The 127,509-nt window shown below is 38.3% G+C and overlaps 3 protein-coding genes across 5 annotated transcripts; all 3 read left to right on the forward strand.

Annotated features, from left to right (window-relative positions):
• The first annotated feature begins 10,938 nt into the window (after positions 1 to 10,938).
• crfb16 (cytokine receptor family member B16) lies at positions 10,939 to 15,303 on the forward strand. The gene is made up of 7 exons (XM_051701012.1): positions 10,939 to 11,195; positions 11,685 to 11,808; positions 12,575 to 12,762; positions 12,873 to 12,997; positions 13,297 to 13,444; positions 13,621 to 13,772; positions 14,437 to 15,303. The coding sequence occupies exons 1-7, from the start codon at positions 11,132 to 11,134 to the stop codon at positions 14,563 to 14,565; spliced, it is 930 nt and encodes a 309-aa protein (XP_051556972.1). The 5' UTR covers positions 10,939 to 11,131; the 3' UTR covers positions 14,566 to 15,303.
• An 8,094-nt stretch (positions 15,304 to 23,397) lies between these two features.
• On the forward strand, positions 23,398 to 31,598 carry LOC127442798 (nucleotidyltransferase MB21D2-like). The gene is made up of 2 exons (XM_051700994.1): positions 23,398 to 23,714; positions 28,664 to 31,598. Exons 1-2 carry the CDS (start codon positions 23,462 to 23,464, stop codon positions 29,932 to 29,934), a joined length of 1,524 nt encoding a protein of 507 aa, XP_051556954.1. The 5' UTR covers positions 23,398 to 23,461; the 3' UTR covers positions 29,935 to 31,598.
• Positions 31,599 to 47,606: 16,008 nt separating this feature from the next.
• Positions 47,607 to 96,154, forward strand: LOC127442812 (fibroblast growth factor 12-like). 3 transcript variants are annotated; one of them, XM_051701020.1, is made up of 6 exons: positions 61,123 to 61,937; positions 62,638 to 62,685; positions 66,098 to 66,208; positions 75,041 to 75,144; positions 92,818 to 93,016; positions 95,704 to 96,154. In XM_051701020.1, the coding sequence occupies exons 1-6, from the start codon at positions 61,742 to 61,744 to the stop codon at positions 95,817 to 95,819; spliced, it is 774 nt and encodes a 257-aa protein (XP_051556980.1). In that variant the 5' UTR covers positions 61,123 to 61,741; the 3' UTR covers positions 95,820 to 96,154. The 3 variants fall into 3 exon arrangements, with proteins under 3 accessions (XP_051556982.1, XP_051556980.1, XP_051556981.1); XM_051701022.1 differs by lacking the exons at positions 61,123 to 61,937; positions 62,638 to 62,685 and adding an exon at positions 47,607 to 48,134; XM_051701021.1 differs by lacking the exon at positions 62,638 to 62,685.
• Positions 96,155 to 127,509: the final 31,355 nt, after the last annotated feature.

Genomic DNA, 127,509 nt, shown 5'->3' on the forward strand with positions numbered 1-127,509 from the left:
TATATTTATATAATTAAAATCACTGCATTTGTGCTTTAATCTCAGCTCAGCTTTATTTATATCACATTTAAAACAACAGAGCTGATCAAAGTGCTTCAAAGTAATATAATATAAAACATTTCAAAATTATCATATACACAAACACTCCAAAAATGTGTCCTACATTTGTCAGACTCAAAGACCAGTGTAAAGAGATGAGATTTCAGACGTGACTTAAAAGTCTTCAATGATCACACTGCGCGGCATTGCAGAAAACTGGAGCTTCCGGCAAAAACACACGTCATAATAAAAGCACGATTCAAAATAAAATCTAGATGCCTGAAATTGAAGAAATTGAATAAAAATATATTACAGCTGTATAGTAAAATGTAATATTCACTGTAATAATAATAATAATAATAAATCAAAATATCACAAGAAAGGCTGCTGAATAAAAGTTTGGCAAAACAATTTGCTAAAAAGTTCAATTTTCACTTTGCTATATTGAAAGCACTACAAATACACAATATATGATGTTTTACCTTGTGAATTTCATTTTTTTTTTTTTTTTATGTACAGTAATTTCAAATCAGATAATTACAACACGGTCCAAAAAAGTTGGGACAGTCGAGTGTTTACCACTGTGAAACAAAATAATTTCTTCTAATAACACTTATTAAGCATTTGGGCACTGAAGACACAAGTTTGTTAAGTTTAGAAAGTGGAATTTTCAGCTGCACAATTTACGGGGTCTTCGTTGCCAGATGGTGTGCTTCATAATGCGCCACACATTCTCAATTGGAGGCAGGTCAGGACTGCAGGCAGGCCAATCTAGCAGCCGCACTCTCTGCTTACACAACCATGCAGTTGTAATCCAGGCAGTATGTGGTCTGAAGTTGTCCTGCTGGAAAATGCAGGGATGTCCCTGGAAAAGGTGGTGCTGGATGGAAGTATATGCTGATACAAAATTTGTACATATCTGTCTGCGTTAATGGTGCCCTCACAGATGTGCGAGTTACCCATGCCATGGGCACTGACACACCCCTGGCCCATACAGACACTGGCTTTTGGACCTGACGCTGATAACAGCTTGGATGGTCCTTTTCCTCTTTGGCCCGGTGAACACGATGGCTGTGTTTTTCAAAAACTATTTGAAATGTGGACTCATCGGACCAAAAAAACATGGTTCCACTGTTCTACTTTCTGTCTAAGATGAGACCAAGCCCAAAGAAGTCAGCAGCGCTTCTGGACAGTGTTGATGCTTTGCATAGTAAAGTCTTAACTTGCATCTGTGGATGCAGCAGCGAGTGGTGTTGACTAACAAAGGTTTACTGAAGTATTCCCAAGCCCATGTTCATGATATACATTACAGATGAATGACGTTTTTTAAGACAGTGACGTCAGAAGGATCGGAAATCATGCACATTCAGAAGTGGTTTTCGATTCCTTGAATCTTTTAACTTTATTGTGCACTGTAGAGGATGAAATGCCCAAAATCCTTCCAATTTGTCTTTGGGGAACATTGTTCTCAAAATGCTGGATTATTTGCTGAAGCATCTGTTGGTAAATTGACAAGTCTTGAATGATCCTGGCTCTTGAAAGACTAGGCTGTTTTTTGGAGGCTCCTTATATACTATGACACGATTGCCTTACCTGTTTAACATCTCCTGTTTCACATTGCCTTGTTATTTCAACTCGTCAAATTGTTATTAGTCTTAAATTGCCCATCTTAACTTTTTTGGAGTGTGTTGCAATCAACTGATTTGAAATGACTGTACATTTAAAAAAAAAAAAAAAAAAGTGAAATTCATCATATGTTGTGTAGTTGTAGTGCTTTCAATATAGCAATGGGTGAATATAATTTACAAATCACTCCTTTTTGTTTTTATTAGCATTTTTCATACTGTCCCAACTTTTTCAGAATTGGGGTTTGTGGTATGGGGGGCATGGACATGTGTCGGTCTGCGGGAGAGAGAGAATGGTAAGGCTCGTCACCTGGGTTGTAATTATCTCTAACACCTGTCTCTAATTATTGTGATGGCAGAGGAAGACCTGAAAAGGCATGCCAGAGTGTCAGAGTGGGAGAGAGAGACCAGAGCCTGTGCCTGAACATATGTGTTATACTGTTGACCTGTTTGTGTGTTTGGCCACCAAGAGTCCTTTTTGTTTTAGTTTTGTAAGACCCTGAGAGAGAGTAATAAAATACTCACCTCTGACTGTTCGCTATCTCGCTATCTCCTGACTCCTCCATTGCCCATGTTACAGTGGTGCCAAAACCCGGGAATTGGAGGATAACGCCATTATGGAGTCAACACCGCTGGACGAAGTTATCAAGTCTCTCGCCCGCATTCAGCAAGATCAACACTGAGCCCTCCTGGAGTTATGCCTGGAGCTAGAACATCATTCCTAAGCCCTGCTCCAGGCACAGATGGAGGACTGGCAGGTATAATGGAGCCTGATCGCCAGAAAGGGGGCTGGCGTTCTGACCACAACGGAGCCAACCCCACCTGTGTCTCTGACAATAATAGGGCCAAGTGACAACCCAGAGGCCTTCCTAGATTTGTTTGAAAAGACAGCTGAGGTGTGGAAGTGGCCTCCCGACCAGTGGGCGGCCCGCTTGTTGCCCCTACTCTCTGGGGAGGCGCAGTTAGCGGCACAACAAATTCCCGCCGCCAGCCTCCTTAACTATCAACATCTGAGGAAAGCCTTTCCAGCAACAGGTTGGTCGTAGCCCCGAACAGAGTCCTAAGCTCTTCAGGTCTCTGAGCTTCAGGAGGCACAACCGCCCGTTTGCTTTTGCCCAACAACTCCGGGATGCTGGCCGGAAATATTTGCTGGCAGAGGGAACCCGTGGCGCCGTGGATGTCGTCAATCTGGTGGTACTGGAGAAGTTCATCTCCCAGCTGCCTCGAGGAATGTCTGAGTGGGTCCAATGCCAGGAGGAGGCTGTCCAGCTGGCAGAGGACTACATGGCGCCATTTCCAGGAGACAGCGATGCAGTGTTTTTTTCTTCTCTCTCTTCTCTCTCTTCTCTCTCTCCACCCCCTGTGTCTCATGTTTCCCCCTCCCCTCGTCCCTCCCACCTCTGCCCTGTTCCAGCTCCCTGGAAGTGAGAAGGAGCCCCACCCAAACCCCTCCCCTTGTCCGTCCCTCCTACACCCCCTGTCTCTCTCCACTCTCCTCCCAGGTTGGTGAGACCGCCCCCATGAGTGTGAGAGGAAAGCCTGGGCCAGTCTGTCGGGGCTGTGGGGAAGCCGGGCACTGCCAGGATCAATGTCCGGTGATGGAGGTGGGGACACTGATCCAGATCCCTGATGCTCCACAGGCCACCTCTGATCAGGCGGGGGCGTATTGGATACCGGTAAAGGTAAAAGGGGATCACATTAAACTTTGGTGGATACGAGTTGTTTCCAAACCTCTATCCACCAAGGCTTGGTGCAAGGCGGGGCATTGGATAAGAATAAATGGGCGAGGGTGAGGCATTCACGGGTACGTACGCAAGTGGTGCGTGGCATGCCGTGAATGTCAGTTGGTGAATCCACCAAATGGCAAGGACCCTTTGAGGTCACACGACGAGTTGGAGATCTCGATTATGAGGTTAGGCGAACGTATAGGAGAGGGGCATGTCAAATCTACCACCTCAACCTCCTCAAACCATGGAGGGAGGCGGTGCCTGTAGCCTTGGCGATGATAGTCCCAGAGTGGGCTGTGCTCGGGCTGGAGGTGACTCCCAAACCCAATTCATACATCCCAGTCCTCTGTGGAGACCACCTCTCACTGTCGCAGCTTACAGACATTGCCCGGTTGCAAGCGGAATTCGTGGACATGTTTTCACCCCTTCCCGGTCGCTCGGACCTTATAGAGTACCATATCGAGACCACCCCTGGGGTGGCGGTTTGTAGCCGCCCCATCGCCTTCCTGAACACAAGAAAAAGATTGTTTGGGAAGAATTAGAGGCAATGCTTCAAATGGACGTAATAGAAGAGTCGCACAGCGATTGGGCCAGCCCGGTAGTTCTGGTACCGAAGAGTGACGGCTCGGACCGGTTCTGTGTTGACTACCAGAAAGTGAACGCGGTGTCCAAATTAGACTGCTATCCAATGCCGCGAATTGACGAGTTACTCGATCAGTTGGGCGCAGCTCAATTTTACTCGATGCTGGACTTAAAATTAGGGTTATTGGCAGATCCCTTTAACTCCAATATCCCGAGAAAAAAACAGCTTTTTCCACACCATTCAGATTACACCAATTCGTGACACTTCTGTTCGGTTTGTTTGGAGCCCCGGCCACGTTTCAGCGCCTCATGGACAAGATCCTCAGACTGTATACGGCATATGCCACCGCATATCTAGACGACATCATCTTTTATAGTAATGACTGGCAGCGGCATATGCAACATCTGAGGTCTGTCCTGAGAGTGCTGCAGCAGGCAGGACTCACGGCCAACCTGAAGAAGTGTGCAATTGGGTGGGTGGAAGTTAGGGATTTGGGGTTCCACTTAGGTCATGGGCAGGTGCGTCCACAGGTTAACAAAACCGCAGCGATCGCGGCCTGCCCAACGCCCAAGACCAAAATGAGGTAAGGCAGTTTTTGGTTGGCTGGCTACTACTGGAGGTTTGTGCCTAGTTATTCTGATGTCACCAGCCCACAGACTAACCTTACTAAAAAAAGGGCCCCCGATCCGGTCCAGTAGACTGAGTCGTGCCAACAGTCTTTCCTGAAGGTAAAGTCCGCACTTTGTGGGGGGCCACTTTTGCATGCACCTGACTTCTCTCTCCGCTTTATTTTACAGACTGATGCATCTGTCAGGGGGCTGGGGGCAGTTCTTTCACAGGATGTGGGAGGGGAGGAACGGCCAGTGCTGTTTATTTGTCGCAAGCTCTCCTTCAGGGAAACAAAGTATAGTACCATCGAGAAGAAGTGTCTTGCGATTAAGTGGGCTGTTCTTACCCCCCACTACTACCTGCTGAGGCTGGCCTTCACCCTCTGCTCTGATCACGCTCCTCTGCAGTGGCTCCAATGCATGAAGGATACTAACGCCCAGATCACCCATTGGTATCTGGCATTTCAGCCCTTTAAATTCGAGATGGTCCACAGACCGGAGGCGCAGATGGTCGTGGCTGACTTTCTCTCCAGAAATGGGGGGGGAGTAGGCAGGCCCCGGCCTGAGTCAGCGGTGGGGGTATGTGGCATGGGGGGCGTGGCTATGTGTCTGTCTGCGGGAGAGAGAGAGAGCTGTAAGGCTCGTCACCTGGGTCGTAATTATCTCTAACACCTGTCTCTAATTATAGTGATGGCGGAGGGAGACCTGAAAAGGCACACCAGACCATCAGAGTGGGAAAGAGAGACCAGGGCCTGTGCCTGAAGATATGTGTTATACTGTTGACCTGTTTGTGTGTTTGGCCACCAAGAGCCCTTTTTGTTTTAGTTTTGTAAGACCCTGAGAGAGAGTAATATACTACTTACCTTTGACTGTTCACTGTCTCCTGACTCCTCCATTGCCCACGGACTTAGTACTGTGTTACAGAGCTGTACCATTTTTTGGACATGCAGGCTATCCATTTAGAACCATGGTATTACACTCTTGGTACCGTGGTTCTGCCACATTGCTGTGAGGTCCTAAATATTAATGACAGTAAATAGTAAAAAAATATAATATCAAAATGAAAAGAAATGAAGTGAAAGTACTAAAGAAAGTGTCCAGTGAGAGGTCAGAGTGGAATCAGTATAGATGAGAGAAAGTGAAGAGTGATAAAACAAGAAAGAGATTAGATCCCTAATGAAAAAGCAATGTAGCATTACAATGGTAATACCCTGGTACTGAATGATTACTATATTAATATTTAATGACATTTTCATGGTTCTTCAAAAAATACCATGGTTTTACTAAATACATGGCATTATCACATGCCTAAAAACATTGTAATACCATGGTACTTTTTGTGAGAAAAATAACACAATTGGCTTTTTATTTGTGATAAAGCAAATTATGGAAAAATTAGGATATTTATATCATAAAAGAAAAATGCTTAAATACTGTAAAACCAAAGAAATTAGTATATACTGTACATACGGTATTACTCATTCAAAACACACACACACACACACACACACACACACACACACATATATATATATATATATATATATATATATATATATATATATCTATCATATATATATATATATATATATATATATATATATATATATATATATACTGGAGATTGGTACTTTAAATGTGGCATTCAACTGATCACAAAGTATAGTCAGGCCATTACTGATGTAAAAAACTAATTTGATCAAAGTCATTTGATTAAATCTAGACAGGCCCCATTTCCAGCAGCCATCACTCCAACACCTTATCTTTGAGTAATCATGCTAAACTGCTAATTTGGAACTAGAAAATCACTTGCCATTATATCAAACACAGCTGAAAGCTATTTGGTTAGTTAAATTAAGCTTAACATTGCCTTTGTGTTTGTTTTTGAGTTGCCAAAGTATGCAATAGACTGGCATGTCTTAAGGTGAATATTAGGTCAAAAATGGCAAAAAAGAAAAAACTTTCTCTAGAAACTCATCAGTCAATCATTGTTTTGAGGAATGAAGTCTATGCAATGCTTGAAACTGACAAAAAACTGAAGATTTCATACAAAGGTGTACACTACAGTCTTTTATGACAAAGGACAACTGGCTCTAACAAGGACAGAAAGAGATGTGGAAGGCCAGATGTACAACTAAACAAGAGGATAAGTACATCAGAGTCTCTAGTTTGAGAAATAGACGCCTCACATGTCCTCAGCTGACAGCTTCATTGAATTCTACCCGCTCAACACCAGTTTCATGTACAACAGTAAAGAGAAGACTCAGGGGTGCAGGCCTTATGGGAAGAATTGCAAAGAAAAAGCCACTTTTGAAACAGAAAAACAAAAAGAAAAGGTTAGAGTGGGCAAAGATACACAGACATTGGACAACTGATAATTGGAAAAGAGTGTTATGGATCTTAACCCCATTGAGCTTTTGTGGGATCAGCTAGACTGTAAGGTGTGTGAGAAGTGCCCGACAAGACAGCCAAATCTATGGCAAGTGGTACAGGAAGTGTGGGGTGAAATGTTACCTGAGTGTCTGGACAAACTGACAGCTAGAATGCCAAGGATCTGCAAAGCTGTCATTGCTGCACGTGGAGGATTTTTTTTGATGAGAAATCTTTGAAGTAGTTTAAGAAGTTCTGAAATTTTTTTTTTCAAATTGTAATAGTAATTTTTCATGTTATCAATGTCCTGACTATACATTGTGATCAGTTGAATGCTACTTTGGTGAATAAAAGTACCAATTTCTTTCCATAATTCCATATATTGAGACTGCTATACTGTCTGGTTTTTAGTCCCTGATTACAGGGTGGTGCCCCGGCAATATTAATTCTTATTAATATTCTATTGATATTGATTTGTGATAGTTATCTTTAATGACTGTTGAATTGAAGGATTAATAAGCTAATATTGATTCTAATCAATGTTCTATTGATTTTAATAATTAATAATTATCTTTGATAATTATTAATTATTGCTAATTACCAAACCCGCTCCTGAACGAAGCCCCAACAGATGTGATAGTTTACAGTATACACCCCTTCCACATTACTTGATGGCGGAAGTTGCCAAGATGTGTTTGTGTAGGGGATTTTCAACACCTCGTTCAGAATAGAATTTGTTTAATGCAGAAAATCCTTTCAAAATGATCAACATAATGATGCCAGATAATCTAAAAAATAGAAAGAAACTTTAGCCATTCACAGAAAGGATTTTTTTTTTTATAGATTCACATTTGAGAAATTCCTATAATGTTAATAAAGGTCTTCCCTCTGCTTTACTGTCATTTTGGTGAGCAATACAAATGATGTCAAATTATGAGATCGATAGTGACCTACAATGTAAGTCAGTGTGTGTCTGTAAAACACAGAGGAAGTGAGAGGGTTTAGTTTACGAACACAGTACTATAATAGCGTTACACTTTTCTAAGTATATTCTAAGTATACATATTTTGTACAGGTATTGATAATTGATTTTTACTTTAATTCTTTTTTCTCATAACCATAAGAAAGCTTATGTCATATATACAGAATATATACACTCTGCACTTTCTAAATGAATAAATTTGTTCTAAATGAACATTTTAATTAATTTTGATGAAAATGATCTCTCTTCTTAGGCTTCATTGTAACCTAGTTTCGACAGTCACAACTGTGTTTTGTAAGTGATATGGCTTTATGACTTTATGGCTTGCCAGTTAATGGTTGATTTTCATCAGAGCTCAAAGTCTGCATGCTCCCAATAAGCAGATGACTACAGAGTTTCTTTTTTTTCTCTTTCTCTCTCTTTCTCATTCCCTACTGATCCTTTCTCACTCTTGGTCTCAATATCTATTTGAAGATGGATGAAATAACTGATAACGGTTAAAATTTTTGCATGGCCATAGCAGACACCCTGTGGTCTCGTGTTAGTGTACTCATGTCCTCAAAAAAGGCTATTTGGGTATTACACCTGTGACGTATGTAAATAAGCACACTGGTAATTTCCTGAGACTTTCAAATCAGTTTGCTTAAGTGGGAATCTCGGGAATAAGAATCTAAAATTGCTTCTAAGCAATAGAATGTAACACAGTGAACAACCCTTTACTTGGACCATCAGCCTGCTGTTAGTTTAGGTCAGCCCCTGAGAATCTTATTGTCTTTCATTTTGTAACAACTTTAGTATAACTCACAGTTTATACTGTATGTAAGAACAACAAACTTTCCTATGAATTAATAGGTTGCGCTCACCAGATTCTGTGTTCCATTATTGAACAGGCTCACAAACTAGTGGTTTGAGGGAAATGTTCTTTAGCCAGATATGGCAGAACTGACTGTATTCTTTTGAAAAGATTTATTTAAGCCATTTGAACATCTAAGCTGTTCATTAAAGGTTAGATCACCAAAAATGTTGTTATTTACTTTCCCTCTTGATGTTCCAAACCTGTATGACTTTCTTTCTTCGATGGAGCATAAGAGAAATTTTGATGTTGACACTGCTCTTTTTTTCCCATACCACGAAAGTGAGTGGTAACATTCTGCCTAACATCTCCTTTTGTGATTCACCGAAGAAAGAAATTACTATAGGTGTGGATCAACATGATGATCAACATGAGAATTAATCTTGGGGAAAAGTGAGAAACATTGTAAGCCTTTTTATTTTTAAAATAAGGATTTTAATATTAAATAATGTTACATGTTATACTTGGCATATTTCATGTCCCTCAGTAGATTACATTTTATTTTCACATTCAACACAAAAAGTAATGTTAGGGTGTTTTTTTTTTTTTTTTTTTTTTTTAGCTCGGAGGTTGCCCTCCTGGTCAACAAGTCTTGACTAAAACTTTTCCATGTTTCAACTGTGAGATTATGCTTAATCACATTTCATAACAATCACAGGACCGATGTTCTGAGGTTGTGGCTCACATGCATGCATAGATCATTTCCTACCTGCAGGTCAATGGTCTAATGAAGGTGCTGTGCAAGACACTCTTCTGCCATCTTCAGGGTAAATCTTTCCATTTCATGTGACAAACAAATGCTGCCATAAACATGCCAAAACTGAAACAGTAAAACAGAATTTCCAGAAACAGCAAAAATATAAAAGGTAACCTATAAAAATATCAAACCATTGTTTTGGTCAACAAACAATAATAATAAAAAATATGTAATATAACATTTATAAATGTAAAACATTTAAAGACATGTGACAACTTCCCCATCCTGACATTTGTGAAAAATTGCCCTGTGAATTCAGTTCAACCTTTGTTCAAGGAATATTCCGGGTTCAATTCAAGTTAAGCTCAATCGAAAGCATTTGTAGTAATAATTTTGGCTTGTTTTCTTTAACAGGGTTAGAGTGAGGCACTTGCGAGGAATGGGGCTGTAAACATTAAAATACTGTTTCAAAAGTATAGCCACAAGACATAAACAATATTTGTGTTAACATGATTTTAGTGTGATAAAATCCCTTACTAACCTTTTCTGTGTAAAGTTATAGCCAATTTTACAACTTCATTGCCATGATGAAATAATGTCAACAAACCCCAAAATGACTGTGTAAATTATGATTTAAACAACTTTACAGCTCAAATAATACAAGAGTTTTAACAGAAGAATTAATTTAAGTGCTTTTATAAAATAATAGGCTTCACATTTCTGCCTTTAAACCCCCCAAAAATGGGCCCCATTCACTTCCATTGTAGGTGCTTTTTTTAAAGAAAAGGAGGGATGATTCGAAATAATTTTTTGTGGTAATCAACATTATGCCACAAATGCTGTCGATTGAACTTAACCTGTATTGAACCCGGAATATTCCATTAACATTAGTTTGGTACCAGTCTCTCTCTAATCTATTGTATACTCACATTTCTCACTGAAGAAGTCCATTCATTGTGTTTGTGACAATTATCTAAGCATCCATATTTTAAGAATATAGGTTAAATGGACCTAAAGAGTCCTTAAATGGGCTAAAGTGTGTTTGATCTTGACATTAAGAAGATACATTCCTTATATATATATACTGTAGCTCAGTTTAAGGCAGTGCAGCAAAACAGCATACCGCTGCTCTAATACAATTTCTAGTCATTTCACTTTCTCAGTTAGAGTAACAGCAGGCCCATTTTATTAGCACACAAATGATATAGACATAGTGAACACCTTCTCTCCTCCCTGACATTGTTTCATAATCTAACTATAAAGTACACAAACAAATACACAACCATAATACAAATGTAAAAACTGGTCCTACAGGTACATTTTAGTTGATGTGAGGTATCTCACCCAACAAGTCACACTGTTCCTTGCAACTCATTCCTTAACCATGTTCCTCATTTAGTCCACAGTTATGTTTAAAGGTGAGCTTGAAGCAGAGAGACAGGTGACAGAAAAAAAAAAAAAAAAAAAATTCTCCCTTCGCTGAGACTGTCTTTACATCAGTCAGTGTCGTTCTCAACGGTCATATAACAAGCCTACACTCTCAATAGAGACAGTGGGAAAATGCTGGTGCCTTTCAGGTTGTGATAAATTAAGAGCGATCCAGGGCTTGACCAGGACTGGTCTTTTACAAAGGGAGAAAAGGAGGTTATGTTACAGAACAGCGTTTTGATTAAGAGCCTGATTCCTCTTCTCCTGCACTTCATTGTTAACTGTAAGTAAATGCTGCAGTTACAGTGTCTACTCGGAAATATGAGATTTGTTTTTTCTGTCTATCTCTTTTATATGTTCTCTCAGCATTTCAGTCATTCTCTCAACCTAATGTGTTTCCACAGACTGAGTTATTAATGCTTCAATGTTTTCTGATGATTACAGACTACATAAACAGAATACTGTATAGAAATGTGTGGCATACACAAAAAGTTTACTCTGTTTGTATTGAAGTTTAGCTGAAATAAATGAATTAGTTTTATCCTCTTAGCCTCTGAAAGCCATTTTTTTCATTTGGACATCAATTTGTTTAGATATTACTTTTAATGTGTATAATAAGAAGGGATTATAATAGGTGATGTAATGTATTTTGGCACTGGAGTATTTACTGTATGTTCCTTAAATGGTTTATGTGATGAATTTAAGGATTAAATCTCTCAAAGAGCATTGACAGATACAATTTATTAAAAATTTTAATATTCTTCCATCTCAGATTCAAGTTCACTCCCCACACCTCTAAACATCTCAATGCAGTCTGTAAACATGAAACACATCCTGATATGGAGCCCTTTGCAGGTGCCCTGTTCCACTGTCAACTATACTGTGCAGTATCAGGGGTAAGCATATTTTTTATGGTTTCACTACATTTAACATGTCTTTTGCTTCTACAGGATTAAGACTGATGTGTTGCAGCAGCGTTTTCAGCTTAAATGTCTACAAACTGTGTAGTTTCATATGTATGGTTAATCACAAGATACTTTTTGATGCACAGACATCAACAAGTTATTTGCAAGCAACACTTGCTCACGCATTTCTAATCTACATACTTGTTTTGTCAGATAAAATCTTGAACAAGATGATGTTTGCACTGTGTTGACATTATGCTATCTTAAACTTCATCTGGCAGAATGAGTATTTTTATGTTTTTAGCAATCATGTTGAGTGGCGTCAAAATGATTTAAACCACCTCTTGGTAGAAAAAGGGATAGTTTTAATACGGTTACAATCTACCTCTTCCAAAATAACTCATTTTGGATGGATCATTTCAAATTCTGATGCAAGCCAGTGGCGGACATAGTTATATATGCATCCTTTTACTTTTTGTTTGTCGCTGAATGAGTCATTTAACATTAGTTTCCACCCATTACAAAAATGTTGAGGGAATCTGCATGAAGCAATCATTACAAACACACCCATTCTTGCAGGTTGCTTTGTAGAGTGTCACAATGAAAATGTGAAATCAGAGACTTTCCCTTATAAATTAAATATTGAAATATTTCATCAATCAAAAATGAGCAAATGTGGGCATTATTTTTGTTTATAATGTGTTAAGCATAACATTTCAGTCATCTAAAATTTTTATTAAATGCCTCTGGTTCTCAGGGAGTATGAGTTACACAAACTGAATGGAACTTGGGTGGATGCATATGACTGCCAAGAGATTAGTGAAAGCAAGTGTGACCTGACTTCTGACCTGGCCGCCAACACTGACTACAACATCCGCATAAAGACAAAATGCGATGGCCAGAAATCATGGGCACAATTACCAGCAACCTTCAACAGGATAAATAGTTAAGAGTTATTTGAGTGATTGTAGCATTTTTTCTTTTCTAAAAAATAAAATGTAGAGACATCAAAATAGCCTACTGATACCACATATCTTTTATTTTGTCTGGAATAGCTGTGCTGTTGGCTCCCAAAATTATGGTAGCTGTGGAGGGGGACATCATCCAGGTTGGCCTCAGTACAACCCTTCCTGATATGACCGTAAACCTTCAAGTCTGGAAGGAGGGGGACGAACAGAATGTGAGAATCTCATCACATACATTAGTTTTGTTACCAGTCCTTTGTTTATATAATTGAGTTCAACATGATAATTGCCATTAGCTCTCAATATACAGTGGGTTTCACATTTCACTACAAATTAAATTATTAGCATAACTATTTTTTATTCATTTTACGTTATAACATTTCTTTGTTTTACATTTTTCAATAAACTACAACTAATACTACAAAAGATTTTATCCCAGATTTTCAACTTGGATTTCTGAATCCCACTGTTTTTGACAGTCAGACTGACACATTTTCTAATGAATGTCTTGCAGGCTTTACTTCATGTGATCAGAGCTTATCCCTATCATTTTTCCATCGCTGCTCATCGAGGGGAAGAGAGGATGTGCTTAAAGGCAGAAACACTCGTGGAGGCCATTAACAAGAGCTGCAGCACTGACACGCAGTGCGTCTTCATTCCTAGTGAGTGATCAATACAGGGTGTGATTGTTTGATCAAAGAAATGGTTTCAGTACGTAGGTGGACACTCTTTTTTTTATGCATTAGGATAACATTTTTCAAGAGAATTGACAGGATGATGAATGCAATACTGTGTTGTCCTATGCTGTGTTCACATTAACATATAATCTCATTCCAAGAGCAGACATCTGACTTTGTGAAGCCTGTGATGGTGAGCATAGCTGTGGTGGTAGCAGTTGCCATTTCCTGTATTTTGGGTTGGTCAGCAACACGTTTTGGTCCACAGATCAAACAAACCATTTGCCACAGAGAGCCCCTTCCTAATGTACTGGTAAGTGTATGTTTAACCTCATCAACAATTCCTGCCCAAACCTCCCCAATTTTAATTTGTTTGGTTTTTTGTTTGTAAGTTAGCATAGAAGCAAGGAAGAAAGTATAGAAGGAAGTAAGTACATAAAGAAGGATTATGTATGTAAGGAAGGAAGGAAATATGTAAGGAAGGAATTATGAAAGAAAGGAAGGATGTGAGGAAGGAAGTACAGAAGACAGAAAGGAAGTATAGAAGGAAGTACATAAGTAAGGAAATACAGAAGGAAGGAAGTACAGAATGAAATACGGAAAGAAGTATGAAAGGAAGGAAGTATGTAAGGAAGCAATAAGGAATAAATAAGGAAGGAAGTAAGAAAGGAAGTACATAAGGAAGAAAGCACTTAAGTAAGGAAGTATGGAAGCAAGGATGTAAGGAAGTACGGAATGAAGGAATACGTACGTAAGGAAGTAAGTAGAAGGAAGTACGTAAGGAAGCAAGTATGTCAGGAAGGAAGGAAGGAATGTAGGAAGGAAGGAAGAAGGGAAGGATGATGACCTTACAGAAAACTCTTAAACACAATTAAGGTGTATTTTCCCTGTTTAAAACATAATATGTTCAGAAAACCCTTCAAACCATAGGTGTTTACTTTTTTAGGAAAATGACCACTTGCTCTTGGTTTTTCCAGCTTCATGACTGGCCCACCAGCACACCCATTCTCTGTACAGATTATTCACTGGAACCCACAGACCCACTTTTGCTGCTCCACACTGCAGAGGGTCAGTGTACTGCTGAAAAGGTGGAGGGAACGGTCTGAGTGAGGCGGAGTACAGAACATGAGGCTGAAAATCAAACTCAAGAACACAGTTACTTGAGCAGTTATGTCTAAGAGATCATGGTGTATAGATGGACTGCTGTTACTAACTGTTGTTCAACCCAAAACATGACATTCTATGGTATTTCGCTTAAAGAAAATGTAACTGAGAAGAGAAGTTTTGGGTCAGACATTTGATTTAGACCAACTCTTGGTGGAAAAAGGGACAGTTGGAAGATTAACCTGTTCCAGCAGAACTCAAAAGGAGCATTGCGGTTCAGGTTGCAGACAGTACACACAAAAGTTACCAAGGTTTTTCCCTTGTTCAAGAATGAAGAATGCTAAAGTAAATAATCTATGTTCTTTGGTAATGATTTGGGTTGAATGTTATGAAAAATAAGGGTTAAAAAGGGTTGATGCCGGAAACTCACAGCTCCAAGTGATGGACCCAGACGTCCTGTAGCCATCTTAAAAATGTAACTGACAAATGTGGAAATAACACCTTAGGATGAGAAAATAATTGTCAAAAAATGGAGAATGGAACAGAATTGTATGCACCAAGGAATAATGTACTTTCAGTTGGTCATTATGACACAATAAACCCCAACAGGGAGACCAGGACCCTAACTGGAAACAGAGGAGTTTTGTAAAACTCTGAAGGGTTTTATTTTTAGCGAAAATTACTTGCTGACAGTACATTATCCCACTTATTACATGGCTACTTAACAAATAAATCGATACATGGACATGAAATATTGATTTTTCATTTTGTCAGAAGAAAGAGACCACAGACTGATTTGAGAGGAATGAAACTAGCACAGCTACTGTATGTAGAAAACAGTACATTTTACAGTTTTGCAGTCATTACACAACAATGACTGCAGAATGCTATGATTAACCAATCAGAATTAATTATTTAAAATAGCCATGCAATAAAATACAGATAACATATGTGGGGTGTATAAACAATCAGTAGTACCTCCAGACAGATAAACGGCCAGAAACTGCTCTCTCCCAAACAGGGAGACAACACTAGTGGAGAACGTCCATATAGCACATACATGTTGATCATCATGTGAATTACAGAGTAATGACTGAAGGAAGAGAGGACCATGGGAAGGCACCATGTCTCTGAAATAGAAAACAATAGAGTGGGAGGTGGGTGGGGCAAAAAGTATCAGGGACAATTGTTTTTGCCAAAAATGGTGATGGCACACAAATCAATGGCAAGAGAAATTCACTTACCGGATTCAGAGTTAGAGGTAAAGTACTTGAGCACTGAAGGTATTCTCCAACAACATAGTTCCACAGTGTTTAGAGCTATGATACCTAAGAAACAAAGATAAATTATCTCAATAGCAGGAAGGAGAGACCTCTTAAAGGAATGGTTCATCCAAAAATTGTCATAATTTACTCACCCTCATGTTTTTTCAAAACCTGTATAGCTTTCTTATTATACAAAACACAAAAGGAGATGTTTTAATGAAGATCCTTCTGCATCTTTGCAATGCAATGACAGTGGAAACTGCCTCCCTTTAAAGCTCAAAAAAGGACACAAAAGTATCATAAAAGTAGTCCATGTGACTCATGTGTCATATTCCAAGTCTTCTAAATACATACAATAGGTTTTGGTGGGAAACAACACAGAATTTAACACTATGTCCTCTCTCTGTCCGCACTGTCATTTTCAAGCATTTTCCAAAAGTTTTTCGTCTACACTGAAATTGAAACAATTGTCCTTGTGTTCCATCGCCGGAGAGCAATTCTGAATAAACTTCCTGTCGCCTTTGAAGGAATACAATGTGAAGGTTGTACAAAGTAACATTATCTTTAACAACACTTTCAAAGTCAATAGCAAGCACAATAATACAGCTACAACATGGGCCGCAATCTTGATTGTTTTGGGTTGAATGGATCACATGACTCCATCACATGACAACAAATACGTCATAGTTTTCAGATATCTCCATTTTCCCTGACCATACTACAACGTGAAGATAGCGTTTTCAAATTTATCCACTTGGGAGAGCGTTTTCTAAAAGCTACATTTTTGCCAAAAACGCCATTACAATGTGGACGGAAGGCCAAAATTTATAGAGTAATTTAAAAAGATGCATTTTCAAATGAAAACGTATTAGTGTGGCCGTGCATTATTCAGTGAAAACTTTTGATGTCCGTTGCACATTAATGAGTATTCACATTGGCATGCGTGTTCACACGAGAACTTGAGTTGTTTTCATTGCTAAACAATGCAAGTTCTATCAGGAAGACTTGCAGACTTGAGTGAAATTTAAGATGACATTTATTTGATGAATATAAAACAGAAATATAATGTCTCTCTTTGGCGTAAGCCCCGTCTGGCGGTCCGAAGATGTTGTACTTGGAACCGTCATATCCTGCCAGAGATAGGAGGCAGTGGCGAGGAGCCTACCCCTGTGCAGGACGGGACTCGACTAGTGGTGGTGGGGTGGTGGAGGTTGCCATGTTAGCACACTGAAACGCAATGTGATAGATTGTGAGCAGGCTTATAAGACATTGGCTTGCATGTGATTGGCTAGGAGTAACCTAGCTAATGGTGCGATGATGTACAGCTGCTAGTCTTCCCACTAGAACTACGCTGCGCTTACATTTCTCGCATAATAAAAATGTCACATGGAATACTTTTATGATACTTTCGGGTGTAAGTATACTTTCCTCTTTAAAGCTTTAAAGTGAGTCAATATCTATTGTCAATGTCTTGCAAAGACGCTGGGGATCTTCATTAAAACATCTCCTTTTGTGTTCCGCATCAGAAAGAAAGTCATATGAGTTTGAAATGACTTGCGGGTGAGTAAATTATGACAGAATTATTATTTTTGGGTGAACTATTCCTTTAAAAAACCAACAGAAGATACTGTAGCTTGTTTGTAACAAGTAGAACAAACCTGTGACAGTCTTTTGTCCTTCACTGAGTCCACTCCACCAGTCATTGATCACAGACATGACCAAGATCACCTGCTTCTGGAAGTCTGACTGCTGATTCCACCAGTTATGCCAGTATGTTGTGTCATGAGCCTGCACAGAATGCAGACAGCTGCACGAATTACCATTTGTGATCTCTATGGGCTTAAAAACTGTTCTAAGGCTCATTAACACTAGAGGTCGACCTACAGTGGATTTTGCCGATAACGATAACTAAGGTGCTAAAAAATGCAGATAACCGATTTATTGGTTTTTAAAATAGATTTTTCAAGTTAAAAAAAAATCTTAGTCTTTCCTTACTATGATGGGCACAGACAAAGAGGTTACAAGATTCTAAAATAAATAAAATCAAATATGCAGTTTATTGTTCAACCAAAACCCCCATAATAACCAGAAAAATCAGTAAATCCGATATATTGGACTACCTCTAAATCACAATGATACCTCTTGAAGTTTATTCCGTTTCTCTTCTTTGGCCTCCCCTGTGGTCATCAGCACTCGAGACTTTACAGATTCATACTGCAAGATGGCAGCTGTGCTGAAGGAGCAGCCTGTAAACTGAAATGGTGTTAGAGCAGCCTGGGACTCTGCACACTGCTCAGCAGCCATATCTATATCTAAATTTATCGGTAACACTTTCCAATAAGGTTCCATTCGTTAACATTAGTTAATGAATAAGGTATCATGAACAAACAATGAACTATATATATATTTTTACAGCCTTTTTTAATCTTTGTTAATGTTAGTTAATAAAAATATTAGTTTTTCATGTTAGCGCATTAACTAATGTTAACATATACAACTTTTGATTTGAAAAATGAATTACAATATGATGACATTAAAATTAACAAATTAATAAATGCTGTAAAATATTGTTCATTATTAGTTCATGTTAACTAATGGAAATAAATGGAACCTTATTGTAAAGTGTTACCAATTTATCCAATTAAATATTTTTGAGCAGAGCAATACTAGAAAAACAAATCACTATAGAAATGAAGAAAGTCTGTTGAAAGTCTTTTTTACTTTGAATTTCCATGAATTATCCAGTCTTGGAAATCACCATTTTAAAATTCACCAATATTTCCAGGTTTTCCATGACCTACCCCCACGGTGAACACCTGGATAGGGTTACACCAGCTGTGCGCAAGGTCTCACTTAAGTTGGGATGTAAAGTTCACACTAAGGACTTAGTAACTGCTTGTCATGTGTATTTTGTTGATTCATGTTTTTCATGTCTTTTATTTTTAAAAGTTTAGTTCCTGTTTCATGTCATGTGATTCCCTTGTCATGTGATTTCATGTTTCCCTCCAGGTTCATGTGTCTTGTTTTCATTGGTTTATTGTTTGATTACCTTGTTATCAGTTTTGTCTGTTCAATAGTTCCCTCATCTTTGTATTACCCCTTGTCCATGTATTTAAGCCCTCATGTTTACCATTGTCCTTGGTCAGGTATTGTGTTGATGTATGTCATGTCATGTCATGTCAAGTCAAGTCATGTCAAGTCAAGTCAAGTCAAGTCAAGTCAAGTCAAATCAAATCAAGTCAAGTTAAGTTTAGTCATGTTAAGTCAAGTTGTTCATGTTTATGTTTTGTTTTGTTCACGTTTATAGTTAGGGTTTCTGGTTATTCACGATTGGAAATAAACTGCACTTGGGTTTCTCACTTCATCATCGTCTTCATCTGCCTATCATTGCCTGCTGAGCTTCTTTACAGAATACCTGATCTACACAATATGAACCCAGCGGTCTGACTCCTATGCCTATGTTAGGGGAGTCGTCCCCTAGAGGATTATGTGGAGGACTTCTGTGCTTTGGCCTGCCGGGTGGACTTTAATGAAATAGCCCTCAAGGATATTTTCCGGGCAGTTTTGAGTGAGCCAGTTTCCTCCCTGATGCCTGGCAGTCAGAGTACTTAAGGCCTGGCTCAGTATATCGACCTTGCCCAGCAGATTATTGGTTCTATGTTCACTGTAGGGGAGGCGGATGCCGAGCCGGAGTCCCACGTCATGGTAGATGAGCCAGCGTCCCACGTCATGGTCGACTAGCCAGCGTCCCACGTCATGGTTGACAAGCCAGCATCCCACGTCATGTCCGCCGTGCCAGAGTCCCACGTCATGGCCGCCGAACCAGAGTCCCACGTCATGGCAGCCAAACCAGAGTCCCACGTCATGGCAGCCGAACCAGAGTCCCACGTCATGGCAGACGAACCAGAGTCCCACGTCATGGCCGCCGAGCCAGAGTCCGACGTCATGGCCGCTGAGCCAGAGTTCCACGTCATGGCCGCTGAGATAGCGCCATCGTTAGCCACACCTCAGCCTGCTCCATGCCATGTCACAGCCACGCCTGAGCCTGCTCCATGCCATGTCACAGCCACACCTGAGCCTGCTTCATGCCATGTCATAGCCACGCATGAGCCTGCTTCATGCCATGTCACAGCCACGCCTGAGCCTGCTCTATGCCACATCACAGCCACACCTTAGTCTGCTCTGCGCCATGTCATAACCACATCTGAGCTATTGGACCTGGAGATGGTTCCTGCCCTTGTACCCTCCCTTAGTTATCCTGATCAGGCAAGGGGAACTTTCTACCCTCCGACCCCGCCTAGACCCTCCGAGCCCTGGACTCCGCCTTGGCCTGTCGATCCCTTGACATCACCTCGGCTCTACATTCCCTCGACTCCACTGCTGTCCTTCAGCCTGTTGGCTTTACCAGGGTTCCTCGTCCCTCCAGCTCTGCCTTGGTCAGTCAGTCACCTGGCTCCGCCTTTGCTCTCCAATCCTCTGGCTACGCCTCGTCCCTCTGATCCATCAGCTCCACCAGGAACCTCCTTCCCTACGGCTCCACCTTGGTCCTCAGTCCCACTGGCTCCGCCTCAGTCTTCCGATCCGCAACTCTGCCTTGCTCCTCCGAGCCTCCGGCGCCGCCTTGGTCCTCCCTGCCTCCGGATCCACCCTGGCCCTTCAAGTCTTCGGCTACTCTCCGGGTATCCAGTTCTCCATGGCTTCGCCCCTTGAGTCTCTCACGGCTCCGCCTTCCATGGCGCAAGTTAAGTCAAGTTGTTCATGTTTATGTTTTGTTTTGTTCACGTTTATAGATAGGGTTTCAGGTTATTCACGATTGGAAATAAACTGCACTTGGGTTTCTCACTTCATCATCGTCTTCGTCTGCCTGTCATTGCCTGCTGAGCTTCGTTACACTGCTAGTTAGTTTGTAACTAAGTCAGTGCTTAATTTGGTTGCACCTCCTGTTCTTAAGGCAAGACTTAACTAGTAGGTCGTAAGATCTCCGTAAAGTAATGCGTAGTCGCATAATATGACGTTTACTTGAATTGATCCAATAAGCAGCCTTCAAATTTGTACACAGAAGTGTTAAAAAGCCGTGAACTTCAATTTGATCTTGTTACGGTTGATGTTCAAACCTTGTTTGCTCATGTAACTGTCAGCTGTAATAAATGATAATCCCATTAAAATACAATATGTAAAAAAACAAGATTTCATTGCTGGTAGCCTATTTTTAGCCCATGTAAATAACAATATTCAATAACTGTATCTAAAATGAATAAGGGACAATACATAAATAAATACTAATACAACAAGCTGGAAAAATAGACATTTATTCATTTTAATATTTAATATATTTCGTATATGTTGAAACTTGACACCGGGCGAAGCACCCTGGAAAGTTTTTTTTTTATTTTTTTTTTTTTTTTACATGTTTTCTCCTGTAAATGTAAACGTCATGCAACATCATATATGTCGAAAGGACTGAAGCTTGTCAACCAAAACATGAGCTCATTGATGTCATTAAATATCATTCTGCTTTTTTATTCCATCCATTACTCCTGGTTGGATGCTTCTGTAAATATTTAGTTTATACATAGGGTTACGTCCTACCTAAGTTTAATGGTGCAATGCTCACATATTTAGTAGTGCGTAAATTGTGACTTAGTGCCCATTTACACCACAACTAGGCTAAGTCACAATTTACACTCTAAATATGCGAGCTTTGCACCATTAAACTTAAGTAGCACGTAACCCTACATATAAACTAAATATTTACAGAAGCATCCAACTGCTATGTGTAAATGTTTATTTAAAAAAAAAATCAATGAAAACAAAGTTGGCCAGAATATGTACATATATAAATATAAACAAATATAAATATATGTAAACAAAATAAACATGCCTCTTAAAGTGCTCATAATTTCACTCTATTTGAGTTTGCTGTCTTTTTATCTGCAGTGTTTTAATTCCTTCCCCAGATTATTCTTGAGAAAATGTGAAAAGCCCAATGTTTGACAAGTGCTGTTTCTGATATCCTTTAAACAAAGATTCAAAGACACAAATAGCCACAAAGTAATATTTTTCATGACTTATTTATCAGGCGTGAGCATTATTCAGCAAGCCATGTTTCAGCTCCCACAAATGCTTTGCGGTATGAATAAATGATGCAAATGTCTACTGCTCATAGTTTTACTGTTTGCAGGTTTTATATAAGCTGTTGTTATTGTATTTGTTGTAACTTGCAGTTATTTGTCATTTAGTGATTACTCAGAGCTCATCTTATACTTAATATATTATCTTTGGTTGTCACTATTATTGTGATTTGTATGTCAATTAATGAGGTCCACATGAGGTATAATTAATGCACACATATACGGAAATATGCGTTGATGTGTAAGTGATTTCAAAATAAAAACAAATCATTCATTAATTCAAATTAAAAGCCATTGTATTGGCTTGTCTCGCAGAGTTTATTACATTTTCGGTTTGTTATAAGGTCTGCGCTGGCAGGGTGGCTGCCTAAATTGCCTGCAGGACAGGCCAGTACTTGTGCAGCAATGTGCTGGCCCAAATTACCCAACGGCCCACTGGGAAAACGTCCAGTGCTCCCGACGGCCAGTCCACCACTGGTTTAAAGGCAGAAATTTGAAGCTTATAATTTTATAAATACACACATTAATTCTTCTTTTAAAACTTGTTTTTTATTTGAGCTGTAAAGTTGTTAAATCATAGTTTTTACAGTCGTTTGAGGGTTTTAATGTTCGGCTTTATGTTGTTAAGTCAATGTAGTTGTAAAATTGGATATCAATTTACACAGAAAAGGTTGGTAAGAGATTTTATAACACTAAAATCATGTTAACTTGCAAATTGTTTACGTCTTGTGGTAATACTTTTGAAACAGTAAGTATTCTAGCGTTTACTGATTGGCCCCATTCACTTCCATTGTAAGTGCCTTATACTGGAACCCAGATTTATGCTTTTTCTTTTTTAAAAGGAGGGGCGAGTCGAAATAAATCAACATTATGTCACAAATGCTGTCGACTGAGATTAACTTGTACTGAACACGAAAGATTCCTTTAACAACTGAATATGTCAAAAATACATTTTGTTATATAGCTGTATGAGACTGTCCTAACTATATGACCTATGCTTGTTATTATTATATAAAAAATCTAACAGCAACAAAATAATAATTATGGTCTATATAAAAAAAGCTGATTTCTTGCATTTTGCGGTTGTTTAGCTTTTTATTTTATTATTATAGGCATTGCATGTATAATACAAAATATTTGTGGATCATTATTATGAGAAAGCGAAATATTTTTTCATCTTTTCCACATTTTGCCTCTCTCTCTCTCTCTCTCTCTCTCTCTCTCTCTCTCTCTCTCTCTCTCTCTCTCTCTCATTTTTTGTAGAGTGGTTTCTCTCAAAAACAGTGATATTCAACAGCATATTTTACAAACGTTTAAAAAGCACGAACGGTTTGTCACATTTTTCATTTTATTTAGCAGTGGGCTGTTCTTGGTTTAAGAAATTAAGACTGCATGTGGTTTGCATGACATCACGGGTCCAATCAATGACCACCTGATGTAAAAAAAAAAGGAGGGGAAACCACGAGAAACGTCGCATCCCCGACCATTTATCTGGTGTGAAGATGGCGGTCCCAGCTCAAAGCAGCCGGACCGGATCCTTCAGCAGTCTGGGGAACAGTCCGACCGCAACACCGGGCGGCTTGAACAACAGCCACAAGCTATGGTGCTGTCACGAGCTGGATTTCAGGTCCGGAGTGAAGATCGAGGAGCTCAACCGACTCATCCATGAATTCAGTAAACAAGACCAGCGCGAGTATGATGACCAGAGGGCACTGGAAATACACACCGCCAAGGATTTCATCTTCTCCATGCTCGGTAATAGCATCTCCCACTGATTAAAATCAGAATTATTTGATGAAAATCATCATTAACCTAGTATTATTATTAACTAGCCTATATATTAGCCTAATTATTTTATTAAGTGACACATGTTTTAATCTATTTAGAATAACCGAATAACCAGGACAGAAATGGTCAAATATAATATGATTTTTATTTATTCATTTAATGTGCATGGAAATGAAATGTAGGTTAATCAGGTCCATGCACAAGGTGCGTTTCCATCCCTGATATATGTGCTGTGTGCTTTCTACATCTTACATGATCAGACCACTCAATCCATTTTGGTCTGTTTTTAAGCGGTTTTATGTTTGACCCCTTGCGAGAAATCAATTCCACAGTAGTCAGATGAATACATGCGCTTAATCTGCTGTTTGACTGGATCAGAACGATATGTTGAATCCCCAGAAGTGAAGATTGTAAAGAAAAATCACTTTCAGTACCTTTGGCAAAGGTCAGTACCATTTGACAGAGCATAGAGAGGTGCATAAATTGTTATTGAGTGATAAAGCTAGTCATGTAATCATGTTAGGGTTAATTTAGAAACAAAAATAAAAAGTAAATGATTTAAGAAAAGGAGAGGAAAAAAAAAAGGATTCAGAGCAGGTTTACATGCTTAATAAGCCGACAATGTGTGTGCTCATGTAAACGCATTAAATGTTTTTTCTTTTATCAGTGTAAGGTCATAAACCACTTAAAGGAATATTCCAGGTTCAATACAAGTTCAACTCAATCTACAGCATTTGTGGCATAATGTTGATTACCACAAAAATTATATTGACTCATCGCTCTTTCTTTAAAAAAACAAAAAAAAGCATGGGTTCCATTGACACACTAAAAATGGAAATGAATGGGGCCAATTCATAAACATTAAAATACTTTTGCAAAAGTATAGCCACAAGACGTAAAACGATACGTGCTAACATGATTTTAGTGTAATTAAATGTAAAGTTATAGCCAATTTTACAACTTTGTTAAAGGGCAATGTAATGTCAACAAACCCTAAACCCTAAAATTCAAATAATACATGAGTTTTCACAGATTAATTAATGTAAGTGCTTTTATAAAATTAGAAAGGCAGAAACACATTTCTGCCTTGAAACCCTCCAAAAATTGGCCCCATTCACTTCCATTGTAAGTGCCTCACTGTAACCCAGATTTTTGCTTTTTGTAAAGAAAAGGAGCGACAAGTCGAATTTAAATTTTTGTTTTTTTAAAGTAATCAACATTATGCCACAAATGCTGTCGACTGAGATTAACTTGCATTGAACCCGGAATATTCCTTTAAGAATAAAAAGGACACAGGTAGATTTTTGCCAATTTTGCGTTGCATAATACAACTTATGCCACTAATAATAACCAAATCTCTGCACTGAGTTTTCATTAAACCACACCTAGACACACAGTGCTTGATAGGATTGAACATTTTTCTACTCTTGGAAAGCTCTGTGTATCCAAAAATAAACTATGCAGAAAATCAAAGGTTAGATTTTAGGTTTGGTTAAAAATAAGCAAGAATTGCTTTAACTTACAGTATGAAGGAAAATATTTTTATTTTCTTGAATTATAAAGAACTACACTTTTTGTTTAAAGTACTTCTTTATATATATATATATATATAAAACATGCATTACATCTTCTTGAATTTAACCTTATTTTAATCTAAAAATAATTTGTCTGGCACGTTCTGGTCATAGGCAGATTTAGTGTTGTGAATATTTTCATTGGCAAATCAACAGGCCTGTCCATCACTGAGTTTTGATTCCAAACTAGGCGGAAATGGGTGTAAAGCAGCATTCTTGCAATTGTGGGAACCTCATGTCCATTGAGGCAGAAGTAATGTACAGCCCTCTCCCATTCTGTTCTCACACTTTCTGTCTCTGCCATTCATCTAAACTCAATTCAGATAGCAGGAGGCTGATTGGCCAGCAGTGTCTGTGTATGCAAATGAGACAGATGAAACAAAAGTGACACTGAATATCTTTGAGAGTTGGAATCACTGTGAGAGAAAGATTGAAAAAAGGAGTGGATAGGGAAGAGGGGTTTGTGAATAGTTTAGGATTTTGCTATTAACAAAGGGTGTTTAGGGTGGTGGGGGTGCATGTGAAAGTTTGGCAGGAATTTATTTTTATACCTTTTTATATGAGAAACATTTTGTTAGTGAAGATGTGTAAAATTTACTACTTTGGAAATATATGAAGTGTTAGCCTTTGACTGATAATTTACTATATAAATGATTATTGGAAAGCTTCTAACATCTGAAATGTATTTTTATGCTCTTAGATATTGCAATTAAAACTTTGCGCTAAAGAGGGTATTTAGTCTTAACTCAGAGATTTGTTCTGTTTTATGCTAATCTGGCCTGGATTAGGTGACTTTGTTAATGTAATTGTTTACTCCATATAGTTGATAATAGGAATAGATTCAGATTTGTGTGTTTTTAAGAACCACCATATGGATGAATGTACAGGGAGTTAAAAAAAAAAGGAGAGAATTAAGATTGTTGAGTTGAGAATTAATAATTGGAAAAAGAAGGTGAAGTTCATGGACATTATGGGACATTAAGGAAATGAAAGGCCATTAAACTGCCTTCTGCATCCATGCTCAGCAACTACTGGGTGTGTATCACTTTAATGTCTCCCTCTGTGCTCCCAAAGCCATGCCCACACTGCAGAATGTAAGCAACTGTAAAGGACGTCACTTTCCTCCTTTATTCATCTGGAGCTTTTTCATAGCAGTGTTGGTTTTCAGGTTCTCTTATTGATCCGCTGGATATAGACACCTAAGAAGAGTGCTCTGATGTCTGCAGAGACGTGGGCTGAGTTCAGAATGGCATACTACTCATACTATTTTTTGCCATATGTGTCTATGGAAAATATAGTATGAGTAGTATGGTAGTATGCAATTCCGAACTCAGTCGCAGAAGAGCTTTGGACATGTGACTGAAAAGAAATGTAACAAAATGTCTTATTTAGTTATTTTTAACACTTTCAATTTAACATGTTAATTCAGTGCAATTAATTATTAAAAAAAAGAACATGTTAAATATTGCCGCAATTAATCATGTCACCTTAATAAGAAATTTGCCTAGTACCAACTGAGAAATTCAAACTTGAAATGCCACCTCCATGTTTTTATGAGTCTTAGTTGGACAGGCAACAAACCAACAGCTGATGAAAGACAGCTGTACGGAGCAGAGTGCATGGGCCTCAAAGTGTTTTTTTAAAGTTTCAAACGATGTTTAATTTGACATGTCTGCTAAATAAAAATCTGCTTTCATGGTTAGAGATGCTGAAAACTAGTGAAACGCGAACCAACCACAACAAGACGCATCAAAAGCATCCATCTGACGCATGTGTACAGACGAAACGTGCCCTGTGGGAACATCTCTTAAAGAGGCAGGTCATTCAAAATTAAAATTCTCTCATCATTTACTCACCCTCATGCCATTCCAGATGTGTATGAATTTTTTCTTCTGCTCAACACAAAGATTTTTAGAAGAATATTTCAGCTCTGTAGGTCTTCACAATGCAAGTGAATGAGTACCAAAATTTTGAAGCTGCAAAAAGCACATAAAGGCAGCGTAAAAGTAATCCATAAGACAGTGGTTAAATCCATATCTTCAGAAGTGATATGATGGGTGTGGTTAAGAAACAGATCAATAGGGGGCCTGGGTAGCTCTGAGAGTATTGACGCTGACTACCACCCCTGGAGTCGCGAGTTCAAATCCAGGGTGTGCTGAGTGACTTCAGCCAGGTCTCCTAAGCAACCAAATTGGCCCGGTTGCTAGGGTAGAGTCACATGGGGTAACCTCCTCGTGGTTGGGATTAAGTGGTTCTCACTCTCAATGGGGTGCATGGTAAATTGTGCATGGATTGCGGAGAGTAGCGTGAGCCTCCACATGCTGCGAGTCTCCGCGGTGTCATGCACAACAAGCCATGTGATAAGATGCGTGGATTTACTGTCTCCAGAAGCGGAGGCAACTGAGACTTGTCCTCCACCATCCGGATTGAGGTGAGTGACCGCGCCACCACGAGGACCTAATAAGTAGTGGGAATTGGGCATTCCAAAATTGGGGAGAAAAAAGAAACAGATCAATACTTAAGTCTTTTTTTACTATAAACTCTCCTCGCTGCCCAGTATGTGGCAGTATGCATGAAGAATGCAGATATCCAAAAACAAAAGAAGAATGTGGAAGTGGGGATTGATCGTATAAAAAGGACTTAAAAATTGATCTGTTTCTCACCCACACCTATCATATCGCTTCTGAACATATGGATTTAACCACAGGAGACTTATAGATTACTTTTATGCTGCTTTTATGTGAATTTTGGACCTTCAAAATTTTGGTCACCATTCACTTGCATTATATGGACCTACAGAGCTGAGATATTCTTCTAATAATAATTTGTGTTCTGCAGAAGAAAGAAAGTCCTACACATCTGGGATGGAATGAGGGTGAGTAAATAATGAGAGAATTTTTCTTTTTGGGTGAACTATCCCTTTAAGTCTACCTTGGACAGATTGACAAACTCTAATTGTAAAATCTATTGACGTGGACTGTAGACCAGTGATAGGCTAATGTTCAATCATATGGAAATAAACCAAACAATATATTGACTTCTTTTGCCAGTCTGTGTGTTGCTCCGCAATACACAATGGTTGATCCTGCTTAGGCTTTGTTTGGAACTGTTTTGATTAGCAGAGCAAAAATAGACAAAATAATTGTATTAACTTCTTGTTTATAGGAATGTTATATAAAAGTCATATCACACTCACAATATGGGTGGCCTATATGTGTCTGAGGCCAAATCACAGCCATGCTGATATTATTTACAACAGCGCTCTTGCTCGTGTGATATTGCTTAAATCTGTTATTTCCTCTCTAACCCCACTATCTATACCCTGTTTTGTCTTTTTTTCAGGCATGGTGCAAAAGCTGGACCAAAAGTTGCCTGTTGCAAATGAGTACCTATTGTTGTCTGGTGGTGTGCGAGAAGGTGTGGTGGACATGTACCTTGATGAGCTTGGTATCTATAACCGTGGCTTTGACTATGACATGGCCTTCACCCTGTTGGTTCCTGCCCTAAAGCTACATGACCGGAACCAGCCCGTCACACTGGACATGCGGCAATCAGCGCTGGGTCACTCATGGCTCAGCTTGCGACTTTTTGATGAAGGTACCATCAACCGCTGGCGGGACTGCTGCACGATGACCGACCATCTTAATGGCACCACCAACTACTTCTTCTCACCCACACTTGTAGCTGACTGGTTCCAAGAAGCAGTTGGATTGGTGCTGGCAGAGTTTCAGCGCAAACCGCAAAGGGGCACCCCGAGGGTGGAACGGGTTGAGCGTCACAGCACGCTGTTGTCTATGGTTTTAGGTGTGGGCAGCAGTCGTATGCTTTATGATATTGTTCCTGTGGTGTCTTTTAAAGGCTGGCCAGCAGTTGCCCAGAGCTGGTTGATGGAGAACCACTTCTGGGATGGGAAGATCACAGAGGAGGAGGTGATCAGTGGCTTCTATCTGCTGCCTACCTGCTCAGCCTCCGGTTGTAGAGAAAATGAGTGGCGTCTCTCCTTTGCCCGCAGCGAAGTCCAGTTGAAAAAATGCATCTCACCAGGACTCATGCAAGCTTACCAGGCATGCAAGGCGATTGTCATCAAGCTGCTGGCCCAGCCTACAGCTGTCAGTCCCTATTACTTACGAAGCATCATGTTGTGGGCCTGTGACCGGCTACCTTCAAGCTATTTGGCACAGGAAGACTATGCTGCACACTTTCTGCTTGGTCTCATTGACGATTTGCTGCACTGCCTGGTCAACAAGAACTGCCCAAACTATTTCATCCCACAATGTAACATGCTAGAGCAGCTATGTGATGAGACAGCTATGTTTCAGGCTCGTAAGCTTGTGCTTGTTCGCTCGGATCCAGCTGAGCACCTGCGCTCCATCATTGAGCAGGCCAAGGCTGCCAATAGGCTTACCCAGGAGATGCAACGTCGTGGGAGTTCCTCAGGTCTGCCGTCTCCACTGGAAGATCCCTCCTCCGCAGATCACCAACAGCCCGATGACCGGTTGGCCAAGAAGCTGCAGCAATTGGTGACAGAGAATCCAGGCAAGTCCATCTCTGTGTTCATCAACCCTGACGATGTCACACGCCCTCACTTCCGTATCGATGACAAGTTCTTCTGAAAGGAAAGATCTATTTTCACTTCTCCTCTGCTCTCCTTGCATTGATCATGATTGAACCTGGGCATGTGCATGACACTGTCCTGAAACTGGAGCTGTGTCCCTGTGCCTGCACACATCAGTAGTGACTGGAGAGATACTATGGGAGAAATGTACTGCAAGAGAAACAAAGATCTATAAGACTGGCCTTACTGGATGGAGAATGCCAACCTGCTGTTTGGATAGCTGATCTCGCACTTGCAGGGGTTCTAAGCATAGTGGATTTGGTATCATGATGACTCAGAACAGAGAAGAGCAGTGTAAGCCTAGCACAGTTTAGGCAATGAATTGCAGATGAACCATCAAAAATTCAGTATGTTCATAGATGGTATTGTGTTCTGAAGAAAAGTCTGACGTAACAAATATTTGAATCAGACAGTCTTATTCTCATGTTTATCCTTGAAGAAACTATACATTTGTTTCTGTACATCACCTCTTTGTGTTTGTGTTATATACAAATAATGCTTGGAGAGAACCTGGACAGAAATGAACTTCCTTGTTATTTATTTAGAGGAAACAATGGCAGGATTTGCCAGAGGAAGCCAACCCATATTCCTCTCTAAGGGATTAAAATCATATTCCCTAAGTGCAATTAATAGAATATGAATTTATGCCCAGTTAGAGTGTGTTGTAGTTGACAAAAATGTTCAACCATAAGAATGCAGAATACACTAAAGGGATTTTGTAACATATGGGGGTATCTGACTTACAATAAATTTCAGTGTAGGACATTAGTCATCTAGGTACTGTATCTCAAATAAAGATTCTAACTTGCCTGTGTTCTGCCAGTAAATAAAGTATAGGACAATAGTTTTGGAAATTGTGTTGGTTTAGAACATAGCTTCAGTCCTTTACATTTGTGCTATTCCTAGTGCAGAATATAAAAAGCTTTCTCATTAGCTCAAACAGGTGTAAGTAATAAATGAGAACTAGATAACAAAAGAAAGAAATGTTGAGAAATAAATATAATTTTAACATTTTAATAATGGTAGATATTGACAACATGTGCAGTGTTTTGCAGTGTATTTGATTGTTTAGAGTAAGCACAGGTAGGAGACTATGTTATGTAAATCATGCAAGTAAAGATGTATTTGGGGGGCCTGGGTAGCTCAGCGAGTATTGACGCTGACTACCACCCCTGGAGTCACGAGTTCCAATCCAGGGCATGCTGACTGACTCCAGCCAGGTCTCCTAAGCAACCAAATTGTCCCGGTTGCTTGGGAGGGTAGAGTCACATGGGTTAACCTCCTTGTGGTCGCTATAATGTGTGGTTCTCACTCTCGGTGGGGTGCGTGGTGAGTTGTGCATGGATGCTGCGGAGAATAGCGTGGGCCTCCACACACAGTACGTCTCCGCGGTAACGCGCGCAACAAGCCACGTGATAAGATGCGCGGATTGACAGTCTTGGACACGGAGGCAACTGAGATTCATCCTCCGCCACCTGGATTGAGGCGAGTCACTACGAAATTGGGCATTCCAAATTGGGCAAATGAGCTGAGGGAATAGTGTATTTATGATTAAAGTGTAAATACAGTAATATTTAACATGCAATAGGATGGAGCTCTTTAACTCCTATGTAACCATTGCACTGTAAAAAGGTTTTTAGGTAACCTAAAAATGTGCTTCATGTGGTACCATCTAAATTAAATTGTTTTACTCAATTCAAAAATTTTATTTAATTTGACTACATTTTATTTAATCTGACTGAACATTTAAAAAACATTCTCTCTTTCCTTGTTACTCACATACTTCAAAATTGCCTTTATATATTAGGAAGGGGAGCATCATATTTGGGGTTCACTGGCATCCAAAAGTTTGAAAACTCCTGGATAAGCTCATTTTAGCCTTGTTTCTTGAGTATCTTCCATTGAACTTGACACTAAATCCTAATGTAGATGGAGGGTTTCTTGTGCAAAGGCTTTAGATTTCCAAAGAGCAAGATTTGGCTCAATAGGAATTGACCGAGGATTGTTTTACACAGGAAATTACCAGAATGTTGGTGAATGGTACTAGTTTCACTGGGTCCACTCTGACATGCTCAGACACAGTGGACTCCACAGACATGCTGAATCAGCACGTTCTGTGACATAATATCCAAGCCTGCTCCTTTCCACATAACCACAACCGCAGCCCTGTTCCTGATGATGAACAGTTCCATACATGCATATACTGCAGCAGAAATAGACTCATCCACTGTCACCCATCTGTTTCAACCCTTCTGACAGTATTATAATTCTCTCAGACCAATACACACACACACACACAATGCTAGCATGACTTAATGCCCCATTAATTCATTACAAACCCCCAAATCCTGTAAATAAGTCTTAAAATGGTCCCTGTTACTTCTTTGTGTTTGAAATGAATCCAGGCCCCTGATATCAGCACAGAACACGGAACTTATAGCAGCATCTAGTTCTTTTTATAACAGCAGAGGTAACATAAACCATTATTCCCTTGTCCCTGCATACTGCTGATGGTGCGTTATTCAGAGTTTGATCAATGAGGCCATTGCAATTTCAGCATTCTAAAATTTAGAGAAAATGTGAAAGTTCAATGGATAGAACAGGAAAAATATATTGTTGCTCTAACGTTTGAAAGCATTTCTCACCTTCTCTAACACATCTTTGTATGCATTCAATCATACAATTTAATGACTGCCAGAAGTAGTGATTTTGCTGTTGCATGTGCAGTTTTTATATGGCAAGACTCTGTATCCTCAATCTGTATACTCAAAATAACACTATCGGAATTAATTGCAACACTTTGAAAGTGTCTCATGGGGTCCACTCCGAATAGAGTTATTTGAACACATTTTAAAGTGTTGGCACATTGACACTGTAATCAAGTTAAAATTCAACTTGGGTTGTTAAAAATTTACTCGGAGTGTAATTTGTTAACTCAATAGTGTTCTCTATTTTAACACTATATGGTGTAAATTTGGTATTATACAAAAATGACATATTAATTTGGATAAAACAGGTTTATTTTATTTTTTTCAAACATGTGCACCACATTGAATAAACTTAACATTCAACAGTAATTTTTCCAAAATGTAACAATAATGGCACTATGCATGCTCAGTTATCAGTCTCATTCGTTTTATCAAAGGGTTTACAATAGGCTCTTCAATGCATGTAACAAAAGTTGTCATTATGCACCGAATGTATATACAGTATGCACTGAAGTGTTTTCAAAGTACAGTATATTGTATCTACACTTTTAACAATAGTACAATATTGTTAAATGATGTGAGATCATGGGATGTTCCAGGAGTATTCCATGGGCTGTACAAAAATTCAGTACCATAATTTCTAGCTCAATTGGTAGTTGAAACAACACGCATTTCCATACCATTGAAAATGACCGTTTTACATATCTCAAATACTTAAACTCAATTGTTTTACAGTCCTTTTGAAAACAACAACAATAATAATAATAATTAGCAGAAGGAACCTGTAAAATTTCAACAGAAACTGTACAGTCTGGTCAATCACTTGAAACTTCCTCATTTTCTCATTGCGTGGTAACATCTTGGCTAATGTTCGCATGTTCATCCATGGAATGTCTATGCACAGTGTTAAGGTGCCTCCTGAGGTCATTGTACTGTATGTATGAAAGGAAATGGGACATCCTGTTTTAAAGTGCTACCTCGTAGGAGAGACTGAAGATGAAGTGAGTGTCTGAGCCTTGCATGGGACCACCTTTTCTTCAAGGATGGTGTGACTGGCTCCTTTCCTGTGGTCAATGAGCAAATAAAAAAAGTAGCGTTTTCTCTAGCAATAATACATCTTTACAGTTTAAAACATATATAACTTTAAAAATGATATTTTCTACTATTCAAAATGCCACACAACCTATGCTGTTTTAATAAAACATTTGCTAATAAATTCCTACGAGCCAAACTCTACAAAAACTAAACTTTACACACCTTAAATTACCTTTACACTGTTGGTTGTTTGCAGCTTTATCCAAACTAATCTTGACTGCTTTTTTCTGTTTTCTTAAAGTTCCGGGAAAGAAGATTCTGCTAAAAGAAAATTGATGACGTTTCACTATCCCATCTTAGAGGCAAGCTGAATAAATTAGCCAAATAAAAGTAGTTAAATGCAAGAATAAAAGGATTTCTGAAATCAGATTGTAAAACTGACCAAAGTGTGTTCTCAGGTTAAGGTTGAAGTGCTGTCAGCAGCTCCTCAAAATACATATTTGGCTGGTGAGTCCTGTGGTCTGTAACGGGCTTGAAATGGGATATTCACCACTTCGCCAAGATTTTTTATATCTTGTCTCCAAACAGAAATCTTTAAAGAAAAACACACATAGTTGTCACATATTTCAATACACAGGTTGCTTTTGCAAGGTTAATTTTATGTGGAATTTCAAAAGGTCAAAAAGCTAGAGATTTTCTCACCAATTCAGGCATATCTAGGAAAGAAAATGAAGCATCCTCTTCATGAGCCTTTAGAACATTATCAACCTGCTAGAATGACATGATACAGATTATGGTATGGTAACATAAAATTAATTTTTGCCATTAGTAACAAAGCATTTGTAACAGATTTTCTACTACAGTGTTGTGATATAAGAAAGCTACAGTAAATGACATCTTAATCCTAGCACTTATATCAAGAATGACAATATAGAAAATGATCTACATTAATATCCGCTCTCACAGAAAACCTTGAAATATTAGCATACCTCATATCTCTAGAGCAGATACCACTTTTCTTGCACTAAATAAACAAAACAAAATTACAAACAAATCATAGATTTAGGCATCGCTGGAATTTACCGAAGCATTCAGTTATCGTCAAAAAAGTTTGTTTGTACAGCAAGGCCAAACTCACATCTCACCTGCCACATTTATACGCTGTCAAATAAACTAATTATATAACGTTAAACTCAATTTTAAGAGCAAAATAAAAAATAGTACTTCAACTTAAAAGCTATTAATGACTTAAAATGCTTTAAATCAATGTTTACTTACCTCTTGCAGTGAGATTTGAAGATCTGATGGCTTCTGAATGTGGTGTGGTGGAAAGGGGGAAGGGGCTCCTGAATTAACACTTTAAGAGTTAACAGTGATCTTCATATCAACAATGTAGGTTTAACACTACATTTGGCCACCAACTCTTTATTTAAAGAGAGTGAAATACAGTTGTTTTAACTCAACCTTGTGTTAGATGAATTCCAATTTGAGTTAAATTAACTCTGAACTCCTAAACTTTTCATTAACACCACAATTTTAATAATTTGCTGTGGATGCTTCTGTATAGAAGTCACTTGGCTCCCACACAAGCGAAGGGTCTTTAGCAGCACCAAGTGCACAGCTCCGTAGACAGCGGTTCACTGCAAACATTTAAGGGGCTGTTCACACCGAATGTGTTATTGCGCTAAACAAGCTAGAGCAAGGGCTAAAGTAAAATGCAGGTATTTGAGATGCATTTTTAACAGTTAAAGTTCCTTTTAAAGCTGATGTTTGTCATTTTTTTTTAAACATACTTTCTCCTAACCCATTTTAAAGGAATAGCTCACCCAAACATTACAATTCTCTCATCAGCTGCATGTTTACATGCTCTGTGTGAATGAGCTGCTCTCATGAACACACCTGCCTATGTCAAGATTTATAGTGAAAAAAGAGTAACATTTTGGTCTGTTTCTAACCCTAAAACTGATCGTATTGATTGAAGTAATTACTTTTATGCTGCCTTATGTGCTTTTTGGAGCTTGAATGTTTTGGACCCCATTGACTTGCACTGTATGGAAAAATACACATCATATACAGTATCCTTTAAAATATATTAGTCTGTGTTCCACAGAGTATAGAAAGAGTTTGAGTAAGGTAAAAGGGTGAGTAAATGATGAGAATGAGTAAATTATGGGAATGATCATTTTTGGGTGAACTGTCTCTTTAAAATGCAAAACCAATTATAAGTAATAAAACGTTCATAGGTTAATTTCCCCAAAAAGTGTAAACACTGTGGCTCTGTGGCACTTTCAACACTTCTTTGTTTTGAGCAACTCGTCCAGCCCTAAAAACAACTTTGGCTCAACCAATAGCATGGGTTGGGCTACGACTGTCTGTTAGTTCGAAATTCGAACAAAGGCATATGAAGAATTTATTCAAAAAGCTGTTTGAAAATAATGTAAATTTTTGCAATTCCGTTTGGTGGCAGGCTGAAAAAAAAAGAAATGCCAGAGGCGGCGCAACGATCAAAACATCCTATTAGCGCATGTCAGAAATATGAATTAATCACTCAATCAGCCTAAATATATATTAGGTTACACCAACAAACAAATTTTAAGGGTTAGATCAGATCAAAATAATCGCATAGCACTTTAAAAGAATATTCTGGGTTCAATACCAGGGTTGCTGCAGAGTTTTTAAAATCAAACTTAAGACTTTTTAAGACCTTTTTCAAGACCTGAACAAATAAAATTAATACTGTATCCCCATACCAAAACAAACCCAAACAATCTCAGAATAAATCATGTATCACAGACTCTTAAACAGGCAGAGGCACACATTCAACATGGCCTTAACATTGCTTGTCAGTAAAACAGGGTAGGATATATGCAAGTTTAAAATACTCAAAGACATGTTTTCCACACACACACACACACACACACACACACACACACACACACACACACATATATATATATATATATATATATATATATATATATATATATATATATATATATATATATCACATATAAAATTGGTTTATGTACCATTATATAAATAAATACAAATTAGAGGTCGACTGATATTGGATTTTGCTGATTCGATAATGTGTTGAAAGAAAGCCAGTTAGTCTGCCAATAGTTTTTTCAAATTGGTAGCCTATATTAAATGTTAATGAAATGAAATACACCGGGGACTCTTATTTTGAAATGTTTGCGCTTCACTGCTTCCAGCTGCTCATTCAAACAGTTAAGGGAAATAAACAATATAAACAATTCAAAGTAAACACTCACAAGCCCCAGCATGATTGAAGAAAATACAACAGTGCCACATTTTCACTTTGAAGGATGCAGCGCTTGCATTTATTTAATGAAATCATATTCTTTTGAAGTTTGATAATCAGATTAGATCATGTCACAATTTCTGTCTTTCCACCCCCAAATTTAAGACCTCTTTAAATGATAATTAAGACTTTTGTTGTATCATTTAAGACTTTTTATGACCTTAAATTTTGACATTTTAAGACTGTTTAAGGATCCGCAGGAACCCTGAATACAAGTTAAGCTCAATCAACAGCATTAGTGGCATAATGTTGATTTAAAAAAAGCAAAAATCAAGGTTACAGTGAGGCTCTTACAATAGAAGTGAATGTGGCCATTTTTTGGAGTGTTTAAAGGCTGAAATGTGAAGCTTATCGTTTTATTAAAGCACCCGCATTAATTCTTCAATCAAAACTTGTGTATTATTTCAGCTGTAAAATTGTTTAAATCGTTGTTTTACTGTCGTTTTAGCGTTTTTCGTTACGGGGTTACATAGTCATGGCAACTATGCACAGAAAAGGTTGGTAAGCGATTTTATCACACCAAAATCACATTACCATGCATATTGTTTAGGATTCGTATTTGAATGTTTTCTGATTGGTCAATTCACTTCCATTGTAAATGCCTCACTGGAACCCAGATTTAAGATTTATTTATTTATTTTTTAAGAAAAGTCTCATGTTATGAGTCTGAACATGACATTTAACCTGAATGATCCGCTTCAACTACTACACTATGAGAACATGCATAATGATTGAAATGCATTTGTTTGCTGTTTACACAGTCTAGTACTGTCACAGAGACCGGTGACATTTCCCAGGACACTTATTTAAGTGACATCTTTCAGAAGGAACATTTTCTGCATACCATTCCATAAAAAATAGCTTACAACACCTTTAAAGTAACAATTGCAGGTTACCACAAACAACTGAAAAACCAGCAGTGCTTGCTCTCTCTCTCTCTCTCTTTCTCTCTCTCTCTCTCTCTCTCTCTCTCTTAAACACACATACCCACCCTGTGTGTACGGGATGTAAAGTCACTCATGCTCATTCATCAATAGTGTTCTCTAACGAGGTTCAGCGCTCTGCTCTCCGACAGGCACAGACGCATCCCTGCAACTACTCAGAGACACAGCAGCACCCACCAGAACTCCCTTTAAAATAGTGCGACATGGATAAAGGAGACAAAGGTAAGAAACTTTTTAAGTGAAAGCATTTAAGTGTTTATTATCATGCCTCGAGGGAGTTATGTGGAGTGAATGTTGCGCTCAGGGGCTGTTCAAGGAAAGTGAACTGCAGACCTGATCCGACAGATTCGATAAGTGTGCTGGGCTTGATTTTATGCTCAATGCAGTATCTGGACCAAAGGTTTAGCAAGTGGGAAAGATCCTGTAGATCTGGACATTCCGTTAGGAAGTGGTCACATTTAACGTTGTGTAGTTGCTGTTGAGTGGATGTACATTAGCGTTTAGAGAGTGTGCCACAATAGAGGCAGTGGATGCCACATCCACACTTGCTGATTTTTGGGAGAGATCTTTTCTGGCAAGTAAGGGCAGGGCCAGTACTCCTATAAAAAGTGCTGGCTGTCCACTTTTTGGGTGAGATGACTGTGTGCTGTGGCTTTTGTGGCACTGAGCCCGCTGATTAGCATGTGCGTAGAACATCGTTCTAGCAATAAGGAGCTAAAAAGGTTAGGAACTGGATGGACACGTGTGTATGTGTATTCATGTTATGTGTATTTATGTTAAGCTTGTGATGTTATCCTTTTATGGCAAGATGAGTTGACTTAAAACGTTAATTCTTGATATATAAAATGCTGTCATTACTTGCAGGAATACACATTCGAAAAACTTAACAACTAGTTTTTACAACTAGTAAAAACTGTAATTCTTGATATCTGTAACTGCATTTTCACTAGTAGAATTTCACAATGATCTGTCATTCACTCCCATTCAAAAAGCAATTACGGATATCAAAAAAGTAATTTCTTACTAGTTGAAATTCCAATTTTATATATGCTCACTGAGCACCTTATTATGAACACTATGGTCATAAGAAAGTGCCTGACGTGGTCTTCTGCTGTTGAAGCCCATCCGTCTCAAGGTTCGATGTGTTGTGTGTTCTAAGATGGTATTCTGCTCACTACAATTGTACAGAGTGGTTATCTGAGTTACCATAGCCATTCTGTCAGCTCAAACCAGTCTAGCCATTCTCCATTGACCTCTCTCATCAACAAGGCATTTCTGTCCACAGAGATCAGCAGTTACAGAAATACCCAAACCAGCCCATCTGGCACCAACAATCATGCCACAGTCCAAATCACTGAGATCAAATTTTTTTCTCCATTCTGATGGTTGTGAACATTAACTGAAACTCCTGACCTGTATCTGCATGATTTTATGCATTGCATTGCTGCCACATGATTGGCTGATTAGATAATCTCATGAATATGTAGGTGTACCGGTGTTCCTAATAAATTGCTCTGTGAGTGTATCAGCAATGCACCTCTTATTAGTAAAAATTATAAAAAAAATTTATCAATAATTTAGTGCTGTCAGTCGATTAAAATTTTTAATTGCGATTAATCGCAGATTTTAAAAGTGCTAAAATTCTACTTTAAATATACTTATTTTCCAATCAAAATGCATTTATTTGCTTCTTAGAAAAAACAAAACAAACAACAACAAAAAAAAAAAAAACAATATGTAACAATAGTCTTGTTTCAAAAAAAAAAAAAAAAAAAAAAAAAAGAGCCTTCCACAGTATAGAAATACACTAAAATAGCACCAATTCAAGTCACATTAAAAGAACTAGTCCCCATATTCATTATATAATATTGCATGTTCATTGCAATGGGCACTAAATCTCTTAAACTCTCATCCTCCACAATGTTAATCTGCCGGTAGACTGTGGCTATCTGCTTTGTTACAGCAATTGTGAGCCGCATTCATGATTTACGTCAGGGTGTCAACGCCAGCTTCGAGCGCCTCTTTGAACTCCACATGAAAAGCGGTGCAAACGTCCCGTTCTGCATTTACGTGATAGTTAAGATTTAACGTGCTTCTGTGATAATTAAACTGCGCCTTACAGAGGCTGCAAAGTACTTGATTTATCCCATCTGATCTTGTTTTGTACAACAAAAAGTGTTAAGAGGATCTTTCCCCATCATTTTATTGTTGACACAGCTGTGTGTGTTTGTAGTGTGTGCTTCAGTGTAATGACTCAGGGCCGACACATCGCAAAGGTTCCACACTTTTTCAACCAGTGTATATGCTGGTTTATGCTTTATTAATGCTAAATGCGTTAATCGCGATTAAGAAAAATTAATGCGTTAAACTTTTCAAATTAATCGCATGCGTTAATGCGTTAACTTTAACTGCTATAAATAATTATATGGTTACTAGTGCGAAGGTCCATTGATATCAAAAATAAATTACAGCAAGTAAAAAGGCTTTGATCTCTGTAAATACATGATTTAGTATTCAGATATCTGGAAATTTTGGTTATCAATAAATTTGAGGGTGATTAAAGATATCTAAAAAGGCTTTTTTACCAGTTACAAGCACAATACAATATATCAAAAATTAACATTGCTGTTAGTGAAAACCAAATTAATGATATCAAAAATTAGCATTTTTAATAGTTGCAATTTAGTTATGGAAATCAGGAATTAACATTTGCACTTGTAACAATGTAATTATTGATATCAAAAATGATCATTTTTACTAGTAAGAAGTGCATTGCTGATATGTGTATTTCAACTAGTAAGAAATTAATTTTTGATATTCGTAATTGTGTTTTGAATAGGAGTGGATGACAGGTCATTGTAAAATTCTACTAGTGAAAATGCAGTTACAGATATCAAGAATTACAGTTTTTACTAGTTGAAATTCCATTTGTGATATCAAGAATGTGTATTTCTGTGAGTGATAATATAATTTTTTATATAAAAATGTACCTTTTTACTAGTTCATGTGTAATTAATAGACCCTTTCACACATTTTACTGCAATTTTCATGTTTGAGATCATGTGTGAACATGTCCTTTTTGAAAATATTGGTACATTTTTCTCTGGCAGTTTCTCTTAATGAGAAGTTCTGTCATAAGTACCTATACATGTCCATTTTGATGGTATGTGTGAACAGCACATTTGGTACATTTACCAGTAAAAAAAATCAAAAACCCAATGATTTTCCTGTAATTTACCTGGTTGCATGTGTGAAAGGGGCTACTGATATCAAGAATTGCCATTTTCACTAGTAATTACATTCTTGATATCAAGAATTAGCATTCTAACTAGTGAACATTGATGTGTTGATATTAATAATTCATATCCTGCACAGGATTAAAAGTCAATTCAGCTTGCCATATCCTTTTGCTGAAAAAGTGACTGAAACCTTGTCAAACCACACACACACACACACACACACACAGAGAGAGAGAGAGAGAGAGAGAGAGAGGTTGGGGACGGAGATTTGATTTTTGCAGTCAGTGTAAAGGTTTTCACTGTTTTCTTAGCTTCATCAAGCCTGACATCTTTCTGCTGACCCACACATCTTTTCTGTTTGTCCATCGTTTTCTCATAAAGGAGTGCACTCCTTTCCATCTTGCTGCTCTACTATAGCTAGCATCTCTCCAGTCCCTTCTCTTTAGCCAGCAACAATGTTTATCATTCCCAATTGCATGTTTTATCTTTAAATCACTGTTGCAAACTCAGCAATGCATTATGTATAGCTGATGTATTATGCACATGTACAACAATAAGCTTTAAAAAATGTAACGTTATAGACATGGTATATTTTCTTATAGTACTACACTTTTAAAAGTGGTAACCTGCAGTTTTTACTTTAAGAAAATGTGTATGTGTAACCAAATGTATTCAGGTTGAAACAGTGATGTTAAGTAATATGTTTTACTTCAATCAAACCAGTTAATCTACACTAAAAAAAAATAGCACTTTGGCTGAACATGATTCAGTCATGGACAGTGGTTCCACATGATTGAAACAAGTTCTCTTAACAAAGCTGAATCAATTTAAACTCAGTAAAATGGACAATGTAACACTAACTAGAATGAATGGTGTTTGTTTAACTTGAATGAATGGTGTTCATTTAACATGAATGAATGGTTTTCATTTAACTTGAATCAGTTATTTTCTCCGACATTTAAGCCTTCTTGTTTAGCCTACACGATTATTAGGGCTGCAACTAACGATTATTTTGATTATCGATTAATCTATTGATTATTAGAACTATTATTTGACTATTCGGTGATTATTGCAATGATTAATCATTAGCTCTTAACCGACTATTCTGCTTGTGCCCCGACTTAAAATGTTGTATTAAATGTGCTTACTAACAATAAAGAGGACAAAATCATCTTTTAAAAATACCTCTAAATGACATTCACTGAGTTAAAGGGAAAAAAAATAATTTTTATTAAGTTTAATTCGGTAAAGAAATTAACTGCAAAAAATCCTGTTATTAGCAAGTGTTTTTGTCTTGTTTTCCATTTAAAATTGTCTAAAAATCCTTATAACAAGATACATTTACTTGAGAAGCAACATATAAGATATTTAGACTTGCTTTAAGAGAATGTATCTTAAATATAAGTGTATTTTGCCACTTTGGTTTGGTTATACTTCTGCAAGTGCAGTAAAGAAAACATATTCTTATATTCAAGATCTATTCTCTAAAAGCAAGTCTAAATATCTTATATGCTGCTTCTCAGGTGAATGCATCTTTTTTTAAAGGATTTTTAGAGATTTTAAAATATTTGTATTTTTAATATTATATTCAACATTCTCAGATAAAAACATTTTTTCTGAAGTATAGCTGCAAAAACAAACAAAAAAAAAAAAAAAAGTACGTTGTTTTAAAGGAGTTTTAGATATTTATTTTGGAAAACAAGCCAAAACAAAAACAAATCAAAAATGTATTTTTTTGCAGTGTATAATGGGGCGAAGATTACCCTCTCTCACCTTTCTGTTCACTTCAATCCATCTTTAACTCACAAAAAAACAAACTCTCTCTTATTAATAAAGCTGTGTATTGCCAATTTTCTTCACGATAAGAAATGCACAGTGACACATATACTGTATTATGATTCAATAAGTCGCGAGCCATCACGTTATAATCTAGCTGCATTAAGCATGCTCGAGGGATGAGCGTCCACACGGCAGAGTTTGCATCAGCCGGGTGCAGTTTCAGTCTCTCCTGCTTAGATCGGGACATTTGCACAACTCATAGAAGAGGCGCTGACCGCACAGAGAAATGCCAGTTTTTGAGTTTGTAGTTATTTACATGATCTGCTTGCGTTTTATCTGAACTTTAATAAAGCTATAATGCATTAAATATAACTGCATTAAAGATGTAAAGCCGGGAAGTTTCCTTTAAAGATGCTCGACATGCAAGTTTTGCTTCAACGGAGCGGCAGCTCCACATATTCCACAACAAGAGTGCTTCTGTATTTACTTATTTTGTATTTTTGCATATAATTCCCTCATACTTTGTGATCTACATCAACTGAAGCTGTTTGAAAAGTTCTAAGTGCATCTGGACTGTGGGCAGTGTAATTCTTCCTCTCCTCAGTCAGGCGCGAGCTGCAGTGCTGCTCTCACGCGTCATCATTACAGTTGAATGTGATCTCATGCTACGTTAAATGAGGTTAAACGACTATTCGACAATTACAGTTTTTTATTGTCGACGTTGTTGATAATGTCGACTAATCGTTTCAGCCCTAATGTTTATATCACGTTAAATGAAGTCGATTTGGTCAAGTTACTAGAACTAGGTATAATGCCAGTTATAAATGTCAATCCTATTTTCTCATTCTTCAGTGACTGTCAAACGAGACTCTGAAGTCTGTTGTACATACCACATTCAAAGCTTAAGGGAATACAGGTTCAATACAAGTTAAGCTCAGTCGAAATCATTTGTGTCAGTACTGATTACCACAAAATTATTTTTACTTGTCCTTCCTTTCCTTTAAGTAAGGTACTTACAATGGAAGTAAATGGGGCCAATATTTGGAGGGTTTAAAAGCACTGTAAACTCATATAAGTTCTACTAACTTAAATTTGAGGCAGCTGATTGGCTTTACTTTTACAAGTTTCAAAACTTAAGTCTCAAGTATGCATAACTTGTTTTTCTCAGAAAATATAAATTAAAAGAAATGATTTTGGTCCAATCAAAATATGCAATTACTAATGTTTATTTTAATTAATCGAATATTTACACTTGTAAAAATTCCTTTGTAACACTGCAGGACCATTTACAGTAAATGAACGAATACATAAAGACTCTTTAAATACAGAGTTTATTTTCAATACTTAAAAGGTATAGATTAATACATTATTTGTAAAGATATCAGTATTGGATTAATTCACATAGATGTGTAAAACAAAAATGTAAGAACTTTTTTTTTTTTTTTTTTGCTTCACATTTGTTAAGAGCCCACATGGCCACAGAAGTGTCCTTAAATGTGCTTATAATTCAGTTGTCTGTTGTTATGGAAGGAAGAGGCAGGGTTAGATGAAACATTGCCCTGTTAGCAGGAAATGATCCTCTTAGTAGCACAATGTGAATGGCTATGTTCTGTCCTGTTCTACATGTCCTTTACTTCTCTTCTCTTCTCTTCCCTTCCCTTCCCTTCCCTTCCCTTCCCTTCCCTTCTCCCTCTCTGATGGCAGAATGATTCAGTTATTCAGCTGCAGAGAAAAGAAAACAACTCTGCTGCAGCTATGGGTCACACATCAAGCAGCTAGCTACTTCTCTTTTTCAGTTGTATTTGTGCACTGTATGCTCTTTTCTTGGTTATTCATAAGAGATTTCAGCTTCCAAAAAAAAAAAAAAAAAAAAAAAACTTCACCTTGGCTTAGATGACCAATTTAAACAAACTGACTTGGAATGAAAGTTGTCTCAGGTTATCTTAGGTTAACACACAAACTCTATTAATGCTTGTATGAAATGGCAGTATAGAGGCTGCTGTCTTGTTCCTCACTTACTGTTGCCATTACTCTAAAATGTGCAAGTTTTATATCATGTTTATATAATTAAAAGATGTTGTGCATTAAAAAGGAATTAATGATAAACAAATGGGCAATAAACTGACTTACGTTTTTAAATCGTATTTGGAAGTTGTCGAATTCTTTCACAAATTTATGAAACTGGTCTGTAAGACTTATCCTTAAATTCTGTCTGTAACCCATTACAGGATAAATTTGGCTTTATGTGGATTAATTAGCCCTTTTTTGGTTATCACATTACATTAATGTTTTCTTTAAGGGCTTAGGAGAGGGTTTATTAATGACTAATAATTCATTTACAAATGCATTAAAAATATTTGAAATGTGGTTATAACAACATGCATAAAAAAGGTGCCTTTCTTTAAATACCTGCCAAATAGTGAGCCATTTTACCTCATATGTTATAAATGCTTAATAACTTTTAATTCAACATTAGTAACCTATGAAAATGTACCTTAATGTAAAGTGGCCACCTGTGAAGCATTTATTAAAGAATTGCCAACATTACAATTTATTTATTACATTTATAATATGATGTGTGCTGCGAATGAACATAAAGACCAAAAAATATGTTTTTGCAGAGAGGACTTTAGGTAAATAATCTAGGACTATGTAAAGCCATTCTTTTAACATCATCGTGACAAGTACAGTGACAACATAAGTGGCAACAAAAGTGAGTCAAGTCATTTCGATAATTCATATAAATAGAGAGCGGAATGTAGCAAAATGACATAATCCCTCTTTTTAATCTCACTATAATAGTCTATTTTGCTACATTTTGACATTTTTATTTATTATTTATTGGTTTATTTGTATAGGTACAGTATAAAAACATGATTTCAGCACAAAACTAAAAAAGATGCATTGAACAGAGATTATAGCACATTCTAATTTGCATCTCAGGTCCCTAGATAGGTTTTTTTTATTATTATTATAAAAACCTACATAAATCAAGCAATATAAATTAATTGTATACAAAAATTAATAGATAAATACTAAGATTGCTCCCAACCCTGGTGACATATAGCATAAAAGATTAGACCAAAAATTCATTGAGATTTCAAAACGAGTACAGCTCCTGTTTCTTTTAAACCAGCACTTAACCAATATTATGAAAGATTTGATGTCTTTTATTGATTTTATTTCAGACGGTAGCATAATCATGAATAAATCATGAATTCAGGCATTTTTGATTAATATGAGTAAGTGCATTAATGTGGCATTTATAACTTGTAAGTTAAAATGCTCACTCTTTGGCAAGTATTGGAAGTTGCCCTTTTTATGCATGTTGCTATGATTGCATATCATTTTTTTACAACGCACATGTAAATGACTTATTATTCATTTATGAACACCTTTAAAAAGCCTTAACAAAGGGGACATTAATGCATAGTGTGACCCATTTTGTAATATGCAGAATGTGTTCAGCCTATTGATGTAAAGTAACTGGCCAGGCACAAGCTTAGTTGTGTGAATTACAAACACCAACTCTCTTGTGCAAGATTCCAGTTCCAAGATTTAAAGGGATAGTTCACCCCAAAATGAAAACTATCTCATCATTAACTCCATCCCATTAAAGCCATCCCAGATGACTTTCTCTTTTTTTCTGCTGAACACAAATGAAGATTTTTAGAAGAATATTTCAGCTCTGTAGGGCCTCACAATGCAAGTGAATGGGTACCAACATTTTCGAAGCTCCAAAAAGCACATAAAGGCAGCATAAAATAATCCATAAGACTACAGTGGTTAAATCTATATCTTCAGAAGCGATATTAGTGTGGGTGAGAAGCAGATCAAAATTTAAGTCAGTTTTTACCATAAATTCTCCTTCCTGCCCAGTAGGTGGCGATATGCACAAAGAACTTGAATCGCCAAAAACAAAAGAAGAAGAATGTGAAAGTGAAAGTAGAGATTTATAGTAAAAAAGACTTAAATATTGATCTGTTTCTCACCCAAACTGTCTTCTGAAGACATGGATTAAAACACTGGACTCTTATGGATTACTTTTATGCTGCCTTTATGTGCTTTTTGGAGCATGAAAATTCTGGTCACCATTCACTTGCATTGTATGGACCTACAGAGCTGAAATATTCTTCTAAAAATCTTTGTTTGTGTTCTTCAGAAGGAAGAAAGTCATACATATCTGGGATGGCATGAGGGTGAGTGAATGATGAGAGAAATTTCATTTTTGGGTGAACTATCCCTTTAAGCTACTTGTACTGAATACAGTAGCCTAATATATAATGTGCTTTACAAAGCCATTTGAAGTGCTTTGAGTTTTCTGCCAGCAATTTGTGCGAGCACTCCCATGGTAAATATTTGATTAAAGGTCCTCTTTGCTGTCTTTGATAATTCAAATAATCTTCTCAATTACCATCTCTGTCTTCCTCCGTCACACTCTCATTTTCTTCAGTCTTGTAGTTGAAAAGGTTGTCTTGGAGTGTCCCCTAGCGTTACGAATATGTAGGTGCGAAACCTCTTGACCATGCAGTTAAAAAAAAAAAAAAACATCTTTGTCTTTAAATGTAGGCTGCATCTGACGTAGGCAATACGCCTCTCTTCGGCTCTCTATGGACACGAAAAAATTGGCTTTTAATGCAACTATCTATGCCGCTGGTTGCCTCGTGTCACCAAAATGCATCGCGCGCATTACCTAATCGGCGGCCGTTCTGCCACTCATCCCTGCAGTTTAACTTTCACGTGTACGGGGCTCTCGTTTTACGCGTGCTAGTAAAGACTGATACATGGGCACCAGAATGTGCAAATTACATTAACGTCCTTGCGCAGCACCCATCTGGAGCTAACTATGCTAAAGCGAGTACTTCATACTCTGCTACCGGAAAAAAAGAGAGCAGGATGCACTCGAGATGCCTGGTGCCTGGTGCTCCTTTGCCCTTTGTCGTTTTTGATGCTCTGAACGTACAAACTGTAGGCTACTGTATATAACCACCCGAGGGGCTCACACTACAGTCACCCTCTGTTGTGATCCTGTGCCCGTTTGCGTGGACTGACGAGAGACCCACACCAACTCAAATCAATGAGGATTCTGAGGCTCTTCCTGAAGAAAGGAGCGCATATGCTGCAGTGTCTCTGTGGACAACGATCGGAGCCGACCACAACCACCAGCGGTGAGACATTTAGCTGTGCATGCTCTCCGCTGAGCGCCGATAAACGCTCTCATTGGCCGCCGGCGCGTGTGAGCACATCTTCCGCGTCTGCGGTACTATGCGCTCCCACTCCACGCATTTGTGATAACTTGTTTGTGAGGGTTCATACGACGCTGTCATTCCATCACACATCTTATGATTCCAAACACATCCTCATCACTGTAACGAGCAAAAGCAGTGCTGCTGATTAGTGCTGAAATCCCTATCCATGTCAAGGACGTTTCTTTTGGTTACCGGGAACAAAGAATGCAGGGTTAATGTAGGAAACTATTGATGCATATGCAGCAAATGCGTTGTGCGAGGCTATACGGCAGACAGACACCTCGTTTGAGGTGAGAAGAGCTTTCTAAAACAGGCACCGGCAAAAGAGCTCGGAGGTCTCGAGTGTCCTCCAGGACGGGGAACTTCTGCTCGTCATTCAGCACCTCGGACAGCATCTCAATTCCGCATCGCTCCAAACTCTGCTGCTACAGCAGTCCATCAGGAGGCCTGTCCTCATAATGATGTGATATAATATGTGCTTTTAATTAGACAAATGTTTCAAAAGATTCATAAGTACAAAAGAGTTTTTCATACACTGTACAAATGTGTAGTAGGCAACCTAAAAACGTGCTTCATGTGGTAACATTAAAATTAACTGGACTTTTTAAAGTCAATAGCCTGTTTATTATGACCCACTACTTTAAGTTACACAAACGAAAGCAAATTCAAAGGGTCCGATTAGGAAGAATTATGTCCTTAAGGAAACAAAATGACATATTTAGGAATAAAAACATTTTTTGTTTAAAAACCACTTACCTCTATTTCTACTTGATCTAACCCATAAAAAATGCTTTTGCTGGTTTTACCTAATTTGTTATTTTTTTTATTTATTTTTTTTTTAGACTAAATACATATTTGACTTGAATTAAACCAGTTCATTTAGAGGTTACCACATGAAGCACATTTTTAGGTTAACTGGCAAAACATTTTGACAGTGCACAGTGACAAAAAAGAAAAAGAAAAAGATCACTTAACAGTTGTACTTCATGTGTTAACATCTACATTAATTGGCTTTATTCAAGTCAAAAATATTATTTAACATCATCAAATCAACCTGAAATCATTATGTTACACAAACAAAGGTATTTGTAAGGGTTAGATCCGGTAGAAATACACTCTGTGCTAAAAGTTAAATTAACTGATTTAATTCAATAATAATAATTAAAAAAAAGTTATTTAAAAGAATATTCCGGGTTCAATACAAGTTAAGCTAAATCAACAGCATTTGTGGCATAATGTTGATTATAAAAAAAAAAATTATTTCGACTAGTCCCTCCTTTTCTTAAAAATAAGCAAAAATCAAAGTTACACTGAGGCACTTACAATGGAAGTGAATGGGGCCAATTTTTGGAGGGTTTAAAGGCAGAAATGTGAAGCTTATAATTGTATAAAAACACTTACATGAATTCTTCTGTTAAAACTCATGTATTATTTGAGCTGTAAAGTTGTTTAAATTGTCATTTTAGAGTTTTAGTGTTCATTGACATTACATTGTCATGGTAATCAAGTTGTAAAATTGGACATAACTTTACACAGAAAAGGTTAGTAAGTGATTTTATCATACTAAAATAATGTTTATGTCTTTTGGCAATACTTTTGAAATAGTGAGTATTTTAATGTTTATGGATCTTTGGCCCCATTCACTTCTTTTGTAAGTACCTCACTGGAACCCAGATTTTTGCTTTTTTAAACAAAATGCGGAGCAAGTCAAAATTAATGTTTGTGGTAATCATTATTATACTACAAATGCTGTCAATTGAGCATAACTTGTACTGAATGTGGAATATTCCTTTAACCTGACTAAATTTACATGAAAAATTAGGTTACACCAATGAAAGTAATGTTTGTGGGTTAGATCAAAATAGATCCTTGAGGCAACAATTGCAGGTGACCACTTTTTACAATGCGTATACTGTACATTCTTGTTCACAAGCGCCTTAGTGATTGTTTTCGACAACTCACTTGCATTGTATTTTCAATACAAATAGATTAAGTTACATGAATCAGAGAGGAATATTTTAATTTCCTATAAAAATAGGCAATTAAAATAGTTTCCACACATAAACACAAGTGTATTTATCATATACAGATATATGCAGCAACAGAGAGTGTGCATAAATTAACTTTATTATACTGTTGCTGTGATATTATTTACTTCATTAGGCTTGACAAGCCTCTGCTGACCTATACACCTTTTTTGTTTATCTATTTCTTTTGCAAGCAACTTAATTGTGCTTAGAAGTTTAGTTCATTCCAGTCATTCTCCAACATGTAAATCTGTGGTGGATTATGTGTTTCCACTATGTTATTTTTTACTATGTTATTTTGCCTGCCTGCTGCTTTGATATATTGTATATTTACAAGTGTATTGTTTATAGTTTTAAATGTACATACATTAAAGCCTTTATACATGATATTGCACATCCATTATTTGGTAAATGCAGTATAAATCTAGTTAATAAATCATGCTTTTTCAGAACAGTCAGAATGTGGAATGCCACTATACAGATCAACAGCTTTGCAAGTTAGACAAAGATTTTTGTCATATCTGTGGACAAATAACTTATATTGATCAAATATATAACTAAAACAATAAATAATTAAATCTCCCCTGTTTATCCATGTGAAGACGACATCTTCTGGTTAAAAGTGGCAGGAATATTATTCTTGATAATTGCAGAAACATCTGTACAGATTTTGGCTGATGGCTGCAGTGAGACACACTGTATATTCAGGGCTCACCCTCTGCTTGGCCAGTGGCATGTGACGAGCAAAATGTGCTGATTAAATGCTTTGTGCTTTATCACTTCTCAGGTTGATTGCATATGGCCCCAAGACTAAATTGGGTTTTGAAACCAGGACAGGAGTTCTCAGGAGCATGGTTAGGAGACATCATGCACAAATCACCATATCCGTCATATGTAATGAGTTATCACTCCTCCCTTGAATTTGAAAAGTGTCTTGGGAGAGTTCAGAATAAGTGTACCATATCTCACAAATGATGGAAAATTCCACCATAAAGCTTATTGGATTATCATAGCATTTTGAAACATATAATTAATTGTGAGATGTGCAACTCACCAGTACTCTGTTTAATGTTGTTTAAACCTTTTAATGGAGTGGATCATATTGCACAAAGCCTATTGAATTATTGCATTGATGTCTATATGTTGTGTTATGCAGCGGCGGGATCAGTGTTACTGTTTGCAATGGCATGATTTAAATGTGTAAGTGCACAGTGCTGGCTCAGCTGATTGAAGTGCACAATACAGTACACTCTAATCACATTACTAACCAAAAGGTTACCTAGAGAAAGGCCCTTGTGCATTCCCATTGTGTGGACACTAGATGGCAATATATATTTGAAAGATGGCTCTACCAATCTTTGACTCTGATCACATTTGCTGACATGTCTTGTAGTTTGAATGTGAAATTGTTTTGGTGTCATAAAGCTTTCTATACCTGTATTGGACAAAGTGCCAATTACAGCTATTTAAGTGGTTTGTGGTGATGCAGATCTGTGTTTATTCAAAGTTGTGGTCAGTTATATTTCAGTTCAGACTCTGCAGCTGGTGTGCAGTTCGTAATTCATTTGTGTTTTCAGTTTATCTTGAGCTTATTAAATCTCTTGAAATGCAATTCACTATGTTCTGCTGGAAGAGACTCAAACAATATTTACAGTATAATAGTGCACTGAAAACCCTAATAAGTTAAATCTACTCGATTGAGTAAACTCATTCCCTCAGTTGAATTGAGTAATGGTGTCCCAAAACTTATGTAATTACTTATCTTGGTGTTTATATTGCATGAACTTAACTATTTAAGTTAAGGTTACTAGATGCAAGTAGATTTAACTCAGATTTGCTTTTAAATGTTGTTGTTTCAACTTAATCAATTGAGTTGAAAGGACTCAAATTTAGGTCATGCAGTAACAGAGCTGAGATAATAAAGATTAAAACTAATTATTGGTCAATAATTAAATAAGCTTAAATAAACCTAACCCCATCCCACAGAAATGCATAGACACCTGTACTTCAGTTTCAAGTACACAAAGAGAACTGATATAGTGTAAACAGAGTCCAACTTGACCAGATGGGACACTGATCACCCTAATGGTGACATCACACGAAACAACTATTTGCAACAAAACAACATAATTAATACTACAAAAGATCTAAAACCTCTGTGAATTCTTAATAGCAACTATTTAAATGCCCCAATATGTTCATTTTAACCAAGGAGACATAATTAAATAATTGTGGGTATTCCCCATAGCCTCAATTATGTACTCAATAATTTAAGTTATTAACACGTAAAATCTTAAGTCTATGGATTTTTTTATTATTATTATTATTTTTATTATTTGATTTTCTCCCCCTTTCTCCCCAATTTGGAATGCCCAATTCCCAATGTGCTCTAGGTCCTCGTGGTGGCGTAGTGACTCACCTCACTAGGGTGAGGTGCCTTGGCGGAGGACGAATCTCAGTTGCCTCTGCGTCTGAGACCGTCAATCCATGCATCGTATCACGTGGCTTGTTGAGCGCATTACCGCATAGACCTAGCACGTGTGGAGGCTTCACGCTATTCTCCACGGCATCCATGCACAACTCTCCACATGCCCCATCGAGAGCAGGAACCACATTATAGCGACCACGATGAGGCTAACCCAGGGTATCCGCGGGTCCTTAAAAAGTCTTAAATTTATTTTTTATAATTTAAGGCCTTAAAAAGTCTTAAGTATCTTAAATAAATTACAAGAAGTCTTACATTTCATTTGCTGAGGTCTTAAATTTCGGGGCGTGAATAGAGGACATGCAAAAAACCAAATCATCTCTCTCTCTCTCTCTCTCTCTCTCTCTCTCTCATGCATATAGCAGCTAAAGCTTGAGTTTAGTGTGAACGCGTGCAGGGAAGCGCATTTTTACTGAACTTAAGATGTTACACATGTATAAACCTTCATAAACCCGTTAATCCGAAATTAAAATGCCGTTATTTTGCGTCTCTAACTGTCGCTCCTGCTTATAATCGACAAAGCGGTCAACGTTACAATTTGCAAGCGCGCGAGGTTGGAGCGGTCTTTTGACGCCTTCCAAATCGTGGCGCTTCCTTATTTCACATTACATTTGACAATAATTGTAAAGCTAACAGAACTACTCAGCTGCAGATTTACACCTGTTATATCTCTCATCTCTATATCTCTAGATGTAGGGCTGCCAACACAATTGACACTGTTCTCACGCTCTCATGCCACACGTCCCTTTTCTCACACAGTGATAATGTCGCGGAGCAAAGAGGACACTGACAGCGCACGGACAGACAAGACAGAGCAGCCTGCACGATGCTGCTAGTTATTCAGACCAATCAGGGGGAAAACAGCAGCACAGCATCTCTCCCTCTCCTTCTCTTTCATAATTTAATCTGTTAACATTTTCAATACATCTTGTCAACTTTAAACAGCAATTTTTAAGGTAACTGATGAGTTTTTATTTGAGATATTTCACTCAAAAATGAAAATTGTCATCACTTACCTTCAAGCTGTTGCAAACCTGTAGGACTTTCTTATTTCAGTGGATATCAAAAGGAGATATTAGAGAGTTTCAGTCACCATTCACTTTCATTGAATAAAAAACAAGATGCAGTGACAGTGAATGGTGACTGAGATTAAACGTTTTGCTTAACATCTCCTTTTTTGTTCCATGGCAGAGAAAAATTCATACAGACTCAAGGGTGAGCAGTGATGACAGAAATTTCATTTTTAAATGAACTGCCCTTTAACTACCTGTTAAAGTATTTGTTAAAGGTATCTGCCAAGAAAAAATATATAAATGTTATTCAGCACATGCTAGACCTTATTCACAGCAGCGGTATCTTTGATGTTTAATGACAATGACAACGAGGCTGTGCAGGATAGACGTACAGTCTCTTCGATGAGTTGTACTGCAGTTTAAAGTGTTTTTGGATCATTCCGTGTACAAAACATTGAAAAAATATATTTTCAAGGACACTCAGTAGACAAAAAAACTCCAGACAACATGAGTTGTGGAAAATCAGATGGGATATTGGAGCTTTTTACAGATTTACACCATGCATGCCATTGAAGAAATGGTAAGTCTATCCCTCACAGCCTCATTTCCATTCCCATTAAAAATCAAACATGGCGCTACTGTGAATAAGGTCTATAGACCAATCTTCTTGTTTACAGTAAGTGGTGGCAGAAAGCCCGCTGATTTGTTAGATTTGATAGATTAGAGGATTAAACGAAAGTATGACACAAAACCATCATAAATATAAACATATTTTTAGCGATACAATTACTATAATGATATGAGTTAGTAACAAACATGTAATCATGTTCGCTATAAATTTATGCTGCAAAGTTGTGAGTTGAAATGATCTCCTCAGTCCAGTCAGCTCTGTTGATGATCTTGAAGCCACAGCAGTCAACTAGAGCCCTCGGAATCATTTTTCAACAATGTAATCCAACAAAAGTTAATTTTTTGCACATGGGTTTTGCCACCACTTCCGTGTTTGACATAAGTGGTGATGTTGCGTCACGTTTTGCTGGAAAGCAAGTGACTAAAGAGAAGGGTCACAATATAGGCTACATACTTTAGGCTACATGCATTCTTAATGATTTCATTTAGAGTTTTAATATTGTATTAACTTATTAACACATAAATGCACAATTATATATATATATATATATATATATATATATATATATATATATATATATATATATATATATATATAAACATGTCCAGAGACATTCAAGTAGCCTCAGTGGTTTTGTATTTACCAGCTAATGAATTAATGTGTTTTTTTATTGCGAAAGTGGTCTTAAATTTTTCTTTTATTTGGCCTTAAAAAGTCTTAGAAAGTCTTAAATTTCATTCCTTCGAACCTGCAGATACCCTGGGTTAACCCAATGTGACTCTATCCACCCTAGCAACTGGGCCAATTGGTTGCTTAGGAAGCCTGACTGGAGTCACTCAGCACAAAATCTATGGATTTTTAAGAAAAATAAGTTCAAGGAACTTAGATATTTGAGTTGTAAGCCCAAAACTTGACATTTCAAGTAATGTTTAACAACTTGATATTTCTAGTAATGACAACATTAGGCTTTACAGTGTGGTGGTTGGATGGCTTTAGTGTTGTGCTAATGTATTTGTCACAAAAATGCTTCTGGCATAAAGAGAAATTGTAATATTTTGCAGAGTTTCAACTGGAAAAGTAACACATCCAAAGTGCTTGATGCAACACTCTGCTATTCATATATTTAAATAGTGTAGTCAGTGTTACATAACTGATAACACTAATGGATTTAGATGTCAGGTTCATTTTCATGGTCTGTCAGTAAACCTATTCTTAATTGTTTGAATATACACCAGAGTGAAAAGGACAATCCACCTACTGGCAATCAAAATTATATTTTAGTAGATTTGCATATCTTCCTCTTTCAAAACTGAGGTAATATAAACTAGATTCCATGTTAAAAGGGCATTGTTGCAAATGTGATGTACCAATCTTTCTGAAGGGCTTTTGTGTCAGAGATTAATGAATGGTTCCTTCAGACCTCTGAAATAGAGGTACTTGTAACTAATATACGTGACAACAATACCTTTGTAAATCTCTTCTGCCGTGCCTTCCTTTCATTATACACTTTCAATCATTTATGATGATTTATGATCCATTCTTGTCTTTTAGATATGAAAAGTTCTAGTTTTCCCATCTTCAAAGTTGGTTAGCAACCTTAATGTATTCTTCATGGTATTTTAAGGACGTCATTCAGACCAAGTACCATTAAATAAAAGAGTACTGAGGTGCCTCTTTGCATAAATAACATTATAATAAGTTCTTGTTGATGCAAGGAGACAGAAGGCTGGAAGTGAATTATTTTCCCCACATTAGACTGGGAAGAGGATAAAGGAGCGTGCTCCCAAAGCAGAGTGAATCTTTAATGCCGCTCTTTCACATGAGGCAAGAGTCTTTTCGTGTCCGAGCCACGTGATCCACCCACTCAGTGTCTGCAGTGACAGAAGACCAGTGTGTTCCCCTATATGAGGACATGAAACCCCTAGCCCTACCCTCTCTGCACACCCCACCTTGCACACCCTCTCAAACACTGTGCTGTACAAAACTGTCAGCCCTGTAAGGGACAGTCGGTGCTGGGTATATCTTCTGCATGACTTAAAGAGATAGTTCACCCAAGAATAAAAATTCTCTCATCATTTACTCACCCTCATGCCATCCCAAATGTGTATGACTTTCTTTCTTCCGCTGAACACAAACAAAGATTTTTAGAAGAATATCTCAGCTCTGTTGGTCCTTACAATGCAAGTAAATGGTGACCAAAATTTTAAAGCTCCAGAAAGCACATAAAGGCAGCATAAAAGTAATCCATACAACCCCAGTGGTTAAATCCATGTCTTCAGAAGCGATATGATAAGCATGGGTAAGAAACAGATCAATATTTAAGTCCTTTTTTACTATAAATCTCCACTTTCACTTTCATTTTCACATTCTTCTTGTTTTGTTTTTTGTGGTTCGCATTCTTTGTGCATATCGCCCCCTACTGGGCAGGGAGGAAAATTTACTGTAAAAAAGGGTTTAAATATTGATCTGTTTCTCATCCACGCCTATCATATTGCTTCTAAAGATATGGATCAAACCACTGAAGTCTTATGGATTACTTTTATGCTGCCTTTATTTGCTTTTTGGAGCTTGAAAATGTTGGTACCCATTGACGTGCATTGTGAGGACCTACAGAGCTGAGATGTTCTTCTAAAAAACTTTGATTGTGTTCAGCAAAAGACAGAAAGTCATACATATCTGGGATGGCATGAGGGTGAGTAAATGATGAGAGAATTTTCATTTTTGGGTGAACTATCCCTTTAAATGCAGTGTTCTGGTGTTATATCTGCCATAGTGGTTCTATTATTTCATTATAAAACAGAATATTACATTTCTACAGGCAGCAGGGTTGCCTTGTTACTAGATCGTTGTGGCAGCATAACCTTAATAACACATTTCCATATCAGTGTTATCCTGCATCTGAATGCAAAAGCAGCATTCTCGCCTAATTTCTAATACAGTGTTACCTTGTTAACAGCATTTTAAGCACGACTGCTGTGCTACTGCAAAAACTTGCTCATTCATATCAGTGTTATTATAGTTTTGGATTTTTATTTTAGTTTTTATTTCTATTTTATACTCAATTTGTCATTCAAAATTAGTTTAGTTTTCATTTTCTCAGTTTCAGTTTAGTTAGTTTTTATTTTAGATTTAGGTTTAGTATTTTTTATGGTTACCAAAGCTGAAAGTTTCCTGGTATTATTTAAAAAGTCTAACATCATTACATTTCTCATTGCAGTCTTGTGTTACCTCTATCTAGTTGTATTATCGTGTTTAATTAGCATTGTAAATGTTGCAAATTTTATAATACAGGGTGAATATGGGCAAAGTGACAAAGGACATTTAAGCTTGATCCCCACTGTGTCCATATGAATTTCCTTAAATCATTAGAAATCATTACTAAACTAATCTTTGGGAAGTAAACAATTAAAGAGATAGTTCACCCAAAAATGAAAATTCTCTAATCATTTACTCACCCTCATGCCATCCCAGATGTGTATGACTTTATTTCTTCAGCAGAACACAAATTAAGATTTTTAAAAGAATATTTCAGCTCTGTAGGTCCATACAACGCAAGTGAATGGGTGCCAAATTGAGCACATAAAGGCAACATAAAAGTAATCCATATGACTCCAGTGGTTTAATCTATGTCTTTAGAAGTGATATGATAGGTGTGGGTGAGAAACAGTCAATATTTATGTCATTTTTTACTGTAAACCTTGACATCACCAGTCTCCTTGGCGATGATGATTTCAAGCTCGATTACACTTTCTAGTGCCACCCAAAACTGATTATATTACTTCAGAAGACATGGATTAAACCACTTATGGACTACTTTATGCTGCCTTTATGTGCTTTTGGAGCTTCAAAGCTTTGGACCCTGTTGACTTGTGTTGTATGGACCTATAGAGCTAAGATATTCTTCTAATATCTTTGTTTGTGTTCAGCAGAAGAAAGAAAGTCATACACATTTGGAATGGCATGAGGGTAAACTATCTAACTTTTTGAGGTTTTAAATTGATGTTTTTACTTTGGGATGTGTGGCAGAACTCATTTCATGACCACAGGTGGGAAAAGCAATGGTAAAGAAAATGACAAAAACTTTTGAGGTGTAATGCTTGTAAATGTTACATTATGATTTATTATGTAAAAGTGTATAAGAAAATCTAAACATTTATTCCAAATACATTTTTAATATTTTCTAGAGAATCTTTTTTCCTCTGTCCCACTTTACTGCTTAAAAAAAATCTAGGATTTGGTAAAAAGAGGGTTTTCAGAGGTTCCCCTTCCCAGTATTAAGCATTTCTTCATTTTTCTTTTGACATCCAAAGCTTTCTTCAAATGTACAGGTGCATCTCAATAAATTAGAATGTCGTGGAAAAGTTCATTTATTTCAGTAATTCAACTCAAATTGTGAAACTTGTGTATTAAATAAATTCAGTGCACACAGACTGAAGTAGTTTAAGTCTTTGGTTCTTTTAATTGTGATGATTTTGGCTCACATTTAACAAAAACCCACCAATTCACTATCTCAAAAAATTAGAATATGGTGACATGCCAATCAGCTAATCAACTCAAAACACCTGCAAAGGTTTCCTGAGCCTTCAAAATGGTCTCTCAGTTTGGTTCACTAGGCTACACAATCATGGGGAAGACTGCTGATCTGACAGTTGTCCAGAAGACAATCATTGACACCCTTCACAAGGAGGGTAAGCCACAAACATTCATTGCCAAAGAAGCTGGCTGTTCACAGAGTGCTGTATCCAAGCATGTTAACAGAAAGTTGAGTGGAAGGAAAAAGTGTGGAAGAAAAAGATGCACAACCAACCGAGAGAACTGCAGCCTTATGAGGATTGTCAAGCAAAATCGATTCAAGAATTTGGGTGAACTTCACAAGGAATGGACTCAAGGCATCAAGAGCCACCACACACAGACGTGTCAAGGAATTTGGCTACAGCTGTCGTATTCCTCTTGTTAAGCCACTCCTGAACCACAGACAACGTCAGAGGCGTCTTACCTGGGCTAAGGAGAAGAAGAACTGGACTGTTGCCCAGTGGTCCAAAGTCCTCTTTTCAGATGAGAGCAAGTTTTGTATTTCATTTGGAAACCAAGGTCCTAGAGTCTGGAGGAAGGGTGGAGAAGCTCATAGCCCAAGTTGCTTGAAGTCCAGTGTTAAGTTTCCACAGTCTGTGATGATTTGGGGTGCAATGTCATCTGCTGGTGTTGGTCCATTGTGTTTTTTGAAAACCAGAGTCACTGCACCCGTTTACCAAGAAATGTTGGAGCACTTCATGCTTCCTTCTGCTGACCAGCTTTTTAAAGATGCTGATTTCATTTTCCAGCAGGATTTGGCACCTGCCCACACTGCCAAAAGCACCAAAAGTTGGTTAAATGACCATGGTGTTGGTGTGCTTGACTGGCCAGCAGACCTGAACCCCATAGAGAATCTATGGGGTATTGTCAAGAGGAAAATGAGAAACAAGAGACCAAAAAATGCAGATGAGCTGAAGGCCACTGTCAAAGAAACCTGGGCTTCCATACCACCTCAGCAGTGCCACAAACTGATCACCTCCATGCCACGCCGAATTGAGGCAGTAATTAAAGCAAAAGGAGCCCCAACCAAGTATTGAGTATATATACAGTAAATGAACATACTTTCCAGAAGGCCAACAATTCACTAAAAATGTTTTTTTTATTGGTCTTATGATGTATTCTAATTTTTTGAGATAGTGAATTGGTGGGTTTTTGTTAAATGTGAGCCAAAATCATCACAATTAAAAGAACCAAAGACTTAAACTACTTCAGTCTGTGTGCATTGAATTTATTTAATACACGAGTTTCACAATTTGAGTTGAATTACTGAAATAAATGAGCTTTTCCATGACATTCTAATTTATTGAGATGCACCTGTATAATGTTAGGTGATGTGTGTTTGGATCATAATTAAAGTATCCCACTTTGCCCATATTCACCCCCAAAACTAAAATGAATTTGAGACCATTTTTATTTTAGTTAGTTTTGGCGTTATGAAAATGTTTTTTAGTTTAGTTTCAGTTTTTTCCAATAATTTAAGTTTTTACTTTTATTTTAGTTGATTACTTTTTTTTTTTAATTAGTTTTAGTTTCAGTTTTCTTTAACTGTAATAACACTGATTCATATGATTAGATCTGCACAGGTTAGAATAGTAGTGCCGATATACATGACTGCATAAGCTGTTTCCAGGCATTTTTGTATTAAGAGGGTGGGGGATAATATAGTGAGTCTTTTGTGCCACAGTTAATGGATGAAAATTATATACTCATAAGTTATTAAAGAGTGGGCGGTTAATGAATTGCATCAGTCAGACCTTAATATTATAGCATTGCCACATTAGAGTCAAAAATATTGAGTAATGTTAACAGTGAGAAACATGAAAGGATGATCAATATCACTGGGATGTTTTACAGTAAAACTAAAAAACAGAGTAGTGGACAGATGGATGAATAACGAAACGCCATAACAAGTAGGATTCAAATTGAGATGGCTCTCTGTTACAAGATGTGCCACATTTGCACATGAGTAATTAACAATATAGAAGTGACCATCTGTTGGACAATCCTCCTCTAACTCCCCATTAATGTCTCTCTCTCTCTCTTTCTCTTTTACTCATCCAAACCTCAAACACGTATGATTGCGTAGAGAGAGAGAGAGAGAGAGAGAGAGAGAGAGAGAGAGAGAGAGACTATCACACCCCATTCATTGCCTCACTGTCTTTGTACTACAGACATCACTGGTATGGGGAAAACGATTTTTACAACATTCCGTCAAATGGCTTTAATAGGATTCTTAGTGCTCTCAAAATTAGAATTATTTTGAAGCAGAATAAGATATTTCAAGCAGAAGAACTATGAAGAGCTATAAAATAATTTATTCAGAGAAAGCTCAGAGGTTCAGTGAAGTTGTATGCGCGTCACTCATACCCTTATAACTTGTGTCATGGGCTACATATATGATCTAGATTCATTCAAAGTTATCAGGATTGATGTAGACATGTGGATTATGTAGCATTCGCTCGTCGGAGGAATTACGCGTCTGTTGTTTTCGGCACCTGTAATACCTGCGTGACAGGTTGCATATTGCTCGCACAGGACGTCTTTTGTAATGGACCAAAAAGCCTTTTGATTTTGCACAGACTGAGAACACATTTTCAGTTGAGATGAAGAACAGAAAATGTACATCATCGTCTGAGAAGAGGATGCGATTTCAACCATAATTCACGAGATCTTCTGGATTTTTTTCCGGGAGGAAATCGGGATGCGATTTGGCGAAATTTGAGCGGACAATTCAGTCGCGTTATTTTCAGCCTGGGCTATTGCGTTAACAGTTGAACAAGCCATTAAATTGACTCGCGATGGCCGCGATCGCCAGTTCTCTGATCCGACAGAAGCGCCAAGCTCGGGAATCCAACAGCGACCGGGTCTCTGCCTCCAAACGCCGCCCCAGTCCCAGCAAAGACCCCCGCTCTCTCTGCGAGCGACATTTCCTGGGGGTCTTCAGTAAAGTCCGCTTCTGCAGCGGCAAGAAAAGACCTGTTCGCCGGCGACCAGGTCAGTGCTGAATGCTTTTTGAGACAGACTATAGAGCCCCCACCCGAAGCCTCCGCCGCAGTCGAAATCAGCTCCGTCTGCACAGCTGGAGAAGCACATATCCTCTACTGTGTTTTATAGCAATGCGAACAAAAAAATCCACCACCTGTTTCATAGTTCACGTGTTGTCTATCGGTATTCACCAACCGATTTACCATCCTAACAGTTTTATGTATTTGATAGGCCTATATCTGTCTGATTATGTCATTATTACTGTTAGCAATTAATTCAGTGGTTGTCATTCTTGGCATTTTGAGGCTGTGCAATTTAAAAAAGATCATCTAATTCACAAGTGCCACAATTCAATTTGTAACAGGCAAAATCCAGTGGCACTGCAGTGCACCAGGGCTTTCTTAGATGAAATGTTTAATGGTAAATGTTTATCACTGCAGTGTGGGGAGGGATTGCACGGTTAGTTGTAGGTATTAATGGTCTCATTGCCCACGAAACCACGCTATCGTCCTTTTTCGGCACACAGAAAACGGCACGAAGCGTGCGAATTGATTATTAAAAAAGCTGTCCTCTCTTCCATCAAAGCCACTTTTCATGATGTAGGACAAGCGCAGTGTATCCCCTCTCCCCGACTAATTATCAATTATTTACCGGCTGTTACTGTAGAATTTGTGTGTAAAAATGTTGTTTTTCCTTCTCCCCCCGTAAGATGCGCCCTCGAACCCTCCACAGGTGTCCCGTAAGGGCGTCAGGCTAGGTCAGTAGCTCAGCCTCCATCCATGTGCTGTGTCTTCCAGTTCCCCACCCCATCCCGTGCTCATGGGGGACTAGCTCCCGTCAAACGGCGGTCGCCGGTGTCTGCCTTGTCCTTGTAGTATGCTTTCGACTACTGTTCTATCTCTTCGTCTTTATGTTCTTTTCTTTCTATTGTTCCTTTCTCTACTCCCTTCTGGCACGCTACCCTCCCCTTAATTTCTTTCTCTCTCTTTCCTTCTTATGTTTCTGTCCCCGCTATTCTTCTGTGTGCTCTGTCCTCTTTCGTCTCGCTATGCGAGTGCAGTGAGGCTCTGTTTGCTCTGTGCTGCTGATGTGTCGTGTTTCTCCTGTGACTTCAGTAGTCGAGGTGACCATTCTTCATTTCATCATGACATCATCTGTCAACATATACGACTGTAACTGTTTCTGTTTGTGGAATGGGACAATATGGAACATGTATAGTTTAACAGAATTATATTTGCATTGTGCAGTAATATGTCCATACGGTGTAACCTTTTTTACATTGGTGGTACATAGCCTACATGAAGCCAGGAGCAGTTCACTGAAAAATTAAAGTTCTGTTATAGTTGACACACCACACTTTGTAAGTCACCACTTTCTTTTATGGAACACAAGAGGAGAATTGTGAAGAAAGTTGACGTTGCTCTTTTCCATACAATTGAAGCGAATGAGGCTGTCTGTCACGGTCAGAAATGCAACCAAAATGAACATAAAAACCCCTTTGCATAATGATTGATTGTCACAAAAATGTATTTCAATTTTCTTAAAAAAAAAAAAAAAGAGGCAAAAATCTGGGTCAGTCACTTTGCAAGGATAGTGAATGGGGCCAATCCTTAAATGTTAAAAAATACTCACTGTTTCGAAAAGTATAGCCACAAGATGTAAAAAAAAAAAATGCACGTTAACATAAAATTAGCTTACCAAAATTTTTTGTGTAAAGTTATATCCAATTTTACAACTTTATTGCCATAATGATGCAACGCCGTAAACCCTAAAACAACTGCAGAAACGATTATTTAAGCAACTTCACAGCTAAAATAATACACACCAGATTTATCTGTTTTAACAGAAGAATGAATGAATATAAGTGCTTTTATACAATTATAAGCTTCACATTTCTGCCTTTAAACCCTTTAAAAAATGGTCTCATTCACTTCCATTGTATATGCCTCAGTATAACCTTGATTTTTGGTAACCGCTTATATTATCTCATTACTCAGATTGGATTAATTGTTTAAATTTATAAGGTTAGAAAAAATTGTCCCTATGAAGCTAAAAATGCCCCTAGAAACCAATTCCAGGGGGCAAATATTCAACCTAGTCTCATTGAATGAACGTTACTATAACAACATTTTTGCAAACTGACTTTTACGTGCTGAATTATATATTTCGCTGCAGTTTCATGTTGAAAAGGTTCTACAACAACTGTTTTATTTATTTTCACAAAAATCATGACTACAATGACTTTATAAACACGTATTTTTCACTCTATTACTCACACATTTTAACACTTGTATTACAGATGCACCTGCATTTACACACTTAATCCAGTGTGCTTGAGTGGTAGCTCACCTGATAGAGTGATAGACTTTGAACTCGGAGGACTGAGGCTCTAGCCCAGCCATGCACACAAGCTGATACGTGAGACAAAAGTGTCATTGAAGCTATACGAGATGATGTGATTGCTGTAAAACATTTTATTTTACAAAACTAATGGTTAAGCCCAAAGCATACTTTGGTCAGACGCGAATTCTCATCATCAGCAGAGTGCCCAATCACTGAACACACATTAACCAATTTTTCTAACCGCGCGTCTTTGAACGCGCAGAATGCGAATGGGCCTGGAGTTATTTGCACTAATTAGTGGGTCCACAAGGTGGCAACACTTACATTTTGAGCCGTTGCTGTCACGAAGAAGTGCTAGAAGAAAATGTAATCAGAGCTAAACATCAGGAGATGAAGGTAAAAACAACAACAGTGGATGTGCAAGTCAAGAACGCATGTGTGAGGAGGTCAGGAGATACCTGCATTTGTATAGCTGGAGTCTGAGGAATATAAAGACATCTTTATGGGTCTAAACTCTTGAAGAAAAAGTCCGGTGTCTCGTAGCAGTCGTAGCACGCATGTACCAACCACCTGTGTATGTGTGCAGTTATATGGAGTATACTTTGACAGGCTTGTGTTCAACTGTACGCAGATGCTGAGTGTTCGCGTCAAAATGGAAGTATACCTAGGGTTTTAGGTTTAGGTGTTGGTTTAGGGTAAGGGTGTCTGTTTTGTTAACCTCTTATTTGCTTTTTTAAAACACCATTGGTTAGGTTTAAGTTTAAGTTTTAGGTTAGGGAGGTACTTTTACTCATTAAAGCCTCCATCTAATATTCACCTTAAAAACCTTGTCTTATTATGACACCATTTCACTCGCTTTTGGTGCCCCCCACTGGAGATTTCACTAAGAAACTGCAGTTAAACGTGTAATGAAGCACGTAATTTCATTTTGCAAAAATGTTGCCACAGTCACGTAATGTTCATGAGACCAGGCTGTAAATATTTCCCATTAATGTAAAAGTTTGTTTCTGACACCGCTGTCACTCTTTTTGTGTTCCACGGAAGAAAGAAAGTCATACGGGTTTGGAACTACATGATGGTGAGTAAATGATGACATAATTTTTTATTTTTGGGTGAACTATCCCCTAAAATCCACATATGAGTGCATACATTGCTACATGTATGGAGACATGCACGTGCACATGTAAACAGTCACACACACATACATGCAATAAGACAAAGACTTTCTCTGCAGGTTAGGGTCATTTCCTATGGGGGTCCCTGTGCTAGTCTTTATTTATAGAGGTGTGGATTTTGCATGTGATTTAGTAATGTTCTTCCTGATGGATCTAGGCAGGCTCGTTCATGTGATTGATGGCCCTTCCAGCCTGTCAGAGATATTGGGTCTGGAGTGGATAGATGAGGCCCATGATGAATAGCTGATCTTGACCATCATGGACATTCACAACTCCTCTGAACTCTGGTTTTGAAAGCTGTGGGACTTTACTGCATGCCAAGTCATCCATGTGGCCCTTTTCACTCCTGCCTCTCAGGCCTTCATCAAAATAATTCACCACTCCACCAGAAAACATCTGTCATTGCTACAGCTGATCTTTTAAACTCCAGGTGTCCATTGTGAAATTGATTAATGAGTCACAGAGAGCAAAACTGTAGAGCTTTATCAACATACGCATTCACTAGTGCATTCACTGGATAAGAAGTCAAGAGCAATTTAAATTTCATCTCAACTAGCTCATATTCACATGATGAAAAAACATGTAATGTGTTGGGGTGGAGTCTGATAAAAATGTGGGTTGGGGGCGGGCCTGTGTGCTTTTTTGTTTCAGAGCCGCAGCTGAAAGGCATTGTGACACGACTGTTCAGCCAGCAGGGTTTTTACCTGCAGATGCAGCCAGACGGAACCATTGATGGCATCAAGGATGAGAACAGCGACTACAGTGAGTCAATGGAACTGCAAGTGCCATCATGCACCAATTGTGCAGTACATACCAACAGAGTTAATTGTACCCCACTATTTGCAAATATTAGATTATTATTACTTCTAGAATTACATTTATGTTGTTTCTATCAGTCAAAGGCTTCCTGAGATAATCTAAACCAGAAATAAGAATACAAATCAATGCACATAATTGCTAAAGGCATAGTTCACCCAAAAATGAAAAGTCTTTTGTCATTTATTACCCTCATTTTATTCCAAATCAGATATTAGGCTGAATTTTAAGATCTGACAGCCTTACCATTCACTTTCACTGCACCTTTTGTCTTCCATGGATAAATGGAAGTCATACAGGTGTGGAACAACATGAGTGTGAGAATTTTCATTTTTGGGTGAACTATCCCTTTAAGTGAATATTTATTTCTGATAATACATACAGTAGCAGTCACCTGCATTTGGAAAGTGACCTTTGGGAATATACAGTATTACTGATTTGGTCATTTTATTGCTTCATTTCAGATGTATACATGTAGATATGCTGAATCTTTATTGTTTTAAATGCAGATTATTATTCAAATGTGAGAGTAGATGAGTGGTGAGATCCGAGTTGGAAGGAAGGAAGAGCCCACTTAACTTGGTTTACAGCACTATTCTATTGCCATGAAGATCTGTCTATGAGTCATCCATTCCCGTGGGGCTGTCTAACTAATGCAATAACCTCACGGTCCATAAAGAGGATGGTTAAAGGTGTGAAACATATGCATTTTATACAGTTTGTGCAGCCTCTTGTGGAAGAACTTTCTAGAGCATCTCCAGGGATTGATGTCAACAAATTTACATTGCTTATTCATTAGAGGTGGTTCTTCGTATGAGGAACATTCAACTTTCATAGGTAGTTGGTTACGGGATATGAATAACTAGAGTATCGCCATGGGTATAAAACTCCTACACCAGTGCCCTTTCAGAACAGACACACAGTACTCTCTGAGGGACCAGCTTCAGAGCTAATGAACTGTTCTCTCCTGGGCCACGCATGTCACTCCCCTCTCCTAACAGCATCTGTGTCCAAAACAGACTTTTTGTGCAAAGCAGAAAAGACCTCCCACAATCTTCTAAAAAGTGAAAGAAACCTCACAATTTAATTATTTCACATCTAATGATGACACGATCTACAGCAGGGATTCCCAGCCAGGGTTTTTTTGGTGCTTATCTCATGAAAATTATGTGCAAAATGACTTTATGTGGTTCATTACACGTACCACGGCAGCTCCGTTGTAAAATGTCCACTGAGTAGTGCTAAAATCTTGTTAAAAGTTCTTCCAAACAGATGAGGCGTTTAAGGTTAATGCTCTAACACGTTTCAAAACAATTAAAACCTACTTACATCCCTACCCTACTCCTTATACTGTATCTAAATGTAATAGTTTCATAAAAGCAAATGTGAGATGAAAAACAGAAAATAAGATTTTTAAGGTTAATGCTCTATCCAGTTTTAAATAAACAAAAACTACAGTACTGATTACAAATTACATGGCAAAAAATGCAATCTGTAACATAATCTCATTTTGGGGGGGGAGGGGGGGGGGTGTCGGTAATTTAATCAGATTACTTCTGGATTACTTTCAATATATTTCTATTTTATTTTATGTCACATGCATTTGAGTAGGATAATCATTTTAACATAAAAGTACAAAGAGGAAGAAAATGTATTCCATTCTTTATTACTTACAAAAAGAGCCTCACAAAAAGATCTCCTTATGACATTTTTAAAAAGTGCATTAAACATTACATAAATTAAATAAACATTAAATCTAACAGCAATGACAGTGTATGGCAAAAGTTTATAATTCAAAACACTTAGACATCAAGTTCATTTTAAGTGCATAAAACAATAGCAGCATTACGAACATTAATGACCATAAAATCAATATAAAACGATCATAAAATGAACGAAAATGAATGACCATAAAATCAACAGCAACAACGTTGCCTAGGTCAAAGCTTTAATCTAAAAACACTGAAACACGTTCAACCCTTACTGCTTACTGATAGTCCATCACCTATTCCAAAGCTGAGGTGCAAGGTATTATCTTTTTAACAGCAAGAATATTCTAAAAGAGCAGAATATTTTAAAACAGCAGAGTTCCACCGAGTCACACAAGGAACAACTGTGTCAAGTTTTATTTCAAGTTTAAAGCAGTGGACTCCACTGCATCAGCAGCAACAGTAGGGCGATGGGCTTTGTTCCATATGTCTTAAGATAGCATTGTATGGGGAACAGAAAAAAAGTGTTTATAAACTGAAAGTCTGCCATTTTACAAGTGATTTGTGTGAAAGTGAATCACACATTATGGACTTAATGTTACATATGGAGATAAGATGTTTTGCCACTGACTGCACAGACCCTCCGATGGTTCTAATTAACATGGTTCAATACAAGTTAAGCTCAATCAACTGCATTTGTGGCATAATATTGATGACCACAAAAATACATTTTGACTTGCCCATCCTTTTCTTTAAAAAAAGCAAAAATCTGGGTTCCAGTGAGACACTTACAATGGAACTGAATAGGGTTGTAAACATTAAAATACTCATATTTCAAAAGTATAGCCACAAGACGTAAACAATATGCATGTTAACATGATTTTAGTGTAATAAAATCATTTGAATTATTTACAACTTCATTGCCATGACGATGTAATGTCAACAAACCTTAAAACCATAAAACTAATGTAAAAATGACGATTTAAACAACTTTATGTAATGCATGAATTTTAACAGAGGTATTAATGTGTGCTTTTTTTAAAATGATTAGTTTTACATTTCTGCCTTTAAACCCACCAAAAATTGGCCCCCTTCACTTCTGTTGTAACTGCCTCACCGTAACCTCCATGATTGAAATTATTTTTTGTGGTAATCAATATTATGCCACAAATGCTGTTGATTGAGCTTAATTTGTATTGAACCCAGAATATTCCTTTAAAAGGGACACATTATTGTACACTTTTGTAATTAATCCTAATTGTCCCCCTTCGCCTCCTCTTGCCAGGATATCATTGTAAATAAGAATCTTGTTCTTTAGTGCCTGGTTATATGAAGGTTAAAAAAAATAAAAGAAACAAAAATGTTCTGTTTTGCTGTTCATGAAGGGGTACTTGATGGGGCCGTGGGGGTACATAAAACAAAAAAGTTTGAGAAATGCTGAGTGACAACACCTTCAACACAAGAAGAGCTGCTGAAAGCACCTCAGGCTGTTTTTAACTGTCCTTTCCTTCTTTAATCCTTAAATGTATCTGTCAGTCTGTTCCACAGATAGAGATCAGTAAACTGCAGTTAATAATTCAGTGATTTTTTTCCCTCTCCATTTGTACCAGCTAAATTATTCCCTTCACAAGCAGCCTGTAGTTCAGCAATATAGGGAGAGAATAGCACAGCCAGAGTGTGAACAAAATGAAAGCAGTTTGGCATTCAGCACAAGCTTTGCTGTATTGATCCCCAGGATAAATTATCAGAATAATACATTACTTCCACCTTGAAAAGCTTGACCTTTTGAACCATGCTAATAATGTTGATGAGGAAAGGAATTCATTCCCAGATCCGAATTCTACTGTATTCACAGAATATTGCATGCACAATGACTGATGTAGTTCCTGACACCAAAGACCATCCTAATTTAAAATAAATTAGGTTAAAAGTTTAAAACAAGGTGGTACCAAGAGGTCTATAATACCCGGAGAAAGCTATCCATTAGCTTTCCCGTTCATCTCAATGGCAGTTGCTCAGCTGGTGATGAAACACTCAAGAAAGACTTAAACTATGTTAGGTAATTTACTGTAACTTAAATCAAGTTAGAGTTAAAAACTATGTGACAAAGACACCTTCTCAAATAGGAGATGGTCAACATTACAATAAGAAACAATTAACATATTAGACTCCAACACTACACAAATTTTAGCATTTAAGTTTGAATATGGCAGATGATGATTCATGTTTTGGTGAGGCACAGTAGATCACATATGATTAGAAACTGTCTGCTTCAGCAGTAAATAAGATACTAATCTGATGATGTGGTATGGTGTATTCCTGTTCTCATTCATCAAAATGATTCAAATCATTTGTCATCAGATGGCAGCATTTAAGAAACCATTTTGAAAAACAGACGCACTCAAAATTAGTAGCAAATAACCATGCACATTCAATCCCCTCCCGGTTATTTGTAAATTTTTACAGTTGATTAATCTGCCAGAGTAACTGGACTGTCTGGGTTTGCAGTCATTAATCATAACTTAAAAAGGTTTGTCAGAATGCAGCAAATATGACACTGTCTGGCCGGGTCTCCGCTTAGACAAGTTGATGAAATACCTGGACAGCAGTGATTGCCTCTGTGGTGCCAGCACAGAGGGCTCCCTGTCGCTTTGTGTAGACTCATGCTTCTTTTCATGGTGCCTTACTTGGGGATTTGTGTCCATATAGATTACATTTCCCATTCCTACTGTCTTGAGCCTGCCATTCCTTTCCTAAAACACTTGTGTGGTTTACTACAACAACCTATATCAGCACATTAAGAGGCTTTTAAATCTTTGTAGGCACCAGGAGAGATGGTTAGTGTGCTGTGTTGGGCATAAATAGAGATATATATTCTAAACAGAGACAATAGAAAGGGAAGAGACTACTCCTACAGTATGTAGATGAATGGGAGAAATTGTAACTCTAAATATGCAGACTGTAGTTTGCCTTGCAGTTAAAAGAGCAATTTGCCTTTTTAAAAGAGGCATTGCAATGCTCAATATGACGGCTCTAGGAATGGAAGTTCAGTTTTTTAGTTAAAAGAGTCAATAGCCAGTTTGTTAACTCTAGAATGTGCATTAGCTAGACCAGTCTAAAAAATACAATTTTGTGTGATTTGAGCTAAAGAAACACAATCTATGATACCATTATTCTTGAATTGAAATCTATTATTTTAAGGTAATCTTGACAAACGGTTTTGGGGATTTCACTCTCTCCCTTTTCCAGTAGGTAGCAATTGACTGGTAATAGTTGGCCGGAGTGTGAGCTTGCTTTAAAGGGACTGTTATATAACTCAGTAGATCTGAGACTTTTGAGTCTGACTAATAAGATGTATTCCCAGAGGTGGACTATGATTATAAATTAAAAGTTGGAACACATTCAACAGTTTTAAAGACCCCCTTTTTTAAATAACCAACAACCTTTAGTTATGTCACAGCCATGAACCATGATTTGCTACTTGCTTATTGGTTGCCGGTGGTATAAAGGTGAGGGACTCATTCTAAAGAGCATTTGATTGGACAAAAATCTGTGTAGTGCAAGATGAGTCTTCTACATTTTTGGTCTGTTTACACAAAGAGAAATAAATGTGTATACTGTATAAGGTTAACTTTTAAAAAAAATATTTTGGAGTACACTAGCATATAGATATACAGTAGCTTCAAAACTAATAGAAATGGACTATTTCAAAATTAAATAGAGAAAAAATAGAGCATTATAAACAGTCATGTGCAGCCTGCAACTCTTCCCCCCAACTGTGGCATCCGCAGCCTTTCAGGCAAATTTACACCACAGAACTGCAGGCACTGATCTTTATCGAGTGAGATTGAATCAGCTCAGTGGACAAGTGCATGCTGGCACCTTTCCATGCTACGAAGCATCAGAGCATACAGAGCATCAGCACACTGTGGCTCACAACATTGCTTGAAACTCTTGTAAAAAAACATATTTCCTTCCAACAAACTGCCATTTCCTAACAACCCAACAAACATAGTTTTAAGTGTCTGTAGTTTATATCATACATTTTACTGTAGGTTAGCGAGTCTACTGTGAAGTATTGTTTAAGTTGCTGTCTGCACAATGAATGAAAATTAGACTTAGGTCTAGTAAACTTCCAGCAACATTTTTGTTACATTGTTTTGTCTGCACGCATCTAAAGTAATTCAAGTTTGTTTGAGCACAGCAATACATTCTACTTTTTATTGTTTGAGTCCAACAGACTGATGAGTAGTGTTTGAGTCCAACATTGTTTTTAGATTTTGTAGTTTACATCATAAACGCTAGGTTAGATGATACAGTCCACCGATGAGTAGTGTTTGAGTCCAGCCTTGTTTTTAGATTCTGTAGTTTACATCATAAATGCGAGTTTAGATAATGGAGTCCACTGATGATGAGTACTGTTTGAGTCCTACATTGTTTTTAGATTATGTAGTTGATATAATAAATGCAAGGTTAAATAATAGTCCACCGATGAGTGGTGTTTGAGTCCAGCATTGTTTTTAGATTTTGTAGTTTATATCATAAATGCGAGGTTAGATAACAGAGTCCACTGATGAGTAGTGTTTGAGTCTTAAGTTGTTTTAAGATTATGTAGTTTACATGATAAATTTGAGATTAGATAATAGAATTCACCGATGAGTGCTGTTTGAGTCCAACCTTGTTTTTAGATTCTGTAGTTTACATCATCAATGCGAGGTTAGATATTAGAAGATGATGAGTAGTGTTTGAGTCCAACTTTGTTTTTAGATTATGTAGTTTATATAATAAATGCAAGGTTAAATAATAGTCCACCGATGAGTGGTGTTTGAGTCCAACATTGATTTTAGATTCCGTAGTTTACATCATAAATGTTAGATTACATAATAGAGTCCACTGATGATGAGTAGTATTTGAGTACTAAATTGTTTTAAGATGATCTAGTTTATATGATAAATTCGAGATTAGATAATAGAGTTCACCGATGAATGGTGTTTGAGTCCAACCTTGTTTTTAGATTCTGTAGTTTACATCATAAATGCGAGTTTAGATAATGGAGTCCACTGATGATGAGTACTGTTTGAGTCCTACATTGTTTTTAGATTATGTAGTTGATATAATAAATGCAAGGTTAAATAATAGTCCACCGATGAGTGGTGTTTGAGTCCAGCATTGTTTTTAGATTTTGTAGTTTATATCATAAATGCGAGGTTAGATAACAGAGTCCACTGATGAGTAGTGTTTGAGTCTTAAGTTGTTTTAAGATTATCTAGTTTACATGATAAATTTGAGATTAGTTAATAGAGTTCACTGATGAATGGTGTTTGAATCCAACTTTGTTTTCAGATTCTGTAGTTTAATTACATCATAAATGTGAGGTTAGATAATAGAGTCCACTGATGATGAGTAGTGTTTGAGGTTAAAATATAGCTGCAAGCAGCAGTTACAGGGCAAAGCACACCATTGGCATACGTTTTGATTGAATATATTATTCCAGTGAAGTTTTTAGGAGAGCGGTTAAAAATGACATTTGTTTTATTACTTACTGTATAGTGTTGTACAAATGCTTATAACTTTTGACCAATAGGTGGCGCTGTCACCAAATTGATGTGGTATTGTAAATGCTTTGGCACAATGCCATATATGAAGTTTCATGTCAATACACCAAAGCATTCAAGAGATACAGCCTCAGATCCCTATTGGCATCTTACCAATAAATTTGTTGATGTGCTAAACAAGAAGGATTTGGTCTATCAAAAATATTTTCATAATTTTTGTCATAAGTGTCTCTGATGATACATTACAATTTTGTGAAAATTGGACTTACATTCTAGGAGGAGTTAGAAAAAGTATGTTTTAAATGAAATTAAAAATGGCAGACAGGAAGTATGGCCTACCATGGCAAATTTGGAATCAATGTACTCAGCATGACCTAAGGAAGATAACGACACAAGTTTCATGACAATAGACCAAATTAATCAAAACTTATAGGCATTTCTTTGTATCTTCTGACCACTTATTATCGCTGTCACCAAACTTTTAGAGTTTCCTTCAGGACATGGCCCAAATGACACATACCAAATTTCATAATGATACAGCAAAGCATTTGTAATCTACAGCAATTTAAGACAAAATTCAAAATGGCAGACGCCCAATATGGCAAACATAGGAAAATTGGGAATCACTGTACTCAGCATGACCCAAGGAAAGAGACCAGCCTCATAATTTGGCCAAACTCTTCAGAAGTTATAAGCAAAAAGAGCAATTTTTCATATCTCCTGACCACTACATGGCACTGTGCCAAAACACTGCAGATACCCTCTGGTCATGTTTGTGAAGACATATACCCAGTTTCATGTCAATATGCTTAAGCGTTGCGAAGATAGAGCCTCTGGTCCATTTTGGGGTGCTCGCAATCAAATTCGTTGAAGCGTTATACGGGAACGTACATAGTAAAAGTTATTGAATTTGGCACACTGATAGAGGCCACTCTCAAATTTAACTGACACAATTTGGGTGTCTCTTACTCAAACACTCTAGTACCACCAACAGTTCAAAGTTGCACTTATGCTTTGGCCTATTACTTTTGAACCATAAGTCATAGAAACAAAATAAAAATGTCTTCTGATTCCTTGGGTCATGCCACATAAGGAAATATGAAATAATTTTCAGCTTCACCCACTGGATTTTCCGCTATTTTGAATTTTCTAGATGTTTGCACGTAACATCTAGAGATGCTTATGACAAAAATTTATGAGACTTATTCTGATAAACAAAACTGTTCTATGGGCTGCCAAAGATTTTCGGTGGAAAAATAATAATAAGAACACTAACAGATACAACAGGGGCTTTGCAGCTTTGGCGTTTGGCCCCTAATAGTAGTCCACCGATGAGTAGTGTTTGAGTCCAGCATTGTATTTAGATTCTGTAGTTTACATAATAAATGCTATGTTAGTTTATATCATAAACGCTATATTAGATAATAAGAGTCCACTGATGATGAGTAGTGTTTGAGTTTAGCAGTTCCAAAATCTATCATGTTACATAATTTCTCCTGCTTGTATTTCCCCAGCTCTTTTCAACCTCATCCCTGTTGGGTTAAGGGTGGTGGCCATTCAAGGAGTCAAAGCAGGTTTCTACATCGGCATGAACAGCGAGGGCTTCCTCTACAGCTCAGTAAGACCTGCCTCCTTTCTCGGTTTGCATGCCTGTGTGCACTCGTGTACATGAGAGAATGCTGCATTTTGTATTCTTGCCGTTCATAAATATTTATTTATGTACTCTATGCGCTCAGCCTCATTAGCACAAAAAAATGAAAACACTTCTGCATTCCTGCAGACAAAGTGAGTCTTTAACTTCATGATTGGGTATTAACTCTTGCAGTGTAAAATCTATACGTATAGCATGGGTTAAAAGTGTGACAGCAAGTTTTCCCTGTAGGCTTCAGCTGAGTTATGGTGGATGACAGGCATATGTTCTTGCCCCCACTCAGCCAGCAGTTGAGACAGGTTTGTGGAAATGTGTCAGATTGAGTTACAGCCTTTTCACATCTTATATTACTGTTAGTCACAGAACTCTTAATCCTGTTAAAGACAATCTAAAAGGAAAGGAATAATTATTTGTTATTGCCGCTGCCGTGAAATGAGTTGGCTTGAATTTGGTCCCTAGGCTCGGTCTTTGGGCCAAATGTATCTTCAACTGTAGCAAGCCTCTATCCGACATTTCTAACAAATTACATTACAATCAATTAACTTTATTCCATAATTAATAACCTAATGATGGGCTATGCACTATGCATAAACAGTTTATAAATTAAGAACTGCAGAGTGTGTTGAGAAACAATATGTTAATGGTCATGCATCACCCATCTATATTAAAAAATGCATCTCAATTAAGCAACAGATCATTATGTGTGTAATTCTTTGAAAGACTAAATTGACTGGATTAAAAATTATATTTGAAGTACAACATATGACTGAGATTTACACAGCATTCAGATAAGCCAAACAGAATGTCACTAAGCAGTAAGCAGCTGGCTGTTGTTCGTCATCATATTGTGCAGATTGGCATTATTGCAAAGACAAGAAGCACATTAAGGAACGTAGCTTTGAAGCAACTTAAACAGACTTTTAATTAATGGAGCAAAAACTCCCCCTGCCATATGGATCCTCTCCCTTTAGGCATGTATCAGGGGAAATTAACATACTGAAATAAAACCCAAGATCAGACTGTTTCACAAACACTGAAATGTGTTTAGTCAATGTTTACCGAACAATGCCAGTGATTAGATCATGTGACTGGTGCTAATAGTTATTAGTTGTTTATTAAATGGCCACCTAAAATGGAAGCAATGTTGGTAATGGATGCATGACTTGTTTCATTTCAGAATATGTTGTATATTGAAGTTAGTCAGATTCTCTCTCTGTGTCTCTTTTTTCTAACACTGTTTTGTACTTGCACCTGCTATGTAACTCTGCTGCTATAATGATCAAATTTCTCTCTTGGGTTCCAAAAAGTCTTACCTTTTGGTTTTCCTATTTCACAAAATCAGAAGGTGAACACATCTCTTTAATAGGGAACATTTTTTTTTCTTCAGGCGAGCGCTCAGAAATGTAGTGCACACACCTACACATTATATGCCCCTCTCTTCCCTTCCAAGTGAATCACTCACATAGAAATTATTTCACAGGTTCCTAAGTACAGAAGCTGAGTTTATAGCAGACACACTGTACAGTGCAGTCCAAAACCTAGAAAAAAAAAGTTTTGTGGTTCTGAAAAAATGTAAACTAAGAAATGTTTTGGCATAAAATGAATAAGGAAAATATTAGATTCTGCGCAATTTTCATTGGTCAGTTTTTTTCAAATATACTTTGTTAACATGAATCATCAGGTTTTGCACAAACATATGGAATCCATGCCAGCTTGAGTGCATGATGTCATTTTGGAAAAAGGGGGACATATCAAATACTAAGAAATTCTGAAATTCATGCTATTTAATCAGTTTAACTTTTCACTCAAATTGGTATATAGATAATAATTTTTTGTAATAAAGCACTTGTATGACGTAAGAAAAATGCAAGATAGACACATTTTAACTAGTGTTCTCGGGCTTTTGGAACCCACTGTGTACTTATCCTAATATTCAGTTTTACAATAAAATGTAGGGAGATTGTCCCATGAGGCTGATAGAAGGCATAACATTAATTAGACTACAAGGTCTGAATACAAGCCTTTCAACTCATCACTATGTTCCAGATGGCTTACCACACCATTAATGTACTCAGGGTGCTCTGTCTTGTACCTAGAGCAGGATATAATTTCTTTCTACATGTCCTCTGTGGAGGTTATTCAGTCAGACCACTTTCTTTCATGGTTAGTTTCCTTTTGCTCATTTACTCAGTTATTATAATGATGTTGGAGGAAATTGGTTTTAGAAAGATTATTTCACTGTGAGAGTCTATGATGCATGAAAATTTCCCTTATATAGGTTTATGTCAACGATATTCGTAATCTCATGGCATATTTAAATTCTTATAGTTGTTCATCTATGATTTAGGCATGCTGATGTGTTTGAAAGATTTATGCCATGAAGGATGTGAAGGTTAATGTTCTTAACTCCCTCTAATAGCTTGGCTGACTCTATAGCCTCATGATATCAACATATTTCTGTCGATTTCATAAGCGATAATGTGAAAGCCTCACTAATTGAGAAGATGCATCCAATGCTGCAGGACATTTTTTGTCACTGCAGAGATGCTTTAGTCCTTTAGGGGTGCAATTACTTCAGGAAGTTTCCCTGCTAGGAGCCTGCTCGTTATCTTTGGCCCCCTGGAGAAATATGGAGAGGAGGTTGTGATTCCCTGCTCCAGGGGCTCAGCAAAGTCTTGGCTGTCTTCTCACAGCTTTAATGATGTTTGTACTTGCTTTGGAGGGCTTTGATCCTCTCCAGCTCTGGATTAATCGGCAACATTTCAAAGCTCTGAGAGCCTGCTAAATAATTTTTCTAAATCGAGACAGTTGACATGCTTGTCATAAGATAGCATTTACAATATCTTCAATCACTTGAAGTCCCAAATCATCTCCATTTAAAATGTTTGGACACTAAAGAAACAATGGGCACTATTTTTGTACCGTTAAAATTCAAAATCTCGTTGACCATGCCCAATGACTTTGCGCAAATGAATTATCGCAGAGCACTGTTTAAGACTTAGCAATCTTAAAATAGGGCCCAGTGTGTCTCATTCACTAATTATGGAATTGGTTTGTGAATAACTAAGTGACCCTACAATAAGTCAACAAAAATCATAAGTAAAAATTTAGCTGCAAGCAGCAATTACGGGGCTGAGCACAACAGCGGAAGATCCATTGCAAGTGAAATTAATAGGATATAGCATCCCTGCTGATGATGTTTGGCAAAGCAGTTCAAAGGCGATAAGAAAAATTACTTGTTACAAGGGCACGATTTGGACAGTCATTTTGCGATTATTTAGAAAAAATTGCAATTAAGATTTGAACTGTTATATGATAAACCAAAAAATTAGGTAACGTTTTGCCCATGCTCTACTGCCTATAAAAAGACTACTCTTTAAGCGTTCTCAAGTGGGTCCTCCTAAAAAGAACCAAACGCAGACCTTTATCACTTCAGCCAAAAACAAGCAAACAAATAAATAAATAAAACCGTGAAACAAAGAAAAAAGAAAAAAAACTCACTTTGTTAGGGTCTCAGTCCACTTTTCATTATTATAATTTTTTTTTTTATCCCTATCAACTTAAATATGAAATGGCTGTAATATAATATTGATTGACAAAATTATTTGGAATTTCGCAAAAATGAAATTAAAGTGAATCTGGAGCGCTTTAAATATAACACACTCAGCACACATAAGCTGAGTGTGTTATATTTAAAGCGTGTGGGTGAGAAATAGATCAATATTTAAGTCCTTTCTTTACTATAAATCTCCAATTTCATTTTCAGATGTGAAAGTGAAACTAAACAGGTGCCACTTGTGACTTTAAGATTTGAAAGTGGAGATTTATAGTAAAAAAGGACTTAAATATTTATCTGTTTCTCACTCACACTTATCGCTTTTTAAGATATGGATTTAACCAGGTTTGGGCAGTAACGGAATACACGTATTTACATATTTAAAATACAAAATATTAGATAAACTATATTCCACTACAGTTACAATTTAATAGTTGGTGATCAGAATACAGTTACATTTGGGGGCCTGGGTAGCTCAGCGAGTATTGATGCTGACTACCACCCCTGGAGTCGTGAGTTCGAATCCAGGGTGTGCTGAGTGACTCCAGTCAGGTCTCCTAAGCAACCAAATCGGCCCGGTTGCTAGGGAGGGTAGAGTCACATGGGGTAACCTCCTCATGGTTGCGATTAGTGGTTCTCGCTCTCAATGGGGCATGTGGTAAGTTGTGTGTGGATCGCGGAGACTACGCATGAGGTATCATGCACAACGAGCCACGTGATAAGATGCGCATGAGATAAGAAGCGGAGGAAACTGAGACTTATCCTCCACCCCCCGGATTGAGGTGAGTAACCACGCCCACAAGGACCTACTTAGTAGTGGGAATTGGGCATTTCAAATTGGTAGAAAAGGGGATAAAAAAAAAACATAATAATAATTAAAAAAAAGAATAGAGTTACATTCAAAAAGTATTTAGATTACTGAAGAGATAACTTTGCATTTTATTGTTATTTGTTTCATGTAGAATTTAGTCTATTGAGTTGGATAATATTTATCCATATAAATGATGCGATCAGAAGAAGATGTAGATGTAGCAGGATATACTCTGTTGGGTTTTGAAGCAAGTTTGGAGCAGCAGAAATAGTGTAAATTGTGTAAATTGTCATGTGAACATTTAGCTTTATTCTAAGCTAAAATGCTATTTATAGTCCTTTTACATGCACCTTTCACCAGTCATGATTATATTTTTTCTATCAAGAAAATCCACGTTAGATCTTTTTTTTATATATACACTATATTGCCAAAAGTATTCGCTCACCCATCCAAATAATTAAATTCAGGTGTTCCAATCACTTCCATGGCCACAGGTATATAAAATGAAGCACCTAGGCATGCAGACTGCTTCTACAAACATTTGTGAAAGAATGGGCCACTCTCAGGAGCTCAGTGAATTCCAGCGTGGTACTGTGATAGGATGCCACCTGTGCAACAAGTCCAGTCATGAAATTTCCTCGCTACTAAATATTCCACAGTCAACTGTCAGTGGTATTATAACAAAGTGGAAGTGATTGGGAATGACAGCAACTCAGCCACGAAGTGGTAGGCCACGTAAAATGACAGAGTGGGGTCAGCGGATGCTGAGGCGCATAGTGCGCAGAGGTCGCCAACTTTCTGCAGAGTCATTCGCTACAGACCTCCAAAATTCATGTGGCCTTCAGATTAGCTCAAGAACAGTGTGTCGAGAGCTTCATGGAATGGGTTTCCATGGCTGAGCAGCTGCATCCAAGCCATACATCATCAAGTGCAATGCAAAGCGTCGGATGCAGTGGTGTAAAGCACGCCGCCACTGGACTCTAGAGCAGTGGAGACACGTTCTCTGGAGTGACGAATCACGCTTCTCCATCTGGCAATCTGATGGACGAGTCTGGGTTTGGCGGTTGCCAGGAGAACGGTACTTGTCTGACTGCATTGTGCCAACTGTGAAGTTTGGTGGAGGGGGGATTATGGTGTGGGGTTGTTTTTCAGGAGCTGGGCTTGGCCCCTTAGTTCCAGTGAAAGGAACTCTGAATGCTTCAGAATACCAAGAGATTTTGGACAATTCCATGCTCCCTACTTTGTGGGAACAGTTTGGGGATGGCCCCTTCCTGTTCCAACATGACTGCGCACCAGTGCACAAAGCAAGGTCCATAAAGACATGGATGAGCGAGTTTGGAGTGGAAGAACTTGACTGGCCTGCACAGAGTCCTGACCTCAACCCGATAGAGCACCTTTGGGATGAATTAGAGCGAAGACTGTGAGCCAGGCCTTCTCGTCCAACATCAGTGTCTGACCTCACAAATGCGCTTCTGGAAGAATGGTCAAAAATTCCCATAAACACACTCCTAAACCTTGTGGAAAGCCTTCACAGAAGAGTTGAAGCTGTTATAGCTGCAAAGGGTGGGCCGACGTCATATTAAACCCTATGGATTAAGAATGGGATGTAACTTAAGTTCATATGTGTCTAAAGGCAGATGAGCGAATACTTTTGGCAATATAGTGTATATATATAGTAAGACATATGATATTAGGGCAATGATCCATCCATCCATCTTCTTTAGCTGCTTGTCCTATGTAGGGTTGCAGGTAGTGCTGGAGCCTATCTGTTTCTGGCTGAAGGCAGGGAAACACCCTGGACAGGTGGCCAGTCCATCACAGGGCTAAGACACACAGACATACACACATTACACACACATTACATTAGACACACAGACATACATTAGAATTTTCAATTCATTTAACCTGCATGTTTTTTGGACTGTGGGGGAAACCGGAGCACCCGGGGAAACCTATGTGAACATGGGGAGAACATGCAAACTCCACACAGAAAGGTCCTGGGAGAGCTGGACTCGAACCAGGGACCTTCTTGCTGTGAGGCCACAGTGCAACCCACTAAGCATAGGGCAGTGATGTACTGCAAAAACCTTATTCTTGATGACAAATTTTCTATTGTTTTCCTGTAAAAATATATGAAAATACTTAAATACTTTGTTTTAGAAGCAACACTGCATTAGATGTTTAGTTTTTTTTTTTTTCAGAGAATGGATTTTTAATATGTGTCTTACTGTACTGGCAGATGTATTTACTTGTTATTAACTTATTTATAGTCAAAACAAGTTTAAACAAAAAAACAAAAACAAAAAAAAAATCTACCAGTGCAGAAGAAGTAATCCAAAGTATTTAGATTACGTTACTGACCCTGAGTAATCTAACGGAATGCATTACAAATTAGATTTTTCAGCAGGTATTCTGTAATCTGTAGTGGAATACATTTTAAAAGAACCCCCCAACCCTGGATTTAACCACTGTAGTCTTATGGATTACTTTTATGCTGCTTTTCGGACCTTCAGATTTCTGGCCACAATTCACTTGCATTGAAAGGACCAACAGAGCTGAAATATTATTTTTAATCTTTATTTGTGTTCAGCAGAAGAAAAAAAGTCATACATATCTGGGATGGCATGAGGGTGACCAAATGATGAAAGAATTTTCATTTTTGGGTGAAGTATCCCCCTATCAAATTAAGCTTGACCACTTATGCTTAATACAAAGCTTGAATAGCCAATGCAAGATAAACAAATTGGTCACCAAGTGGTCAATATTTGCTGTAGGCATGCAAAGCAAACAAAGAGATGTGCTAATTTCAGCACATAGGTATTGTGTTATTCATGCTCAAGGCTGCTGGTTTGTAGTTTTAACTGCTGGCTTGTGTGGGAGTTTGGTGCAAGCTCTAGTAAGGAGTGATCCTCCATTATTTATCACGCTTTTTCCTGTGACCTACTTTACAGCACAGCGGTAACCACAATTCTCTCTGTACTTCAAATGCATCTATCTTTAATTAATATATGAGAACACCCTCAAATAGAGAGGCAGAAAGATGCTTCTCATAGTGTATATGTAGAGACACAGTGTGCAGTGTGGGCCCTCATTCATATATGATTTCACATGTGTTTATTTCAAGTGGAACATTTATCAATCCAAAAACACCCACTCACATATTCTCTCCCTCTTTTCGTACTAATACATGGCCAATGCTCCACCATGCATACGTTGCATATAGATAAGGTAATGAGGTAGTTCTGCACAATGCTTGTTCATGCTGTATATTCACATGTCACTGCTTTCATTGTTTCCACTCAGTAGTCCAATGAATTCATTGAATTTGTCCCTGCCGATTTTACTGCAGTACAGCCCTCAGCAAATACTGGGGCGACAGAAGAGTGGGATTTTAGTTTTAATGGGATATCATTTATATTATGTGCTTAGCTGTCCATCGTATCCGATGATGATGCTTGCTTCAGGGAATGGGTAGGTTTCAGAGGAGGGCATCAACTGGGTTGATGCTGATGCCACTTCATGTGGCTGTGGAGGCTGATTCGAGAATCACGCACTCTGTTGCAGGTGGGGCAGGAGAAGCCGGATGTTAGGGCAGTGCCAGCAGCCCATCTGTGGCGTTGAGCACATCTTTCATTCCTCTGCTGTTGTACAGCTTGATGCAATTCTTCAGTCCCACCGGCACAAGAAGCATGCCAGACAGACCTGTCTTGAGCCAGGGTCTCAACATGAGTGGGATCAATGCCACAGCATTTCAGGATGTTTTTGCTGCAGTCCTTAAAACGACTCTTCTGCCCACCAACAGCACGTTTTGCTTTAGGGATTTGTCCAGACAGGACTTGCCGTGGTAACCGGTGTTCCGGCATGTGGATGACATGCCCAAGCCAGCGAAGATTACGTTGGCCAGCATTGCTTCCATACATAGTGTGTTAGTGTTGGCCAGTATCTCTGTTATGCAGTGTCCGATCCTCCCAAGACAGAAGGATTTTTTTAAGACATCATACATGGAAGGCCTCCAAGAGCACAATATGCCGTCTGTATGGTGTCCATGTCTCTTCCCCATAGAGGAGAGTGGAAACACATACCGCATTATAAACAGAAACCTTGGTGGCTATTCTCAGATTTTTGTTCTCAAATACCCTCACATGTAGGAGACCAAAGGCTCTGGAGGCTTTGTTAATGTGGCAGTTTATTTCATGGGAAAGGGAGCAATCTGAGGAGAATGTGGAGCCAAGATAGGTGAATCTGTCCACCACTTTCAGAGGAACACCAATGATGTGGAAGCTAGGAAATATGGCTGGCTATACTGAGAATGATGCAATAATTTCTGTTTTCTGAATATTGACTTCGAGACCAAAGGACTGGTAGATGCTGGAGATTGTATTGAGGGCATGCTGCATGGATTAAGGGGTATAGGCTATGACTGCACAGTCATCTGCATATTGCAACTCATGTATCTGACATGTAAGAGATTTATTGTGGCCCTGAAACCGTTGAATATTAAAGCGGTTCTAGGCGGTAATGTACAGGTGCATCTCAATAAATTAGAATGTCGTGGAAAAGTTCATTTATTTCAGTAATTCAACTCAAATTGTGAAACTCGTGTATTAAATAAATTCAATGCACACAGACTGAAGTAGTTTAAGTCTTTGGTTCTTTTAATTGTGATGATTTTAGCTCACATTTAACAAAAACCCACCAATTCACTATCTCAAAAAATTAGAATATGGTGACATGCCAATCAGCTAATCAACTCAAAACACCTGCAAAGTTTTCCTGAGCCTTCAAAATGGTCTCTCAGTTTGGTTCACTAGGCTACACAATCATGGGGAAGACTGCTGATCTGACAGTTGTCCAGAAGACAATCACTGACACCCTTCACAAGGAGGGTAAGCCACAAACATTCATTGCCAAAGAAGCTGGCTGTTCACAGAGTGCTGTATCCAAGCATGTTAAATGAAAGTTGAGTGGAAGGAAAAAGTGTGGAAGAAAAAGAGAGAACCGCAGCCTTATGATTGTCAAGCAAAATCGATTCAAGAATTTGGGTGAACTTCACAAGGAATGGACTGAGGCTGGGGTCAAGGCATCAAGAGCCACCACACACAGACATGTCAAGGAATTTGGCTACAGTTGTCGTATTCCTCTTGTTAAGCCACTCCTGAACCACAGACAACGTCAAAGGCGTCTTACCTGGGCTAAGGAGAAGAAGAACTGGACTGTTGCCCAGTGTTCCAAAGTCCTCTTTTCAGATGAGAGCAAGTTTTGTATTTCATTTGGAAACCAAGGTCCTAGAGTCTGGAGGAAGGGTGGAGAAGCTCATAGCCCAAGCTTCTTGAAGTCCAGTGTTAAGTTTCCACAGTCTGTGATGATTTGGGGTGCAATGTCATCTGCTGGTGTAGGTCCATTGTGTTTTTTGAAAACCAAAGTCACTGCACCCGTTTACCAAGAAATTTTGGAGCACTTCATGCTTCCTTCTGCTGACCAGCTTTTTAAAGATGCTGATTTCATTTTCCAGCAGGATTTGGCACCTGCCCACACTGCCAAAAGCACCAAAAGTTGGTTAAATGACCATGGTGTTGGTGTGCTTGACTGGCCAGTAAACTCACCAGACCTGAACCCCATAGAGAATCTATGGGTATTGTCAAGAGGAAAATGAGAAACAAGAGACCAAAAAATGCAGATGAGCTGAAGGCCACTGTCAAAGAAATCTGGGCTTCCATACCACCTCAGCAGTGCCACAAAGTGATCACCTCCATGCCACGCCGAATTGAGGCAGTAATTAAAGCAAAAGGAGCCCCTACCAAGTATTGAGTACATATACAGTAAATGAACATACTTTCCAGAAGGCCAACAATTCACTAAAAATGTTTTTTTTTTATTGGTCTTATGATGTATTCTAATTTTTTGAGATAGTGAATTGGTGGGTTTTTGTTAAATGTGAGCTAAAATTATCACAATTAAAAGAACCAAAGACTTAAACTACTTCAGTCTGTGTGCATTGAATTTATTTAATACACGAGTTTCACAATTTGAGTTGAATTACTGAAATAAATGAACATTTCCACGACATTCTAATTTATTGAGATGCACCAGTATATGAACACCATCTGTGTGTCCAAGTGCATGATGGAATAGGTGTGTGATGGCTGAGAGCACAGGTTGAACAAGATGGGAGCCAGTACACAGCCTTGCTTGACCCTACCACAACACTGAAAGGCTCTGATTGGAGGCCTCCAGTGATAACTCTGGCTTGCATTCCATCATGTAGTTGACGGAGGATGGAAAGAAACTTGGGTGGTACTCCAAGTTTTGAAAGATGTTTCCAGAGCATCTCATGGTTTACATTATCAAATGCCTTTGAGAGGTCAATAAAGGCTATGTAAAGATCTTTACGATGTTCTCTGCTCTTCTCCTGTAGCTGCTTTATGACAAAGATCATGTCAATGGTGCTCCTGCCTTTCCTAAAACCACACTGCAATTCTGGGAGAGTGTGTTCAGAAATGTGGGTTACTAGTCTGTTGAGCATGACCTTTGCCAGCACCTTTCCCGCATCAGAGAGTAGAGAGATTCCCCGACTGTTTCCACAAACTGTTCTGTCCCCCTTCTGTTTGTAAATGATCACAATACTGGAGTCCTTCCACTCTTGAGGGAATACCTCTGACTGCCAGATATTTGTGATCAGAAGATATAGACGACAAGTGAGCAGGTAGCCCCCATTCTTTAGGATTTCTGCAGGAATCCCATCAACTCCAGAACTTTGGCTTGAAAGACTTCAGAGAATTGTGGTGGGTCGTCAAGATGGTGGATTTGTGGAAGATCTGGGAGTTTGTTGGTAGACTGAAAGTCAACCGGGTTGTAGTGGTTCAGAAGTCACTTAAAATGCTCTGCCCATCGATCTAGGATCTGATGACGATCTTTAATGAGGGATTTCCCATCCGCAGAGTGAACTGGTGTAATTGCATGTTTTTTGGGACCACACAAGTTTTTGATTGTGTCATAAAAACCCTGCATATTATTGCAATCCGCTAGGCCTTGTATTTCCCTTTCTTTGTTCATCCACCAGTTGTCCTCCATTTCCCGGAGAGCCTGCTGAGTAACAGCTCTTGCCTCAGCAAATGCAGCTTTCAGGGTGCGTGATTCCGGATTTTATAAAAGAGCTTTATAACCTTGGTGTTTTGTTTTTAGAAGTGTGTGGATGATGGGGCAGTTATTGTCAAACCAGTCCTGGTGATGTTTCTTTGAGAAACCAAGGACTTCAGAAGCTGCACTGAGAATAATTGTACTCAGATTAGACCAGTTGGTTGATTCCTCAGGAAATTGATCAAGCCTGTCTGCAAGAAGGCTTTTGAAGTTGTCCCTGAAGGAGAGATGTTTAGGCCAAGGCAGTTAAACCTTTTATTTGGGGGTGTTCTACAATGGTAAGGTTGAATCTCCAAGCAGAATTTAGATCTGACCATATGGTGATCCTATCTGTATTTTTGGTGAATGATAATGTAGTCCAGAAGGTGCCAATGTTTTGAACAGGGGTGTTGACAGTGGTTTCAGCTTGTTCTTCATCTGGAAGATGGTGTTGGTGATTACAAGGTGATGTTTGGTGCATAGAGAAAGGAGTTTGAGCCCATTGCTATTCACTTTACCCACTCCATGCTGGCCAAGGACTTCTCTTCAGGTATGATGATCTGTCCCTATTGAAGTCTCCCATGAGGATGAGCTTATCTGCAGCTGGAGTTTTCTGTATAATGAAGTCAAGAGACCTGTAAAATGCCTCTTTTACATCCTGCTCTGCTTCCAGGGTTGGTGCATAGGCACTAATGAGGGTGGCAAAATGGCCCTTGGTTAAGAGAATATGCCATGTCATCGATCTCTCGTTACTGCCAGTGGGAGACTCAGGGATGTGTTGTATCAAGTGTGTTTTTATGGCAAAGCCCACTCCATGGATGCGACGTGTCCCCTCAGGCACCCCTTTCCAGAATAAGGTGTAGCCTGCGCCAACTTCAGTCAGGGAGCCCTCTCCATGTAGCCTGTGAGTGCCGCAGTGTCAAATATATATTTCCTCAATTCGAGGGCTGCATGTCCAGAAGTGTTCGAACATTCCATGCAGCAATGTTCAAGCAAGTGTATTTTCTACAGTACTTCTTTCAACCTCAAAGGGGTATGCTCCGATAGCTGCAGTTTTCTGCCCAGAATTGTTGAAGCAGACAATTTTTAGACCACCTTTTCTAGGTCCTTCCCCTACAAGCGTGAGCATTGTTGTGCTGCGCAGTCATAATGGAAGCTGCCGAAGAGATACACTGCTCCATCCCGCATCTCAACGGCCATCACTCCATTACCACCTGTGTGCATAGTATGGCTAAGTACCCCCAGCCACATCATTGGCCTGTACCCACTACCATTCCACATTGCCGCTGGACTCAGGGGGGTAGGGTTTGAAGCAAGGAGCTTGCACAAGGAGGTGATTAAGGTGAGGGTTTCGGAGCGCAGTCCATACTCCCACCATCTTCGCACTGCCAGATAGATTCCATTGCCATGAGAGACTCATGACGACCTTCGTCTGGCCAAAGCTGTATAGGACTGCTGAAAAATCCGGTCTATTGGATACCACCTGTGCATGTCCCCAGATGCAGATTTGTAATTAGGGTTTACTTCCCTAGCTATCACGCCATCCTCGGCTTACCCATGTGGCAGTGGGGCAGTGGTTGGTGAGACACCTCTAGGGACCACTGCAACTCCGAGATCCCCTACTGGTTCAGCTTGAGGTCGCAAAACTCCAGTTTCCGCAGGTTGCCGCGAGGAGGCATGGTAGGAGTCTTGGTGAGGGAGAGGCTATGTACTGACCACAGATGCTCTCTGCTTCCTGGACCCCAAAACTGCACTAGATGCATCACAACACCCTGCAGGTAAGTACCCTGCCAATATACATTATGTACACAAACACACACATACCACCACATACTCTGCATGCAAGCCTGAATATCTCCCTCTCTGCCCTTACATTAGCAGAAGAGGTTTGATTAACACAAGGGCTGTAAATGTTGATTGCCTTAAGCAAAGAGTGCATCAGATCGCTAAGTAAACTGGGTCCTATAAAATTCTTCTAGAATAGACTGGGTGTGGTGCCATTTGATGAAATTGCCATTATTTAATTGTATGTCATGCCTGGACAGAGTGGTTTGACCTTATAGATCACATTTCCAGTAGCATGGTTGTTGGTTGATATATCGTAGCCCGACTTATGCTACTTATAATTGATGTCTTTTGGATGTGATGTGAATAATTGAATTGATTTACAAAATTAAACAGGGAATATTTTGTCACCCAAGAAAAACAATTTGAAGATTAACTGGATGATTGATTGCAATCGTTGCAGACGAACAGTGAATTGCTATTTCATAAAAAGAACTCAACGTGTAAGGTTTTAGATTACTTAAAATAATCACTTGACCTTGCAGAAAGCAGTAATCATTAAATGTTCAAATAAATCCTCTTATCTTCAAAAAATGAATTACTGAAAGTTCACCTTTTACAAAAAGGACTGTTTAATCAGATGGCAAACACTTTAATCTCAGTTTCTTACTCCCAGAAAAGTGCAGTAGAGTAGACTTTGCCTTTTTAATCCTGGATTAGTATCCCCTACACATCTTTTTATTTGGATTTATGTCCTTTACACTTGCCTTATTCACTAAGATGGAACTGTGTTCTTTTTCAGTCTCCCAATGTGAATGAGGCAGCAGTCTAGACGTTGCCCTGTCTGACCTTATCCTTTGAATAGTAATGACCTGTCAGAGAGAACTCAAGAATAAAGAATTCATCTAGTTTAAGCATCTCTGTCCAATCCGGACTCAAACAGATTCATCTTCCTTTATCTTCTTTTATACCTGATGTGTCAGGTCTTTTTGCTTTGTTATATTAAACATGCACACCAGCATTAATAGTTTCACATTTATCAGGCTATTAGGCTTTTCTCCATGTTTTTAGTCATTCTGCAAACTCAGCAGCACATCTGACCTTTGATTATCCAAATGTCAGTCTTCTGCAGTGTTTATGGTTCATTTACTCAGTCCATTTTCTTTATTCTCCCTCAATTTAACTGGCTGATGCTTCGCTCTACATCGAGATGAGAGCTTCTTTTGCCTTATTGGTCACTGATGGCCATATTTGACTGTTTTACACCAGTTTACGCTGCCAAAAATTGAAACGAGTTTTGAAAGTAAATACATTCACCTAATGTTTAGTGAAGGCACACTCGATGAGCAGCTGAGGAGGTTTATTTCATTAGAGCTTGCTAATGTGTAAGAGAGAAAGGCACATCATGCCATGTTTCCCCAATAGCAATTTCCAGTCTTCTTGAGAACAATGGTTCTGTTGGAATTTAAATTAAATGTTTAATTTGTTCTCTGCTCAAAATGTCACATTGCCCTACTGATAAGGTGTGCCAGCAGAATAAATGCTATTCATTATCTGTTCTTTTCTGAACAAACACTGCTGATTTGTTTCTCTGTTTTTTCTTCTCTTATTTATTTTTTACTGTTGTTTTTGAGGGTGCTTTCACACTAGCACTTTTGGTGCGCAACTGGGTTTGAATGACGTCAAATTTCAGTTAGTTTGGATGATGTGAACGCTGTTTTCCGAACTCGGGTGCACACCTGCGAATCGCACACGAGTACGCTTAAAAAGTTGGTCTGGGGTACGGTTCATGTGAACTCTGGTACGGTTTGCTGCTGATATGAATGCAATTGTACCACATTGTGAACGTCAACCGCTTGTGATGACGTATAATTCCCATCTTTATTATTATGGTATAATGCATTTCTCATACTTGCTTGTCTCCAAATAAATCACCATCAGAGAACAGCTTACATTCCTCACATCTCTGCAATGCATCCGCGGGCTCACGGCAGACAAACGGCAACATTCATCACAGCATTGAACATTCAGTGCATCCGTGGCAGACAAACACATGTGTCATTCTGTGCATGTAAAGTTTAGTTGGTAAATCCAAAGAGATGAATACTTTAAAAAAAAAAAAAAAAGCGAAGCTGATGTAAAAAATTAAATTGCATTTTATCCAGCTTATGGGGGTTTTTGAGTCACAGAAACTCAAAATGTAAATTACTTTGCATCTATATAAAAACACATGTTAGACCAACAATAGTCCCTCAAATTTTGTCCCAACTAGTCAAACAGAGTTGTCTGAATGAACAATTTCATGTTGAACAGTGTTGCTGATGTGTGAGTTCCCAGCATGCACTGCAACATAAATAAATTATGTGGTTAGTGTTTTAGGCTTGTTCCTTGCTGTTTGCTGACTTTATTTATGCTTTTTGTTGTTGTTGTTGTTTTTGGCACTGTTGGCACTGTTAGTTAATAGTTGTGTGGTGATGTTAGGAGCTCATCTTTTAACTTAATGAGGTTTGTTGATTGTCACCATTAGTCAGGTTTGTGTGTTAAGGATTGAGGTCTATTGTGTGTCTACATCAAACAATTGTTCATACCGCCTTGCCTCGCAAGACATACCTCTCTCTTCAGAGGCAAAGATTGCTGGGAACTTCATATAAACTTACTTTAAATGGTGACAAAATGAAAGTTCTCACATTGTGAATTGTTAGTTGGCTGAACTAGAAATTAGTAGTTCTCTCAACAAGAATTTTTGCATTTAGTTAACAAACAAATTCACATTGAATAAACAAGCAATGTTACTGAGGACAATTATTCAAACGTCATTGAGAGAACCCAAAAACCTTACTGCATCATGTTGCGTTGGATATTTAAGTTTGCTCAACGATTCTTATTTACAGTGTCGTTGTTACCTAGTTATAGTAGTAAACAGCTGCTGCTTGTACTCACGTTGATAACGCAATTAGACTGCAGTTCGGACCCAAATAATATGATGTGAACAGAGACCAGCAGGGGCAGGGGGAGGATACGAACTCAAGTTCAGACCAAGCAATCAAACCAAATGTGAAAGCACCCTAAAATGCTGTTCTGAACCTGAGTTTACCAACCAAAAAAAGACATTAGCTGAATTAGAGACACACAAGTTGGGTACTTGACATGAAATATGAAATATCATGTGGTGACAGTATAGTCTGACAAGCTATCAAGAAATCAGAGTTGACTCGTACCAAAACTTATAACTTTTACTTCTATAGAGACAAATAAAACAAAGAAACAATCAATGTTATTATGTTTTTTCCTATAGAAAACCAACCCTAAACCTAAAAGTGTAACTCCTTACCCAACCTCTAAACCTAACCATGATTTTAATATAATAAGTTTGGTGTATTATGGAAGAAAGAAAACATCGGGGTTTGGAACGAGACAATTACAGGTTATCGACATACATGAGTCAATTGTATTGCATAAGTAAATATTGAATGAGTAACCAGATTTGTTCACAGACATTTCTTTTCTGAAAATAAAGTGTTGGATAAAAGGCTAGCTAAAATTTGATGCCTGTATTGCATCGTTTTGAAATTATGTTTGTTGAGTGGTTGGTCTCTTTGGGAATAAAGGTTGTACCTTTTCGCACGAGCCAAAATCTTATGATTTTGCCATATCATACTAATTATTTCAAGCTGTAATGAGACTAGCTGAAGGAGACAACATTAATAATCTGGGATTCAAAATCTAATTTAAACCTGGAAATAAACAAAGTTTTAAGATTTTGAAAAATTGAAAAGCAAATGTTAACAAAATGACAAAAAAAGAAAAAGATGTTGAAGATGCTACCACTTTTCACTAAAATTGCTATGCTATTAATATTATTTGTAAATAAAAGAATGCTTTAACTTAAAATCTTGATTTAACATTAGCACAGACTGTTATTTTATTCCACTGATGTAAATATTCTCACCAACCTCTTAAATATTCAAAGGTCGAACTTCACAGTCCTGGTGTGGACAGGTGCAGGAAGGACCTCTGCATTGTGGTCAAATGGAGGTCTTAGGTTCATCAGTTTTGGAAAGAGTACTCCAAGCCACGCTTTCCTCTGCTGCCTCCCTAGCAGGGTAGCGTCTGCTGCCTGACAGCATGTCACCTGACCCAGATAAGAGACGCTAACTCCTGCTACCTCTGTCTAACCCCCACAGATCAGCGGCTGTTCTGTACACACACACATGAACACATTCACACACAAACACACACTTTTCAGAGTCCTTCTATCCACCGCACTACTCCTGGCAGCCTCCCTGGTGACCACTTCATTAGGAATGTGTGACCTTTCTAACTCCTTTACCCACCCAATAAAAGGACAAATTGTTGTTTTTTTGATCCTCAGGAGATGTTCACACCTGAGTGCAAATTCAAGGAGTCCGTGTTTGAGAACTACTACGTTATCTACTCATCCACCATGTACCGTCAGCAGGAGTCTGGTCGAGCCTGGTTCCTGGGACTCACCAAGGAGGGACATGTCATGAAGGGGAATCGAGTAAAGAAAACCAAGCCCTCCTCACACTTTGTACCAAGACCCATTGAAGGTATTGTCATTCTCAACAGTGTATTTCAAACATCATTCTGTCATACTATAATCAGTTCCAAAAATAAACAAAGACATTCAAAAATGTCAGTAATTTATTTTTAATGAATCATGTTTAACCAATTAGATCACAGAACAGGTTACTCAGCCAAGTGTATTGTAATGTTTCAATGAAATTTATTCCTGCTTTAAAGTCAACATAAAAAGATTTACTTCTGTAATCTCATGTATTTCAGAGTGAAACAGAACAATGAGAAAAATTGTGACTTTTTTTTAGAGAATTAATTGGTTCGTGAAAAGTTTGAGTTACATACTATGCCAGAAGGGAGCGAGTTGGTTGGAGGGGTTGAAAAATAAAAAGGGCTGAAAAGTAAAGTTGTTACAGAGTGGAGCAAGTTAATTTCATTTTGATGAAACACATTCTGTTGTCATTACCAAGATATTTGTATTTCTTTGAAATAAGGTTTACAGATGAATCACGCATAATAAACCAGGAATGTGTGTTAGGAAAATCTTTTCTTTTTTTTTTTTTCATGTTGACTTTAATATTTAAACATTTCTTCAGTTAATATAAAACTCTAAATTTTATCTTAAATAAAAATAAAAAATGTAAAATGCTGCTCTCAAGTACACTGAAAAAATAAATAACTCTGGACCTTAGTAAACTGGAATAAAATGTAGCTCTTTACATTAATTTGAATTATGTTTTTCATTTTACTCAGTAGTAATTCTGGAGGGAATTTAACAAGAATGAATTGTGCCCAGTAAAAGCACCAGTTATTTGCATGTGTTGTCCACGCTGGTTTAGCGCCTAATTCACCTATGGAATAATCCAAATCAGACAATGGCGCAAACGTGCCCACAAAATCGCTGCTAAATGCAAATTTGCACACAAAATTCCGATTCTGAGCACTATATAATGGTGGATGCAGCAGACCACTGTGATCTGACACACTCAGCATCACCCTGCTACTGTGATCCAGACACCTCAATCATCTCTTTAACATGCCAAAAGTGCTCTTGACTACACCACACATCTGGATATATGCCAGATATAAGACTCTTCTCTATCATTTGATCGTTATATGATGAATTACTGCTGATAAGATTGATTGAAAATGTAAACAAACACTTTTTAAATAAAATTAATTTTACCGCCTGCTTTCAATCAGGCAGTAATAGTGCAATGTAAATTGCACAGGGCAATTTTTGTGAATGAAGCCCAATCTACAGTGTAATGAGCCAAATCTACATAGAAAGCTGGGGTGTTTGCACTGAAAGGAATCACAATGACTTAATTTAAATATTCAAGACGCAGCACAATTTCACCGCTGATTGCGTCTGCTTAAACTAGATTGCTGGTGGTTAGTGAATAAGATGCAGGTTTCTGCGCTAAAATACCATGCGCAAAAGTGGTGAAAGTGGTTAAGTGAATTTCCCCCACATTGTTTTTAAATATGTTTTCTGTGTTCTTATGTTTTCTTATTTAAATTATTTAAAGTCAATCAGAACAAATTTAGTTATTTCAGCTGAGCTGTGTATAGGGCATCTGAAAATTGTATTATGTAGGCCCGCGCAAAGTATAGGGGCTTATGTGGAGCGTAAATAGTTGTTGTTGGCAATTAAATGAAGAACCAAATGTAAGTTTGGGAGGAGCTTGTTCATCTTGACCTGCCAATCATTTCCCAAGGATATACTTCCCTCACTCCGGCAACGATTCTTCCGCCATCCCTCCACCTCCCCATCTCCACCTTTATATTTCATAATTCCTAAAAAATTATTTCAAATTGTCTTTCCATTTCTCGCTTTAGTCCAATAGTCCGGGAACGCGTGCAGCCTGCTTTTTCTAACCACGTGTCTTTGAATGCACAGAATGCACATTCGCCTGGAATTTTTTGCACTTATTAGTGTGTTCACAAGGTGGCAACACTCACATTTGAGCTGTTGCTGTCATGAAGAAGCACTAGAAGAAGATGTAATCACCAGTAAACATCAGGAGATGAATGTGGAAACAGTCAAGAGCGTGTATGTGAGGAGGTCTGGAGATACCTGCATTTGTTTCACTCTAGTCTGAAGGACAATAAAGACATCTTTATGGGTTTAAACTACTGAGGAGAAATAGTCCAGTATCTTGTATTAGTCATAGCACCCATGTGCCAATCGCCTGTGTATGCACACACAGTCAGATGAAGTATACTTTGAAAGGCTAGCGTCCGAATATACACAGATGCTTAGTGTTTGCGTCAAAACCGAGGTATACTTTGGGCTTAAGTTAAACCTTGTTCACTGCAAGTTAATACACTTATGTGGAGTATGTGTGCAATTTAGAAGAGCAAATACAGCTGCTCTATCACTGTCTGAGAGAAGAACACTTGAGGAAGGTTTAGTACCTCTTACATTATGCTGTAGTTGTGTTCTGATGGATAATTCACAATATTTGAATGAATTTACCAAAAGAATAATAATAATAACAATAATAATTTGGAGCTTCAATTTGTATTTTAATAAGGGGAATGAACATGATTAGATCTGGTTGGATTTACTGGTACTGTTTATTTTACTTAATATAATTGAGCTTTTTTTTCCAGTGTATAAAATCAATCATAAATCATGAATCTCACAATTACTCTTAATGAATGCCATTAAAAGTACTGAGTATTAATCTCATGATATGTTTGTATGTTGCAGTTTGCATGTACAGAGAGCCTTCACTGCATGAGATAGAAGAGAAGCAACGCTCCAGGAAAAGCTCAGGAACTCCAACAATGAATGGAGGCAAAGTGGTCAAAAAGGACTCCACATAGCAGGACTCAAACACTGTGGCAAAGCAGCCTCGTCCCCTTGCGCCTCCAAGTACTACATGCTAAAACAAGATGACAAACTTAACTCTTGCCTGTGAAAACTTTTAGAACACAGAAGGGGGTAAAAAAGACAAATACATGTTACAGTTCTAATCAGGACATGAACTCCCATTTTATGCACAAAAAAAAAAAAAAAAAAAAGGTCAATGGGCAGTCATTTGATTCACAACAATAGTAATATTTTTTTGGGGATTTATGCTGTGATTAGCTTTAAAACATTCTCTCATATGTGTTCATTTCCATGTGAATGTCTCATGCTTTACTCTCATCAAGAAAAATGGGAAATTCTTCTCTCTTGTCTCAATGCCATTACTATTATTTCTGTTTTTGGATATTATGGAGATCTGCCTAAGCATTTTGGGTTTGTATTTCCTGAGAGGTGAATGCACTTTGGGACACCAGACTACTGGCATTTCAAGAAAGTGAATGTAGAAATGTGTGCTGAGTTATTTCAGATGATAAAGCTCACTTAAGGCAGCACAGAGGTACAGAAAGCTTTTGGAGTGGTCTTGGAGCATTAAGCTGCTTATTCATTTATGGGATTTAATATTCATGCGACACTTTCTTTAAAAATTTTGCCCGCCTTGACGCACATATGTCCGGCACAAGTACACTGTATGTGTGTATGTGGCACTATTCAATTGCTCTACTGCTGCTTGGCCTTAGCTGGAGTGCAGTGCTCTTTATTACGATGGACAGCTTTAAATAGTATGTAGGAAATTTCCTGTGAATTACTCACAAATTCCCTTGCACCCAAGCAATCTTAAATGAAATATGAACAAACAACAATAGCAGCAGCAAAAAAATAAATACAATTAAAAGTTGTAATATTCAGCTCAAAATCTAACAAGCATTTTCAACTCAGGAAGCCCTAGTCTTAGATGTGTGACTTTCACACCAGCCCTCTCCAGACTAAAGCACAAAGAAGGCCAGTTGTGTTTCCCCCACACGGGTTTCCAGGAAGCCGGCCTAAACAGGGCAGGCTGATTGTGAATAATCAACCCATAAGAACAGTGGCAAAGTCTGTTTAAGAAAAAAGCTTTATTCATAAGTCTTCCATTAAAGATGCCATGAGAGCTGTGCCCAAGTCTTCAGTAATGAGGTGCAAAGTAAAGAAAACTAAGAGACTTAAACGAATACAGTACGTTTCTACTAAACTGAGAACTGGTCAACTGGATAGAACAGTACGTGTATGTGAAGACCTTAGAAGAGTGTAAAAACAGGCACGCAACAAGAATGTCCAGGTCAAATGGGTTTCCAGAAAATGAAACACTGTAATGTGGGTGTTTCCTTTTGCTGTGTACAAAACAGAACTCTTTGTTTTTCATGTTTGCAGATGTTTTCACCTTATTGAAACGCTATCATATATGCATTATGAATAATGAGATGTATAAAATATGCATTGATATTATAAAGCAGAATGAAATATGATTGTTTAAGAATAAAAAGTATGATACTTAAAGCTTTCATCCCCTTTGTCTCTGCATAGCTTATTTGCTTAAGGATTCTTATGAGCAATTTTACTGCTATATTACGATACTGCAAAAATTATGTTGCCCTGCAAAGCAAAACACAGTAACACATTTTGTCAAAATTGAGTTGTGACAAAAAACAGGTCTCTTACTATGATCTGTCCCATAACAGATAGGTTTGGTTCAACCCGGTCTCATGACAACTTGTAATAATAGATGACGAATGAGATGGCAAATTCGTAAGAAATCGTACATGTTGGCTGTATGACTTTTATTCCAGAGAAAAATAAACGAGCCAATGATCAATGTTATGACGTTTTTTTACGTTTAAGTTTAAATTCTAACCCAAACCTAAACCTAACCATAAAGTGTAATCCCTTACCCAAACCCTAAACCTTAACATAAAAATAACTTGTGTACCATGGAAGACAGAAAACATCTGTGTTTGGAATGAGAAAAGGGAATCGTATTACAGGTTATTGACATATCAGTCATTTGTATTGCAGAATTTGAAATAAATATGGAATGAGTAACCACATTTTTTCACAGACATTTCCTTTCTTAAAATAAAGTTTTGGATAGAAGGCTAGCTAAAATGTTATGTATTGTATCGATTTGAAATTCTGTTTGTTGATTGGTTGGTCTGTATGGGAAGAAAAGTTGTACCTTTTCATACAAGCCAATTTGTACGATATGTACGATATCTCATACGTATTATTATAATTTGTCATGTTGGTTTGGTTAATTTATGGTCAGGCTTTGTAGGGAAGTATGAGTGAATTTTTTTTTTTTATCCCAGTTACCATTAAGTCCAGGTATGGGTAAGTGATATTAACCTTTTCTGGCCAATTCAACATGTCATTATGGGATTGCACTTCTTCACCCTTAATTATCCCCGTTGTCATGGAAACAGACTTTCTCTACTGTCTGTAAGGAGAACGAGGAGGAGGAGATGGAAACTGAGGAGGGCTGATTTTAATTAGATTATCTTTTCCTTTTGTGGAGCGATTGGGTTTGAATTCGGGTTTGAAAGTGTGTGTGTGTGTGTGTGTGTGTGTGTGTGTGTGTGTTTAAAGAATATGAGAAGGAGAAAAACGCAATCAGAGACAGGTGGGTGAAGCATTTGCCTTCTAAATTTTGCCACCCAAAGCAAAAACTTGTCATTTGTTTCCTTGAATTAAACTCCCTTATTAAACTTTAGGTCAAGGACATTTAAATGATTGATATCAGTAATTATCTGTAATCTGGTGAACAATCCAATACTTTCATTAAAAAGACTATGTCATAGAAACATTTCATTTATCTTACCCCATACACTGAGTTACCCTGAATACAGCTTTAAAGGATTAGTTAATCCAAAAATGAAAAGTCTATCATAATTTATTCACCCTCATGTTGTTCCGAATCTGTATGACTTATTTCTTTAGCAGGGGCGCTTTAAAGGAATAGTTCACCCAAAAATGAAAATTTGCTGATAATTTACTCACCCTCAGGCCATCCAAGATGTATCTGAGTTTCTTTCTTCATTAAAACAGAATTTAAGATTTTTAGGATTTCATTTCAGGCCTCCTCCTTTAAACAATGCAAGTTCCAAGGTCCAAAATGCATATTTAGGGTGCATCAAAATAATCCACACGACTCCAGTCGACAAATAAAATTCTTCTGAACCCAAAGGATTGATTATTTTTAGAAACAAAACAATACTTATATACTTTTTAACTACAAATGTTCGCTTTGTACATCTCTGAGATGCGCGCTCATGAGAGGGATGACATAAGCTCGTTGGTAAAGTCACGCGTGGAGGAGGAGGCAGGAAGTGTGACATCGTTTACAAGAGAAGGAGAGCTGTACAAAAGTTTAATTGTCTTCGCTGTAGATTTGTATTTGTATAAGTGTATTGTTCAAAATGGTCATTTGGTGTGTGTATCCTGGATACTTCAACCTTGATACCCCAAAGAAAATGCACGCCGGGAAAAATATTAACTTTTCATCGATTGCCTATACATGATCATGAGCAATTGAAGCTCTGGCTTATCGCACTGAACCTGGATATTAGTACACCCCTACATTCTCTCAAATATTGGAGGGTGTGCAGTGAACATTTTACCCCTGAGGATTTCAGACCATCGAAAGAAACAAAGGGTCAGTATCTGAATTCATCGGCTGTGCCCATGCTGTTTTTCCAGCGAACTCATGTATGTGTGAAAACTTTGTCATATAGCCTATATATTTCTAAACTCAGCAAAAAAAGAAATGTCCTCTCACTTTCAACTACTTTTATTTTCAGCAAACTTAACATGTTTAAATATTTGTATGAACATAAAAAGATTCAACAACTAAGACATAAACTGAACAATTTCACAGACATGTGACTAACAGAAATGGAATAATGTGTCCCTAAACTGGGGGGGGGGGGGGCACTAGCTGCATTAAGAACTGCAGTGCATCTCCTCCTCATGGACTGCACCAGATTTGCCAGTTCTTGCTGTGAGAGGTTACCCCACTCTTCCACCAAGGCACTTGCAAGTTCCCGGACATTTCTGGGGAGAATGGCCCTAGCCCTCACACTCCGATCCAACAGGTCCCAGACGTGCTCAATGGGATTGAGATCCGGCCTCTTCGCTGTAAATGGCAGAACACTGACATACCTGTATTGCAGGAAATCATGCACAGAACGAGCAGTATGGCTGGTGGCATTGTCATGCTGGAGGATCATGTCAGGATGAGCCTGCAGGAAGGGTACCACATGAGGGAGGAGGATGTCTTCTCTGTAACGCACAGCATTGAGATTGCCTGCAATGACAACAAGCTCAGTCTAATGATGCTGTGACACACCGCCCCAGACCATGATGGACCCTCCACCTCCAAATCGATCCCGCTCCAGAGTACAGGCCTCGGTGTAACGCTCATTCCTTCGACAATAAACACGAGTCCAACCATCACCTCTGGTGAGACAAAACTACGACTCGTCAGTGAAGAACACTTTATTTTTATTTTTATATATTAACATTTTTTTATTGATTCCTATATTAATACATAAAAGCAAGAACATATACAAACGGAATCAGTACTTAACCCCCTCTATTACTACCCCCCCAATCCCCAACCCCAACCCTACCCATAAGAACATCCCAGTGGTCCCACTTAATTATAGACACACAAAAACAAATATTAAAAAATTAAATAATTAATAAAATATAATAAATCACACACATAACCTCTACATCTTTCTCTCCACTGTCCCTCCCCGAGAGCCCTCCAAAAATGGCAAATATTTGCCCCACTTTCCGATAAACAAGTCCAAATTACCCAATCCTCTAGATACCCCTTCTTCAAATGCTGCCACCCTCCCCATCTCTATACACCACTCTGGAAATCATGGTGCTCCGTTGTACTTCCAACCCCTTAAAATGACTTGTCTGCCAATCATAACACTTGTTAAAACCCAATTTTTTATCAATTTGTCCCCCAAATTTATGACCGCTCCGTCACCCAAAATACAAAGTCTGGGGCAAAGCAAAACTTGAGTGCCCAAAACGTCAAACAAAGAGCTCTGCACCTTCATCCAAAAATCTTGAATCTTAACACACCCCCAAAAGGCATGAGTTGTGTCTCCAACTTCTGATTGACAATGCCAGCAGTTGGGTGTGTCTTTAAGACCAAGCCTATATAATCTAGAGGAGGTCCATTAAAATCTATGTAAAATCTTAAATTGCATAAGGCGAACACTTGCATCTCTAGATGCAGACTTGACATTTTTTAGAATCCTAGTCCACACTTCTTCCTCCAATACCAAATTCAAATATTTTTCCCATAATCTCTTGATAGAAGCTAAAGCTCCATCCCCCAGACTCCGAACCAGCAGGGAGTAATACACTGATGCCTCATGACCTTTTCCAAAAGCAGTAATCACCTCTCCCAAAGCATCTGCTGCTTTAGGGGGGTGTGTGTGCTACTCCCAGAAATAGTACTGAGCATGTGGCGCAGCTGTAAATACCCTTAAACTGAGATCTGGGAATCCCAAAATGATGACCCAGATTCTCAAAATATCTCAACACTCCACTCTCATACAGGTCGCCGAGTGTAACAACCCCTCTCACAATCCACTCTGACCAACAGAAATGGGACTTATTGATACATAATTTTGGGTTCAGCCATATGCTTGAGGCAACATTTAAATAAATGTCCGAATTAAATACTCTGGCCACTCTTGTCCAAATCATGTGCAAATGTGAAATAACGGGGTGTGACTTAACTTCTCCGGTTAGTTTAACAGAAAGACTTTGCAATGGTGAAATAGGGGCAAGGAATTCCTGTTCAATAAAAACCAGGGAAGGGCTCTGTCAGGTGGAAGCAACCAATGAGCCAAATGCCTGAGACCGAACGCATAATAATAAAACAAAATCTTGGGTAAGCCTAACCCACCTTTGTCAATCGCCCTATGTAATTTGTTGGAATGTAGTCTGGGACATTTACCATTCCAAATGAAGGACTTTGCAATTCTATCAAACTGCTTAAAATAAGAGAGGGGGACATCTATAGGGAGTGACTGTAGCAGGTAGTTGAATTTTGGAATACAGTTCATTTTAATAACATTAATCTTCCCAATCATCGATAAATGTAATGAAGCCCATCTGTCCACATCGCTCAGAAACTTTTTAATTAAAGGGTCAAAATTAACTCTAACTAAATCAGACAAATTTGCTAGGAATAAAATACCCAAATACTTAATGCCCTGTTTGGGCCACTGAAAGGCGCCTGGCTGAAAAGCCGTTACTGGGCAGTACGCAGTCAGAGTTAAAGCTTCGGATTTAGACCAGTTGACTTTGTATCCAGAGAACTTGGAAAAGGAATTAATAATTCTGTGGAGGCAAGGCATAGATCTAGTGGGGTCAGAGACGAATAATAAAATATCATCTGCGTAAAGCAGAAGCTTATGCGCCACTCCTCCCGCCACCACCCCTGGAAAATCATCCTCCTTTCTTTTCGTGGCTGCTAATGGTTCCAGGGCAAGACAGAACAATAATGGGGAAAGAGGGCAACCCTGCTGAGTGCCCCTATCCAGAGTAAAATAATCTGAAATGAATCCATTTGTTTGTACTTCTGCTACAGAGTGTCTATAAAGTAACTTAATCCAACCAATGAATGTACTCCTGAACCCATACATTTCTAAAATCTTAAAAAGATAATCCCATTCTACCAAATCAAACGTGTCAAGTGAAATGGCAGCGACCGGAGACTGATCCGCTACTGACCACATGATATTAATGAATCGCCTGATGTTATCAGAAGAGCTGCGGCCCCGAATAAACCCCACCTGATCTATATGTATAAGAGATGTCATAACCTTACTTAAATGATTAGCCAAAATATTGGACAACATTTTTACATCTAGATGGATCAGGGAAATTGGACGGTAACTTTTACACACACTTGGATCTTAGTCCTTTTTAAGAATCAGACTGATCCGGGCATGTGTCATAGCTGGAGGAAGCTTTCTGTTCTTTAATGATTCTGTATAAACTTCTGACAAATGTGGAGCCAGTTCTGTAGCATAAGATCTAAAAAATTCAGCAGCAAAACCATCTGGCCCCGGAGCTTTGCTTGTAGGTAAGGCCTTAATTACCTCGTCAAGTTCCTTCAAGGTTATCTCAGAATCAAGACAATTTATTTGCTCAGTCGTCAGTTTAAGAAGTTCTAATGGTTCCACAAAGTTTCTAATATCGTCATCAGAAGACGAAGATGTAGAACTATAAAGATCAAGATAGAACTCTTTAAAAGCATTATTAATATCAGTGGCCGAGGTAAAAATTTCACCACCTGCAGATTTCACTGAGGGAATGGTAGAAAAAGACTCTCTCTGCTTTATATATCTAGCCAAAAGCTTCCTTGCTTTGTCCCCTGACTCAAAATATGTCTGTCTTGCCCTGAATAACCAAAACTCCACTTTCCACGACAAAATAGCATTATATCTGTATTTCAATCGAGTCAATTCTCTGAGGCCATCAGACAACATTCTGCGCTTCAACTCTGCCTCTGCACTTTTAATATTCCCTTCCAACTCCACAAGTTCTCGTGCTTTGGATTTTTTGGTGAATGAGGCATACTGTATGATCCGACCCCTAAGAACTGCCTTAAATGCTTCCCAAGCCATGCCCAAAGAGGATACTGAGGACCAGTTGGTCTCCATATAAACATTGATTTCGGTCTTTAACATTTGTTGGAAATCAGGATTTTGCAAAAGGGATACATTAAAGCGCTATAAAGCTATATCATTTATTTTTCTCCGTATGTGGCAACATCTCCAAACTCACCAGGGAATGATCTGAGACTAAGATGTTTCCAATTGAGCAGTCAACAACAGATGAAATGAGGGACTTAGATATAAAAAAAAAAAAAAAAATCTATTCTAGAATAAATCTTATGGACTGATGAAAACAATTTATAGTCTCTACCAGATGGGTTCAAAAGTCTCCAAATATCTGCAAGACCAAGATTTTTACACATCCTGTGAAGCGTCACTGTTGCTCTAGGGAGCTTACACACTTTTGCTTCACTGTGATCAAGGACTGAGTCCATCAAAAGATTAAAGTCTCCTCCCAATATTATATCATGAGGGGTGCCAGCGGCTTGCAGCATCCCTTCAAGATCTATAAAAAAGCCCTGATCATCAACGTTAGGCACATAAATATTAGCCAAAATCAACCTTTGCCCCTGAATTTCTGCAAAAACAATAATGACTCTTCCTAGTTTATCTTTAATCTTTTTGAGAAATTTTAATTGTAGATGGTTTACTTATTAATGAAATGACTCCCCTGCTCTTACTTGAGCCAGCACTAATGAAAACATGTCCACCACATATCTTACCAAATGTTTCAGCTTCCTGCAGGGAAATATGTTTTTCTTGAAGAAACACAATATCATATTTCTTACATTTAAGAAAAGTAATAACCTTCCTTCTTTTTATAGGGTGCCCCAACCCATTCACATTCCATGTGAAGAGAGACAACTTATTCATATTAACATTTGACATATTGATATAATAAAAAAATTAATTGTGTGTCAAAAACAAGACCACATTCCCCATTAATGCAACAATCAAACCCTGAACTCCCCCCCCCCCGAACAAAACAAACAGGAAAAAGAAAAACGTGCGCATTAACCCCGCGCACGACAGCGCCAACCGGTGTCAATCCCTCAAAACTCAAAGAGTCCATGTACGCCTACGAGAGCCCCCACGACAACTTCGCCATCGGATTGCTCAAGTCTGGTGCTTCTATACAAATTTTGTGAGGCAAAATTACATAACAGAAAATACTTTGTAAAACAGACCCCAGCCAACAGGCAGAATAACAGAAAAACATGTAGACACAGAGCCAGCTGTTATGAGTTCAGCGGATGACATAATCATTCAAATGTCCCGTAAAAATACTCAACAAAACAAACTCCAGCCAGCAGGAGGAATAAGCACGAAGAACGAACAGATTTATCCACAGCTGTTCCAAAGGAGTGTTATTCAACAGAACAAGCTCCAGCCGCTAGGTGGAGCCAGCACAAAAAACAAAACCGGCATCCCGGTTCCTTGGATGATCAAGAGCCAAACTAATTCGGAGGCTGCAAAAAAACAAAACAAAAAAAAAAGAAAAATACACCATAACTTACTCAGCTCGTCAACTTTATAAAAGACATCCTTTATGTGAGCATGTATATATTTTGCGGTCATCCTTAGTGTCCATTCTCGATCTGGCCGTGAACTTCAGTGTAAAAAATGATCTTCCGTCAATTCAAAAGTTTCTTGGAGTCATGCCACAAAACAAACTCCAGCTGCTAGGCGGAGCCAGCGCAAAAAGAAACAAAAATGGCACCCAGCTTCCTCAGATAATAGAGTTCCTGAACCGTGAGTCAGTCCACTAATATAAGAAACATCAAATGGCTTACTCCAATGTATTTATGAAGGAGAGTGCCTGTTTTGGACATGTAAATTCTTTGCGACTATTCTTCGTTTCTGTTCTCAGTTTGGCCGGGAACATCAGTGCAAAAGTGATCTTCTGTTGGTGTAAGAGTTTCTTACATTCCTTGAACTGATCGCGTTTCTCTCTTGTCGAATTCGCAAAGTCCGGGAACAAGAAAACATTGTGATTCCTCCAAGAAAGCTTTCCTTTGCTCCTCGCCTGGCACAACACGAGATCTTTATCTGATGATTTCAGAAATTTGGCCAGAATCGATTGGGGCCTGTCTTCCTCAGCAGTTCTGCTAGCAGGGAAAAGCTCGTCCAGGAATTTCACCATATCTCTGCCCTCTTCATGCTCAGGAATTCCAACAATTCATATGTTATTCCTTAGGCTCATATTTTAAAAATATTCCAGTTTTTCCGAAATGAATTCCAAATCTGTTTTGGACGCGGGCGGATTAGCGGATAATTCCCTTTCCGATGACTCAAGATAATTGATTCATTTTTCAACTTCTGTCACTTTTGTAACCAATTCAGAGTATTTTATTCCCTATCTGTCACTCACTCGACGTTGTGTTGATGTAGTGACACTAGGGGTCACTCTTGGGAGCCCAAGACAGCTCTGGTCTTTGATTAAAGGCCAATGAAAATTGGCGAGTGTGCATACCACTCCCCCGGACATACAGGTATAAAAGGAGCTGGTATGCAACCACTCATTCAGATTTTCTCTTCAGAGCCGAACGGTCGATGCTCACTGAGCTGAATTCCCATGGCTGTTCATTCACCTCTGCTGGATCTGACGGCACATTTCAGAGGCTTCTCCCCCCTCTGCACTGGTGTGGGTATGAGGCCAGCGCGGCTAGCACTGGGGGCGATTTGGGGAACCCAATGGGACCACCTCCGCTGGGTATCCCCCCATGGACCTCCCATTCCCCAGCATGCTCGCCTGCCCCAATCTGGCTTCCGGATGAGTCCGCCGGCTTGTCTCACGGCAAGTTCGACCTCTTATTCGGAGCCCGCAAAGGTGATGAGCTCTCAAGCGCAGCATCGGAGAGCGGGCTTGTCCAGTCGGATGCGGAAGCCTCAGCTGGGCTCCTCCCTTTGGGTGCAGTTGCCCAGTCACAGGCTGACACAGAGATGACAACATGCTTTCCCGGGCAGCCGCAAGCGTCGGGCTAGAGTGGAACCCTCCGCTTCCCCTGAACCCTCGCGGCTCGATGATTGGTTCCTGGGCTCACGGCACCGCTCACAGCCACGCCCCACCCCCGTTCCTTTCTTCTCGGAAGTGCACGAAGAGCCGACAAGGTCATTGGAGGCACCTTTTACTGCGCTGGTCCCGATCTTTCAGCTTCCCCGCCCTCACTACCCTCGATGGTGGGGTGGCCAAGGGCTATTCGGCAATCCCCCCGGTGGATAAGGCGCTCGCGGTGCACCTATGCCTGCAGAGCGCCACCACCTGGCGAGGGTGCCCAAAGCTCCCATCCAAGGCCTGTAGGTTTATGTTGTCCCTGACGGCCAAAGCATACGGTGCCGCTGGACAAGCCGCATCCGCCCTGCACGCCATGGCTCTCCTGCAAGTCCACCAAGCCAAGGCACTAAAGGAACTACACAAGGGTAGTTCCGTCCCGGGATTGATGCAGGAGCTGCGCTCGGCGACCGACCTCGCTCTCCGGGCGACGAAGGTCACGGCGCGGTTTCTCGGGTGGGCGATGTCCACCTTGGTGGTCCAGGAGCGCCACCTTTGGTTCAACCTGGTCGAGATGGGAGAGGCCGACAAGGCACGGTTACTTGCTGCCCCCATTGGCCCCCAGGTTGGCCAGTCCGGTGACACTGTTGAGGACTTTGCCCAGCAGTTCTCAGCAGTGAAGCAGCAGATGGAGTTTATCCGGCACATCCTGCCCCGGTGCGGCTCAAGATCCTGCACCCCGTCTGCTCGTCGCCAAGGGTGTCCCCCTGCAGTGACTGCACCGGCTCCGCCGCAGCCCGCCCCTGCGGTCCGGCCCCGGCATGGAGCCCACCACAGGAAGCAGACGCCACCCGTCTCGCGGCCGCCAAGAACCCGCGAAAGTCTTCGCGACCGTTCCACAGGTGCATGTTCATTAATTGTTTATGGTTCATTGTACAAGCATGGAAAACATTGTTTAAACCCTTTACAATAAAGATCTGTAAAGTTATTTGGATTTTTACAAAATTATCTTTAAAATACAGTGTCCTGAAGAAGGGACGTTTCTTTTTTTGCTGAGTTTATATATTAGCTATAGAAACAAACAAAATATGATACTTACTCTACTGATAAGGTGCCATTGGTTTTTCTGGCCTCGGATGGCGCTTCCAGTTCGTTCGTGGCAAACTGAAAAACACCTCTAAAATGCTGGGGCTCAGTAATGGTGGAAAAACATTAAGTTCGATAATGCAGCTAGGACTAGGAGTGTTCTCACCGGCTGCCTCGCAAATTGTTTCCAGCGGTGGGATTGCTATGGTCCAATCGTGGCTGCACAGGCTCTCTGCCTCTGTTGGCATTGGTTGGCATTTACTACATGTGCACTACCATGTCTCCATAGATCTCTGCCTCTCCGAGACTTGTGATTGTGCCGCTGCTGCAGCCTCCTCCATCTCCCCCAGTTCCTCATCAGTGTATTCGGGCTCAAATAGGTAGGGTTGGGCAAAAAACTACATCTCCTCTTCTCTTCTAAAATCAAAATCGTCCGACATCGTGTTTGAAATTGTTTTGGACTGTTTTGGTTTGTGAACGGTGCTTGGTCTGTGGTCTGTGCAGGTTTCTCTTGTAAACAATGACATGCTTCCTGCCTCCTCCTCCACGCGTGACCTTACCAACGAACTTACGTCATCCCTCTCATGAGCGCACGTCACAGAGATGTACGGAAGCGAACATTTGTAGTTAAAAATTATATAAGTATTGTTTTGTTTCTAAAAATAATCAGTCCTTTGGGTTCAGAAGAATTTTATTTGTCAACTGGAGTCGTGTGGATTATTTTGATGCACCCTAAATATGCATTTGGACCATCACAAAATGGGGTACATTCACTTGCATTGTTTAAAGGAGGTGGCCTGAAATGAAATCCTAAAAATCTTAAATTCTGTTTTGATGAAGAAACTTAGATACATCTTGCATGGCCTGAGGGTGAGTAAATTATCAGCAAATATTCATTTTTGGGTGAACTATTCCTTTAAGGTACCTCTGGGCCCATGGGCTTAATGGCCGCTGAGGCCCCCTTCAAGTTGTTGAGCGGGGGTGGGGGTGGGTGGAATTGAATTGAATCGAACAAGCACTACACGGACGCTTTTAATGGTTGCGCACTGTCACCATGTCAGCAACCGTGTCCCCTGCTGAAAGCATTTAAACACACTCCTCCCGCTAGGCCCCATGGGTGTTTTAGGCCCATGGGCTTCAGCCCGTATAAGCCTGTGCGTTAATGTGCCCCTGTTCTTTAGTGGAACACAAAAGAAGATATTAGGCAGAATGTTAGGGACTGACAGTTTCAGTCACCATTCACATTCATTGCGTCTTTTTTCCATATAATGAAAGTGAATGGTGACAGAGTTTGCCTAACATGTCCTTTTGTGTTCCATGGAAGAAAGAAAGTCCTTCAGGTTTGGAACAACATGAAGGTGAATAAAATTATGACAGAATTTTCATTTCGGGTGAACTATCCTTTTAAAAACTTGATTTTTGATCCATAATACTTGTGCATTATATAGAACTGAAACCATGCTGAGCCAGGTTAAAATGATTCTGTCAGTGCCTTAGTAACATATAGGATCCTGTGTACCTAAAGCTCACTGATTTGTGTGAAAAACTGTACAGTGTGCTTGCTTGTAAATCCCCTGCTTTCTCGGACAATATTGATTTGATTAAATCTACTGCAGCAATAAACATTCACTCTGCTATTCCATTCTGTCATTCTCTCATTGATCTGCTGTCTTTCATGTCAGCATTTTTTTGTGCTCATATTCACTGACTCTGTTATTTGGTTAGCAGTGTGATTTTATTGGATTGCCTTATTTTGTTTGTCCTCTTTTTAAAGTCTCCCGGGAGGGACATGGACGCCCTAGCCGAGTAGGAACATCAAGTTCTTCATTAAGAAATAATTGGTCTCCTTTCAATTAATGTGACTGGCCTTCTCTCTCAGCTCTTCAATGCAGCAAAACATCAAAGATTTCATTATGCTGGATTATGGATTGGATTATGCAATAAAACAAATGACAAAAATGAACGTAAAATGCATGTAAATTTGTGACATTAATTTGTATTATGGAGAACTGTGATTGACTGTACACATACTGTCTTATAGAGAAATACAGTAGTTCACATTTATTTTTAGAAAATGAGTATATTATGTGTGGATGTCTTATTCAAACATTTATAGAGACAATTTTTCTAGAATTGTGAAAGAACAAAAATCTTTTTGCCTTTTCTGTTCACACTCTTTATGTAATTTATGATTTCACATAAGTTTTACCTGTATCCAACAGCAAAAAATACAATAATACAAACATAAACTCACTTGCCAACACCCTTTATCTTCAGATTTGGTAACAGTTAGAGACAGAAACATACTTTGCGCAAATATGCGTACAAAGATGCAAAAGTTTGGCCAACACACGGTCCGGTTGAACATTTTCGGTGTTAAAATACTGTCTCCTATCCCAGGTTAACTAAGTAAGCAGTTTTACTGTAAACACTGTCTGAGACTACTGTCATGGTAACAACCATCAGTACTCAAGGGGCTGATAGAGTTACCTTCAAAAGTCTGTGCCATTCAATTTGAGGTGTTATTATTATTCAGGTGAATTGCTGTAAATATACTGAGTTTAAATTACTTGCTCAGCAATGTTCTCTGACAGAAGCTGACTTGAAAGAGAAAAATCAACGTAGAAACAAACAGTTCACACTAATGCAGCGTGAACTTGCATTGTGTTGTGAATTGCGGTCTGACAAATTTTAGAAAGCAACAATGCAAAGCTAGAAGTGTCTGTGTTCAACCTGATTCAAATTACGTTGTTAAAATACAAAATACTAGTTACTGTATTCCATAACTGTTACAGTTTAAATAGTTGGTAATCAGAATACAGTTAAATTGAAAAAGTATTTTGATTACTGAAGCATTTTATTGTCATTTATGTATTTCATTTAATATTTAGTTTATTCTGTTGGAAAGAATCTATCCATATAACTGATGCGATCTGAGGAGTGTTTGAACAGAGGTTAAACACTTTCTTATGATGTGATACATTCATATGAGCAGACAGAGGGCACTTTCACACTGTTGTGAGTGAAAAGGTGGATATGACATCACAGAGGAACTACTGTACAGCATGATTCTTTGTCTTAACAGTTAGAAATGCTTTGACCGATGAAACATAAATTCAATAAACATACAATTACAACAATATATGGTTTGTCAATGTTTCTTAAGCGGTTTGTTGCTTTTACAAGAATAAAGGATGTTTATATGAGAAATGCTAATTAATGTAGCCTTTAGAATTGTATAGAGAGGTACAAATAATTTATTTTCTGCCTCATTCTATAAATCAGAAAAAGATTCATACGTACTGTATATACTCTGTGGGCTTTTGTAATAAGTTTGGAGCGGCAGAAATAGTTACATTGAGAAAATTGTCATGTGAACATTTAGCTTTATGTTAGATCCATGTTAGATCATACATTTTTTTCTCTCTAGTAAGACCATCGATATTAGGGCAAAGATGTACTGCAAAGATCTTATTCTTAATGAGAGTTTTTATATTGTTTTCCTATAAAAAAAAATATCTAAAATATTTTAAAACAAGGTAAATTTACTTTTCCTTTTTTTTTCAGAGAAAGTACTTTTAAGTGTATTTTGTCTACAGTACTTGAAGATTTTTTCACTTTTTATTCACTAGTTTATAGTCAAAACAAGTAAAAAAAAAATCTGCCAGTACAGAAGAAGTAATCCAAATTATTTATTTTGCATTACTAACCTTGAGTATTCTAATGGAATACATTGCAAATGACATTTTACTAATCTGTAATCTGTAGTGGAATACATTTGACCCTTTTAGTAAGTAAATCAGCCATTCTGCTTGTTTTTCTTAGATCTACATTAGTCTCTTAACATTTTCTGCTATTTTCTCATGTGTTTTCTGTCCAATCTTTCACAGAGACTGCTGAACCATTATTTAATTCTTTTTTTTTTTTTTTACACACTGTTCTGTTATTGTTGCATAATCTACTATTTTAGATCCAGCCACTAAACAGCACATAAAAACAACATGAACTGTGATTGATTGCTTTACATGTGTATCTTCCTGGCTAAATGGGTGGTTCTTGATCAGAATTACTTGCAATAAGACCAAATAAGTACTGTTTTTTCCACTTTAGCCAAACCTCTGTCAAACCTTCCATGTCCACCAATATCCAAAAACATCCACTAACTGAAATGACATTATGACGCCCTCTCATCTTTGAACTGGATAAAAGTTTTGTCTAAATTTGGTAAATAAATAAAGGGCCCAAATAAAGGATGAGATCATCCATCACCACAAAAACCCTCTAGCATTGAAGTTAGAGGTATTGCAATTTGTCTCTTCCTCATGTCAACAGCTCAAGAGCAAAGTGAATGAATCCATTACCCTCTCTGTAAGGACAAAGTATGTGCCTTTCCTATGAGGAATGTGGGATATTTATTGTAAGACGTATATTCTATGTTTTGCAGCAGGCATTTTTTAACTGTGAGCTGAACTAAGACTATCTGCATGCATGCAAGGATATTTCCTTGGATGACGGCACTTTGCCTCTTGCCGCATCACATTCTGATGAGCCATTTTGAGGAGTTTCAAAAACAGCTGCACTTGGTGCACTTTGTAATTTTTTGTTTATGTGCTGCAGGCCGATATGGCAGTCATCTTGGATGTAAATTGTAACCTAGTGGAGTGAATGCAGCATATGGCAAAAGCAAGAGATTTAACTTACTAATATATATATATATATATATATATATATATATATATATATATATATATATATATATTCCTTTAAATTTAGGGGTCAACCTTTCATACACTGACCAAATTTACAGTACATACACAGCTTTTCACAAGTTAATGTGAGACAATAACATATAAACCATATGTAATTACTAGCCTATTATGAAGTTACTGGTGTGTTATAAGACCTTTGAGTGTAAATCTGAACATGGATTAATACTGTTTGTTCCTCTAATTATTATATGTGTCTACTATAAATGGTTAAGCTTCCTGTGCATTGTTTGGTAGCCCACTTTACCCAGCACTGGCTTTTTAGCTTGTAAATGCCGTATTATGTTATATATTAAATTGTCTCTCTGATTGATTTTTCAATCTTTTTGTAAGCCATTAAAATTCACTCGTTACTAAGACAAATAAGTCTCATTAAAATGTTACTTTCACACCCACATTAACACACTGATTTACACGAATGATTTTGTCACTCCACATTTCATGCCTATTTCATCAATCCACCCACAGAAATGTATTTCAGCTTAGTATCACCCCTACAAAACTGAGGCATATGTTCGTGAGTGGGATGTGCTAGAATAAATAAACAATGAGGGTTTGCTGTGGGGACACCTACACACAGAATTATACAATATTCCCAGTCCACAGGAACATTTATCACAAACGTTGACAGCAGACATGACATGAGCAAACAAAGCAGCATCGCAGGCAGCAGTAAAATCTAATGGATAGACAGAGTCCCAAAATACCTTCAGAATAAAACTTCAGCAGAGCCTCTGGGGGTGCAGTAAAAGAGAAAGAAAAAAGGCACTGTGACTAAACACGGTTATGAGAACCAGTTATTTTAGATGTAATATGGGTGATCCATAAATTTTTTTTATGAGTGGTAAACATAGCAAAACCAAAGATATCTGAGCTGTAAAGGCAAAATTGGACACAATAAAAAACAGATTCAAATGACAAATTTTATCCATTCAGTTGAAAACAGCATTGGCAGTACATATAAAGGAAAATCATAAACGTTTAAAGAGTTTAAATGTGCACTCACCTAGCGGCGTGGATGCAGCATCATTCAAAATCAGTCAGCCATGATTCATTTAATCCATAAGTAAAAGTGTCCAATAACAGGGCAGTTACTGAGATTTAGCGAGTAGTATTCGATTGGTCATGTGATCTAAACATGGCAGCCTCCATGAAGGGACTCTCCATGTAGATTTAAGCAGCTTTTATGAGGTTACTATTTTAACTTGAGCCTCCATCTCATGTGAGTGCCCATGATTTTATACATATGTTTCAAAATTACAATTAATTTCTTTTGGAGTAAACTTTTTTAGAGGAAAAAATTACTGAGTGCACCTTTAAAGACTCGGAGAAATAAGAATTGGAGAAACAGGAATTTTAGGTGGGACATACCAAAAGCCTTACCTATTTTTGTTTAAAAAAATAAAAAATAAAATAGCCAATAGGCTTTAGTTTTGTCACTCTATAGGCTTGTTTAGCCAGACCTCACTATAACGAAAGCTTATTACTGTTTAAACTGGCCGAGAACCACCCACTTGAACAGGAAGAACGACCTGACTGACATGTATAGTGATCAATCACAGTTTGTTTTGTTATAATGTGCATTTAGAGGTTTGGTTGTCTAAGATATATTATGCCATAATAATAGACCAGCATGGAACAAATTAATTTGAATAATGGCACAACAGTCTCTGCAAGCGATTGCACAGAAAACAAATGGTGGAAAATGTGTAGAGAGTCTAAGTACAGCACAGAAAATAAGTACAGATTATTTAGCAGACATAACTAAGACCAAAAAGCTAAATATAAAGTTCTGCTGATGGATATCCAATTTACTTGCGAATATGTGCCTCAAATGAAACTTTGAATTTCCAAATCTAGTGATTATTTCATCCTTCTTAAAAAGTGCTCATTGCATTAAGCTGGTACTTTATAAACACAACTTTGTTTCCAGGCAGACTGGTAAAAAATGTCCAGTGTGTTTTTACTCTTGGAAGTTGCATCAAATCATCCAATCAGATAAACGCTTACTGCATTGTGAAAGAGTTTTCCAGTTTTGAGTGCAATATGTACCAGACATTTAGTGAACGGACTATAAGTGGTTTGTGAGGCTGAGACTATGTTACAACCAGAAACTATGATTTGCTATTTACTTGTTAGTTTCAGGTGGTATTACAGGGAAGAACAGTCTAATTCTAGAGAGCGTTTGATCTGACAAAAGTCTGTGTAGTGCAAGTGTCAATATTTTTGGTCCATTTTCCCAGTAGAAAAAGACTGTACATTCTAAATGTGTAAATCTGCTAAAAGTTTATTTTGTCAAAAGTACACTAGCAGAGGTGGGTAGAGTGGCCAAAAACTGTACTCAAGTAAAAGTACAATTACTTAAAAAAAAAAAATTTTTTTTAAATTACTCAAGTAGAAGTAAAAGTACTAACATAAATAATTACTTGAGTAAGAGTAAGAAAGTATCCAATTAAAAGAGTACTCAAGTAGTGAGTAACACGTTACTTTCACAAATGACGTGATTTTTTTGCTTTAAAATGTTGGCACCCATTCACTTTACATGGACCAGAAGAGCAGAGAAATTCTTCTAAAAATCTTAATTTGTGTTCAGAAGGTGAAAGAAAGTCATATACATCTGTGATGGCATGAGGGTGAATAAATGATGAGAGAATTTTCATTTTTGGGTGAACTATTCCTTTAAGGGCTCTTGTCAGATCTGGATGAATTTGTCAATAAGAAGAGAGGTTTGGAAACATTTAGTAATTATAATGGTGAAAACGTGAAAATGTCCCACAAGGACATTATATATAATGCTGAAATATAAACCAAAGCAAGATCATGCTTAATTAATGCCTACTTTCGCTATTTCATAGCTTTTAAAGTCCTGCATGGATTCTTATTTTAATGTAGTTACAGTTTTCAGAGTCTAAATAATTTAGATAATTAGTTCTGTACAGCAGTACCGCCACTCTCTAAACGCAGAACATGCAGCCTACGTAGGGCAGCAACCCTGGTCGTGGAACACTTGCTGTGTCTGAAACCGCCCCCTATCCACTATACAGTGCACTATTTTGGGTGTCTGCCATTTTGTAGGAGTGACTGAATTCTGAGTGAGCCACACGTTCCCTACTTTTGTTCACTCATTCTTGCCCACAATGTACTCTAATTTTGAGTGTACATTTGATGTACACTCTACAATGGTTAATTGCCCATAATCCACCACGGGGAAGACGTACGAGCTGGGAGTTTACTGCTTCCTTCATTCCTGCAATGTTTTCTTTCATGCTGAATGTATTAAATTACTTTTTGACAAATGATTACTTGATTAAAATAACATAATAACCTATAGAGAGGCAAAACATACAGATACATTTTAAAATGTACTCTTTATTTATATTTATACAGAATTTTGCCATTAAGCTGAAGAATTCTTTATTTACTAAATAATTCACTGAGGTGATATTATTTTAACTCAGGAGACTGCACACAGTGGAAATGATCATTTACAATAATTCTGTGGTTGATTTAAATATTCTGTTATAACATGCAGATTATGATAATTTGGTCAGATGACGGTGCTATGCACCCAGAAACGCTACCCAGCTTGTATTGGAGTTTAAACATACTAAAGTATAACAGATAAATACAATAATGTACATTAGATAAAATGTTTTTACTCTTTATATTAACATATATATTATTCGCCATACGATCGCCTCGCGCCCGCACATCTCTCACACATGCGCCTCGTGACCCTTGCTGTGCATGTGCAGAAATGCTGTCTGTTCGCGCTCCAGTTGTCAATCACGCGAACGGCAGAGCAAAAGGCATTTACACTTAACTTGGATGTTTACATGGATTTATACAGTTAATCAGCCCAAAGTAGCTACGATAGTTGCCAGTGTGAGGGCGTGAAGTAAATGTGTAAATACTGCTCATGAGATGCTGGACAAAGTGCATTGATATATTGCTGCACTGATTTAAAAATGTATACTGAAAACTTGATGTCATAAGAGCCCAGTTACAGTATCATCCTGAAAATGACCATCACATTACACAGAAAAGCCCACATTATCATTAGAGCCACAACTTACCTCAGCGTGCTGCCTTAAATTGGAGCTGCAATTTTAATCCTGAAATATCAGTCTTGGTGTAAAATGGTGTTGCGTGACGAAACCATAATTTTTTCACTGTGCAGAGCGAAGAAAGTTTTTTACTTAGTTTGAAGAGCTTGATGCTGCAGCAGTGATGGACTCGGCTTGAGTGACAGTCTGTGACAGCTCACGCAGCTGTGAACTTCCGCTGTTGTAAAAGTCCCATTCAATAATCTCTCAATAAATGACACATTAACTTAAATTAAACCCAGTAATGTGACGACAGGAATGACACCCATTGTAACCAGGCCCAGTTCCAGATCAAAATCCCTGAGGGTGCTTCTGAAAATAGTGGGGGTGCTCTGTATAAAGTGGAGATGTGTTGTAATTACACACTTTTAAAATATATTAAATCATGTTTAATTGCTACTAAAACAACATAAATAACAGATTTTTATGTACAAAACATTTATTGCATTGTTTTTTTTCACATGATCTGTCGCTGAAAATGACAGCAAAATGCTGTGCGTGCAGATTAGGACATACTGATTTGCACAATCATACACGTTTATCATTTTTGATGCAGCAATTGTGTGTTCACAAACTGCAGGGATTTTTTTGTGTTTGATGGGATTCAAGGAAATCTGCTTGCCAATTTACAGTATTAGACTTACATTTTCAATTGAGCAGAGGTGTGCAATTGTTTTGGTATAGGGGCCACATCAGCCGTAAAGTAGAACATGGAAGAGAGGAGATAAAATGTTCTGCATAGTAGAAGTGCACTCATGCACTAAATGAATGATGCACAATTTTCTGAAGTGTATACTGATGGGACCATTCTGCGATTGCTTGAAGTTTTGCTGCTACATTTCTATCAAGAGTTAGTAAAACTGAATTAAGACTGAGTATATTATTAATTGTTTATTTTACCATACTTCAATGCAGTGGTAATTTAGTATTCAATTTAACACTCTACATCAGGAGTCTGGTTTAATAGTAAAATAAAATATTCGGAAATTCTAGATTCTAAAGACTTATTTTAATGTTGGCCGCAAAGTGGATGACATTTTTTATTCTCAGAACATTATCAACCTGTTTACACGCTCAGTGGTCATGATGTGGGTCTCATCAGTGGTTTACTTGGCATCCCATTCAGCACACAACTGAATAAAACAGGCTGCATGACACTGATAAATGATTACTGCCAGAGTAACATTCACATACAGGTGTGAGGGATTCAGCATTTTACAAATAACACAAAGAACAAACATATTCCTCTCTCACTTGGTTTTGCTAGTGTGTCCCCTTCTTGTGCGAATGATGGGAAGATCTACTGGGATTTTACTAAAGTTCATCACTGAAAATGTTTGCTCGCAGACTTGGCTCTAAACAGCACATGCAGCATCACGAATGGACACGGAGTGGCTGCATCACACTTTTCTTTGAGTATAATAGTGCACTATTGAGCACTTTAAGGTTTTGTTTTTCCAAAGAGGAGAGAGTGCACGCACTAGCATGCAGGGTTGCAAGATTGCATAAATTAATTATGACATAAGGTGAAATTTTCCTATTTGTGCAAGTGTAAATCTCTGATTGGGGTGTTGCATTTATTTTCTGGCAACCCTGAGCATATTAAAAGCTTATGGTTGCGCGATAGGTCCCAAAGCCAGATAAATGAAAGATCTAATAAAAAACGTTCATGATAAATCGACCCGGGGAAGCAGTTTGCCCTGGTCTGCATTTGAGGGTGCTCTAAGGTTCGTTTGAGGGTGCTTAGCACCGGTTTGGAACCTGGCCTGATTGTAACGAAGTAAAACTAAAAAAATTACAAGCGGCATAAATCCACCTCCGAAGGGCACTTAAAAGAGAAAACAGTCATGGCAGTCATGGTTGTAGGGTCGATCCAAACCGAATTGCTCAAAATTAACTGCTTCGAAGGGCCCTTCAAAATGAATGTATTCAAAGGGTTTTAATTGATGGGCATTTCGCTTCCAAGTGGACCTGAATCAGACTAACCGGACCGTGTGGTCTTATCCTGGAGGGTGAAGCCTTTGAAAGGATTTCAGCATATGAGCACTTTTGAATGGAAAGTACAAATAGACTAAAAGTCACTAAACACCAATTTTGATTTAATGGGGTCTTTAAAATTAGCTCTGCCATTTCCTGGTTTAGAACCACAGTTTGGAGAAAAATGCATTGAGAAAAAGTTATTTTTATATATAAAAAAGAAAAGAAATTTGAAATGCACTTGAATTGCATGGAAATAGTGTTTTTATGTCAAAGCAAATAATCCCATGGTAGTATGATGAAATTAGACCCCAGGGGTGTTTAACCAAAACTTCAAACTTACAATTACTCTGTTCAGTGAATATAATAACATACTGTAGGCTGCTTACACTTTGCCTAGGGTGACTACAACAGTAATATTGAGTGAATGGAAACACTGCCAGATATACAGTAGCCTATATATATATTAAAAAAAAAAAAAACTTCTTCTTTCCCCACCAAAAATATAACATATATGGTACCAGAGCAACACAAAATATAGTATAAGATAGAAGATGCACTGCAGAAATGTTTTGTCAGGATACTTAAAAATGTACTTCATGTGGTATCTAAATTTGTTTATTCAAGTCAAAAGGGTTATTTAATCTGACAAAGTCAACCAGACAATTTTGTATCACAAATGAAAGTAATTTTTATGGATTAGATCAAGTAGAGATAGATCCTTGAGGTAACAACTGTAAGTAACCACTTTTTTCAGAGTAGTAGCCAGAGGTGGGTAGAGACCCCGGTCGCTGAACACTCGCTGTGTCTGAAACCACCCTTATCCACTATATAGTGCACTATTCTGGGTGTCCGCCATTTTGTAAGAGTGTCTGAATTCTGAGTGAGCCACTCTTTCCCTACTTTTGTCAGACTTTGTCACTTGTCAGATCTGGACGAATCTTTCAATTAGAAGAGAAGTTTGGAAACCAGTTTCTAGTAATTATTATGGTGAAAAACGAGAACAATGTCGCACAGGCCCAATAATAGGCTATATAATGCTGAGTAAAAGGAAGCAAGATCATGCTTTATTAACGCCTACTGTCACCATTTCTAAAGTCCTGTCACTTTTTAAAGTCCTAATTGAATCTTAGTTCAGTGTAGTTACAGTATTTTCAGTGTCGAAATAATTTAGATAATTAATTCTGTAAACTAAGGGCAAATTACACCTTATCTGTCAAGTGTATTTTGTTGATTCATGTCTTTTATTTTGAAATGTTTAGTTCTGGTTTCCCTTGTCATGTGATTCCTGTTTTCCCTCCATGTTCATGTGTCGTGTTTTCATTGGTTTATTGTTTAATTAGCTTGTTTTGAGTTCTGTTTGTTCATTGGTTTATGTTCCCCCATGTCCATGTATTTAAGCCTCATGTTTTCCATTGTGTCTTTGTCAAGTATTGAATGAATGTGAATGTATGTGGATGTGTTTTGCTCCTAGCCATGTCAAGCCATGTCAAGCCATGTCAAGCCATGTTAAGCCATGTTAAGCCATGTTATGTTTATAGTCAAGTCATAGTCAAGTTCATGTTTATGTTTTATGTTCCACGTTTGTAGTTAGGGTTATTGGTTATCACTTTTGTAAATAAACTGCACTTGGGTTCTCTCATCTTCACGTCATCGTTATCATCATCATCATCGTCATCGTCATTGCCAGCAGCCAGCAATGTTACAGAATACTTGACCAGCCATGAACCCAGCAGTTTTACTTCTGTGCCTACGTCAGGGGAATCGTCCCCTGGAGGACTATGTTGAGGACTTCTGCGGTCTAGCCTGCCAGGTGGACTTTAATGAGGTTGCCCTCAAAGAATGTTTTAGATTTGGACTGAATGAGTCCATTTCTTTTTTGATGCCTGGCGGTCGCAGTTCCCTCAGCCTGGCTCAATATATCGACCTCGCCCTACAGATCGTTGATTCCACGTTCACTGTGGGGGAGGCGGATGCCGAGCCAGAGATCTACGACATGGCCGCCGCCGAGCCAGAGTTCCACGTCATGGCCGCCAAACCAGAGTTCCTAGTCATGGTCGCTGAGCTAGCACCATCTTTTGCTCCATGCCACGTCACAGCAACGCCTCAGCCTGCTCCATGCCACGTCACAGCAACGCCTCAGCCTGCTCCATGCCACGTCACAGAAACGCCTCAGCCTGCGCCATGCCACGTCACAGCCACGCCTCAGTATGCTCCATGCCACGTCACAGCAATGCCTCAGCCTGCTCCATGCCACATCACAGCCACACCTGAGCAGTTGGACCTGGAGATGGTTCCCACCCTTATACCCACTCTTAGTTCTCCTGAGCAGGCAAGGGGAACTTTTGGCCCTCCGACCCCGCCTGGACCCTCCGAGCCCTGGATTTCGCCTTGACCTGTCGGTCCCTCGACATTGCCTCTGCGTTCCCTCGGCTCCACTGCGGTCCTTCAGCCTGTTGGCTTTGCCGGGGTCCCTCGTCCCTCCGGCTCCTCCTTGGTCTGTCGGTCACCTGGCTGCGCCTCGTCCCTCCGATCTGTCAGTCCCACCGGCTCCACCTCAGTCTTCCGATCCCCCAGCTCCACCTTGCTCCTCCGAGCCTCCAGCACCGCCTTGGTCCTCCCTGCCATTGGCTCCACCCTGGCCCTTCGAGTCTTTGGCCACTCTCCGGGCACCGAGATCCATGGCTCCGCCCCTAGAGCCTCTCACGGCTCCACCTTCCATGGCTCCACCCCTCGAGCCTCTCATGGCTCCACCCCCCACATAATGTTTTTTGTGTTTTGTTTATGTGTTGGGGCGTCGGGAGCCGCCCCTTAGTGGGGGGGGATATCTCATGTGTATTTTGTTGATTCGTGTCTTTTAATTTGAAATGTTTAATTCCTGTTTCCCTTGTCATGTGATTCCTGTTTTCCCTCCATGTTCATGTGTCATGTTTTCATTGGTTTATTGTTTAATTAGCTTATGATTTCTGTTTGTTCATTGGTTTATGTTCCCCCATGTCCATGTATTTAAGCCTCATGTTTTCCATTGTGTCTTTGTCAAGTATTGAATGTATGTGAATGTGTTTTGCTCCTAGCCATGTCAAACCATGTTATGTTTATAGTCAAGTTCATGTTTATGTTTTATGTTCCACGTTTGTAGTTAGGGTTATTGGTTATCACTTTTGTAAATAAACTGCACTTGGGTTCTCTCATCTTCACGTCATTGTATTCGTCATTGTCAGCAGCCAGCAACGTTACTTTATCTCTGTGTTTGAAAGCATATTAGGTTTATTTAAGTTCAGAGCTTGTATTCTATTGTCCATAAGAAAAACGTGCCACATCTGTCAAACGCAGAAATGCTGTGCAGGCGCAGACATACTGTCAGCTCGTGCTCCAGAAGTCAAGCAAGCAATCGGCAGAGAAAAAGACATTTACACTTAACACGGATGTTTACATGGATTTATACAGTAGGAACTGAGATATTACAGCACTGATATAAAATGTATACTTATAAACTGAGGTCATAAGAGCCCATAATTACAGAATCACCCTGAAAATGACCATGGCACAGACAAGCCCACATTATCATAATCGCCAAAACTTACCACGCTGCAATTTTAATCTTGAAATATTACTGGGTAGCTCAGCGAGTATTGACATTGACTACCACCCCTGGAGTCGCAGTTCGAATCCAGAGTGTGCTGAGTGACTCCAGCCAGGTCTCCTAAGCAACCAAACAGACCCGGTTGCTAGGGAGGGAAGAGTCACATGGGGTAACCTCCTCGTGGTCGCGATTAGTGGTTCTCGCTCTCAATGGGGCGTGTGGTAAGTTGTGCATGGATCGCGGAGAGTAGCATAAGCCTCCACATGCGGTGACGTTGCGGTGTCATACACAACGAGCCACGTGATAAGATGCGTGGATTGACGGTGTCAGAAGTGGAGGCAACTGAGACTTGTCCTCCGCCACCCGGATTGAGGTAAGTAATTGCGCCACCACGAGGACCTACTAAGTAGTGGGAATTGGGCATTCCAAATTGGGAGAAAAGGGGGATAAAAAAAATACAAAATACAAAATAAAAAAACCTTGAAATATCCCCTTGTCTTGGGGTAAAATGAAAGCATTGCATGATGAAAGAAATCTCTTGTTTTGAGCGCTTGCTGCAGCTGCAGTGATGAGCTCAACTCGAGTGACAGAGCGGCGCTGTAAAGTTCCGCTAAAATTAAATGAAAACCAGTAATGTAACGGCAGGAATGTCACCCATTGTAATGAAATAAAAGTTAAAAAAAATTCACTAAAGTACCCACCATTAAAAATATACTCATAAAAGTAAATTTTTCCACAAAGTTACTCAAGTAAATGTAATAGAGTAAATGTAGCGCGTTACTACCCACATCTGGTAGTAGCTATATTTGGTATATGATGCATTACACTGTTAATTAAAACAAGTGTAACATATGTGTAGTTAAAATAATTGTTTACAGCAATATTAAAATGTATTAATTTATTAAAATATGTTTTAAATCTATTAAAATAGGTTGCTAGTTTTACTGTATCTCCATTAACTCTTAAAGAATCCTCGTGTTCTCATCATATAACTCGATACTGGGAAACATAACTTACAGTAGGATATGGCTCCCCTCATAATTACACTAAAGTTACAGACTGCCCCGTGTCCTCTAAAAGTCTTTCATCATTTTTCTTTTGGGAATCAGTGACAGGGAGCAGAGTTAAGATGAATCTGCAACTTCTTTAGTCTCTTTAATAAAACCTCAGGTTGTCGCAGGTCCACACAGGTAACCGCTTTTTTTCTGTTATTCATTATTTAGCTTCCATTTTCTTTATCTACTGTAGAAATTCAAATTCTGGAGTGAACAGTGAATGTGTCAAGACATCAAAATAATAACACTGATTTTAATTAATAGTTTATAGAATCTCAATTAAAGGGGCCTCAAAAAGACTAAGTTACATATTTAGTGGGCACCTGTTTTCATGAATAATGCAATGGAAATCTTATGTTTATTCATGCCTCCATACATAATTTTTTAATATTGACATAAAAGAGTTATTTTTGAAGTGTTCACAGTTCTTTGTGGTGAAAAGATGGTAGTGGATGGACAAGACTATTGTCTGTTATCATAGTCTGCTGTTGTGAAAGTATCCGCAGAACATTCACTCCCTCTGCTGGCGAAGGGGAGGGGGCCTGGGATTTCTATGGGGTATCATGGTATGGTAACTTGATGTTAAGTATGTATTTACAATAATAGGCATCATTAATGTTCCTTTCATTAGGCTACTATGAAAATTGTTATTACTTTTAATTACTCTAATTAATAAACTTATACAATACGCAATAAACTGTGAAACATTGTATATCTTAAATGAGTGTAGTAATGTTCACTCTCTTTCAGCCAAGAACTATATCAAATGGCCAAATGGACATTTTGACATTTGAGAAAAATCTCTCTAAGCATGCCAGAAAGAGATTTTCAAAAAGAGAGACCAGCCAGGAGTGTTTGGCCTCCCAACTGATTGCATAAGACTTGAACATTTACCACATGGAAGAAGCTTAAACAATCAAACAGCTCTATGATTTCAGAAATTAGTTTTTCTTCACACTTCTTTGTGTGACGCTATTTCTAAACATTAAATAATATATATAATAATAAAAACCTATTTGGTTAGGTTAAATAATAACCTACTATATTGGTAATGTGGATGAGGATATTAGATGGTCAAATGCTCCATCAATAATAATAATAAAAATAATAAAAATTAGTTCATGTGCATCACATTTTATTATGTAAAATATTGTCATTTTTGGAAATGTTAATCGTGTTACACTACATCAAGTCCTAAAGAGACAATCTGAGAGCTGAGATGGTATACTGTATATAATATTGTAATTTACAAACACCTGTTAACTAAAAACTTGTTCAACTTCAGCAAGCGGTCCATGTTTTCCAGTAGAAAATTCTGCAGCCTTCTTTGCGTTTCGCCTGTTGTATTGTGGAGTCTACAGAGGGGGATTCAACAACATTCTCCTCCTGTCTTTTGATGGGACCCTTTTCGTCTTGCAAAGTTCTTCTGAAGGGCATGTTACTGCCCTGTTCAGCATCCTTCAGACCTGAGAGCAGTATGAGGAGTCCAGGAATGTAGCCTTCAGATATCTACAAGTAAAAAATAAAAAAAATAAAATAAAAATTATATATATATATATATATATATATATATATATATATATATATATATATATATATATATCTGTCATATCAGCATCACACTGAAAAATGTTAACCTAAAAATGGGATTCATCTGAAAACATCCAAATTTACTTGTTTGATTCAAGTCAAAAATATTATTTAACATCACTGAATCAACCTGCATACATTAGGTTACATCAGCAATAGCCTATCCTTTAGCAAGTCACCGAACTCTTTTTTGCGTCCGTCTGCGCTGCTTTTCCATTGTTTTTCTATGGAAATATGCGCTAGACGCACGTTTTTGCGCCGCGTCTCACTGATTTACAGCAGCGCCGCGTTTTTAGACACCGTGTCAGGTTAGAAAGTACTTCAACTCAACTTCAAACGTGTCCCGAAAAACCCTCCATACTGTTCTATTCGTTGCGCTACGTCAAGCTTTTTTATTATTATTATTATGATGATTTTATTATTATTTTTTAGCATAAGAACGTTTTCGGTGTGGACGGCCCCTAAAAGTGCAGCCGCATTTTCAGTACCTTGGAGAGCCACACACAGGCACTACATTTACTGAAGATCGTCATTCACTTAAGCTCAGCTGAAACGGTCTAAAAAGTGTCTAAACTCTACCTCATTGTCTTCTGAAGTCATTTGAAGAGTTTCCATCGCTCTATTGAAAAATGCTGGTTTGACCCGTGCACCTCCGACTGGCAGCAGTAAAGAGATCAGAACAAGAGCAATGCAAAGCATTTTAACAGATGTGTTGAAGAAATCAGCTATGCTCCCTTGATGCACTGTTTGAAGCGTATAGACAAGTCTTGTGTCAGTGCCTTTTTTAAAGCAACTGGGTCTATCATATCTCGCTATATTCTGACGTCATTTGAAGTCCTTTTTTTGTAGGGTGTAATAATGACTTTCTCGAATCCAAGCACTGAAGAGTGACCTCTCTCTCTCTCTCTCTCTCTCTCTCTCTCTCTCTCTCTCTCTCTCTCGTCTGTGTGTGTGTGTGTGTGTGTGTGTGTGTGTGTGTGTGTGTGTGTGTGTGTTTGACACCACTGCGTTTTTAATATGTGGCCTATGGGACAAAAATAAAATAAAATGAATGCGTGGGGTAACTTAAAATATGTGATTCATCATGACCATTCATGTGATAACATCTAAATTAACTGGTTAAGTTCAATTCACAAATATTGTTTAATTTATACTACTAGGTTACACCAACAAAAGTCATTTTTATTTATCCTAATGGATCTTAAAGGTAACAACTGCATGTTATCACTTTCTACAGTGTGTACATGCATTTGAATTTAAGCTGAATTCATGCATGGATGGAGGTTTAAGTATAAAACATAGTCTTAGATAAAAAGTAGCAAGTTTTTTTGCCAGCCTAAAGTCTACGTTTCAGATCATAAAGTTAGTCTGAGCCAGTCCAGACAGGTAGCAGCCTTCCTCTAAACCTTCTCATCACTCCCCATCACTTTCAGTCACAACCACGTCAACTTTTCCATCTCTAATTGCAGTCTTACTTTGCTCATTCCTAAACAGTTCATTCATTTGAAATAAATGCTTAGTTACCATCCCACTGATGTGCCTCTACGGTAATGGAAAAGGTCTCATAAAATCTAGTGTACTCACGTTTGCATCACTACAAGAGGATCAGTTAAATTACTTGATGCAGCCAGCCTATGTAACTACTGAAGCAAAGGTAGAACACTAAGTAAAAACCAACATAACACACTTGACTTTTGACTTTTGCTGATGTGGCAATGACACAGTACAGTAGGAATGCTATCTATATTTCCAAATTACATATTTGCAGTGTAATGTACAGTGTAAATACAGATCTATCATCAACAACATCATTATCACCATTACATTACTGCCATTATTAGTGTATTGATTTTAGTCTGTATAAATCTTTGCAATTATGCCTTTGGGACCAGTTTGGAAATCATTTGCCCTTTACAACTGGCAAAGAAAAAAGGCAGATTCTGGTCACAAGGGTGCTGTGACCTCGGGCTTGTCCACCAATTGGCACTGTGAACACCTTTCTCTGTTTTTAAACATCTGGGCTTCACTCGAAAGAATTCTAAAGCAGGGTCAAGAGCCCAGTCTTTTCCCCTTTTTTGCTATAGTCCGTACAGTCAAGACAAACTGCAGTCCTAGTGTCTTTTGACCTCATAGTCATGTTTTATTTTTTATTTGCACATTATTTAAACAAAGACAGTTAGCACTGCATTAGAGAGAAAACAGGGAAAAGAGACAAAGAATCAAATTTTTGCCATTATTTATGAGCCTAAAAGTTTGTAGTTTTGATATTTCAAAAAAAGAAAAATAGAAATTGGGTAAAGAGTTAAATATTTACACTGCAAAACAAAAAAGTTTAATGTGTTCAATAAAGCATGGTCATTACTTGAAAAACAGAAAGAAAAAAAAACATTTTAATGATAATGTTAACTCATAGTTTAGAAAGGGAGACATATTTACACTCATAGAAGAAATTATACAGATTTTCTTTAACTGCAGTGCTCATGTCTTTTTTTTTTTTTCTTTTTATTTTACTGCAGAAAAATACACGTACAAACAAAAGACATCCATAAAACATACTGCAAAAAATGGGGTTACAGAGGGGGAAAAAAAGAAGAAAAAAACAAAAACAAATAAAAAAAATGGCAACAGTTAAAATTCTTAATCTCAAATTATATTCAATTTTTTAGCAAAAGAAATAGTACATTTAGATTTTTTATTATTAATAATCAGTTATAAAACCCTTTTACCATGGTTTAGATTTACCAATTTAGCCATTATATATATGAAATTTACCAAATAAAGTGTAATAGGTTTATTAAATTCACAGATACGACTTGAACAGTTTTCATCAATATCAAGAGATCTTGATAAAGTGTGGTTAT

Source organism: Myxocyprinus asiaticus, chromosome 6 (genome assembly GCF_019703515.2).
Source record: "Myxocyprinus asiaticus isolate MX2 ecotype Aquarium Trade chromosome 6, UBuf_Myxa_2, whole genome shotgun sequence".
NCBI classification, from domain to species: domain Eukaryota; kingdom Metazoa; phylum Chordata; class Actinopteri; order Cypriniformes; family Catostomidae; genus Myxocyprinus; species Myxocyprinus asiaticus.

What these genes read in the sequence shown, in the direction of transcription:
- crfb16 (XM_051701012.1), top strand. Translation starts at nt 11,132, where the DNA reads ATGTTACAGAACAGCGTTTTGATTAAGAGCCTGATTCCTCTTCTCCTG. An exon ending in AACCTTCAACAGGATAAATA is followed by an intron (nt 12,763 to 12,872) that starts GTTAAGAGTTAT and finishes TGTCTGGAATAG; the next exon opens with CTGTGCTGTTGGCTCCCAAA. An exon ending in AGGAGGGGGACGAACAGAAT is followed by an intron (nt 12,998 to 13,296) that starts GTGAGAATCTCA and finishes AATGTCTTGCAG; the next exon opens with GCTTTACTTCATGTGATCAG.
- LOC127442798 (XM_051700994.1), top strand. Translation starts at nt 23,462, where the DNA reads ATGGCGGTCCCAGCTCAAAGCAGCCGGACCGGATCCTTCAGCAGTCTG. An exon ending in TTTCATCTTCTCCATGCTCG is followed by an intron (nt 23,715 to 28,663) that starts GTAATAGCATCT and finishes TCTTTTTTTCAG; the next exon opens with GCATGGTGCAAAAGCTGGAC.
- LOC127442812 (XM_051701020.1), top strand. Translation starts at nt 61,742, where the DNA reads ATGGCCGCGATCGCCAGTTCTCTGATCCGACAGAAGCGCCAAGCTCGG. An exon ending in ACCTGTTCGCCGGCGACCAG is followed by an intron (nt 61,938 to 62,637) that starts GTCAGTGCTGAA and finishes TCCCCCCGTAAG; the next exon opens with ATGCGCCCTCGAACCCTCCA. An exon ending in CCGTAAGGGCGTCAGGCTAG is followed by an intron (nt 62,686 to 66,097) that starts GTCAGTAGCTCA and finishes TTTTTGTTTCAG; the next exon opens with AGCCGCAGCTGAAAGGCATT.